The sequence below is a fragment of the Ambystoma mexicanum genome, chromosome 1q (genome assembly GCF_040938575.1).
Source record: "Ambystoma mexicanum isolate Mex_15411 chromosome 1q, UKY_AmexF1_1, whole genome shotgun sequence".
Lineage (NCBI taxonomy): Eukaryota > Metazoa > Chordata > Amphibia > Caudata > Ambystomatidae > Ambystoma > Ambystoma mexicanum.
The window spans coordinates 50727311-50871489 of NC_090922.1; positions in this window are offsets into that span (position 1 = coordinate 50727311).

Below are 144179 nucleotides of genomic sequence, written 5' to 3' on the forward strand. Positions count from 1 at the left end.
TGGCCGTCTATTATGAGGAAAACGTGGTGACGTCATCACGTAGCAGCGTGATGACGTCACATTTTTTATGTTTATGTTTTCGGAGCACAAACACCTTAAAAGGGATCAGATTGACACACTAAATTTAGGACTATCATTTATACCAACACAAAATTCTAATCTCCTTGAAGAAAAAATTAATCTCCACAGATTTGCACGGAAAATGAGATTAAAAACATTTTTTGACACGCAAATGGAAGTAGAACACACAATCGAGGAACACAAATACTTGGAAATTACACCCAAGAGTCAATTTGACCCACAGCTTAACAATCTAACCATTAGAATGTTCGAGGAACAAATGATTAACGATTTAAAAAAGGTTAACTTCACCAAAACCCGACACTACAACATCAGAAGAAGACAGAGTGAGATTATTAAGGACCTAGCAGATGATCGAAGTCTTACCTTGAAACCTGCAGACAAAGGTGGAGCAATTGTCCTAATGGACACAACATATTATGACATGAAGATCAATGAATTACTGGAGGATACAAACACGTATATCAAAATTGACCATGATCCAACCAAAGCAATCACAGAAATGCTTAAGAACGTATTGGACACGGCCTTGGAAAATTACTGGATTTCTGAAAAAACAAGACGCTTTCTAACAAATGAATACCCACTTACACCATTATTTTATGGACTTCCAAAAATTCATAAGGACAGTACTACTCCACCCTTGAGACCCATAGTAGCTGGCACCAATAGTGTATTCAATCCCCTAGAGACATATGTGGATAGAGCCTTGCAACCAATTGTACAGAGCACGACACCTACTTTAAAGATACTACGGATTTCCTGAATCATCTTAATTCACTAAACAATATCCAGACAGACGATATACTCGTCTCATTTGATGTACAGAGTCTATATACATCGATTCCTCATCATGATGGATTGGAAGCACTGGAATGGTCTCTTCTGAGAAACAATTGTGAAGCCAATAAAACATTCATCCTGGAATTAAGTAAAATCATTTTGGTTAATAACTATTTCAGGAACAAAACACAATTTTACCTACAGGCATCAGGCACCTCCATGGGGTCCTTCATGGCCCCTGCATACGCTAATCTCTTTATGTTTTATCTAGAGATCAATAAAATCCTAAATGAAACCAAGTGGCAGAATAATCTGGTGACATGGAAGAGATATATAGACAATATTTTCATCATATGGAGAGGGACAAGATCTGATCTCGAAACCTTCCTGGAATACATTAACGGCATACAAAATAGGATCTAAGTCACGATGGAAGTAGGATCACCAAAGTTACACTTTTTGGATGTGGAACTACAGATTGGACCATCAGGTTCTATTATCACTAACATTTACCATAAACTTACAGATGTTAATAATTCTCTACACTACTTAAGTCATCACCCTGAACATTTACGGAACAACTTGCCATATAGCCAATTTCTACGGTTAAAGAGGATAACATCATGTACAGAGAAACTACAAGAAGAGAACCGATTGATGACAGACAAATACAAAAAGAGAGGATATCCTGATGAAGTCATTGAGAAAGCTAAAGAAAAAGTTGATAAACTTAATAGGAGGGATCTCCTTACAAACAAAAATAAGCAGAAAGACATCCCCTTTCTCTACGCACTAAGATATTCAGCACAAAGCCATCGTATTTGCAGGTTTATTAAGAAAAATTGGTGCATCATCCAAATGGACACACAATTAAACAGATTGTTCCCCAAGCCGCCGCTTATCGCATATAAGAGGAGACGTAATATTAAGGACCATCTCGTTAAAGCAGAAAGACCACAAAGAGACCCACAACAGACATTGAAAAAGAAGAAAACGGGCACATTTCACTGCCTCAATTGTTGTAATTGCAACAATGTTATGAGAGGGAACTATGTGAGACATCCAAACAATGGATACAAGATCAAATTGAATGACTACACAACATGCGATACTAAGTCTGTAATATACGGACTAAGTTGCCCATGTGGCATCTTCTACGTAGGACAGACTAATAGAAAAGCCAAAGAACAGTGGAATGAACATAAGAGTAATATACGCACTAACAATATAAGATCACCAGTGGCACGACATTTTGCCCAAAATAAACACAGTGTAGCACAACTCAAAGTAATCATTCTGGAGATAGTGAAGAAATCACCAAGAGGTGGGCATCATGTTAGACATATGAATCAACGAGAAATGTATTGGATAGACAAACTAAACAGTTTAGCTCCAAATGGGATGAATGAAGAATACAACCTCAGTTACTTTTTATGAAATACAAACTAACCTACCCTGATATAAATGTGTCCATGATGGTATGTGATGAACTATACGCTATACACTGAGTTATTTGACATAGTATGTGCTATCTCACCACAAACTGTGAAATACCATGGCATTCAGTAGATTGTGAGCATGACTACGATACTCATAATCCCTGGATTATGTTAATTACTCTAGCCATATGATTCTACCTTATCCTTATTTGACATTTACATTGAAGGACTTGTTACTCACCCCATCTAATCTGCTTTTTACTAAATATTCTGACTGGACTCTAGTTTGTTCCATAATTTATCTAGACCTCTGTCAGGAACTGGTCAACTTATAAATTTCAGTCTAGGGACGTTATCTCTTTTTCACTTTGTTACCGCTTATAAGATAATTTTACCCTATACATTATCCGCATTACACTAATCATTCCATCGTTAACCAGCAGACTGGTCAAGATTACCATAACACCACTGCTTTATTTGCCTTCTCACGTTCAATTACTAACATCTTCACGAATGTTTTGCGCTCCGAAAACATAAACATAAACAATGTGACGTCATCACGCTGCTACGTGATGACGTCACCATTGTTTTCCTCATAATACACGGCCATTTTGTTTTTATTGTTTTTCGCGTTCCCGCGAGAGAATACACGATCTGTCTGACATCCAGACAGGTAAGCCCTAATCTTCTAAATATAACTGAAGCCAGATTTTCGATTTTTTTACAAACCACTGCACTTTATGCAGATACTCTCAGAACTATAGACAGGTTAATAACAGACTCCCTCTATCTTTACATGTAGATGAGGCTTGCATCCCATGAGGACAAAGAATCAGAGGGAGACCTCACCACCCATCAACCACATGGTAAGAATTAACTAACATGTGGTGGCACTATAGTCATGCATAATATAAATCTAGGGGATATTAGGGACAACTACTTGTCACCATTAAGAAACAAGATTATTTACTAACAAATCCAGGTGATTATAGTATATGAATTAAATGGTCATGACAGGACTAGTTGAACAATATGATTTAAGGTAATGTTAATTTAAAAATTTCTATTTATTGTATATTATAAATACACCATTAAAGGGATCTGGCAGACTACTTCTGAAGAAGGGGAAGACTATCCCCCGAAACGCGTCAAGTGCTAAGCATTAAAGAACACCAGGAACAATATTTATAACTTGGAAGGATGTTACATTAGGGTACATATGAATTTGTGAAACAGTGGTGTCTTTGATTGTGCTAATGTCTACCTGAAGCTTTAAGATTGATGGAATTATGATGTATTAATCAGACTATGATGAGCCTATAATAGTTTGTTCTAAATTGATTGCCAATTATATGCGTACATACAGTTTTCTATATATTTTTTTCTATAATGAAACATTCTGATGAAGTGATAGTGAGAAATGTGTTTTCCTCAACGTTCATTATTTTGAATTTTTTCATAAATACATTTGTAACTGTTTGGCTGTTTTTACAACAGTAATAGGGTGTGCAGGGGACGGGAGGGCTCCACAAATGTGTGGACATCGGTTGTTTCTATTGTGAGGCCACCTTTCCCGTTATATCAGCCTCTGTCTCCTCACCTCTGGTTGGATTATAGGTCCTCCGCCATACCCTTGCCTCTGCTGCCTTTCACTATGGGCTTGACCATTCTGTGGGCGCGGTGCCATGCTTTTTATTCTTGCGCCACTAGTTTAAACAGGGGGGCTTCACCTAAGTGGGCAGGCTGCACTGTTTGTGCAGCCTGCCCAATGCATTTCTGCTGCTGAGCGGAATATGGGCTTAGTCCCTTAGCCCCCTCTGGGGGGGTGTCTTCATGTGTTGTTTCCGTGCTTCGCGGTCCCCCAAGACGGGCTTCGTCACTTCCTATAGCGTGGGACAAACGCACCTTGAAACTGCTGCCATCCCCAGCGCTTCGCAGCTGTGTTGTAGGTTGGGCTCCCCCATTCCTCCGTTGCCACCCCGTGCATACTCGCGGTTTCAATTGCGTCTTGTGTCCGGGTTAAGACCTGTCCTGGTGCCTTCCCCCGGCAGGCAATCCGTTACTGTAGGCGTCTGTGGGGGATGCATGTATTCCATTGTACAAATTCAGGCTTGCTAGTAGCGTTTATGCTGCTACGCCTGGCATGTGGCCACCGCTGCCCTCTGCAATGTTTTTCCCTTATTGTAGAGGGAGATGTGGCGTCGGATCTGCTGGGGTCACACAGCGTCCCAGCCGCACTGGTTTTATGCGAATCTGTGCGACGCGATCCTCCGTGCCGCGTCTTCGTACAGTGATTATGTGAGCCAGCGCTCACTATGTGTATGCAATCCGTGCCCAGCGCATACATGTCCACTCTTCTCAGCGGGCGATCACTGTCTTCCTTCCTCCGTGCCGGATGTTTGTAGGTTCTTCGCTTCGTCCATCAGGGCTATGGTCAGGCCAAGTCCTTTGTTCGCCGGGGTGGCCATTTTGAGAGGGCATCCATGGAGGTCGCGCAATTTTTCTTTCTCAAATATCTCGGTCCTCGATGTGCGATTTTGAACCTAGTTTAGCTCTCTGTGTGCCGCTCTCTTTCATGTGGCTGGTCCTTCTTTTTTGAAGCAGTTTATGTGCGATTTGCGGGCATCTTCAGGATTTGGACGGATCTGCGGGAGCTTCAGGGTATCCCAGCCTCTCACATGGCTGGCTTGCCACACCCCCATAGCCAAGACCAGTCTTGTCCATTATTTAGCAAGTTGGAAATCAAAGACAGAACTGGTGTAGAATTATTAGAGTGATTAGTGTCAGAATGTACGACTTGCCCAACTTGAATGGCCATCGGTTTCTTATATGCAAGGAAGATGCCAGCCTCCGTTGCAGTAGATAATGTCACTAAATTAAATCCCAATGACTGAAGATTTTTTTCTTGAGCTCTTAACATGTCTGCCGCCATCTCTGAGTGGATTGGTTACATACCATACAGAGATTGTTATGAACTGGCAGAGAAATGGCATCAATGTCATCATTGGCTATGGATCGAAGCAAAGGGATCTTCTTAAAAATATTTAACGGGTTTGTTCTGTTAAGATTGGACACTTGATCTGCCTTGTTATTATTTACCCACCCAGTGATTTTCCTGTTGTTAATTATAGAGACAGGTTTCTCGGAAAAACCAGCGACTCCTTTTTACTGGTAAGGATTACTAATTCCTCAGGCTTAGCTGTAACTACCTCTAATATGGTACCATCTAATGGAGACGTCCGGCCTAAGAGAGCTACTCCCCCAGTCTTATGATTTGTAGCCAGCCCACTTTCTTTGTTGGCAATAGGCAGAACCACTATAGTGTGTGAGCCTACCTGGAGTGCATCTGTCAATAGAGAAGCAAAAATCTGTGTGGCAGATATAGAAGGAGCCCCAGAATTCTGCAAGCCGGTAGAGACCCTAGCATGCTTTGTGCTATTTTCCCAAAGGCGGTCTGTTTTGTCTGAGGGCGATCGTGCACAGATTCTACCCTAGGTTGATTTTTAGCACTATCATGCATACTTTGTATCTCTATATCGTTGTCTACTTCCCTCCCCGCCACGGACCCACCCTTAGGCAACACCCCAGAGTGGGCTGTATCGCCTCTAAGAGGGTTATTACAGGTGCTAGAAGATTTAACTTGTTATTCTTGTACTGGTATCTGTCTAATTGCTCTAAGGTTAGAGTTCCTCCCCTTAATTTTAGTCCCCAGCATATTTTTGGTTTTCCTAAGTATCCTCGCCCCTCTTTTTCCTTTTTTCTTCCTACGGATGGGAGACTGAGCAACCTCATTGATCTCATAATTAGATACCTTAGAAGGTCCATCCCCATGATTGTGCAAGTCCTCTGAATCAGAAATGTCCTCATGTGGCTGTTCCGCAATTTTTTTGGCATGTTTAGATTTTCCTTTACACTTAGACCCCCTTAACAACGGGATCTGATGTGCTTCACCTGATTCTTCACTGCTAATACTCGTGATTATCCCTCTCTCAGGTAATTCAGTTTCATGTTTGTGACAGACCTCCTCCATTTGGACCATCATGTCCAACAAGGGTGAAGAGCTATCTGGTGCATTTGGCCTCCCCCCTCTTGAAAATTCTCCCTAACATTACGGCAGGGACATATAGTTCCTCCTTCTCGTTCCCCCCTGTAAGAAGAAGATGGCGGTTCTCCTGAAATCAGAAATTCTAGTAATGTAGTAAGTTTAGCATCCATGGTGGACAATCTAATATGTTGTTCAGCCCTCAATCTATTAACCTCTTTAGGGTTTTGATCATTCTTGACTTTACCCTCAACTAAGCCTCAACTAAGCCCTCCAAAAAAGCAAGGCGTAGAGTTAATTCATCAAAGGCTGATTGTTGCCCCACCAAGACACCTCCTAAATTTTCCTGTGTCTCGCCCATGGTTTTCAAAGCCAAATTCAAACTAATATGTAAATTGCACAGAAGGGGAAAAGTAAAATCACTGACTCCCGAATTAACTATTGGTTGTTTCTCCGTTCTACTGGGTGTGGGAGATAGAACTACCTGTGCCTCAGGCTCGCTATGTGGGGCAATGCCCACATCCTTTACGGGAACTTGTGAACCCTCTTTTGAATTAGTGGGAAGGTAAACTTTCTCTTGATCATAACTTTTCTCAGATCGTGGTAACCCTATAATTTGGTTACAATGTGCCCCTAAGAGGTCAACACCGATTTTATTTTTTGTGGTCCTAGGGATTTCTAAAGAGGAAGCCCCCTCCGAAAGACTCCTTAACCCCTTCCGATTAGGTTCCAGGAATCCTATCGGCATCTTCAAATCAATAATTTCTTTTAGTAAATCCCTTGTTGCATCAGCCTCTTGTAAAAATGAATCATCCATATCCTCTTTACCATGGTTCTTACCTCTGTTCTTAAGTCTTTCCTGACCCAGAATGGAGCCAACTTTCAAGCGTTTCACAGAACCTCCAACGTTCGATTGGCCAAACATCTGAGATTGGCCTTACATCGCTGTTGGTAGTTCAGAATATAAACACATTTGAAGAATGAGGGGCAATTAGGGCCTTTCCAGCACTGTGCTGCGCACTGACGCAATTGGTATCCACACCATTAAAGGAGTTGAACAATGTTTGAGCTTTCCCCTTCCCCATTTTTCCCCTTAAATTAACTCTTGTAATGGTGTAGATGCATGAAAGCGTACAACCCTTTTTATGCCAGGTGCCCATTCCTGTAAACACTCTGCATCTGTTAATTCATATCTGCTTGTGGAAATAATAGTATTTCCTAGAGAAACCTCGTTAGTCAATAGACCCTGATTTTCTGGGTGATTAAACCCATCCTTAAGATCAGATGGATGTATAGTTACAATATCGTTGGAGAGCATAATCTCAACCTCGTTTGTCTCGGAAGCCCCTTTTTGCGATAAGCTCCCACGCCCCCCCTCCACAGGATCCTCGTACTCCCTAGCTACTTCCCCAGACAGTTTGGCATGCTCTATATCCGGCCCCCTAATCACATGCTCCTCAGTAGAGCCAAAGCCTCTTCTTAGAGCTGGCATAATTTAGCAGTAGAGGAAGAAGAGGGAGAAGAAAGAGGAGTAATAGAAAGGAAGCAGAGGAAAGGTATCCTCCATAGAGTTGCAGGGACGGCCTTTTGGCCTAGGATAAATCGCGGCAAAGTGAGCACAGTCACCTTACTGGATAACGTCGTTATATCGTCAAATATAAGAACTTTATGTATGTATCTCATCTAAATAAGTATTGGGCACATCAAAAAGAAGAAAACCCTGGTTAAAATATAAAAGACAGGCTAATACTAAATTTCAAAACTCTAAAATAGTAATAGTTAAAAAAATAAGATAAAATACAATTTCATCACCTCTAGATAAAACCCCCACAGTTTACACCATCAATAATAACAGGATCGTCCAACAGGGGAGAGGAAAACCTCGCAGCCTCCTTAAAGTCCTTGAAGAGGTATGGGAAATAACTTGTAATGCTGTGCTCTGCTGAAATAGAGCACACCAAGATAAAGTAGACTTGCCGGCCGGGGAACGCTCGATAGCTTGGGGAGCTGCCTTAGTCCGACTCTCCCCACCCGCTGGCCTTGCAAGTTACTTAGACTCCAACAATGTACCTTCCAATGATCCACGCAAGTTCTAAATGAATCCAATCACTTGATAACAAGGCCCAGCTCCACAGTTGAAAGGGCGTTCTGGAACTGAACTAGCCCAACAGCCTAACAGTGAAGTCGTGCCCTTTACACCAAGCAGGCTTAGCGCCACAAGGGTGAAAGCACAGTGCTTTTATACACATACTTCTGGGGTGGGCGTGGTCACCAGACATCATGCTGGAAGGGCGATTCCAGTTCTTCCACAAAGTATTGCAGAGCTCAAATGCTGCATTGAACACACAAGCAGCTTTCTCAGCAGTTTCAAAATCCCAGAGCACAGTAAGCACAGTGATTTTATGCCCGTACTTGCGGTGTGGGCGTGGTCACCAGACGTCATGCTGGAGGGCGGATTCCAGTTCTTCCACAAAGTATTACAGAGCTCAAATGCTGCGTTGGACACACAAGCAGCTTTCCCAGCAGTTTCAAAATCGAGGCCCCTTTCATTTGAAATTGTTGAAAGACCCTGATGGCATCCATGGGTATGGTTGCATGCATAGCTCCCAGCTCACATAAATTTTGCTGGTGTCACCCGCCAGAGTCACTTCACTCACCCACCAAGCCCCTTTAACTGTCAAATGCAAAACAAAATCCTCAGTTTTCAACCGCCCTGGAGACTCAAAAGGATGAGAGGTATGTGGTATGGTGCCAGTTAACGTGGGGGTCAAAAGCTAACTAGGCTATTTTAGGTTAAAAGGGGACAATAAAGAGATTTCAACAATTTAGATCCCTGTAATACATGACCACGACAAACCAAGCGATCTGTAAATTGTATACAAAAAAATGGTGTTTAGTTTTAGGTGAAGTTGATACCCTTATAGGTATTAATTGGGTGGGATGGGGGTCGGTGGAGGTTTGCTGTTGTGATTTTATAACAAAACGTAGACATTTGTGCATGTGTTGCTTCCTGCATTATGGTTTTATTATGCTCTTATTTGTATTGGGGGCACAGTATACAATATAAGCTTTGTTATGCAGCACTTCATTACCCAGAAAGCACAGTCATGGCCATTAATAGTGATATTTGGGATAATAAAGCAGCAGATAGACACGTTTAAAGTCTTCATAACAGAGCATTCTGGATTGAAGAATAAGTAGTAGTACAGCATGCTTTATCATACATATTTTTGTTATCCGGCACCAAGGATTTCTCCAGGGTACCAGGTAAAAACAGGAACATCCTTTTAATTTCATAAGTAAACAACTTGTAATAAATATTCCAGATCAACCACTAAATGGCACAAAATGCATAGCATGTGATTCTTAACAGGTACAAGCCACAGAAAAAGTATTAGTGGGTACATTATGTCTGTCATACTCCTACATACCATCCCCTTTCCACCATACTTATGGGATATCCCCGCATGTGGGTGGGACCATTACCCTTTACCAACAACCCCCCCCCAACAATTCTGGACGTGGAGCAAATAGTGACACCCTGCCTATCCATGTCCTGACGACTGTCTATGCCTACCAGTCTGTTAAAATGCGCTCGACAGGACTGGGTGCCTATCACTGTGAATACTTTTCCCCCTTTCACAACCTCTCTGTTTTTATCTTTTATACTTTTCCCCGCTTCGTGCACCCACTAGTCCAGGCTGACAGCTTATGCTGGCGGCAGACAGCAGACAGAATTCTTTCTCTGGGCCTCCTGCAAAAGGAGCATTTTGGCAACAGGACTTATTGCATCTTGTCTGGAGTGTCTAGGCCCAGCTCTTGTGTGCAATCCATAATGCACAGCCCATACTGGAATATCAGAGCACAGTAATAGCAGGTGTGGGGGCCAGGACTGTATTTCTGAATTTAGGTGCTTTAGAAAAGCTGCAGCGATTACTGGAAGAATTTGGCTGTGCAGTGTATTATGCTTTCATGGCATTTACAGACCCAGTGCTGTGAAAGCTGGGTGCTCCAAGGCAGGACTGCAAAGCATTAGCAAAGAAGAGTGACTTACTGTCCCACTGTAATGGATTATGATTGCAGATGTCACCTGCTCATGATTGGGGTGTGTTATGGGGGCCGGCTACTGGCATCACTCCAGCCCCCGTGATGCTGCAGGCATCAGCACCTTAGAGGCCCAGTGCCTCAGGGGTTTCTGGGTAACAACCAGTCTTATGTGGGGTCGGGCGGGCCATACCCAGACCATGCAGACCCTAGCCAACTTGCTGGCACGAGGATCGCATGGCATCATGGCCTGCATGCCTGTCCTCACACGGTGTGGGCCTGCAGGCCTAAATGAGAGATAGACTCAGTTGTTCCTCTTTGTGAGTCTACAGCCGGTCTGAGGCACGTGCCTGCAGTTGCTCTTTTTATTAGCTTGGGCCATGACACAGTCATTGCCCATCTTAAAAGATCAATACACGGGGAGGGCCACACATAACACTGCCTAAAAAAAAGCTGTTTTACACGTGTAAAAATTTCCCAAAATGAACATTTGTGGCAAACTTTTCACTGTGCAATATTCGCGACCAAGGGAGATTGGCATTGAGTTAGAATGCGTGTTTAGGTGCGACGGATAGGTATGGATGTTAGCTACAAGCGGAAGTTGAAATTCTGTTTCTAGCACAAAAACTGAGGGAGTTACAGACGTTTTAGTAGAGGTTGTTTTTTCGAGATAGGCACAAGAATGGAAAACAGGAGCGCTTTTAAAAATTACAAATGGGTTGCTTACACTAAAGGATGACTATGAACAAAATGAATACCACACAGGAACACCGTCACTTGATCAGGGTGACTGCCTGCCAAGGAAACTCGCCTTCTTCAGATGAGAAAGGATCAGCGCAGAGATAGTTCTAACAATACTGGTTATGGAGGAAGATAGAATGGTTTGGAGAGAGGGTTCAGACAATGCAAAGCTACTCCTAAAAATACAGGTTATAAATGCAAAATTGGATGGGTCTAAGATAGGGATAAGACTATGCAAAGTACATATGCTAGTGACACATTTCATCCTATTTATACTCACTGGATAAGTTTTTAAATGGGACCGTCAGGATTCTGGTCAGGGGATTGGATCTGGTTTAGGAAAGACGGCTGGGCACATCGGACTGGGCAGGGTCAGCCAGGCGTTCTGGTCACAGCACGGCACAAGATTGGATTGGATCAGCAAGGCGCTCTGGTCACAGCACGGCCCAGGACTGGACTGGATCTGCCCTTCTTAGTTCTGAGGATATTTCAATTTAGCAGGCCAGCAGTAACAGCACAGCCCGGCTGTATTATGATGCTTCCCCTTAGTCTTGTGGGGTTCTGTTCTATAATTTGAGGCCTAGCTGAGAATGGTTCAGCTATGCAATAGGCCTTTTTGCTTTGCCAAGTTTCTGGAGCCTGGAGCAAGGAAGTTGTAGAGTTCAGGAGCAGGGTGCTCCGCCAGCATCAGGATAGTGAGTGAATCTGTCTGTCTTTATGTGTGGTGAGCTGTCTCTATTTATCCTATGAAATTACATCATAAAGGGGGTGTGTGGGCTGGTTTAGCCTAAGCTTGCCCCTTTAAACGGTGATTGGGTCAAAGTCTGCTCTCTGCCTTGATAGGAGGAGAGAAATAGAGTGTCATCTTTATGGTGTGATTTCATGAAGCTGAGAAGCCACCCCTAGCCCCTGGAACACAAAATCTACTTTTGGCAAAATACATATTTCCAAATGTGCAACCTCTATAAAAATCACATATACAGATCACATATTTTACCTAGCAGCTATTCCTCAAAACCCTGTAGCTGTGGGATCTTGTCTCCGCTTTTCACAAAATGTTGCCCTTTTCATTATTAATACAATGTCCAATTTTTAAACAAATTTCTACAAGTGTGCGTGTTTAACATAGGAATAAGTCTATAAAGTTTCACAGTTCTAGCGGAAATACATTTTGCGTAAAATCACATTTCTTGTCATTGCTGTCCAGAACATGTCACATAGTTCTGGTGCCCCTTCACCCGTGCAGCCGGAATTTAACTTAACAACTCTGTTATTCTTATATTTTTCACTATTTTAAATAGTAAGTTATCCGTCTTTTTAAAATGTGTTCTTTGTCCATGTTAAGCAACAAATGGTTGTTTTGGCTCCACCCTTTGGTCTCTCCCTGGAAGCCCAGGAGCCATCCGCCCTGTTTGTTCCTTGCAGAGACCACAAAAGTGATGGGTGGAATGTTTTGAATGAATCTGTACCACTGGCATTGCTCTGGGCAACCTTCCACACCACCGTTTGGTAGCAGCCCATCCCGAACTGCTAGGCTAGGTCCCCTCTGCACGGAAACACAAGCAACCCCAGACATGTTTCAGCCTTGTTGGGCCTCCTCAGTGAGGTGCAGCTTGGTTCCCTATGGCGCAGTGAGCAAGGGACCCACGTCTGGGCATACCCTCTCTCACATAGTGAGACAAACTGTGACCACAAAAGTGATGGGTGGAAGGTTTTGAATGAATCTGTACCACTGGCAGTGCTCTGGGCAACCTTCCACACCACCGTTTTTTAGCCTGTCTGCACCATTGCAAAAGGGGTCCAGCCATATGCAAATCAGTCTGGTACTGCCACCAATGGTAGGAGCCCAGCCCGAACTGCTAGGCCAGGTCCCCTCTGCACGGGAAACACAAGAAACCCCACACATGTTTCGGCCTTGTTGGGCCTCCTCAGTGAGGTGCAGCTTGGTTCCCTATGGCGCAGGGAGCAAGGGACCCACATCTGGGCCTCTCTCACATAGTGAGACAAACTGTGACCATAAAAGTGATGAGTGGAAGGTTTTGAATGAATCTATACCACTGGCATTACTCTGGGTAACCTTCCACACCACCGTTTTTTAGCCCGTCTGCGCCATTACAAAAGGGGTCCAGCCATATGCAAATCAGTCTGGTACTGCCACCACTGGTAGCAGCCCAGCCCGAACTGTTAGGCCAGGTCCCCTCTGCACGGAAACACAAGCAACCCCAGACATGTTTCGGGTTTGTTGGGCCTCCTCAGTGAGGTGCAGCTTGGTTCCCTATGGCGCAGTGAGCAAGGGACCCACGTCTGGGCATACCCTCTCTCACATAGTGAGACAAACTGTGACCACAAAAGTGATGAGTGGAAGGTTTTGAATGAATCTGTACCACTGGCATTGCTCTGGGCAACCTTCCACACCACCGTTTTTTAGCCCGTGTGCACCATTGCAAAAGGGGTCCAGCCATATGCAAATCAGTCTGGTACTGCCACATGGTAGCAGCCCAGCCCGAACTGCTAGGCTAGGTCCCCTCTGCACGGAAACACAAGCAACCCCAGACATGTTTCGGGTTTGTTGGGCCTCCTCAATGAGGTGCAGCTTGGTTCCCTATGGCGCAGCGAGCATATGGTCTTTCCCCTTCTGTAATGGCTTGGCAGGCGAAGAACAATGGTCTGGAGGGTTGCCCAGAGCAATGCCAGTGGTTAAGATTCATTCTAAGTCTTCCAGCCATCACCTCTTTGTTTTTGCTGTTCCTTGCAGAGGCCATTTACGACTGTCTTCACACTTTGAATTTCCTGCTCTGTAGTTTTTCATTGTTCCTTTTGCCTCTATAGACCAGGTTCTTTAATACCCTGTAATTAACACTTCTCTGTGATTTCCTGCTGGGGGAAAGACCTTCCTTCTGTGAGAAAAACCTGCTATTCCAGTTTGGCAGCTACAGCCAGGTTTAAATTAATTGTTAAATTCTTATTAGCACAAAACAAACTTGTTGTATCAAATAACAAATAGGATTCTCATTCAAGATTTGAAACCCAGGGGATCAAAACAATTACAATATGGGTTACTATCAGTAACAGGCCTCTTAGATTGCAAACATTTGATTTTCAGTTTATACATGTTAAAGTTTAATCAGCCAGGCCCCTGACAGCTGTCATCCCAACAGCCCTCTGCTGCACAGCGATTTCTTGACAGATCCACAGGCAGGCCACTTTTGCTGTGAAAATCTCTTTATGCTCTTAGCTTTTCAGGACCTTGTAAGTTCACAATGATTCCTTAAACTAAGTGAATTGTAGCACCCAGAGAGAATTTTGAATATTTGAAGGTGTTTTGTACCGGCATTCTAGAGTTTCAGCAGCAAAGAAATAGTGATTTAAAGCAATATTGCAGTTTCCTTTTGCAAAGCACCGCTTTTTCCTTCTGCACTCCACTTTCAATTGTTGCGGAGCCTAGTGACACATTTCAGTAGTGAGAGCTCTGTTACACCACTGACAACATGCATGGCAGATTAGGAAGCCACCTTTTGTGCGTGGAAAAGTGCGATTTTCAGGGGTTTTGGCACGCACAAGGGTTTTGCGGCCATTGTGCTGTTTCTGGCCCCATCATAACAGAGTGATGCAGCATAGCAGTGCAGAAGTGGGTCAATATATCCCACAGAGCCCCCCTCCCGACCTGAGTTTGACCGCCCGTCAAGGGGAAGTCGGGAGATTGCGATGTTCTTTTTTCTTTGGTCCAGGTGGAGAAAATCGCCTGCTTCTCCCCTCTGTGCTGGATAGACGTGCTCTCCTCGCCGGTTCTGGTTGGGAGTATGGAGCGATACTCTGGGCTCCTTGGGTCTTTCCTCCCAGTCCCCGAGTGTTCCTCCTTGGTAATTAGAATTTCTTAGTTACAATGCTATGAGACAGAACAGAGCATGGTTATGGACATTTTCCCCACTACTACGCTCTGAGGGTGTAGTGGGGCAGATGCATACATTGAATACAATTTACAATATTCCCTGCCTGTATTTTTATGATTTTAATGGGTGGATTCTTCTAGGTTGCCGGAATTTCCCCTTCTGGGTTTCCGGTTGGCTGCTCTATTTGCCGCAAAGTATGCCTGGGATAGCAACTCTTCAGCTGATTTATGTGGACCCACTTGTCTTCCCCTTCTGCCAAACTGCCCTTGGGGATGCGGATTCTGTAGGCGACTGGTGAGATTCGGTCCACAATTTCAAAAGGACCCCGTCAACTTGGGAGGAATTTAGGCTCTTTGGTTTGGTTCCTTTGGAAATTGTACAAGTATACCCTGTCTCCTACTTGATATTCTTTTCTTGTTGTCTTAAGATCATAGTGGGTCTTCATACTGTCTGCAGATCTTTCTAGATTCCACTAAGCATAGGCAAAAGCATGTTGAAGGTGTTTTCTCAGATTCTCAACATACTCATGAGTTGAGGAGGCATTTATCAAGGTCTGCTCTTGGGTTCTATAGAGCAGATGCTGGGGTAGCACCATCCTTCGTCCATTCATCAGCTCAAATGGAGACATTTTTGTTGCAGAAGAAGGGGTAGATCTGATGGCCATCAGGACAAGGGGTAATCGAATGTCCTAACTTGGCCCAGAATTTGCCACAAACTTTTTTAATATGCTTACAATAGTTTTGTTGTATCTCTCAACTCCACCACTAGAGGATTTCCGGTAGACAATGTGTAGTTTTCTTTTGACCCCAAGTATCTCCCACATCTTTGTCATCACTTTGCTAGTGAAGTGACTACCTCGGTCTGACTCAATCCTTTGTGGTAGTCCAAAAGGCGAGAAGATGTGATTGATCATCAGGGCAGCTGATGTTTCTGCCTTTTTGGGGCCGGGAGACATTCCACCCATTTAGTGAACAAGCATGTTACGGTCAACATGTACTTGTTCCCCCTAGAGGAGCGAATCACGGACCCGACAAAATCGACTTGTAAATCTGACCAAGGCAATGTCATCCCCCTCTTTTGGAGGGGAGCACGGTGTGTGAGTGAGGTTGGCTGAAATTGTGCACACACAAGACACCCCTTCAAGTATTGGTCGAGGTCCTGCCCCATGTGTGGCCAGTATGCAACCTCTCGCAAGATTTCTAATGTCGTATGAAACCCCCGATGACCGGCTGTGGGCACATCATGGGTGTGACTTAGCATCAGGCTTCGGAATGAGGTAGGGACCACCCACTGGTCATGGGCAGCTATGGATCTCCTCACCAACAAACCGTCTTGGATTCGGAACATTTTTGGACATTTCATCAACACTCTGAAGTCCTCTTTCCCAATGTATTCGGTATACGTCAGGGGAAAGTTCTCAGGGTCCTCAATGTGTTGTTAAAATTTAACCAATTATTGGATCCCCCTTTTGAGCCGTAATCAAATCAGCATCTGGCGTCTCCTTATTCCATTGTGCAGTTGAGAGTTCATTGTGAGCATTTTTCTGGGGCCTAGTGATAGCAGTGACCTGGATTTCCCCCAACAGGGACTTGGATCTCAAGTAGATCCCCTTGGATGGCTCCGGTTAGGGCCAGCTGATCAGCTAGGTAATTTCCAGTTTTGTCTGGTCCCTCTACTTTTGAATGACCCTTCATCTTTTTCCAGAAGATGGTCATCCCATTCGAGGTGACCAGATCATCAATGTTTTGTATTAATTTCCCATGTTTCAAAGGTTTATTATTAGCACATAGCATGCCTCTAGTTTTCCAGTTAATCAGGTGCTCCACGAACCCGTTCCGTACATAACCTGAATCGGTGATTATGACCAGTTCGTGGAGTTGGTGTTGGACAGCAGTGAGGATGGCTTGATGCACAGCCATCAGCTCTGCCACTTGACTACTTCGGGGACCGATTTTATACCCAGCGGAGGATTCTGGGCATCATTCACCCATGCATTCCCTACGCCGGCTACAAGTTCCTTTTCCCCCGTTGTTGTGAACATGGTAGGTGCACCCATCCACATAGACAGTGGGCATTCCCTCACACTGGTCTTCTTCATAGACTTTGTGTGGGGAATAAAGGTAGGCCTCCATGTTGTCCTTGATTTTAAGACTTTCGTCCTCGATACAATTTTCTCTGGCACAATCATGCAAGTCAGCCAGACCTTGCGTGAGGGGACTCTTCTTGTTTTGGCCATATCTGACCTCCACAGGAAAGCCTTGCATTGACAGAATCCAGGAAGTAATTCGGGAATTGCTCACATTTCCGGCCCAGATTCTGTCACTTTGAAGATATTGCAAAGGTTGGTGTGGAGTCTCCACTATGATGTGTTCCTCCTGGATAAACGGGCGGTATTTCTTCAATGCCCACACCGTTGCCAGGAGTGCCTTCTCACAATCATTGAATTTTTCCTCTACAGAGGATAAAGTCTTACTCGCATAGGAGATTACTTTATTGACCTTGTCATGCTTTTGATATAATACTGCAGTCAAGCATGTATTTGAGAACCCTGTCTCCAAGAAGAACTCCTTGTTTTTGTCAGGGTAAGCTAGGCAAGGCGCTTGTGAGAGGCTTCTTTTGAGTTGTCTTACTGCCTCGGCTTGTTCTGGAACCTACTCCCACTTGACCCCACCTTTCAAAAGATGGATCAGGGGTCTTGTGATCTCTGCGTAATCCTCAATGAACTTTCTGCTGTAATTAGTCCAAGGAGGCTCCTTAGTTCTCTCAGAGTGGTGGGGTCTTTTATTTTCTGGAGCGCTTCTACTTTCTTTTACTGGGGACAGAGACCTTCAGGAGTTATCTCATGCCCCAAGAAATTGACACGAGTCCTACACCACTGCGCCTTTTGGAAAGAGAGTTTTGCCTCTGCAGCCCTCAACTGTGTCAGAACATAACGGATCTCCGCTATGTGTTCCTCCACAGTTGAGCTTTTGACTAGAACATCATCTACATAGGCCAGGTTACCCCTCTCGCTCAAGTCAGGCATGGCCTTATGCAGAAAGATGTTAAATGAATTGCCGGAGTTGATGTATCTGAAGGGAGTCCGGGTCCAAGTGTACTGCTGCCCCCCGAAGGTAAAGGCCAGCTTGTATTGGTCCTCCCTACTGACAGGTACAATCCAGTACCCATTGGTCAGGTCAATTGCAGTGAATACCTGTGACCCTTGGATCTGGGCCAGTCCTTGGTCAAAGTAGGGAAGAGGCCATCGGGAAGTATGGACCCATTTGTTGAGCTCCCTTAGGTCAGCACAGAGTCTCCACTGGCCGTTTGGTTTAAAAATCCCCAGCACCGGATTATTGAAGGTGCTGCGGACTGGACGAATTATCCCACAGGACTCAATTATTTCTGTAAGGGCTCCATTGATGCAAGAGGCAAGCGATATTGCTTCACAAACACTGGAGTCATGCCAGGGTCCGTGGGAATTGTTGTTGTGTGGATGTCGGTGCGACCACAGTCATATGAGTCCACCGCAAAGAGATCTTGAAAATCTAAGAAAACTTGTTTCAATTTTTGCTTTTGCTCCAGAGTCTCACAGGCATCAGCGACTTCTGGTTTGGTTATCTCAGCGGCCTCCTCCAGCTGGGTGGAGAAGTCCCTGGTCAAAGTGGCGATTTGGACTAATGGCTTCAGGTGGGGAAGGCAGTCCTTGTGGACTTGAAAAATCACCTCATCCCTCCTGAAGTCACAGGTCACAACTTCTTTAACATAAGGGCAGGAAGAGTACACCAGGAAATTCCCCCCATGCCGGGTGAAGATCCCGTCTGGTGTTGTGTCATCATTGCTATCACTGTCAAAACAGTCCTTGGGGATTGGTCCTAACAGTTCGTTACCTAAATCTATGGAAAAAGGATGGTCATCAACCGCCATTCCAATAATGGTGCCTGCGTCCAGAGTGATACTCTTTAGGTTGCTGTTATCCACCTCTTTTGGAATAGTGTTGTGTTCTATGTTGACTAGTGGTGTTGGGTTTACCCCCAACCCTTGCTGTTGGAAATGAGCATTGAGATCGACATAGGCGTCAGGATTTTTCAGTTTCTGTCCTTTTTTAATTTTTACTTCCAGTGAGAATTGTCTGGTCCGTTCTGGGATGGTGACTTCCTCTCCAATCTGAATTTCAACTGCATATGGCAGCAGTTCAGCTGACCGAAATGCTTTCTCTGGGTCATCAAAGTCCATGGGATTACCCACTAATCAGGACCAGGCTTTGAAGTTTATTAGGTCCAAACTAATGGCAAAGCGATTGAGAATGTCACTGCCTAAATAAAATGCAGCAGGGACATCTCGCACGACCCAACTATTATGGACTATGCTCTTGTTGCCTATGGACATTTTGAGCATAAACCTGCTAGGCAGGAGATGTTTGGAATTGGGTGTTTCCAGGCCCATTTCCCATTTGTCTAACAGTTTAAATGTGGGAATGGCTGGATCTTTTGGGAGTTTGCGGAACATGGCCTCGCTGATGAAGCTCTTACCGTTGTTCACACATACTCGGACGAGAACAGAGTCCTTCGCCTCATTTAACTGAATATGGAATAACAACTGCTCTCCAATTTTCTGAATATCAGCCAAGCTTTGAGCTGATTTCTCATCATTTTGGACTATAGAAATGGGATTTTCTGATTGTGAATTTGGATAGAATTTCAGAGTGTTTCCTTCCAGTGTGAAATGCCACCTTAGACTGGAAGGAAGGTTGATTTTCAGAAATAGAGAGGACTCCCCATCACCAGTTTGCTGTCCTACTGCAATTACTGTCACGTCTGGGATTTGGTTATTCTGGAAGTGAAATTCAACTTGGTCAGGTTTTTGTTCAACCATGTGTCATGTGCCATTTAAACTAACATGGTTGACACTCTGTTTCAATTTTATTGGTCCGTTAGTCTGAGTCCAGAGGACCTTGTTTACAATCTATGAGGGGAGACAATCTACGCAGGATGTCATTCCCTAGTAAACACGGTGTGCCCTCTGGAGTCACAACTATGAGTGGGTGCTTCACCTTGTGTCGGCCAATTTTAATGTCTAAATCCGCAGTGCCCTCGACAGGAATTTCCTTCCTATTGAAGTTCTGAAGTTGTCCAGGAAGAGGGATGAGAGGGATTTGGTATTTCTCCCCCTTCCCGAATTCAGCTGATCAAAGGCCCTTTTTGACAGAAAGGTGGCTTGGGATCCAGTGTCCACCAGTGCCAAAATTGTACATTGCCCCTGTATTTGGACCGGGGCATACAATCTTCCCTCCTTTTCCTCAAGGGGGCAAAGATAATGCACATTTTTGGCCAATTGGTGGGTTAATTTCTTTGCTTTGGATACTGACAGAGAGGTGATTTGGGCAGGATTCTGTTTGGGATCTTGGGAACCTGTAAGAAAAAGGTGACAGCTAGATATGGCGGAGGTTTCAGGCTTCCCTGGTTCTGATTCTGGGCTGCCCCCACTCTTTTTGGAGGCAGTCATCAGAATGGGTTTGTACAAGGGGATCTTCGTGCTGGTCATTCGGGGGTTTGATGATGGGCGGTTTTTACTCGGTCCCCACATCTACCCAGTCTGGATTTGGATCTTTTGGGACCCATTTTTCTTTTTGAGGAGTTCCCCCCAACCCCGAAGGAGAAGATCCTTTTCCCAGAATCTTCTGGGGACCCCGCTCCTTCAAACTGGAAGATTTGCACCTCCTCCACAAAATTGGCCTTTTAGGCTCTTTATTTCTCCTACCCACCCTACCCTCTGTTCTTTGGGTTGCAGACTTTCAGGGGCTGGAGATTTTGGTTCCGGTTCCTGGGTTTCCAGGAGCTTTACACAAGTGGGGAAGGAAGCTTCCTTTAAGGCTTTACACCCCCCTTCCCTTTGTGCCTCCTCCGTGGGAACCTGTGGGTTATCGGGGTTCTTCCCCCATCATTGTTCTGGAGCACCAGACCCTGGATTTGAGGAGTTCTGGGCCGCCATGCTCATGTGAGGGTTCTGTTGAGCCCTCAGCATGCGACCCAGATCCTATGCCATGTTCTGGACCTGGCGCTCCATTTGGGACACCCGCTCTCGCTGCTAGGGGGTCCTCTGGTCTACCCTGGGTTGATCCCGGGAAGGGTAACTATCCCTTCTCGCATAATACCCCTAGTTAGGATAGTTTGGGTACCCCTCCACCCTTGGCCTCCCCTCTCCCGGATTGGGCTGTCTGGGTTTAGGAAAGTGGGGAAAGAAAGAAGGGTTGTTTTGGGGGTTGAAGTTTGGCGGGTACCGGGGAAAGAAACTGGGCCCGGCATTTGGGGGATGACTGCCCTCCTTAGAAAAGTGAGGAGGGAAGCTCGCTGGGTTGGCAGCTGTCTGGTTGGATCCCCCCTCCTTGGGCTGGGGGAGTCCACACATAGCCCAGGATTAGACTGTTGCTCTTGTAGCATGGGCTGATGTAGTCAGGGGAGTTAGGGGTCCCATTGGTGGGGTTACCGCCCTGACTCCCTGTTTGGGATTGGCCTGAGGGCCTTCTGGGTCTGGGGTTGGTCAGATTCTGTGCGGGAAGGTTTTTAGGCCCCCCATCTCCAGATCTTAAAAGGGGGCAACCTTCACCTCTGCCACCTTGGCAGCAGCAGGGGTGTTGGTTGGTTTGGGGCTTTTGCTAATATTTTTACTTTCTAGTGGCTTCTGCACTTCATAAATGCGCATTACTTGTTCAATGACCCAGTCTAGTGATCTTTTGTCATGAAAGTCCCTCACTAGCTGGGTCATAATGAATTTAGGGAGAGCATGAAAGAAGGTGTTCACAAATTCCTTACTGTCAGTGTGCACCCTTCTGGTGGTCTGCGCAAAGGCACGTTTCAATTCCTGGACAAATTCTTGTGGGGCCTGGTCTTCCCCAGATTGTAGGTTGTAGGCTGCTTTGCGGGCCTCTTGAGGGTTTCTATGAATAGAAAAATGTTTCAGGATGGCCGCCCTATAGGTGGACCATCTGGAATGGTTCTGATCCTCCAGCCCCGTAAAGAAGCTCGAGTACTCAGGTGACAATGTCCTCTTTACATACTGAATACAGCTTTGGCTGTCCTTCAGGTGGAAAGTCTCCATCATCTGCTCAAACAATTCAAGGTTCTCCCAAACTGAATATTTGTCATTTTTGTGGTAGGGCGTGATGACGCTCCTAATAGTTTTTATTTGCTTCAGGGGATCCTTGAGTAAAGCTCTCTTAACTTTGGTCACCCTGGTCCACTCATCTTCTGACTCAGTGGCACTGCTACCAGAGGTGGCTGTCTGATCTTCTAGACTCTCCCGGATTCTGCGAGCTTGGGAATGGCTGGCAGAATGTGGGGCCCTAGTCTCTTGGGACCTGTGGCGCTCAGAAGAATCTTCTGACTCTTCCTTGCTCCCAGGATTGGTTGAGTACCCCCCCACTGTCCTAGCTGGGAAGAAGTTTTTAGGATGCTCTTAGTGGGCCTAGTCTCATGGAATTCCCCACCAAATTTTACTGCCTGATCCCTAAGTATGTGATATTTCTAAGGATCCAGTTCTCTGATTCTCCCCTCACTGGAGTCTCCCTGATCAGAGAAGATGGCCCTAGCACTTGGGAACCTGTACATAGATGCCCGCCCATCCATTTCTGGGAGGCGCTGACCTATTAGCCCCATATTTCCTATTGTGTTGAAGTCTACCATCCCCGTGGCTCTTGGTTCATATGAACCAGTGGACATTGGGGTGGCAGAGTCCATGGAATTGAACGGATTAAAGTCCCTGATGCCAGGGTTCCTGAGGTTATGCTCAAGGGGTTCCCTCTCCCATCTAACCTCATCTCTTTCAGCCCCTACTCCCTGATGACATGCAAGAATCTGACCCTTTTGTTCCTCTATTAAGGCCTTACCGGTCTCTATGAGTTGTTCCTGCATGGCTATCTGTCCATGGAGCCTGTAATTCTTTTCACAGAGAGCCTCATTGTCCCTCCGTGCTTCCTACCTGCATTGGGAGTATTGGGCCAATTTTTGCTGCAGGAGACTCACTTCCTGAATTTGGTCCTTACTGGCCTGATTATTCTTTGCCAGAGCATCTTCCACCCTCCTGGTATGCTCTAACAGCTTTTCATAGTCCATTTTGAGTTCACCCAGTCCCTGAAGGGCCAGGTGATTTTCTTCTAGCTTGGTTTTTAAATGGCTGACTTCCTGGCCTAGGGGGTCCCTTTCCTGAGTTAGAGTGCCCCTCTGTGCATCCAGGTCGTCCCTTTGTTTTCTAATGGCATATCATTTCTGGCGCTCCTCATCAAAATCTGTTTGAGTGTACAGATCCTTCACTATTAATTTTTATTTTCCTTGTTTAGTTCATCAATCTGATTTATTTTCTAGGGCAACCATCTGCCCTGCACAGGCTCTATTATAATTTAATTTCTGCTCCAGCGTTTGTTGGCTCTGTTGTAGAGAATCCAACCTTTCTTGACATTCTTTTTGGAGTGTCAGTATTTTGGTATCTTGCTCTGCCTTCTCTTTCTGCAGAAGATCCAGATCTTCCTTTACTTTTGTCAGGTACTGTCTGGTTTCTCTCTCTGATTCTTGGCTCTTTTGTAGCCTTTGCTCTGCAGAGTCCAGATCAGTTTGGGTTTTCTCTAGGAATTGTACTTGCTTCTTTGCCAATCTAGGTTTTTGGCATATTTTTCCTGTATTAGTCCAACGTGGAGGCATAGGTAAGCCGCTTTTTTGGGAATTTTATATTGCTCTTCTTTTACTTTTGGGGCCATATACAATTCACTAAGTGCCTGGTGTAATGGACTCTGGTCCTGCCATGTATCTAATTCTGTGGCAGTGACTTGTTGTTTGATTTCCTGTAGTAGAGTTTCTCATACTGCTCTATCCATTCACCCCTGACAAACAATTTGTGCAGTAGGTGTTCCCTTGCAATATTGATTTTCACTAGGGTCGCCATTCCGGAAATATTAATTTCCTTCTGACTTATCTCAGGTTTACTTTACTTTTGCAAAACAGGCCCAACTCCTTTGAGTATTTCTTTTGAAGGGTGCTGTTACAGTGTAGTACAGTATGGTAGCCCAACAAGTTGTATGTACCCCGTGAGTTAGCATGCTGTGTTAGACTGTCACAAGTGGTATGTCTAATTCAGGATCTCGCGACGAGCCCCCAAGCTGTAAGTGATTTCAATCCGGCACACGCCACAGTCAATGCCTAGCATGTAGTGCACAACTGAAATCCTTATTTATTTTTGTCTAAAAATTCTTTATTCTGAACGATATACCACTCATATCACGACCATCTCCTGGAACCCCCCGGTCACACTGAATCAGGAATCAGGCTGGTTTGCAAAGGTAAATATTTATTTAGGTATTTAAAAATTAATCACAATATGTTTTTAATAGGTACACAACAATCACCAATGGGATGAGGTAACACTGAATAATCTCTTGAATACACGAGGAGTAAGTCGTGAGCAAAACAATTCAGCACAGAAAATAATACTTTTGTGTTGGTTCAGAGCAAATAGCACTATGGTTAGAGGTCCCCCTGCACTCCCCTCAACCCCCAATAGGCAATGTAAAGAGATAGGAGGAGAGAGCAGGTATTCAGGAATTGCAGAAATCAAACAGAATATCAATCCAACTTTCCCCAGCAAACACAAGAGAAAAACGGAATTGACTGTCAAGCTGTCAGAATGGCTTTTGAAGTTATCCTTAGAATGACTGGGCGAAAACACCAAATATGGTCAAAATTGCTGAATTGGTTATAAGTTCTTATGGGAGCTGCTTTGCACAGTTGCACACAAACACAAGCAATGATTTAATCCCAAGAAAACATTTGAAATCTTAAAATTCAAGTCGGAAGCATTCAAAAGCTGTTTTACACGGGTAAAAATTTCCCAAAATGAAAATTTGCGGCAAACTTTTCACTGCGCACTATTCGCTATAACGGGAGAATCACATTGATTAGGAATGCACAAAAACTGAGGGAGTTACAGTCGTTTTAGTAGAGGTCGTTTTTTCGAGATAGCCGCAAGAATGGAAAACAGGAGCGCTTTTAAAAATGACAAATGGTTTGCTTACACTAAAGGATGACTATGAACAAAACGAATACCACACGGGAACACAGTCACTTGATCAGGGTGACTGCCTGCTAAGGAAACTCGCCTTCTTCAGATGAGAAAGGATCAGCGCAGAGATAGTTCTAACAATACTGGTTATGGAGGAAGATAGGATGGTTTGGAGAGAGGTTTCAGACAATGCAAAGATACTCCTAACAATACAGGTTATAAATTCAAGATAGGATGGGTCTTAAGATAGAGATAAGACTATGCAAAGTACATATGCTAGTGACACAATTTTTACTATTTATACTCACTGGATATGTCAGGGGATTGGATCTGGTTTAGGAAAGACGGCTGGGCACATCGGACTGGTCAGGGTCAGCAAGACCTTCTGGTCACAGCACGGCACAGGACTGGATTGGATCAGCAAAGCACTCTAGTACAGCACGGCCCAGGACTGGACTGGATCTGCCCTTCTTGGTTCTGAGGATATTTCACTTTAGCAGGCCAGCAGTAACAGCACAGCCCGGCTGTATTATGATGCTTCCCTATAGGCTTGTGGGGTTCTGTTCTATAATTTGAGGCCTAGCTGAGAATGGTTCAGCTATGCAATAGGCCTTTTTGCTTTGCCAAGTTTCTGGAGTCTGGAGCAAGGAAGATGTAGAGTTTAGCAGCAGGGTGCTCCGCCAGCATCAGGATAGTGAGTGAATCTGTCTGTTCTTATGTGTGGTGAGCTGTCTCGGATCCACCCCTAGCCCCTGGAACACAAAATCTACTTTTTGGCAAAATACATATTTCCACATGTGCAATCTCTATAAAATCACATATACAGATCACATATTTTACCTAGGAGCTATTCCTCAAAACCCCGTAGCTGTGCGGTCTTGTCTCCGCTTTTTACAGAATTTTGCCCTTATCCTTATGAACACAATGTCCAATTTTTAAGCACATTTCTACAAGTGTGCGTGTTTAACATGGGAATAAGTGTATAAAGTTTCACAATACTAGCAGAAAATACATTTTGCGTAAAATCACATTTCTTGCCATTGCTGTCAGAACATGTCACATAGTTCTGGCGCCTCTTCACCCGTGCAGCCGGAATTTAACTTAACAACTCTGTTATTTTTATATTTTTCACAATTTTAAATAGTAAGTTATCCGTCTTTTTAAAATATGTTCTTTGTCCATGTTAAGCAACACATGGTTGTTATGGCTCCACCCTTTGGTCTCTCCCTGGAAGCCCAGGAGCCATCCCCCCTGTTTGTTCCTTGCAGAGGCCATTTACAACTGTCTTCACACTTCAAATTTCCTGCTCTGCAGTTTTTCATTGTTCCCTTTGCCTCTGTAGACCAGGTTCTTTCCTACCCTGTAATTAACACTTCTATGTGATTTCCTGCTGGGGGGAAGACCTTCCTTCTGTGAGAAAAACCTGCTATTCCAGTTTGGCAGCTTCAGCCAGGTTTAAATTAATTGTTACATTCTTCTTAGCACAAAACAAACTTGTTGTATCAAATAACAAATACGATTCTCATTCAAGATTTTAAACCCAGGGGATCAAAACAATTACAATATGGGTTACTATCAGTTACAGGCCTCTTAGATTGCAAACATTTGATTTTCAGTTTATACATGTTAAAGTTTAATCAGCCAGGCCCCTGACAGCTGTCATCTCAACAGCCCTCTGCTGCACGGAGAATTCTTGACAGATCCACAGGCAGGCCACTTTTGCTGCGCAAATCTCTTTATGCTCTTAGCTTTTCAGGACCTTGTAAGTTCACAATGATTCCTTAAACTAAGTGAATTTCAGCACCCTGGGGGAATTTTGAATATTTGAAGGTGTTTTGTACCGGCATTCTGGACTTTCAGCACCAAAGAAACAGTGATTTAAGGCACTATTGCAGTTTCCTTTTGCAAAGCACTGCTTTTTCCTTCTGCAGTCCACTTTCAATTGTTGCGGAGCCCATTGACACATTTCAGTAGTGAGAGCTCTGTTAGACCACTGACAACATGCATGGCAGATTAGGCAGCCATCTTTTTGTGCGTTGAAAAGTGCGATTTTCAGGGGTTTTGGCACAAAAGGGCTTTGCGGCCATTTTGCTGTTTCCGGCCCCATCATAACAGAGTGATGCAGCATAGCAGAGCAGAAGTGGGTCAATATATCCCACAATATACATGTTTTGCCAAAGTTTAGTTACTTTCATATAGCACCAGTTGCATGAAGGCTGTACTGTCCAAGAAGCATCATGAGTATAACTTCTCTTCTGTGTGTCTTAGTCTATTGTCTATGTTCAACATGTAGGATTTCATTTTTTGTTGTTCATCAATTATTGCATAATCGGTTAGGACAATGATACAGGCTTCCCTTGTATCAGGAATGGTATAATCTGAATTAAAGGAAACCTTCTGGAAACAATTACTAAAAAAAGCTGGGTTAAATCAAAAAGATCCAACTAACTTCCAGGCTTTCCTTCACCACCTGTAAATACATTGCTAAACTAGTGGACAAAGTAGCAATCACATGCTCAGTTAAAGGGATAGTTGCTCAGTTAAAGGGATAGTGTGCTCAAAACTGTTATTGTCCTGATCGTTCGGGCATGTGTTTTTCAGCATACTGTGATCGATCGTAAAACACGTTCCTATGCATCTTTCTTTATTTTTCCTCACTTTTACACATGCGAAAACAAGGGGTTGGGCATGGCCATCTTGTGCTAATCTTATCTGTTGCTGCACCGCCCTAAGGTTGAGTGCCCTTGCGGCACTAAATCATATCCCCTGCCCCTGAAGCTGACATCAGTAATCCCAACGATATGCTCCACCTATTTTCATGACTTTAGTGGTCAGCATAGCCAAACACACCCAGTAATCACCCATGTCATAACGTCAGTTAACGCAGAACCCGGAAGATCAACACACACATCCTCTCACAGCGCGTCCCAAATCGGATTTGCAATCAATAATTTTAAAGAAAACATCATTAATCTGCTATTTCACAAGTGCTTTTATTTATTAAAGAACGCTCCAAAAACAACATTAACATGATCCACTGATTGCGATAAACGAACAATAGTTCTGTGTCCTTAGGCTCGAGTGGCAAAACTTTAAAATGACGCACATGGTGTTTCTTTCATGAAAAGATGTGGATTTGGTTTACATTTTTTAATTTATATCAAAAAAAATAAATAATGCATAACAACAATAGTTCAGATAATTACATGAAGAATACAGATGAGTTCACAAACTCGGTGGCCAACCAAGAACATGCTAAAATATACTTTAAAAATTAATTAAAGAAAGAAGAGAAAAAAGAGATGAAAAAGGGAGAAGAAGAAGAGAAAAAAAGAACCGCATAAAGAACAAATAAGTCATATGAACTGTATAATTCATTATTAACCACAAAACAATCCTCATCAAGACCTTTGTTCTGGCCAAAATAACATTGTTCTATAAAGTCATAAAGAACTGCTCAACATATCTTGCAAATAACATATAATTATGTGAGAACAGATTAGTATATTCTGTGATTCAGACACATTAACCATAGGCATCAAGGAAGCTCCCTTATATGTCCAGAAATGTATCAGTATACCCTGCTTGTTTGTAAATAGCCCTTTCATAGCTGGAAACTCTGAGTAATTCTTCCACCCAATCGTCAATGCAGATTGTGGCAGACGATTTCCAGGACCTCAAAATCATCTTTTTGGCCATCATACAAGCTCGGAGGAGCCATATTATTTCACTGAATTGAAGATCCTCCAACAGAGACACGTCTCCAAGCACCAAAAGGGTTGCAGCCAGTGGAACTGTACAACACAAGACTAGACCCAATCTTTAGCAGACCCTTTCCCAGAATGATTTAGTTTTTTGACAAAACCAGATCAAATGACTGAGAGTGCCCCTTGCTTGTTTGCACTTCCAACATAAGTCTCTATCCAGAAGGTGCCTCCTAAACATGCGTACCAGCGTCCAGTAACTCCTAAAAAGGAGCTTGGTTTGCGATGCCCTTAGGCCCCAGTCCATGCTCATCAGCCGCACATTACCACAGCACCGTTGCTTGCAACTCTGATCAATCACTTCACCCAGCTCTTCGGTCCAAACAGTCAACAACTCTGGATCTCCCTTAGGACAAGCATTCAAGATTAAGTACATAATAGCCGCTGGTTGAGATGCACGTTTGCAGGTTTCCAAAGCTGACCAAACTATACTCTGAGTTGCCAACAGTGACAGGTCCAAATTCGCGGTGATAATGTTCTTCAACTTTCTGTACTCAGCATAAGTGCAATCAGTGATATTGAACGTGAGGCGCAATCGTGCAAATGGGATCCATTTGTCACCTTCAACCAGATCCTTAATGCACTTGATTCCCCCCAGAAACCACGCTGGCCAGAGTAGCACTTTCCTTTTTGATTTCAATGCAGGGTTGAACCAGATTGAAGCATCTGGGAATAAATAAGGATTGTTTCCAATGGGATTGGCTATATCGCACCAGCATTCCTTCATGAAGATAGTCAGCAGATTTTGCCCTTTGGAAGATTTATTTTCTGTCGTCAGTAGGGTCTTTGGATTAAATTGTGACAATACATTACTCTCCCTTACTATTTCAACTGTTTGGTCTCCATCCGTATCAATGACCTTGCACAGATGTCTAGTCATGAATGCCAGATGATAGTCAGTGAAGTTAGGTAGATTCATACCTCCTTGCTTTTGAGGAAGCTGCATTTTCCACAGCGCAAGTCTTGGCGGTTTCCTGTCCGATCTGAACCTCTGTATGATCCTTTCCTTAAAGAAACGCATTGGTACTTTGATGGGAAGCATTGATAGGAGATAATTTACAGAAGGCGCTACATTCATTTTAATACTATTGATTTTTCCTCACTTGGATAGCCGCAAGAGTCCCCACGTATCCAAATCTGATTGAAGCTTAGGTAGTATAATTTCAAAGTTCATCTTCGGCAACTGCAACACCTCTGGGCCTAACCAGATACCCAAATACTTCATTTTTTCCAGACACCAAGTAAATTGGAATTGATCGCAGGTATATTGTAAGCACATGTTGTGGGAGAATGTGGATTCAACGCATCAGCTTCTTGCTATACCATAAACGATGACAGGTTGCTCCTTGTCTCTCTGGTACCCCAAAGGCATATCGGTCATGGAGGGTAATGTAAATCGAGGCATTTAGACTTATCTGCCATTGTTGATTGAAGAAGCCATCTCACGGCAGCTGCAAACTATGGCTTTCGCAGAACGGTACAATATATCTGTGTAGATAACAGAATAAAAATATATTTTAGTATCCGTTCTTCATTCAAATTTATCCTGTAACTCTGCACCGGATGAAACCTAATAACGAACACAGACCACACACAATGAACACACACAAACAATGTGGGGTGCTATTTTAATTTTGTTTTACTTTTATTTTTACTGGCGAACGTTAACAATTACACACAAAATTATCTTATCACAGTCTATTGCACATCAGTGGACAGCACATACAGGTTTGTTTGTTTAATACAGGTCAATTTGATGATTTCATAGTTCACTTCAACCTCGCGTGGCCAGAGATATGGGGGAGTCGGGTACCTCTTCGGCCTGTTTGTTGAGATAGCGGCAGAATGCGGTCCATACATTTTTTGGGCGACAATGCGCGGGCAAAGAGGTGATGTACTCCTCTCCACAGGTTTTGGGTCCAGGTGAGTGCATTCAGCCACGTTTTAAAGTTGGGTGGAGATGAGCGTTTCCAGCACTGTAGTATACATTTCTTGGCCACCATACTGCTTACATTTAGAAACTTGCACGTTTTCTTGGCATCATCATTACTCCATACCCCGAACAATATGCCTGTCGGTTCTGAGTCACCACAGTCCCCACAATCTCAGAGAGAGCCCATTAAGATCTCCCCCTCAATATGCATTCAGCACGGAACATGACCAGAACATATGCATGAGGTCTGCGCCTTCAAGGTGACACCTAGGGCATGTATGCGTCTGGCCCCCGAACGAACCTAGTCAATTTATGTGGAGTGTTAAACACCCTGTTCAGCAGTTAGTATTGCATGCATCGGAATCTGAAGCTAAGTGAAAGTTTTTGCGCATGCAAGCACATCCTCCTCCACAAGCCATCTGTTATCTCGAGGCCAAGCTCACCAGCCCACTCATTGCGTGGCCGGGGGCTGTTGGTTTGGAGATTTCGCCAGCAACATTTTATATATAGAGGAAACTACCCCCCGGCTATTACTAGAGTTGGCTATATAATGGCTATTTATAATGGCTATATAATGTAGTTCGGGCGTCTCTAGGGGTTCGTCCGGATAGGAAGACCACATGGGGCGGACTGCCGCCCGTAGCCTGTAATACTGCAGCATCTCCAGTGCCGATTCGGAGTGACCAGGGCGCCACGTCTGTGGGGTAATAAACTTACGCTCAGGAAATAAATCGGTCAGAGCTTGATACCCTAGTTCTAGCCACCGCTGATAGAGGAGTTTATCATGTGTAGGTTCGAGCCTGGGAAACTCCCAGATGGGGAGCCATTTGTAATAGGGGCGCGGATCTGAGGACAGGTTAAGAAGACGGTGGCATGCCATTAATGTGGATGCGATGGGATCAGCCGCCGCATCAGTTTCGTACTTGCGCTGAAGGATAAGTGACATGGTGTGTACCTCGGATGTTGCTAGCTTTTCCAGCTTGACATGGGGTGGAGCAGTTGGGTTCTTGTACCAGTATGTGGCGTGTTGGGCTTGTGCTGCAATCCAATATAGAGTCAGGTTGGGGGCAGTTAAGCCCCCCTCTCATAGGGTAGAGTCATATATTCCCATTTTTTTCAGACCGCGCCTGCGTGCCATAGAAATTGTGCGCTCATTTTATGTAAATTATCAAAGTATTGTCTCTCCGGCCAGATCGGGACATTAGCAAAGATGTAAAGAAGTTTAGGAACAAAGATCATCTTGACCACTGACAGCTTCCCGGCTATTGAGAGCGGGAGAGATCACCATCTCGTTATTTTTGACTCGAAGTATTGTGCTGACGCAGTATAATTATCGGTTATCAAGGTTGATTTGGATAATGATATTTTAGCACCCAAATACCTGATGCCCCCCGGAGACCAGCGGAGAGGATATTCGCACGTCGGTTGCTGAGTTGTGCTAGTAAGCAGGAATATCTCAGATTTAGAGTAGCTAATGGTAAAACCGGAGAAGGTGCCTATTTTTGTTATGTCCCGTAGAATTGGGTCTAGGTGCGTGGCTGGGTTCCTGACGTATAGCAGCACATCATCTCCGTATAATGATATTATCTCAGGGGTATCTTTTAGATGTATGTCCTTATGGGAGTGCCGCACCCTGACATAATCAGCCATTGGCACAATAACCAGTGCAAAAAGGATGGGGGAGAACTGGCAACCTTGTCGGGTGCCCCTGAGTAGTACAAAGGATGACGAGGTCAATGAGTTGACCAGGACTCTAGCTGTAGGACACGTGTACAATAATTTAATGTATTGGATCATGCTCTGGCCCACCCCCATTTTCTCCAGGACCACCCACATGTATTGCCATGAGACCATATCAAAGGCCTTTTGGGCATCCAGTGTGACCGCAACAGCAGCAGCCCCCTGATCTGTCCTGGACATGACATTAAAGAGCCGTCTGATGTTGAGGGCTGTCGACTGCCCAGGGACAAAACCGCTCTGGTCCTCGTGGACGAGATGCGGCATGATCGGGAGAAATCTGTTAGCGATAGTCTTGGCAAATATCTTGGTATCTATGTTCATAAGGGACAGGGGCCTATAGGATCCACATTCGTCACTGGGCTTGCCGGGCTTGAGAAGGACAGTTATAATTGCCTCGCGCAAGGAAGGGGGGAGAGTGGATTCACGCAGCGATTCAGACCAGACCTCAAGCAGCCTTGGCGCTAAAAGCACCACAAGTTCCTGATAGAATTCTGAAGTGAGTTCATCGGGCCAATATGGCCTTACCCTTCGGGAGATCGGTAATGGCTTTGACTATTTCGTCCAGTGTGATCAGGGCGGGGAGGTGTTCCCTGGTGGATTGAGCTATATATGTCATGGGAATTTGGTCGAGGAGTTCTCAAAAGTCTTGTATTCTGTGCTCATGGGATGGCCTGTATAGGTCGGTATAGAAGGTAGAGAAAGTTTCTAATATTTGTTGATCTGACCATTGTTGGGCGCCGTGTGCATCCCTGATACATTCAATCTGGGTTCTGCCACCCTCCACCCGAACCAGTCTAGCGAGTGTCCTCCCCGGGCTATCGCCCTCCCCATATTTCCTGGCTGCGCATGGGCGGGTGAGGTATCGTATCTCACGCAGGGCGTGCAATTCGAATGCCTCCAGTTCTTCCCTTATCTGTGATACTTTAGAGGGGGTAGCTGCTGTCGCGCATTCCCGTTCCAGGTCCTTGAGTTTGGCCTCGGGGCGGTGTAAATCATTCCTTATGGTTTTTAATATTCCCGCCTCCCATGAAATGGACATGCCCCTTATGTACACCTGGAAGGCCTCCCAAAGGGACCCCAATGGTAGTGTCTTGTTGTGCATTGCATTCAAAGAAGGTTTGTATATCCGAGAGGATCTCCACCTTGAACACTATGTCCAGCAATGCTTCCGATTTGAAGTGCCAGGCTGTCATGAACCGCCGTCTGCGTCCCTTCTGGACTTCGTGGTCCCTGACACATAGGTGATTGAACTCAGTAATCCTTCCAACATGGCCGCTTCATGCGGAACGCTGCTTACCAGTCTTTGCATTACACGCTCTACGTTCTACAAAACAGACACGCCCCCGCGGCTCTGCACGTCTCAATGCTACTGCTCGACGTAGCGGGACGTGTGCTGCCGGAGATCGCTCGGGGCTGTTTTCCTGATCTCTATTCCCGGTTCCTTGTTTCCTCCTCCTTTTCCTTTCATCCCTCAACTTACCCAAAACTTTCCTGGATTTTCACCCGCGCTCGAGCCACGGGTTCCGTGCCTCCGCGCGCAGACATTGTTCCTTCCTGGTTCCGTCCTGGACAATCTGAACGAAGCACGCTGGAATCCGAAGACCCGCGCGCAGGCTTATACAAATCCCGGACCGTGCGGAAGAAGTCACAAAAGAAGGTCGCAAGCAAACAGGAAAGACAGGTGAGAAGGGGAGAGACTTGTGACAGATTGAGACGCCTAAAAATTGATACGGATACAGGGATGGAAGCCGCGGTTCAAGACCTCATGCGAGGCATGCAGGAACTCACCACAGAAGTTCAAAACCTTAAGACTGAGAACACTGCCTTAAAGCAGCTGGTATTGTCTCGTGATTCTGCTACCAAGGAAAGTGTATTATTGGAAGGAGTGGTGGACAAATATGATGGCTCTCCAAAGACCCTTCGTGCCTTCCTTGATTCTTGCTTGGCGCATTTCACCTTCAAGCCCTACTACTTTTCCACCCCTAGAGCAAATGTGGGGTTTATGATATCACACCTCACTGGCAACGCATTAACCTGAGCAACTCCCCTAGTCAATTCGGGCAACGCCCTCCTGGATGATTACAATGGATTTGTGGAAGCCCTAAAGGCCATGTTTGATCGTCCTGAGCAGGTTTACAGCGCTCAGGAAGGTCTACTTGATTTTCGACAAGGATCCCAGGATATGCTTACCTATGTCACCCGTTTCAAACAACTTATGAAGGAAGCTGATTGGTCCCAAGAGGCTAGCTTCACTCTCTTTCGCAGAGGCTTGAATGAAGAAATAAAGGACGAGCTACCCAGGGTAGCTCGCCCTAATTCCTTCCAGGCCCTCTTGGACCTTTCCTTGCAAATAGATTTTCGAATCCAGGAAAGAAAGGCAGAGAAAAAGAATTCGAAATCATCATTCCAAAAAGCTATCACAGACCATCCTTCTAGCCCAGAACCCGCAGTTTCTCCGACCTCAGATCCAGAACCTATGCAACTGGGGGCATTCCGTGGACCCATTACCCCTCAAGAAAGGATGCGCCATATTCATACTGGACTCTGCATGTATTGCGCATCCGATAAACATCTTGTCAGAGAGTGCCCTATTGCTCCTCCACGGCGTTCGGGAAACGCCAGATCCCGATCCTAGATGGGGCACAGTTTCGGGAGAATGATGTCTGCTCCACATCAATTCCTTCCTTGTACTCTCCTGGATCAAACAAGCTTGTGATTCTTCAGGCCTTTCTATCTCCTTCCAAGAAAGAATCTTACCCCATTCTGGCATTAGTGGATTGTGGAGCCATGGGTCACTACTCACAACATTCCACATGAAACTCGAGAGAAGATGCAACCAGTAGAGGCAATTGATGGAAGACCCCTATCTTCAGGAACCATAATCCTTCAAACCAAAGAGATCTTACTCTCTATAAATCACCATCAAGAGAGGATCAAATTTGACATCATAAGATCTGCCCACTATCCGATGGTTCTAGGCATGGCCTGGTTACAAAAGCATAACCCTTACATCAATTGGGCAGCAGGCTCCTTGTTTCTTGGTTCTGAACACTGTATGTCCCACTGCTTATTCCTAGATTCTTTACCAAAGTCCTCTGAAAACTCGAAAGAAATCCAACAGAGTCCAGTCACTGTCTCTAACATCATCTGAATTCCCAGGGCCTATCAGGCTTACACAGATGTATTTTCGACTGCCATAGTTCAAGCTCTTCCTCCTCACAGGCCTGAGGATTGTGCCATCGATACTGAGCTTCAGCAATGATCCCTTTCGGAAGAATGTTTATTTTATCAGAACCTGAAAAAAGGGCCCTCCGGGAATACCTTGATACTAACTTGGAAAATGGCAACATACGACCATCCAAGTCCCCGGCGGGCGCTTCGTTATTTTTCGTTCTCAAGAAAGAACCAAGGAGCTTAGACCATGTCTAGATTACCGTGGCCTTAACCAGTGTACTCTCAAGGACTGCTACCCATTGCCTCTCATTTCGGATATCCTGGAAGCAGTAAGAGGTGCAGTAGTATTCACAAAATTAGATCTCAGAGGTGCCTACTATCTAATTCATATAAAGGAAGGTGACAAATGGAAAATAGCCTTTAGAACACCTTTTGGCCATTTTGAATACCTGGTTATGCCCTTCGGACTTGCTAATGCCCCAGCGGTCTTCCAACGTTTTATGGACAGAGTGTTTTCTAACATGCTGTTCCTCTTCGTCATTGTATATCTGGACGACATACTGATTTACTCCAAGGACCATCAGAAACATGAAGAACACATAAAGGCAGTTTTACAACGTCTACGTGAACATAAGCTCCTGGCCAAACCCGAGAAGTGTCTTTTCCATGTATCAACTGTTCACTATCTCGGATTCATTCTTAGCCCTAAGGGGACTGCATTGGAACCCTCAAAGGTAGATTCCATTCTATCCTGGCTCGTTCCAACTACTGTAAAACAAATTCAATCCTTCCTGGGGCTTGCTAACTTCTATCGGAAATTTATACCAACCTTTTCAGAGATTGTACATCCTATTATTACATTGCTAAAGAAGGATACCCCCTTTCAGTGGCCCTCAGCCCAAGATACGGCTTTCCAACGCTTGAGGTCGGAGTTTACACAAGCTCCCATTTTAGCTCAACCCGACAATGATCGCCCTTTTCTTGTGAAAACTGATGCCTCCAACTACGCCATCAGGGCAGTCCTAAAACAGGAACTTGATGATAAGTTAGAACACCCCATCGCCTATCTTTCTCGCACCTTGACTCCCAGTGAAACTCATTATTCCGTCCTGGAAAAGGAACGGCTAGCCATCCGCCAGGCTTTCACTGATTGGCGTCATCTTCTCCTGGGAGCCAAACACCCGATACAGGTCCGCACAGACCATCGAAATCTTCAAGTCCTGCAATCCCTGGAATGTAGAAACAGTTGTCAAGCCCGTTGGGCCTTCTTTTGTGCTCAATATCAGTTTCAAATCCATCATGTTTCTGGAACACAAACATAATAGCCGATGCCTTATCCAGATGTCCTGATTACGAAGCCCTTGAAGATCGGACTTTTCCTAAGATGTTTCCCCACACAATATTTGTTGCCCAAAGCAATCACACTCCTGGAGGATATTCAAATTCAAACTCAGTCCTCTGAAACCTGGAAAGAGTTTAAGAGAAACAATCAATGGAAACTCAAGACAAGGGACGGATATCTGTTCAAGGACAATGGGCCTCATTAGGACTCCGGCACTAAACCATGGTGCTAATCATGCCGGAGTCCGCCATGGCGGAATGGGGAATTACCACCCCATTCCGAAGTTGGCGGGGCGGTAATTCCCCATGCCGCCATGGCCCTTCCCCATTCCCATTTTTGCCCCATAGGGCTCAATGGGAATGGGGAAGGCGGCAATTACGGTACCGCAAATTGCGGTACCGTAATTGCCATCAAGGTCCCTTTGCGGGTCCCTACTTTAACGGCTGGTCTAGACCAGCCGTTAAGGTCGGGTCCCGCAAAAAGACCTCGTAATTAGGTGCTAACTGTTTAACGGCACCGCAGCCTTTTACGGCGCCGTTAAACACTTAGCGCCTGGGTCGTAATGAGGCCCAATCACTTGGTCATCCCCACTCCTGGACTGCGGCAAAAGATCACAAGCCTATGTCATGATACTTTTAATTCAGGACACCGTGGCACCCTCCGTTCAATACAAAGACAATTTTGGTGGCCGAGGATGAAAGAGGATGTCCGTAGTCATATCTAGGCATGTGCAGTCTGCAATCAGAACAAACATGATAATAAGAAACCGGCAGGTCTACTGCTTCAACCAGCAATACCAACAAGACCCTGGGAATTCATTGCCACAGATTTTATTGTGGAACTACCATCTTCCAGGTGATACACAACTATCATCGTTACCATTGATTTGTTCACTCATGTGGCTCATTTTACACCTTTATACAAACTGCCATCCTCATCTGAACTCGCCGGAATCTTCCTGGAACACATATTCCGGCTTCATGGGCTACCCTCCAAGATCATTTCTGACCGAGGACCCCAATACATATCCCAGTTCTGGAAACAATTATGTCGTATACTGGGAATCCAACGTGCCTTGTCCTGAGGTTATCACCCACAGACCAATGGAGCCACTGAAAGTGTAAACCAAACTCTGGAACAATATCTTTGTTGCTTCGCCACCAAGGTCCAGGATGATTGGTCACTCTTAATACCTGTGGCCGAATTCACCAACAACAAAACGGATCATTCAGCTATCAACACCAGTCCTTTCTTCTGTAGTCAAGGATTTCATCCGTCAGTTCTACCTTCCATTCTCCCACACCCTACCCCAGTTCCTACAGTTGACTCCTGGATTGAAACCCTTATTAATGTACATAAAGAAGCAAAGGAACACTTAGAAAATACCTGAAAAGACGTTAAACATCATGCCGACTCCAAAAGAAGACCTGGGCCTTCTTACTCAGTAAGCAATAAAGTCTGGTTATCCTCGGAACTCCTTCCTCGACATCTGCGACCAAATAAACTGGCTCCCAGGTATTACAGCCCCTCTTCTATAAAAGAAGTCAGCAACCCAGTGGCCTTTCGACTTCGGCTACCCGAATCATGCAAAAGGATCCATCCTGTCTTCCACACCTCTCTATTGAAACCATATGTTTAACCCTCTCGAACTGGTCCAAGATCTACCCCAGTGATTATCAATGACCAACTCGAATATGAGGTTCCCAGAATCTGTGACTCTAGATACCGACGTGGTCAACTAAAATATTTGGTCGAATGGAAAGGGCATTTCCCAGTGAGCGCACCTGGGAACCCGTGTCAAACATGAATGCTCCCAGGCTGATTCGAAGATACCGTTTTATACATCTGGGCAAACCCGGAGGAGCTGGACTTCAGAGGAGGCATACTGTCATGAACCGGCATCTGCGTCCCTTCTGGACTTCGTGGTCCCTGACACTTAGGGAATTGAACTCAGTAATCCTTCCAACATGGCCGCTTCATGCGGACCGCTGCTTACCAGTCTTTGCATTACACACTCTATGTTCTACAAAACATACACGCCCCTGCGGCTCTGCGCGTTTCAACGCTACTGCTCGCCGTAGCTGGACGTGTGCTGCCCGAGTTCGCTCGGGGCTGTTTTCCTGATCTCTATTCCCGGTTCCTTGTTTCCTCCTCCTTTTCCTTTCATCCCTCAACTTACCCAAAACCTTCCTGTATTTTCGCCCGCGCCCGAGCCACGGGTTCCATGCCTCCGTGCACGGACATTGTTCCGTCCTGGTTCCGTCCTGGACAATCTGAACGAAGCACGCTGGAATCCGAAGACCCACGCGCAGGCTTATACAAATCCCAGACCGTGCGGAAGAAGTCACAAAAGAAGGTCGCAAGCAAACAGGTGAGAAGGGGAGAGCCTTGTGACACAGGCAGTGCGGGCGGGCAGGGTGGACCCTAGCTCCACCAAACTGTCACCGGAGCGTGTTCGGATAGCATGCGGGTGAGTGCCTGAGTCTCCGCGACTCTGCCCATTAGTATGCCTGTTACCAGGAACAGATCTATCCTAGATGAACTATCGTGCACCTATGAGTAATAGGTGTAATCTCGCACTTGGGGCTGAAGGGTCCTCCACACTTCCCGCATGCCAAGCAATGTAATATGTGCGTGTAATCTCCTAGCCGCGTGGGACAAGGCCCTCGGCGCTGCCCCTGTCCTATCAAGGTCATTGTCCAATATCAAATTCATGTCCCCTCCCCAAATTATTGGGACCCCAATGTATCCCATAAGCAAGGAAGCCACAGTGTCGAAGAATTCAGGAGTATCAACATTTGGACCATATGTGTTCCCCACTAGGTATTCCACGTTCGCTATAACACAGTGTAGGACAACATATCTCCCCTCAGAGTCTATATGGCTTTTTACCAGATTTGTGAATCAGCGTTAGTACTCCGCTGTATTGTGTGGAATATATCGTGTAGAACCTATTGGGCCCCCAGGACAGTGCTAAGCATGATGCAAGGCGGCCCCAGGCATGGGTCTCCTGCAATAGGAGTATCTTCACGCCGTTCCTCTGAGTGTACACCGTGATTCTGAGGGCCTTAGTATAGTTACCTATCCCCCAGACATTCCATGACATTATACGAGTAGCCATGTCATTTCTTTAGGGGACATCCCAAATCTCACGCCTTCGTGCATATAGAACTGCGCTAGCAATAACACCATATTGCTCGCTATGTGTAATGCCACACCACTACTGCCATTTTTTATATAACATTCCCCAACATTCCCCCCCACCCTCACTGCCCTTCCCCAACCAGCAGTGTATCTTGCTCCCCCCACAACCCATGGTCTAGTGAGCTGCCCCCAACCTGGCCCACTCGCGTCACAAGCCAAATCGAGGCACATGCACAACAGAACCAACAGAGTAGCCATGCAGCCGCAGTGGGGTGCGCTGCTGCTGTGTAACCAACTTCCTAGGAGACATGGTAAATACCACTTCATATCGTATATTGTGGCGACTTTGACTTCCTACAATGCATGGTAAAACCTTGAAAGGAGAATAACTAACTACAAAGGTGCAGACCTCATATGGAGACCACACTCTGGCAATACCTTACTCACAACTTATAGTGCGGCAAATGAAAGTTGTGAACGTGTGCCTCATTACAAGTGGCTAGCATAGGGATTAGGAAGCAACCATTCGGCATTACAATGTGAGCAGCCAGTACAGTCAATTGCGCAATGTTCAGTATATCGGGCAGGTCCCGATTGTCCGGGAGACCAGTAACTCATAAAGTAAATGATAACAGACCTCAATAATAGGGACCATCAGTAACGAAAAGCCATCATTAACACTCAGTCATTCTTCATAAGTTTGTCCGCGGGGTTGAACAGTGGGTTGTGTGCTTCAATAAATTTCACTGCTTCATCCGGGACAGTGAAAAAGTACAGCTTGTTTCTGAAAGGTAAACTTGAGACATGCTATGAATAATATTGAATAGGCGATATTCCTCTCTCTCTAAGCATTTTCTTTACTCCTGTGAATTGCCGTCTTTCCTGTTGCACCCCCTTAGCGAAATCTGTGAAAATTCAGATTACTTGCAAGTCCAGCCTGAGTTCCCCTTTCGCCCGCGCCACGCGGAGTATGTGGTCTCTGTCCCTGTAGCTCAAGATCTATGCAATTATGGGCCTTGGAAAATCTCCTGGTTTGGGACATGGAGCCAGTGCGCGGTCGGCCCACTCGACAGCAAAGCAGGGCGACAGCTCAGGGTTATCCAGTAGTTCTTTGAGCAAATTTTCAGCTGCCAGTTCCATTCATCCCTTCAGTGAATTCTCTGGGACCCCTATGATACGAATGTTGTTTCTGAGTGATCTGGACTCCAAATCGTCGCATTTCGCTTTGACAAATTTCATATCCCGGCCAAGAGTGGCAACCGTGTCCTGCAGCGTATATATTTTGTCCTCATTAACGCCAATTCTAGTGTCGGCTTTGGTGATTCTTGTGCCCTGCTGGTCCAGCTTGGACCTGAGCGACTCCAAATTCGCCTTTATGTCATCCAGCTTTTCATGAAAGGATGCAAAGTTTTTAGCTATGGATTCCATCATGCTGGTTAAGTCTGGAGCTGGGATATCCACTGGTATGGCGACTTCCTCCTGGTTGGACGAGGACTGTCCCTGTTCAGGCCTGGGTGCTGCTTTGGTTAATTTGTCCATAGTGCTGACCTTGTTTGCTCCTCGGGATCTGTTAGACATGAGTCGGTTAGGCAAGCCTCTCCTCCAAGGTAGCTGGGCGGATCTGTCTCCTCTTCCAGTGCAGCTGCACTGGAAGAGGAGATTATTGGTGCCTCGCAGCGGTAATCATGGTCCAGCGCCAGCCCAATGGCCGGGCCAGGTGCCACTTGGGTCGCAGTCCAGCTGGTGCACTTACATGTGGCGGCCGCAGGTCCCACGTGTCTTCCGTCCAGCCATGTCCACAGACCTCTGGCGGTGTATGGGCGGCATCGCGTTTCCCCCAGCCACCCCGTGGACCCCTCACCCATTTCCCTAGCCTGCAGCAGTAGCATGTGGCCGAACACAGGCACGGGCACGGCATCCGTCCCACAAGGTTCGTGTTGGGGATCGGTGTCTGGCCGCCCCACAAATCAGCAGGGTCTCGGCAGGAGGCTGCTCAATCTGGCCGGAGTGCTAAAGCCGCAGTGAGGTGCGGGTGCACCAGTGGAGGAGGTCACTCTGCAACGGGGTCAATGGTGGCTCCGTGCAGTCGCAGGCCGGACTCCTCAGGACGTCTCTAATCTGCAGGATGTCGTTGGCATGAGGTGTCCAGGTAGCCGGGGGGATGCCGACTGCCCCCACAGCATCAGTAGCAGCGTCAGGGAGGATCAGGTAAGCCTCACGGTGCACCGCCACCAGTCCGCTCGAGGACCCAGGCCCGGAGGCATCTTTCAGCTGCCGTATGGCAGCAGGGAGACCCGATCTCCTGGGCGCTCCATGGTTCCCCGCCTCGAGGAATCCATGGGGTAAACATCCAGTGCAGCTAGCCAACCAGCCCCAGACTCCAGGGCGCCCAGTCAGCAAGGCACACGCTGTGGCCCGCGGCTCAGGGGGTGATCGAAGGCCACTCGTCTCTGCGTGCAGCGCAGTCGGTCCGCCTCTCACAGCTGGGTGACCCCGGAATCGGACCGTGAGTGCTTCACCCCTTCATCGGGTTGTGGTCTGCCTCTCAAGGTCAGGAGCTGTGGAAAATCGCCATTGCAAGCAGTATTTCGTTGGCTTAACACAGAGCTGAAAGGCTAGGCAGCCATCTTTGGGCTGCTCCATGGGGTGCTATTTTAGACTACGATGTGCATGAAAGGTTGGATAAACGGACTCAGAAATGGGACAACAGACAGATGGCATTGTAACAGAACTGGAAATATTATCTATCGAAAAGCGAACCAAGTACCCTTGGAAAATGTTCTGCCCCCGGCCCTTTCAGTAATGCAAATTTGATTGCACACCCTGATATTCCATGGGACGAAGTGGTTTAGAAATCACTAGCCTGCATACAGGTTGTGGTTTTATAATCGTCACAATATGCTCCAACTAACAACCCCATTGTTCGCCATAACAATGTTAATAAGCAATACCGGCCAAAAATCCAAACCTTTAGTGATCCCCCGCGCTGCAGGTGAACTGACTCTTGCTCCGACCCCTGAGCCTCGTTTTTGCCATGTCCTTTGTGTTTTAGGCCCCCCAGCCCTGTGTGTGCAGCCTCGTCCCTGAGCCTTGTTTTGCCATGTATTTTGTATTTTTAGGTCCCACCCATCCCCCGTGTGCAGCCTTGTCCCTGAGCCTCGTTTTTGCCATGCATTTTGTGTTTTTAGTCCCCCCCAGCCCCCGTGTGCAGCCTTGTCCCTGAGCCTTGTTTTTTCCATGTATTTTGTGTTTTTAGGCTCCCCAGCTCCTGTGTGCAGCCTCGTCCCTGAGCCTCGTTTTTGAAATGTATTTTGTGTTTTTAGGCCCCCCCAGCCCCTGGGTGCAGCCTTGTGCCTGAGCCTCGATTTTGCAATGTATTTTGTGTTTTTAGGCGCCCCACCCCCCGTGTGCAGCCTCGTCCCTGAGCCTCGTTTTTGCCATGTATTTTGTGTTTTTAGGACCCCATAATCCCCGTGTGCAGCCTCGTCCCTTCGCTTCCCCCTGCTCCCTCTTCCCGCCTCCCGGCCCTCCCCCCACCCCTGATAGGGCAAATCCATCTTGATTGCCGGGGTAGTCTCTGGCAACTCCACCTGCGCACCTCTTAGGTCCGAGGCGCTGCAGGTGAACTGACCCTTGCTCCAACCCCTGAGCCTTGTTTTTGCCATGCATTTTGTGTTTTTAGGCCCCCCAGCCTCGTGTGCAGCCTTGTCCCTCAGCCTCATTTTTGCCATGTATTTTGTGTTTTTAGGTCCCCTCCAGCCACCGTGTGCAGCCTTGTCCCTGAGCCTCGTTTTTGCCATGTCTTTTGAGGTTTTAGGACTCCCCAGCCCCTGTGTGCAGCCTCGTCCCTTCGCTTCCCCCTGCTCCCTCTTCCCGCCTTCCGGCCCTCCCTCCACCCCTGATAGGGCAAATCCATCTTGATTGCCGGTGCATTCTCTGGCAACTCCACCTGCGCACCTCTTAGGTCCCAGGTGCTGCAGGTGAACTGACCCTTGCTCTGACTCCTGAGCCTTGTTTTTGCCGTGTATTTTGTGTTTTGACCCCCCAGGCCCCCGTGTGCAGCCTCGTCCCTGAGCCTCGTTTTTGCCATGCATTTTGTGTTTTTAGGCCCCTCCCCAGCCCCCGTGTGCAGCCTTGTCTCTGAGCCTCGTTTTTGCCATGTATTTTGTGTTTTTAGGTCTGCCAGCCCCCGTATGTGCAGCCTCGTCCCTGAGCCTCGTTTTCACCATGCATTTTTTGTTTTTAGCCCCCCCCTCAGCCCCTGTGTGCAGCCTTGTCCCTGAGCCTCGTTTTAACCATGTATTTTGTGTTTTTAGGCCCCTCCAGCCCGTGTGCAGCCTCGTCCCTGAGCCTTGTTTTTGCCATGTATTTTGTGTTTTAGGCCCCTCCCCAGCCCCCGTGTGCAGCCTCATCCCTGAGCCTCGTTTTTGCCATGTATTTTGAGCTTTTAGGACTCCCCAGCCCCCATGTACAGCCTCGTCCCTTCGCTTCTCCCTGCTCCCTCTTCCTGCCTCCCGGCCCTCCCTCCACCCCTGATAGGGCAAATCCATCTTGATTGCCGGTGTAGTCTCTGGCAACTTCACCTGCACACCTCTTAGGTCCCAGGTGCTGCAGGTGAACTGACCCTTGCTCCGACTCCTGAGCCTTGTTTTTGCTGTGTATTTTGTGTTTTGACCCCCCAGCCCTCCGTGTGCAGCCTAGTCCCTGAGACTCGTTTTTGCCATGTATTTTGTGTTTTTTAGGCCCCCCCAACCCCTGTGTGCAGCCTCGTCCCTGAGCCTCGTTTTTGCCATGCATTTTGTGTTATTAGGCCCCCCCAGCCCCTGTGTGCAGCCTTGTCCCTGAGCCTCGTTTTAACCATGTATTTTGTGTTTTTAGCCCCCCCCCTGTGTGCAGCCTCGTCCCTGAGCCTCGTTTTTGCCATGTATTTTGAGCTTTTAGGACTCCCCAGCCCCCGTGTGCAGCCTCGTCCCTTCGCTTCCCCCTGCTCCCTCTTCCCGCCTCCCGGCCCTCCCCCCACCCCTGATAGGACAAATCCATCTTGATTGCCGGTGTAGTCTCTGGCAACTCCACCTGCACACCTCTTAGGTCACAGGTGCTCGTTTTGCCATGTACTTTGTGTTTTTTATGCCCCCCAGCCCCTGTGTGCAGCCTCGTCCCTGAGCCTCGTTTTCACCATGCATTTTGTGTTTTTAGGCCCCCCATCCCACATGTGCAGCCTTGTCCCTGAGCCTCGTTTTAACCATGCATTTTTTTTTAGGCCCTCCAGCCCCTGTGTGCAGCCTTGTCCCTAAGCCTCGCTTTTGCTATGTACTTTGTGTTTTTAGGCCCCCCCCATGCCCCGTGTGCAGCTTTGTCCGTGAGCGTCGTTTTTGGCTTACTGTACAAAAACCCAGACTCATTTAAAAGTGGAAAAGGTCGCTTTAATGTGACAGGCCAAAGCTTACAATTAAACGCTTACCTGGCTCCATGGCCTTACAAACTAAAGACATATTTCAAACAACCAATTAAATAATTAAACATTCCCATTTTTTATCCAACAATTAAATAATTAAATAAAGCCATTTCCTCCCTAACTATGCCCCTCCAGGCTCAATACCTGTTCCCCCGAGGTGGCCCGATTGTGCAAACAGCGCCACCCCATCCTTTCCCGTGTCATTCCCCCATTGTGCTTCCCTCCCCCACATCAAAAGGGGCCATGCCCCCGGCACCAGAAAAACCCTGCCCCGAGGTGTTCTTTCTGCCCCACCCCCCCCACCAATTTTCCTACCTCCAGCTCCTCAACCAATCTCCCAGCCAAGAGCTCAAGTCCGCCAGATGATTGTTCCCCAAAAACCGTCCAGTTTACCCATCCTCTCTAAATCTCATCAATCCTTCCTAAACCATCTCCTTATGGTCCAACCTGTACTGCCACCGATGTACAAAACTCTACCATCTCTCTTTTTATCCCCTTCCTTGCCCGCTCTATCGGACCCTCATTTCTCGCTCCCCTCCCACTGTCTGTGGCAAAAACTTAGTCCCCACTACCGTTGCTTGAGGCCACACTTGTCAGACCCATAACAAAAAACCTTTTTTATTTTCCTAAGAAGAGCCACACCCGAATCACTTACCAGATCATTTTCCCCACAAAGACTAATCCCCCCCATCTGGAGGCCCATAACTTTCCCTCGACCCAGCCAACATAGGAAGCAACTGATCCCAGCCCAGCCCCCCAAACCCGGACCATCTTACCACAACATCTTTCTAGTTGCACCCCAGTTGCCTGCCAACAACCCTTTTCTCAGCTTCTTTCCCCGCCCACTAACCCTAGAATGCAAAAACCCAATTTTTGACATCTGACCGGACCTCCTAGCAGCAACTGAAAAAGAAATTACAAATCACTTAACAAATCAACAACATCCTTATAAATGCAACACTCCTGCTACCTACTGAACAATTCTATAAAGACATCCCGTTTGCCCCGGTCCCTGACATACCCTTTGTATCTCCCTTACTTCCAGCGTCCCAAACTTTGCGCCTACTACTCTTAATAGCCCAGCTTGCTACAGATGCTGCACCCCTCCTAAATGAATGAGTTCCAACCTCCTAACCTTTCCCACACCACTAGTAACACCTCTTCAGTACCCTATCCTTCCTGGTCATCTCCTTATCCCTCTCCGGAAACACCCCCGGTCCTCTCCTGCCTGTCCCCCTATATTTCGCACCTTTCACCTAACCTTTAAACAAATACACCTAAACCCACTTCGCCCCCCTTTTTCCTCTAAACTATTACCCTCCTGCTCACCCTTGCCCCCCCACCTTCCATCACCTTATTAATTTGGCCCTGCGTTGCCCCCCCCTGCACCAGGAGCCAAACCTGCACCCCCGTCCATGCAGTCCCTTGCATATAACTACTCCTCCAGCTCCTCGCGTCCATTACCACCTGTTTCCCACCTGCACCAGGGGCCCTAGTGCACCCCCGTCCATGCAGGCTCTTTTTCTGCCTTACTCCTCTCCACCGCTGCACCAGGGGCCAAACCTGCACCCCCGTCCATGCAGTCCATTCCACCTAAATTCCTCTTCCAGCACCTCGCTTTGTTGCTCCACTTTTTCCCCCAGCTGCACCAGGGGCCCTAATGCACCTCCGTCCATGCAGACCCAATTCATCACTTCCCCTTGCTGCACCAGAGGCGCTCCCGCACCTCCGTCCATGCAGCCTGAAGCTTACTCACCTTGTCGTGCGGCAAGCGTGAGGGCTTTGCCACCGTCGTCTATGCCCTCCAAACGACTGCCACCACCCCTTAACAATTTCCACAGTTACCTCCACCTGCGGCCCTCCCCTACCTACGCGTCTTCCTCCTCACTCTTCTCCTACCCCTTTCAAGTCGCCCCCAAAAACCTTTCATTAAACCTTGCGCCCCCCCTCCTTTTACGATAAACTGAGCCCGGCCTACCAGCACACCCCAATTTACCTGTCATGCGGTCCTTCCCCCCCACCTCCTTGCCCCACTCCTCACCCTGACCCACTGTCCCCTGCCTGAAAACAATCTGTAACCGGATGCCGACCCGCACACCTGCTGCACTCGTGTTTAAATTTGCACATCCACCTCGTGCAACCTTCTTTATTGAACGCCAAATATGCTGTCGAGGGCTGTCCTCTGCCTCCTACCCCCGCCCCCTCATGGGCGGGGCGACCAATAAAGGGCCGGTAAGGCACAGGCAGCCCACTTGCTGTATGCAATGTCGGGGCAGGCCTCGTTGGAGCCATCCATTGCAGCCACAGATCCATGTCTATCTCCCCCCAGACCGCCTGACTGTCCTCCGCCATTCTCGCTCTGAATTCCTCGTCATACCTCACCCAAGCAAAACCCCCAAAACTCGTGAAAGCCTTCCTAATTACGTCCATATATTTTAGTAGGGCCACACAACGCTCAGGAAATTTTTCACAATAAACACTGGCATAAATGATAAATGCCGACGTCCAATTCTCAATGGTCACCGGTACTCTTGGACGCGCAGCCAGTTCCCTCTCCTCTTCTTTAGACCCCTCCTTAGCTCTCACTTCCCTATGGAGCAATTTAAAAACGTCTACAAATTCCCCCGCCTGAATCTTCTCCCTGGTCGCCGCCATCAAATGCGCCCCCAGCGGTTTTGTTATCCCCATGTATGGCAATTTTTTCTCCTTTCCTTTCCCTTCAACCTCCTTTTCTTTTCCCCCTTGCACCTCAAGCACGATTGGCTCCACCACCTTGTCCGTCTGAATCTCCACTGAGCAAATGGTCTTCTCAACCCCCAAGGCTCCAATGGCCTGTACACCAACTTCTTTCATCAGCCCATGCAAACCCGACCCTTTCTTTCCCGTCCCTCCCCCTGGGACCTCTCTCTGCCATGCAGATGACCATTCCCTTTCCCGCTCACCTCTTTCTGCCCCCGCCGCCTGCTGCCTTGCGTCCCCCCTGCACCTGTCTTTCCATATCCCAAGCCCAACTTCTTCTCTCCTCCACCCTTTCACCCGCCGGCCTATCGCCATCCACCTCCCACTGCCCCACATAATTCTCCAAACCCATTTCATCACCCATCAAATACCATTGCGGCTGCGAGCTCGTGCCCCATTCGAGTTGCTCATCCCCTTGCGAGTCCGGGGTGTCCACCCCGCCACTCCTTCGACGTTTTCTCGGCGGGGCCGTGGAAACCCCTGCCTGGTCCTCTTCTCTCGGGTGAGGCGCTCCGACCTCCACCCTGGGATCCTCATTGCTAGGGGCCGTGCTGCACCCTCTAGGCTCTCTGTACGCTGACCGAGTAGGGGCCGCTCTCAAACCCTCTACTTCCGTTTGACCAACGGGGGCTGCGCAGTGCCCTCCGCCCTCACTCACCCTACCCGAGGGGGCCGTTCCGCACCCCGCCCTATCCACCTTAGTTGACGGGGACCTCCCTCTCCGTCTCCCACCCGCACTCTTCCGTAAGTATTTCCCCCCTCTTCCCCGCTGCCCTTGCACCCCCTTCTGCACCTCCACCATAGTCCCTCCGTGGTTCCTTTGAGCCACCTCCCTTTGCGCACTCGCTGCTCCCTTAGTGCTATCCCTCATTACCTCCCCACGTGGCTGTCCACCCGAAATCCTTTCTTCCCCGGACGCCCTCCTGTCTATCTCCCTCCTCATCTTTCTGCCCCTGTATTCCCAAACCTCACCTCTCCCTGCTGCGGGGGCGCAAGCCACCACTGCCGTGAGAGCCCCATCAGCTGCCACTCTCCGCTGCGGCCTCACCCCACTTGTCTCCCCTTCACCTGTGACCTCCCCCACCGCCCCCTCCAGCTGGGCCTTAGTTGCCCTGCTAATTATAGCTAGGGCCTCCCTCAGCGCCCTCACATCCACCAACCCCTCCCTGCTTGCACCTCGCCCCACCATCGCGCACCCACCTTCCTGGCACCCCAACTATGTCCCTTGCCGCACCCTGCTACCTAAGCCCCCGAGCCGGGGCCTACCCGAGGACAGAAAAAAACCCTAGCGCGGAGAAACCCCCCAAACAAAACGCTCTAACCACTAAATACAGCAGGGGATAAAATAACCCCCGCTCCCAAAACAACCTGGTTATCTTACCAAAAATGATTTTTAAAAAAAATGTTTTAACCCCACACCCCCCTGGGCCTGGAGGGAAACCCCCCTCCTAGCTCTCTTGCTAACTTGCTAGGGGACCCCACACAGGGTCCCCCCCCCCACTCACCCAAGGAGCTGGGAACCCCCCAGAAAAACCCCCTACTCTCTCTCCTGTTCCCTTTATGCTATCGTTATGTATTGATTTTTATTTATTTATTTATTTTTTGGGCCCCCCCCTGTGCCCCTTCCTAACCCTGCAGCCCGCCCCCTGTTGGCCCAACCGACGCACCGCAGTGCACTGCCGCTCCCAGAGAGAAAACGGAGCAGTTCCTTTAAGAGGACCGCTCCGCCCTCTACAGGCCAAAGCACGTCACCGCACGCTAGGCCCGGAGAGCCCGATAACAATGGGCTCCGACAAACGCCCACCCACGTCCTCAGCACTGCGCCAAGCCAGCGCACCCGCGACAAAGCCCGGAACGAAGAGGGGCCAGCCGGGTCCTCCAACACTCCCGGGCCCCCCCCTGCTACCTCCCTGATGACGGATGTCCCTCTTCGACCACCCCGCACGGCGCCCTGGCTCCCGCCCAGGAAACACAGGCCCGGGAAGAGACACCGCGGCCCCAGCTGCACAATCCGCCCGCCCTGATCAACCCCCACCTGGCCCCGGCTGCTCCGGTAAGAGAGGGGGGGGGGCAGCTTATGTACGCTACCCCCAAAATGGCCCTGCTATTTTACTTTTATTTTTTTTATTTTTTTTTTTATATATACTAACGCCGCCGACCCTCCTCCCCTATTGCTATACCCAAACCCCCAACTGTAGAACTTAACCAATCCCCTACCTCACTTCTCCTCAACACCCTAAGCCCAGCTACAGGGAAGGCTCGGGAGCAGGCGACAGGACTTCACAATCACCAAGTCCAACCGTCGCCTGCCTCCCGAACCTTCCCTGGCCCTTAAATACCCTAGTGAGGCGCTCTGCCCCCTCCAGCCCCCGTGTGCAGCCTTGACCCTGAGCCTCATGTTTGCCATGTTTTTGTGTTTTTAGGACCCCCCCCAGCCCCTGTGTGCAGCCTTGTCCCTGAGCCTCGTTTTTGATATGTATTTCGTGTTTTAGGCCCCTCCAGCCCGTTTGCAGCCTCGTCCATGAGCCTTGTTTTTGCCATGTATTTTGTGTTTTCAGCACCCCCCAGGCCCTGTGTGCAGCCTTGTCCCTGAGCTCCGTTTTCACCATGTATTTTGTGCTTTTTAGGCCCCCAGTCCCTGTGTGCAGCCTCGTCCCTGAGCCTCGTTTTTGCCATGTATTTTGAGCTTTTAGGACTCCCCAGCCCCCGTGTGCAGCCTCGTCCCTGAGCCTCATTTTTGCCATGCATGTTGTGTTTTTAGGCCCCCCCAACCCCCGTGTGCAGCCTTGTTCCTGAGCCTTGTTTTTGCCATGCATTTTATGTTTTTAGGCCCAGCCCCCGTGTGCAGCCTTGTCCCTGAGCTTCGTTTTTGCCGTGTATTTTGTATTTTTTATGCCCCCCCAAGCCCTGTGCACAGCCTTGTCCCTGAGCCTTGTTTTTGCCATGTATTTTTGTTTTTAGGCCAAGCCCCCGTGTGCTGCCTTGTCCCTGAGACTCGTTTTTGCCATGTATTTTGTGATTTTAGGCCCCACCCAGCCCCTATGTGCAGCCTCGCCCCTTCGCTTCCCCCTGCTCCCTCTTCCCGATTCCCAACCCTCCCCCACCCCTGATAGGGCAAATCCATCTTGATTGCTGGTGTAGTCTCTGGCAACTTTCTTTTTCTCCTGGTTCCCCCTGAGCCCTTCTGCCCGCCCGACCACCATCACTGATTGGCTAGGCCACCAGCCTTAAGCAACTCTCCCTGGGCAGCCCTCTGCCCGGCAACCCCTTCGTCTAAGGGCCCAAGGCAAAGGGCGGCTCCTATAGAGGCAGATGCAGAAAGTGTCAGCAGGTCCCCGCAGGAGAAGCCAGTGGCCAGCCGTCAACCAGCACCAACCCAAATGTAAGTGTGGCATGGGCGGGGAGCAGAGCAATTACTCTACTCCTGAAAACCACGCCACTCAACATTAGCTTACCTCAGAACTGTGAATGTTAGCAATGCCGTTAGATTTGTTAAACACCTAGTTAGATTTGTAAACAGTAGCCTGCGTCACTTATTAGGATTGTGAACGTTAACAATGCCACACTCATTTAGAATTGTGAACATTAGCTTCCGCCAGACCCAGACAGGATTGTGAATGTTAGCAATGCCACACTTCGTTAGAGTTGTGAACATTAGCCTGCGCCAGACCCAGACAGGATTGTGAATGTTAGCAATGCCACACTTTGTTAGATTCTTCACCCGGACAGGATTGTGGTTGTTGGCAATGCCGCACTTGGTTGAAATTGTGAACATTAGCCTATGCCAGACCCATACTAGATTGCGAATGTTAGCAATGCCACACTTCGTTAGAATCATCAACATTTGCCTGCCCCAGACCCGGACAGCATTGTGATTGTTGGCAATGTCGCACTTCGTTGGAATTGTGAACATTAGCCTACTCCAAACCCAGACAGGATTGTGAATGTTAACAATGCCACAATTCTGCACTTAGTTAGAATTGTGAACATTAGCCTGCCTCAGACCATGCTAGATTCTGAATATTAGCAATACCGCACTTAGTTAGAATCGTGAACATTAGCCTGCCCAGACCCTTACTAGATTGTGAATGTTAGCAATGCCACACCTAGTTAGATTTGTAAAGAGTAGCCTGTGTCACTTCTAGATAGGATTGTGAATGTTAGCAATGCCACACTTCCGCATTCAGTTCGAACCGTGAACATTAGCCTCCCCCAGACCCATACTAAAGTGTGAAGGTTGGCCACACTTGGCTGGAATTGTGAACATTAGCCGACGCCGAACCCATACAGGACTGTGAATGTTGGCAACGCCACACTCGGTTAGAAGTGTGAACATTAGCCTGCGCCAGACCCTGACAGGATTGTGAACGTTAGCCTGAGTCGCTTCTTGATAGAAATGCAAATATTGGCATGTCCCACGCTTGGGTGGAGTTGTGAACATTAGCCTGAATTCCTTCTGGATATGAATGGGAATGTAAATGTTAACATGCCCCACACGTATATAACTGTGTACCCTGCTTTCCTGCTTCCCATGCTGTTGCTATATATCCGAATGCTCCCCCTCCTGTCACTGTAAACTGTATGTGTCTGTGTGTCGCCCTGTTCCCTGCCATCCTGTTCACGTGCCTAGTCTCGGGGCACTTTAAAGATAACCATCATGTCACCTCACTACGTTTACTCTCTACTTTACATCATCATTTAAATAGAACACAGCTATACCCCTGACTAATTCGGCCTAGCTGTTCACATACGAATACAACCCCATGAACACCTCATCACCCTAATAAAACGCTGCTAGCTGAGCACATTCCAGCCTAGTTGCTCATATATGCGTCCTTCAGGCCTAACGCAGCCAGAGCCCAGTCTGGAGCGATGAGCACAGCTGGCCCACGTGGCATTCGAAAAACCCATAAAAAATAAACAAATAGTTGGCTGGCTTCCACCAATGCCGCATGATCTTGAATACTGTCTTACCCATCACTAGTGCGGGTTATGAACCTATATGTGATGTCATTAACGCCGCTGAGGCTTTTCCATAGGCAAATCATTAAACCTGGAGTCTCAACTTTCATAAAGAGCAGCTACCTTTGATGATTATTTTTTAATTTCGGAAAAAAGTTAACCTTGTTGAACCCTGCAACCTATCTCTTTGCTTCTTTCACAAGAGGTTTGTATTCATTTTGTTTTGAGCGTAACAGGGGACAGCCTTTCACACTATCTATCCCACCTGAGGCAGCCCTGTCTACGTTGAAGCGAGACAGGTCACATTGCTTGCCCATACCAGGTTAGTTGTATTCATGATCCGACTAGGCCTTGTGTCATTCGGCCGTGCGTGTGCATGGGGTAAGCGTGGATGAGCATTACACAATTTTTCTGAGTCATTCCCTGATTTTCAAATGCAGACTTGAGAAGTCTGCAGCCTTGTGCTCAACATTTCAGTAGTGCACGAAGTCAAATCGCAAAAGTCAAGCGCAAAGCGTATCTTCTTGGGAAGGCTGTAGCAAATGAGTAAGGGGCCTGAGGTGATGAAGAATTAGTTCCTACTATTCCAGTAGGGTGTTGCTTTGGCGGCAGATCAGTTTTCAAAATCTGAAAACTGCAGGTGAGTGCAGGCCAACGCAGCCAACATCTAATTCCTTTGGTAGACTCTATCTGCTGTACCATGAATCTCAGCAAGAAATCACATAGTCTTTGATAGGCACGGTATAAAACTATGAATTGTATTCGGTATAACTGTCATTCTAGGAGAGTTGGACCTTGGGGTATAATATTCAATGACACTTGCTTTTCGGTTCACAGAGCAGGGGAAGCCATGACTTAAAATTAGTTTTGGACCACAGTTACACTGAAGGTAAGTAAAACCGATACTACAAGGCACTGAAAGCCTTGTGTAACATAAGATTCCTTCTGTATCAATCCAAAACAGACCACAATATCATATGATGATTTGATATAGCATTTATAACGCACATATGCACAAGTGCTTCGCGACGAGGCAAGGGTAGGCCAGGGGACATTGAGATCGTTAAAGTGCAAAAGGAAGGGGGGAAGGGTAAAGTTGCTGGGGGAAAAGGGGAGGGGGCAGTGGAGTGCATAGGATAAACAGTCAAAATAAATGAAGAAGACAATACATGGAAAGTGCAAGGGTAAGTGCAGACAACAGGTGTCAATTGCTGGCAGGGGGCTGTAGGGATACAGACACAGTCCCTGAGTGCAAGTGTTGCCAGGGGGGCAGTGCAGGTGGGCAACTGGCAGGGAGGGGACCTGGGCCCGAGATCAAAGGGTAGCCAGGTCAGAGGGTATCCTGGTAACCAGCACAGTTTCACTTTCAGTCAGCAGATCAGCATGGGATAGGAGGAGAAAAAGCGCATAGAGATAGAGGAGAGGAAGGACCCAAGTTGGACCTGGGAGGGGGCTCAGAGAGGAAAGAAGTCAGCCAAGCCAGGGCATTATCAGTGATACCCTGGTTATCACGGAGTCAGTTGAGCAGGATGGTAGGGTTCACCATGTCAAAGGCAGAGTAGTGATCGAGTAAGATGAGGACACAGGGTGACGTTATCAAGGTTGGAGAGCATATTCTCAGGGATTATTTAGGAGAGCAGCTTTCTGTGAGTCCTGAGGAAGTACACGAAGCATCCAGTTGGATGTTAGAGTCTCCAAGATGGAGACTTTAACAAGGAGACTTGTTATTTAAGAGGCATTAAATAAACATTAATGATGACCTTGGAGGAGTGGAAGGAGGCCAAGAGGGCCTCCCACCGGGTGCCTCCATTAATGGGAGAAGAAGAGAAAGGTGTGGCGAAGGAATGACAAAGAGGATGTCGGTGAGGGTGTCATGATGCCTACCCCCGGGGAACCAGACCAGGTCCAGCAACCCCAGAAGCAGGCATCAAGTTATTTTGAGCAAGCCCAAAAACCCCTGCTAGGGGCTGTTTGGGTGCGGTCCTGGCGCCTATGGCGCCAGGCTCATATGGAGAGTCAGTCCTGGTGCCATAGGTGCCAGGCTCATAGAGTAGAACTTACCTGATGCAGACCATGCTGCAAGCTTACCTGATGCAGACCATGCTGCAGAGCTCCAGGCCAAATGAGGCTTGGAAAGGACTATTTTACCTAGGGACTATTTTTTACTCGGGTGGGGCTGGGGAGGAATACTTACCTGGGACTACTTTGGAGGCTATTTAAACCACGCCCGAAGAGCAGCACATGCTTTGCGTTATTCTTCATCCAGCAGCGTAACGCTCACCTTGTCTGCAAGCCTGCATCCAGTCTTCTGCCACGCCTGCCTCGAGTCTGCAGCTCCTAGAAAAAGGGAGGAACAGAGGGAGAAGAGGTTAGAATAAGAGCAAAACCTTCGATCCTTACCTGAATTTCGGATCCACCGCGCCATCGAGCTGGAAGAAAGAAGCATTTTACGGGCACCGCCTCGCCTGCTGCAGCGCCGCGCTGAACTCACCGGCCTTCGCAGCATCCTCACGATCCACTGCATACTTCTACACGTTCCCGCCACACTCTGGCACCTAAGGGGAACACAAGAACAGCAAAGGTGAGCCAAGGGAATAAACAGAGGCAATAGTAACTACCCCCATAGACTTACCTGATTACCGCCGGGGGTACTATTCCTCTTCACGGGTCGGCGCAGTCTCCATTGCATCCTCGCCGTACCCCGGCCCCTAAGGGGAACAAAAGGACAACAAGGTGAGAGGAAGGGACAAACAAGGGGAACTCTTCTCACCACAATAGACTTACCTAATTTTACCGCTGGAGGCATTATTCCCCAAACTTCATATTTTCTCTCCACACCTGAATAAGGGAGCAAGCCACAGGTTGCATTCTGGCCTTATTTTATTGAACTGGGTAGGATAAGCCAAATCCTTACCTGAACTTCGTCAGCTACCACGAGGAACTCTTTGCTGGGGTCAAGCTGCAAACTGCAAGGAATCGGACAAGAGTGAAAGTCAGACATGTGAACTCTTACGAACTACATACTTTTCGGAGTCAATATTGTTCTGGAACTCACCAATTCCTTCGAGCCAGTGAAGCAACTGGTTATCAACGCGCCCCTGCGCTCAATGCAGGATGGAGAGCTCATCTTTTCAAACCATCAGGTGAGACTATAAGAGGGGACATCAAAGGCGATCTGTGGGGAGAACAGAAGGGTGGAGGGATTTACGCTCAACCCCACGGGTGGTTAATTCCCTTTCTCCATTTACAGGAGAATATTACTATGGACCAAGCAAACGAAGCTAGGTGGGCCAGTCCAGTCCGTCATCTCGGCCCTACGCGTCACATTTGTGGAGACCGCAGCTGTCCAGTTCAGACCGACGCCTCTGCGGGAGCCAGGTGAGCATAACAGAGGGTTTGCCTGGAGGTAGCCCTGGTATAGGTATCAGCGATAGGGGAGGCCTGGGTTGGAGACCAGGATGTCCTTCTTAAAATTCTTCCTACCAAATTTAGTGAGGAGAGCAGGGTAGTCGATAGAGAAACAGTTAGAAAAGATAGGAGAGACAGTGAGCACCATTGAGTTGGTAGGGAGAGGGAAGAAGAGGAATGTTGTTGGAGGGGGCTGAGAAAAACACAAGGGAAGGACACAGGGAGGGGCGCATGCAAAGCAAAACAAGGAGTCAATCTAGCAACAACAGGCACTTATTGCCAAAAAGATGACAAAGTGTCATGATGCCTACCCCCGGGCATCCGGATCAAGCCCATCAGCCCCGGGAGCAGGCATCCAGATATTTACAAAAACCCCAGCAGCCCCAGCTAGGGGCTGTCTGGGTTCAGTCATGGCGCCGTAGGCACCAGGCTCATAATAAAAATCAGTCCTGGCGCCATAGGCGCCAGGCTCATAGACATAACTTACCTCATGCAGACCATGCTGCAAATAAATCTAAGCCAACGTGAGGCCTGGATGGGACTATTTTACTACAGGGACTATTTTTTACTCGGGTGTGGTCCTGGGGAACTTCTTTCCTGGGACTACTTTGGAGGCTATTTAAACCACGCCCGAACAGCAGCACATGCATCGTGTTATTCTGCATCCAGCAGCGTGACTCTCACCGTGCCTGCAGCCAGCATCCAGTCTTCTGCCACGCCCGCGTGCCTGCAGCCAGCATGCAGTCTTCTGCCACGCCCGCCTCGAATCCGGAGCTCCTAGAATAAAGAGGAAGAAAAGGACAAGGTTAGAAAACAAACGTATTTCAAATTCCTCACCTGATTCCGGATCCATTTCATCTCCCGACCTGGAAAGTACATAAGTCCTGCACGCGTCACTTCGCCAGCTCCAGCACGGCGCCATACTCACCAGTTCTCATAGCATCTTTCGATCCGGCACTGTCTCCATCATTTCTTCGCCGTACCCCGGCACCTAGGGGCACAAGAATAACAAGGTGAGCCAAGGGAATCAACAAATACCTCTTACCACCATAGATTTACCGGATTTACCACCGGCGGTATTATTCTCCATATCTTCATATGCCGCATCTGTAAAGAGGGAGAAAAACAACACTTTAACGCATGCAATAGTTACCGGACAGCGTTGGGTAACACAGACTCTTACCTGAACGCCAGCAGCAGCTACGAGACCTTCTTCTCACAAACTCAGGTGCAACTTAAGGAAGGAAGGGGACAAGAGTGAACATCGGGCACATTGAACTCTTTGAACTTGATACTTACCAATCCCGCCTGGGACTTCAGAGTCAATGCTTACCGGAACTCTCCCAACGCCTTCAAACCAGTGAAGTAACTGGTATCTACGCGCCCCTGCAAGACACGCAGGATGGAGAGCTCATCTTTTACAAACATAAGGTGAGGTTACTAAGGGGATATCGGAGGTGATTATGGGAGAGGGCGAGAACAGTTGGGAGGCCATCACTAAAACCCACAGGTGGCTAATCCCTGTCTCCAATTGCAGGAAAATACTTCTTTGGGTCCAGCAGACAAGACTAGGCGGGCCAGTCCAGACAGTCATCTCTGCACTACGCATCACGTTGACGGAGACCGCAGCTGTCCAGGTCCAATCAACACCTCTGTGGGGTCCAGGTGAGCGTAACAGAACACAAAGCCTTTCTAAAAATACCCACCCGGGTGTTATGGAAACCTCGGAAACCGACCAACTGGCCCAATTATTGGGGGAACTTACGGCGGAAGTACATGCCGCTCGCCAAGAGACTAATGCCCTCAGGAGAGAACTGATTGTCTCAAAGGAGCGCACTGATGATCTGGATAGGCAACTACTGCAAAACAAAGCTGGGCAAACGCCCCTACCTGGATATGGGGGAAACCCAACCCCCGTTTCATCAAGCAATCCTGTGCAAGTGGTTTTACCATGAAATATTCCGTTGGCTCCACCCGAACGCTTTGCTGGAGACCCCAAAAGGTTTGTCGTGTTTATGAACCAATGCCGCTTGCACTTTTTATGCAGACCGGGAGCCTTTCCAAATGACCAAGCCAAAGTAGCCTTTGTATTGTCATATCTTAGTGGCAGCACAGCGGATTGGTCCATTCCGTTCGTCAACCAGGATGATCCTCTTCTCCGGGATTTTCAGGGTTTTCAAAGGAGCATGGAAACACTATTCGCCAGACACTCACAGGGTCAAGCCCTGGACAACAAACTTTTATCCTTACGACAGGGTAACCAGGATCTGCTAACCTATATGGCAACCTTCAATTGGTTGGTGGTGGAAACCGGGTGGCCGGAGGAAAAACGAATTACATTGTTTCATCGTGGACTTCGGGGAGAACTCAAAGACGTCTTGGCTCAAGTTGTGAACCCACCTCAGGATTGCACAGAATTTATAGACTTAGTGGTCCAGCTAGACCACCGACTTCAGAACCGAAAGACTGATCGAGCTAAGTTCGAGAATCGGGTATTGGTTAAACCCAACGTTGCCCCCAAAGGAACAGATGCATCTGAACCTATGCAGATCGGGGGGGGTTAAAGGACCCTTAACTCAAAAGGAAAGAGAAAGAAGATGACAGATGCAGTTATGTCTGACTGTGGAACCTCAGGACATTTTCTACGGGATTGCCCTACAAAACCACCAAGAAGGTGGTAGGAGTTGCTGATAAAAGCCACATAGAGCCTGATTCGGGAAACGACCACGCCCGACAAGCGTAGAGGTCCGCTTGCCGAGCTTAAAGAAGGACACTCAGACCTCGCATCTGATCATCCCAATGGTCCTACTTGATCCCAGGCAGCCATCACGTATGCACGCAGTAAGGGTATACATAGATAGCGGGCCGTAGGAAACTATATGGACCACAAATTGGTGTCAAGGATGAATCTACCTCTTTGCAAAAAGACCACTTCGGATGTCATCACCACAGTTGATGGAACTGAGATTGCCTCGGGGCCTGTAACTCATTCCACTACAGAGATGACACTGTTGAGTCAAGATGGGCATCGAGAGACTATTGTGTTTGATCTAATCAAAGCCCCACAGTTCCAGATAATACTGGGGATGCCATTGTTGGAAACACATAATCCTTGTATAGAATGGCGAGAGAAGAGAATAACCTTCCCGGATTGTGCACACACCTGTTACCCGGAGAAAACTTTGAACAAAGGCCTGGCTACAGTCGTTAACCCAATCGTGCAGTTACCTCAGGAATACCAAGAATTTCAGGATGTTTTTCAAAAAGAACAGGCCAATACATTACCTCCTCACAGATCATACGATTGTCAAATCGACCTCCTACCCGGTGCACAACCCCCATGCAGTAGAATCTACGCCCTCACGGAACCTGAAAATCTTCACCTACGGCAATACTTGGACCAATACCTTGCTAATGGCTTTATTCGTCCTTCCAAGTCTCCTGCATCCTCAGCTTTATTTTTCGTGCCAAAAAAGGAAGGTGACCTTAGAACGTGCATAGATTACCGCGCATTAAATCAGATTACGGTAAAAAACTGATACTCATTGCCTCTGATCCCCGAATTACTAGACCAAGTAAAGGATGCTTGTATCTACACTAAGTTAGATATCCGAGGGGCATATCATCTGGTACGTGTCAAGAAAGGCGACAAATGGAAGACTGCCTTTCGCACCAAGTACGGATTATTCGAAAATCAGGTGATGCCCTTCGGGTTGTGCAATGCACCAGCAGCCTTCCAGTATTTTATGAACGATGTCCTTCGTGAACTCATTGACGTCTGTGTCGTCGTATACATAGATGATATTCTAGTGTACTCCTCCTCCGAATCAGATCATGTTAAGCGAGGTGCGTGCATTCCTTGAGAAACTACGCCAGCACAAGTTATATGCAAAATTGGAAAAATTTGTTTTTCATGCTACGGAAGTTGAATTTCTTGGATTTATCCTGACTCCAAAGGGAGTCCGAATGGACTCTCGAAAGGTGGACACAATTCTCAAGTGGCCATCACCCAGTTCAGTCAAAGGGGTACAAAGCATGCTCGGATTTGCTAATTTCTACCGCAGATTCATTCCGGACTTCTCCCATGTTGTACACCCCATCACAGCACTTTTGCGAAAAAACAAATGCTTCTTGTGGACCGAAGAGGTTGAAAAGGCCGTCCAAGAGTTGAAAACGAAATTCACATCAGCACCTGTCTTAAAGCATCCACGCCCTGAGCTTCCATACATAGTAGAAACTGATGCATCCAGTTTAGCCATGGGAGCTGTCCTGTCCCAGAAGGATCCTGAAACGGTCAACTTCACCCAGTAGCGTTTTGGTCCAGAAAGTTCTCAGCACCCGAGTTAAACTATGCGATTACCGATAAAGAGCTATTAGCTATCAAATCCGCCTTTAAGGCTTGGCGGCACTACCTTCTTGGTGCCAGGCATACCATTACCGTAATCACTGATCACCGGAACCTGCAGTATTTAAAAACAGCTAAAGCCCAATCATCGCGACAACTTCGATGGGCATTGTTCTTTGCCGAATTCGATTTCGTGATCACTTATCGACCAGGCCGCAAAAATGGCAAAGCAGCTGCCTTATCCCGAATAGGGATGGGAGAAGCATATGCAAACCTGGAACCAGTGCCAATAATTCCCAAGCAAAGAATCCTTGGCATAACTACTCTACAGACACTAGAAGATATTCATTCAAAAATCCAACAACTCTTCGATCCAGCAACCCTGCAGGACTGGGTAAAGAAAGGCCCGGACTACTAAGTCGTCAATGACCTACCTTACTATCAAGGACGACTATTTCTACTACACAAGGAAATACAAGAACTAGTCATCTTCAATTACCATGACACCCTGATGGAAGGGCACCCAGGTATCGCAAAAACTGAAGCGAAAATTAAGAGACAGTTCTGGTGGCCCACTTGGCGAAAAGACGTAAAGTCATTTGTGATGTCTTGTGGCATTTGCGCCCAAAACAAAAGCCAGAAGAAAAAACCTGCTGGCTTTTTACAACCTTTGGATATTCCATCTACACCAGGGCACAGCTTGTCTTTAGACTTTATTACAGATCTACCTCCACGTAATGGATTTAACACCATCCTAGTTATTGTGGATCTTTTTTCCAAGATGGCCCACTAAATTCCTTTAAAAGGATTACGTTCCGCTTCAATTTTGGCCAAGGAGTTCCTCGAAAACATTGTTCGAATACACAGATTTCCTTCCGTATTGGTCTCTGACCGAGGCAGTCAATTCATTTCACAATTTTAGAAGAAATGTTGTCAATTGGCGCAAATCGACGTGAGGTTATCAACAAGTCACCATCCCCAGACCGATGGTCAGACGGAGAGGACCAACCAGACCCTTGAACAGTACCTAAGTTGCATGCTGCACCAGACCGAAAGCAATTGGAAGGATATTTTATGGATTTCCGAATATGCATACAATAACCCAGTACATTCTGGAACCGGACAAAGCCCCTTCTATACCATATACAGACATCACCCTCGAACCTCAGAACTCGATTCGCCTCAGCACTTAGAAATGCCTGCAGTTAGTAATTTACACTCTACTATTACACAAGCCTTTAAGGAGGCAACAGAACATTTGAAACAAGCGAAAGAGAAATATAAGAAAAATGCTGATCAACATAGAAGCAATGCTCCACGATATCAGACTGGAAAGGTTACGGACCACAGGAAAGGTCATGGGAGCCTAGTGACCACGTTCATGCACCTCGGTTGGTGAAGAAATTCCATCGGAACTTCCCAGACAAACCAGGGCCAAGGGGAAGAACAACTATAGGAGGGGCCTTGGGGGGGGAGTGCTGTCATGATGCCTACCCCCGGGCATCCGGATCAAGCCCATCAGCCCCGGGAGCAGGCATCCAGACATTTACAAAAACCCCAGCAGCCCCAGCTAGGGGCTGTCTGGGTTCAGTCCTGGCGCCGTAGGCACCAGGCTCATAATAAAAATCAGTCCTGGCATCATAGGCGCCAGGCTCATCGACATTACTTACCTCATGCAGACCATGCTGCAAATAAATCCAAGCCAATGTGAGGCCTGGATGGGACTATTTTACTACAGGGACTATTTTTTACTCGGGTGTGGTCCTGGGGAACTTCTTTCCTGGGACTACTTTGGAGGCTATTTAAACCACGCCCGAACAGCAGCACATGCTTTGTGTTATTCTGCATCCAGCAGCGTGACTCTCACCGTGCCTGCAGCCAGCATCCAGTCTTCTGCCACGCCTGCGTGCCTGCAGCCAGCATCCAGTCTTCTGCCACGCCCGCCTCGAATCCGGAGCTCCTAGAATAAAGAGGAAGAAAAGGACAAGGTTAGAAAACAAACTTATTTCAAATTCCTCACCTGATTCCGGATCCATTTCATCTCCCGACCTGGAAAGTACATCAGTCCTGCACGCGTCGCTTCGCCAGCTCCAGCACGGGACCATACTCACCATTTCTCACAGCATCTCTATCGATCTGGCACTGTCTCCATCATTTCTTCGCCGTACTCCGGCACCTAGGCGCACAAGAATAACAAGGTGAGCCAAGGGAATCAACAAATACCTCTTACCACCATAGACTTACCTGATTTACCACCGGCGGTATTATTCTCCATATCTTCATATGCTGCATCTGTAAAGAGGGAGAAAAACAACACTTTAACGCATGCAATAGTTACCGGACAGCGTTGGGTAACACAGACTCTTACCTGAACGCCAGCAGCAGCTACGAGACCTTCTTCTCACAAACTCAGTTGCAACCTAAGGAAGGAAGGGGACTAGAGTGAACATCGGGCACATTGAACTCTTTGAACTTGATACTTACCAATCTCGCCTGGGACTTCAGAGTCAATGCTTACCGGAACTCTCCCAACGCCTTCAAACCAGTGAAGTAACTGCTATCTAGGCGCCCCTGCAAGACACGCAGGATGGAGAGCTCATCTTTTACAAACATAAGGTGAGGTTACTAAGGGGATATCGGAGGTGATTAGTGGGGGAGAGCGAGAACAGTTGGGAGGCCATCACTAAAACCCACAGGTGGCTAATCCCTGTCTCCACTTGCAGGAAAATACTTCTTCGGGTCCAGCAGACAAGACTAGGCGGGCCAGTCCAGACAGTCATCTCTGCACTACGCATCACGTTGACGGAGACCGCAGCTGTCCGGGTCCGATCGACACCCCTGTGGGGTCCAGGTGAGCGTAACACAAAGAGAATGCATTGGAAAATGACATTTTGGATGCAATTGTGTGCTATGTAGAGCTATGGAGAACCCAAAAAACACACACACATGAAAAGACTGAAATAGTCTCTTTGTGAGTAAAAAGGGGCCCACTCGCCGAGGTGTTTGAAAAAATAAAACAACGCTAAAGCAGAACGTTCTGGAAGTTATGCGGTTGACACAGGTCAGTCGATTGATCATTGCTATGAAGATCTTACCCACCATAGGCTTTCAATGCTAGTGCCAAGCACTGCATTTGTGGATGTGGTTTGGGTCTATAAGAGGGTTTGACAGACACCAAGTCTCAGTGTCCTGTTGACTGATGGCAAATATCCATTTGCCCATCAGTATTTCAGCAACCAAAATGGGCAGCGCAGCACCAATGTGCTAGGGCAATTCTTATCTTCAAATATATCACCAATAGCAATCACAAAAATGTGTTTTATCGTTCAAGGAACAGTAATATCAATGAAGGGAAGGTGAATCATACACCAAATTTAATCTGCATAAATAAATACTTTTTAATACTTTTTGTAGCATTGAAATTAAGTGTAATAGCATTCAATTGTTGATGTACAATGTACAAACATTGGGGAACATATCGAAAATGTTATTGTGAGCAGATTGTGAAGACAGCTACTAAGATATTCATATCGGAAAGTCAACTTCTCTACAAGGTCCTCTTTAGATGGACAGGGCTCGTTTACAATGTTTTTTGGCACTGTATGTGTCCTAGGAACAAAGTCTGGATCGATTCCATGAGTATGCATGGCCAACATATTCAATGTCAAATCTTTCACAAATTCGATTCCGTTTCCTGGTATATTGGCTTGGCCACCCATTGTTTGCTTCGTTTTGTGAAGGCCTTGAGGTAACGAAGTATCCCGAAATGTCCTGCAGTTTTCGCTTGTTTTCCGTTGTGCGCAAATACAGCTAGTCTTGTTCTAGCCTCCATACCGTTTATGTCGAAATGCAACCTTTTGGGCCTGTACTTTAGGCACATATTGTGGAACACCTCCAATTCTCCGGTATGACAGAATTCTGTGAGTCCCTTCATGTCTCTTGAAAGTGTTTTATAGTACACAATCTTCTCAAGAGCTTTTTTGTGGAGGTGAACATGGCACCAATCACTTTTGTGTTCCTGCTCCTCTGATAAAGCTCCATGTGCACATTCGTGAACATTTTGGTTTTCTGTCCATGAGTGCATGTTGGAACAATGGTGCGTCAATGAACGCCATTTTTCAAGAAGAATTTCTGCAGACCCATCATAAGTTTTGGAGCTCAACCAAAGATGGTTGCTGATAGACTGACACCACTGTAAAAATAAAAACAAACCTGACCCCTTTTTTCTACCAGCAGCTGTAATTTCTTTTATTGACGGATTTGGCAACGTGCCGTACATCAAATTGGTGACAAATGTGTGGAAACTGCTCTCGCATGGCCTTGGCTATCAAAACATGCCTGTCACTGGCTATCAGCTCTATTTGCATTCCCCTCGTTTGAAGATGTCTGACGAATTTGATGAAACCATGTTTCTCCATGGCCACAGAAGATGTACATTCGGAACACCTGCACTATCTCCGAACTAACAATTGTTTAACTTTCCATGTCTTGAAAGTGTTATGCGCAGTACTTTGCTGAAATTCCTGGGCTGTCACACTGTCGTCAGCTAGCCAGAAACGTTTGCCAGAGAATGTGCTTTTGATTGACACCTGTTCAATTTTCCAGGCTTAACCAATAGCGGGGAATACGAATTCCCTTTGATATTTGAAGTACTGGCTTTTAGCAGGGAACTCAACTCCCACAAATTGACAGAAACTGGAAATCTTACAGAAAGTAGACCCGCTGAAAAGTAAAGCTACTGAACATAGTAGATTTCCAGCTGGCACTTTGCCCAGCATCGGTTGAGCAGACCATGAAAATGTATTATGGAGGTGGACACAGCTGGCTTAGATTTTCAGGTTAGTGCCTTGTGATACACGAGACACATTCACCAATGGCTCCCCCCATATGTTCCCCCTAAATGTATGATTTCAGCATCTGCACAATCTCTAGCAGGCAACTGTCGAATACAATGTATTTTGTCTCCTTTAACAGCCAATCGTCTGCATGAATGTGGTTTGTGAGTCTACTGTGGTGGACAAATCAGCCAAACTAGGCAAACTGAAGTTGAGATCTTTAGCAAGTTCTTCAGTCAATTCCGTTGAAGCTCCAGTCTCTGTTATTTCAGGTTGTGATATTTGCACACGAATTGGAGAAACAGATAAAATCGAATGTTTCTTGCGTGGATAATTTTTGGCAGGTATAGATTGTGTCAAGGTGTCTGCAAGGAATTGCAATGCATCTTCATTGTATTCAGTTTCATCTTGTCGAGTTGTCACATGGTAGCAATGGTCCATGGACACTTTGCAGGGTTCGCCGATCACATTCCATTCAGTTTCCGGCCATTGGGCATAAGCATCACAAGTCTACTTATTAACTGAACCACACTGCGCCCCAAATATTTGTTGCTCCATTGTGAAAATTGTTTGGCAAGCAACATCTTTGTTTTCATTTGTTGTCTGTGTCTTTATACTTCTCTTCCTTCTGGGCCTCTAAGAGATGTGTTGAAAAACATGCTCAATGTATAGTACACAGACAGCACATACCACTTTAAAAACAAAAACATATGAACAAAACGCCATTCTAAAAACATCTACAAAACAAACTTGTTTGTTTGTTACCCTTGTTATCTTGCTTTTTTTACACCATGGGATTCTCTTCTGGTCAGTGTCCCTCCTCTTCAAATTCAACAGCTTGTTTACATTCCTTGAATCCAATATTGAATAAAAAAAATAAAAAGTCAATCATACTGGTAATTAAAATCTTTCTTCGCACAGAGCACTTACACATATAGCCTCGAAAACAGTGTACGTTATTTAGACATAATATAACCGAAATCAGAAAAGTTTGAAACAGCGCACACTCACATCCATTTCACTCTCTAATAATATCCTTTGTCGGATTTACTTTCATTTTTGCAAGGGAAAACTGAGTAGGCATACCTCATACTCGGTTGCAATGGAGGAAGTGATTGTAGTCGAAGTTCCAGCATCCCCCTGTAACTGAGTATTTGTTTTAGTATGGATGAAAACAGCGAAATGGAACTGAGACAAACAGATGCAGCCGATGGTACATATAGAAAGAACCCCTTAAATGCCAATGGGAGTATTTTATGTGTGGGTAAAAATATGTTTTAACTGAAAAACAGAAACTTTTTTTAATAATTATTTCTTTGCACCTAGTTATTCATGCTCATAAAAAGATACAGGTTTACTTTGTCCTATCAGGCAGCAATAATAGTAGTTTCTTCCCACGGTATTACGTGCACTACTGTTCCAAACATATCCATATAGGTTTGTGGGTGAATTTTGATGGGAGGATTTTTACTCCCTAGTATTATTTTTTGGGAGTATTTACTTATTATTAGGGAGTAAAGTGGCAGATATACCCCTTATCTGTAGGGCTGGTTGTTACTTCATCCAATATTGCAGTATTTATACTGTAAAGCAATGCATGGACTCTGTTTTTCAGTAAAGTTCAGTTTAGACTAGTGTGAAGAATATTACGGATCCCTCACTGATACCCTGCCTAATGTCTCCTCCCAGGTGGCCAGGGAAAGGCAGATGCTTCCGGATCCTGACTTTGGGGGTGGTGTACTGCAGGAGGATCACCTGGGAAGAGACAAGGCCCAGGGAGGTGAGGTGATCTCATGGGATGAGACGCTGTATTTGTCCTCTGAAAATAAGTACTTTTTTGGGTTACCAAAACAGGTGATGGCATAATGCCATTATAATGTCCCTGACCCACACATAAGATCTAGGACTCTGGGTACACGTTCTGTTAAATCTGAGCAAGCCTTGCCAACAGAAAGATCTCTTATGAATAAATACCCTCCTTACTCCCAAAGGTATAATGTGGTAAGGGCCTGGCTAAAATGCCTTAAGTTAAATGTCTTCCTCTGTAACCACATATTCTAAGAGTCTGTCTTCAAATGATTATAATGGGAATACATTTTCCCCTAAAATCAGTACAGTATTTAAAAGCAATAACTTTGTTGAAGGGGGCTACAAGTCCCATAATCCCATGAGTACTCGGTCAAGGAAGACGACTGAAGAGGAATGCTGTAGCAGTAGTCAGGCAATTAAGCCTAACTGCCCACACCTGAAGCAACCTGGGAGGTATAAAAGGCCACCTCAGGTGCAGGTACTGGAAGGAGCTGAAACTGTGACTGGAGTGCGAGCTGTAGCAAAAGAAGAAGAAAGAAGAAGACACAAAGCTGGCAAACAAAGCAGAAGTGGGAGAACAAGCAGAATGCTGAGACAGCAGATTTCACCTGCTTGCTCTGAGAGGATCCTATTCCCCAAACTCTGAAGTGCAGAGGCTGCGCAGCGGAAGATGTGAGAGGGTGTTTTTCCCCATGTGAGCCTGATCGCTGTCGTAGCAGTGCAGAGAGCGTGTCGGAGACCAAGGCGAGGAGAAGTTGTCAGACCGTGGGTCTAGGGAGCGCGAGGGGCTCCTTAAACATTTGGCTGGACCGGAGACACCTTCAGAGAGGAAGGATGTGGGTCCCTGAGAAGCCAGAAGCAGTAGAAGTTTTGGCAGTCGTCGTGGAAGTCGTGTGATCAGCACAGCAAGCGTTACAGAAGCCGGTGAGTGAAGCCTGGCGTTCGAATACCTTTTGCAAGCATGGCCGGCAAAAGTATCCAGTTTCCTTTTCACTCGCGTATGGTCCAAAACGAGCTGAAGTTGTTTCTTTAAGCTTTAATGAGGTAACAATGGAAAAGTAGCACTCACGTATATTGGGAAAGCCCTTTTACTTGCGTGAAGAGCAAACGCTGCTTAATACCCATTATTAAACTCTTAAAATACTGTATCTACCTGAAGTAGTGGTTGTGTGTCACTTATTGAGAAGAGTGCGCGTTGCTCAGGACATTACTGAATATCTAATATTTATAAGACCATTGTTGCAACTTGTAACCTTTGAAAACTATATCAAGAAGTGGTCACGCGTGCCTAATTGTGATTCCCATAGGAAGACCGAACTCTATCCTTTTCTTTCATGCGGCATACCTTTTCATCTACAAGAAGTGAAATACTTAAACAGTGTACCAATCATTGAAGAGGAGAGCCAGCATTGCCCAAGCTAAGAGTCTCCCCATACTAAGAGTGAAACCAGCCTTTCTCTGAGCTAATAAGAAATGTAACGGTTACTGTCAAGCTAATAACTGTTCAACCTGGCCTAATATAAAAATGTGCAAACATTACCTGAAGCTAAGAGAGTGGCACCAAGGCTTCTGGGTAACTACTTGGGCTAGTAGCTCGCAGGAAGATGAAAGTAAAGTTGGGAAGGGCAACTGGCTGCTTGTAAAGATTATTTTGAAGTTGACATAACCTGTATTACCAAAGCCTGTGGAAAACAGAGAGAAGTGGGTCATAGAGGCAAATCCAGGTTGTTATTGTGGCAGACAGACAAGAAAGGCAAAGAGGCTGCCCCTTTTGAAGAAAGATGTTTAGAGGAAGAGTGCCTTGCCTACTTGAAGGTGTTGAAGTACTTTAAAGTAAATCTTGACGAAGCTTGTCTTGAAGTTTAAATCACTGAAGCTGTTGTAATAGTCCAAAATGCTGAAGCTGTGGTGGTATATTTGGTTGCCAGTAGATGCAACATTGTAGTAGCCTAAACAAAGTGGAGTACTTTGAGGCAAATGTGACTGTTCCCATTGGTAAATCAAGTAGAAGTGAAGTTGTTGGAGTGAAAGCAGCAGCACTGTAAAGTCATCCTGGCAAATATACCATTGTGAATTCTAATTCTGTAACTAATGACATACTAACTGTTAACCAAGAACTGTGTCTCAGTTGTAGAGATTGCATTTCTTATAAACTGTGGCCAGTTTATTTGAAGTGACGACAAAACATTGTGGCTGGGATTACCATTGGTGCTGTTTTGAGAAAGTGCAAGTCCACCTTCACTGAGGGGAAAAGATTTGCTGTTGTTGAAACTTTGGTTAACAAACCTTTGTTTGGAAATTGAAATGTCGAGAACCGACTTGAGGCTGATCTACAAGGATTTCTTAATTTCTTGCATTGGTTGAATATTAGCAAAATGTACCCTGAATCACTGGGGGAGAGAACCCCCCAGGATATTAGTAGGTTATTAAGAAACTGTGAATGTTATGTTATTTTGCATTGCCATTATTTTCTTTGTGTGTTTGTTGCTTAGTCTGAGGGACAGATTTTCCTGTGGTGGAGTGTTTCCCTTTAGCTTTGGTTAGGCAGGAAAATTATCAGCAGAGTAGGGATAGAAAGGTATTTTTATGTATGTTATATTATTATTGTACATATTATGTATGTACGCATGTTTTGATCAATCATCAAACAGTTGTCTGCCTTGTATTACTGACCCATCACATTATAGTGTATCAAAATCTCAATTTGAACTATGTTTGTGTAGGGTAAGATGCATCATATTGGCAAGCCTGAAAGAAAACGTTTGAAAATGTACATTATAATTAAGGCTCCCTGTTTCCCGTTGTTACTGATTTTTAAACATGAATACAGAAGGAAATCTGTATTTATTTGTAAAAATGGAACAACCAGAAAAGCAGGTCTTTCTGTTTGGATCCCCATGCTATCAATCATGCACTGCCCACCAACGATATTGAAGAATCTCAGCACAGAGATTATGAAAGAGCTGTGCAAAGACATTTCTGCTAATTAAATTGCTGACAAAATATTTCTTAGATCAGTAGTAATCACAGTTGCAGCCATTAAAAATGGTGCTAAACTTGAGGGGGACAAACCCAGCTCTGTTTGTGTCCTGCGTGACGCGTGTGTTTTTTGTAATTAATTCCAATAAATACAGAAAAATACTGGTTGCAAATTATTTTTTACAGTACAAACAATAAACGTGGATAAATACAGGTAGGAATGTCGTAAGAATAAATACCATACGTTCGGGAGCTTTAATGACAACACAGCCAAATGCTTTTGACTGAAAACCTAGTTCTCGGACCTGCTGGTTACATATATCTGTGCAACTGCTGCTCATCCCATCACCTACATGCCAACATGATCCATTCGGGAGATTCAACTGCAGTCCTGGTTTAAACTTTGACCACAAAAGTGATGGCTGGAAGGTTTTGAATGAATCTGAACCACTGGCATTGCTCTGGGCAACCTTCCACACCACCGTTTTTTAGCCCGTCTGCGCCTTGCAAATGGGGTCCAGCCATATGCAAATCAGTCAGGTACTGCCACCAATGGTAGCAGCTCAGCCCGAACTGCTAGGCCAGGTCCCCTCTGCACGGAAACACAAGCAACCCCAGACATGTTTCATCCTTGTTGGGCCTCCTCAGTGAGGTGCAGCTTGTTTCCCTATGGCGCAGCGAGCAAGGGACCCACGTCTGGGAATACCATCTCTCACATAGTGAGACAAACTGTGACCACAAAAGTGATGGGTGGAAGGGTTTGAATGAATCTGAACCACTGGCATTGCTCTGGGCAACCTTCCACACCACCGTTTTTTAGCCCGTCTGCGCCATTGCAAATGGGGCCCAGCCATATGCAAATCAGTCAGGTACTGCCACTAATGGTAGCAGCCCAGGCCAAACTGCTAGGCCAGGTCCCCTCTGCACGGAAACACAAGCAACCCCAGACATGTTTCGGCCTTGTTGGGCCTCCTCAGTGAGGTGCAGCTTGTTTCCCCATGGCGCAGCGAGCAAGGGACCCACGTCTGGGCATACCCTCTCTCACATAGTGAGACAAACTGTGACCACAAAAGTGATGGGTGGAAGGTTTTGAATGAATTTGAACCACTGGCATTGCTCTGGCCAACCTTCCACACCACCGTTTTTTAGCCTGTCTGCGCCATTGCAAATGGGGTCCAGCCATATGCAAATCAGTCAGGTACTGCCACCAATGGTAGCAACCCAGCCCAAACTGCTAGGCCAGATCCCCTTTGCACGGAAACACAAGCAACCCCAGACATGTTTCGGCCTTGTTGGGCCTCCTCAGTGAGGTACAGCTTGTTTCCCTATGGCGCAGCGAGCAAGGGACCCATGTCTGGGCATACCCTCTCTCACATAGTGAGACAAACTGTGACCACAAAAGTGATGCGTGGAAGGTTTTGAATGAATCTGAACCACTGGCATTGCTCTGGGCAATCTTCCACACCACCGTTTTCTAGCCTGTCTGCGCCATTGCAAATGGGGTCCAGCCGTATGCAAATCAGTCAGGTACTGCCACCAATGGTAGCAGCCCAGCCCGAACTGCTAGGCCAGGTCCCCTCTGGACGGAAACACAAGCAACCCCAGACATGTTTTGGCCTTGTTGGGCCTCTTCAGTGAGGTGCAGCTTGTTTCCCTATGGCGCAGCGAGCAAGGGACCCACGTCTGGGCATACCCTCTCTCACATAGTGAGACAAACTGTGACCACAAAAGTGATGGGTGGAAGGTTTTGAATGAATCTGAACCACTGGCATTGCTCTGGGCAACCTCCCACACCACCATTTTTTAGCCCGTCTGCGCCATTGCAAATGGGGTCCAGCCATATGCAAATCAGTCAGGTACTGCCACCAATGGTAGCAGCCCAGCCCGAACTACCAGGCCAGGTCCCCTCTGCACGGAAACACAAGCAACCCCAGACATGTTTCAGCCTTGTTGGGCCTCCTCAGTGAAGTGCAGCTTGTTTCCCTATGGCGCAGCGAGCAAGGGACCCACGTCTGGGGATACCCTCTCACACATAGTGAGACAAACTGTGGCCACAAACGTGATGGGTGGAAGGTTTTGAATGAATTTGATCCACTGGCATTGCTATGGCCAACCTTCCACACCACCGTTTTTTAGCCCGTCTGCGCCATTGCAAATGGGGTCCAGCCACATGCAGATCAGTCAGGTACTGCCACCAATGCTAGCAGCCCAGCCCGAACTGCTAGGCCAGGTCCCCTCTGCACGGAAACACAAGCAACCCCAGACATGTTTCGGCCTTGTTGGGCCTCCTCAGTGAGGTGCAGCTTGTTTCCCCATGGTGCAGCGAGCAAGGGACCCACGTCTGGGCATACCCTCTCTCACATAGTGAGACAAACTGTGACCACAAAAGTGATGCGTGGAAGGTTTTGAATGAATCGGAACCACTGGCATTGCTCTGGGCAATCTTCCACACCACCGTTTTCTAGCCCGTCTGCGCCATTGCAAATGGGGTCCAGCCATATGCAAATCAGTCAGGTACTGCCACCAATGGTAGCAGCCCAGCCCGAACTCCTAGGCCAGGTCCCCTCTGCACGGAAACACAAGCAACCCCAGACATGTTTCGGCCTTGTTGGGCCTCTTCAGTGAGGTGCAGCTTGTTTCCCTATGGCGCAGCGAGCAAGGGACCCACGTCTGGGGATACCCTCTCACACATAGTGAGACAAACTGTGGCCACAAAAGTGATGGGTGGAAGGTTTTGAATGAATTTGATCCACTGGCATTGCTATGGCCAACCTTCCACACCACCGTTTTTTAGCCCGTCTGCGCCATTGCAAATGGGGTCCAGCCACATGCAGATCAGTCAGGTACTGCCACCAATGCTAGCAGCCCAGCCCGAACTGCTAGGCCAGGTCCCCTCTGCACGGAAACACAAGCAACCCCAGACATATTTCGGCCTTGTTGGTCCTCCTCAGTGAGGTGCAGCTTGTTTCCCTATGGCGCAGCGAGCAAGGGACCCACGTCTGGGCATACCCTCTCTCACATAGTGAGACAAACTGTGACCACAAAAGTGATGGGTGGAAGGTTTTGCATGTTTCTGAACCACTGGCATTGCTCTGGGCAACCTTCCACACCACCGTTTTTTAGCCCGTCTGCGCCATTGCAAATGGGGTCCAGCCACATGCAAATCAGTCAGGTACTGCCACAAATGGGAGAAGCCCAGCCCGAACTGCTAGGCCAGGTCCCCTCTGCACGGAAACAAAAGGAACCCCAGACATGTTTCGGCCTTGTTGGGCCTCCTCAGTGAGGTGCAGCTTGTTTCCCTATGGAGCAGCAGGCAAGGGACCCACGTCTGGGCATACCCTCTCTCACATAGTGAGACAAACTGTGACCACAAAAGTGATAGGTGGAAGGTTTTGAATTAATCTGAACCACTGGCATTGCTCTGGGCAACCTTCCACACCACCGTTTTTTAGCCCGTCTGCGCCATTGCAAATGGGGTCCAGCCATATGCAAATCAGTCAGGTACTGCCACCAATGGTAGCAGCTCAGCCCGAACTGCTAGGCCAGGTCCCCTCTGCACGGAAACACAAGCAACCCCAGACATGTTTCGGCCTTGTTGGGCCTCCTCAGTGAGGTGCAGCTTGTTTCCCTATGGCGCAGCGAGCAAGGGACCCACGTTTGGGCATACCCTCTCTCACATAGTGAGACAAACTGTGACCACAAAAGTGATGGGTGGAAGGTTTTGAATGAATCTGAACCACTGGCATTGCTCTGGGAAACCTTCCACACCACCGTTTTTTAGCCTGTCTGCGCCATTGCAAATGGGGTCCAGCCATATGCAAATCAGTCAGGTACTGCCACTAATGGTAGCAGCCCAGGCCGAACTGCTAGGCCAGGTCCCCTCTGCACGTAAACACAAGCAACCCCAGACATGTTTCGGCCTTGTTGGGCCTCCTCAGTGAGGTGCAGCTTGTTTCCCTATGGCGCAGCGAGCAAGGGACCCACGTCTGGGCATACCCTCTCTCACATTGTGAGACAAACTGTGACCACAAAAGTGATGGGTGGAAGGTTTTGAATGAATCTGAACCACTGGCATTGATTGCTCTGGGCAACCTCCCACACCACCGTTTTTAGCCCGTCTGCGCCATTGCAAATGGGGTCCAGCCATATGCAAATCAGTCAGGTACTGCCACCAATGGTAGCAGCCCAGCCCGAACTGCTAGGCCAGGTCCCCTTTGCACGGAAACACAAGCAACCCCAGACATGTTTCGGCCTTGTTGGGCCTCCTCAGTGAGGTGCAGCTTGTTTCCCTATGGCGCAGCGAGCAAGGGACCCATGTCTGGGCATACCCTCGCTCACATAGTGAGACAAACTGTGACCACAAAAGTGATGGGTGGAAGGTTTTGAATGAATCTGAACCACTGGCATTGCTCTGGGCAATCTTCCACACCACCGTTTTCTAGCCCGTCTGCGCCATTGCAAATGGGGTCCAGCCATATGCAAATCAGTCAGGTATTGCCACCAATGGTAGCAGCCCAGCCCGAACTGCTAGGCCAGGTCCCCTCTGCACGGAAACACAAGCAACCCCAGACATGTTTCGGCCTTGTTGGGACTCTTCAGTGAGGTGCAGCTTGTTTCCCTATGGCGCAGCGAGCAAGGGACCCACGTCTGGGCATACCCTTTCTCACATTGTGAGACAAACTGTGACCACAAAAGTGATGGGTGGAAGGTTTTGAATGAATCTGAACCACTGGCATTGATTGCTCTGGGCAACCTCCCACACCACCGTTTTTTAGCCCGTCTGCGCCATTGCAAATGGGGTCCAGCCATATGCAAATCAGTCAGGTACTGCCACCAATGGTAGCAGCCCAGCCCGAACTACTAGGCCAGGTCCCCTCTGCACGTTAACACAAGTAACCCCAGACATGTTTCGGCCTTGTTGGGCCTCCTCAGTGAAGTGCAGCTTGTTTCCCTATGGCGCAGCGAGCAAGGGACCCACGTCTTGGGATACCCTCTCACACATAGTGAGACAAACTGTGGCCACAAAAGTGATGGGTGGAAGGTTTTGAATGAATTTGATCCACTGGCATTGCTATGGCCAACCTTCCACACCACCGTTTTTTAGCCCGTCTGCGCCATTGCAAATGGGGTCCAGCCACATGCAGATCAGTCAGGTTACTGCCACCAATGCTAGCAGCCCAGCCCGAACTGCTAGGCCAGGTCCCCTCTGCACGGAAACACAAGCAACCCCAGACATATTTCGGCCTTGTTGGTCCTCCTCAGTGAGGTGCAGCTTGTTTCCCTATGGCGCAGCGAGCAAGGGACCCACGTCTGGGCATACCCTCTCTCACATAGTGAGACAAACTGTGACCACAGAAGTGATGGGTGGAAGGTTTTGCATGTTTCTGAACCACTGGCATTGCTCTGGGCAACCTTCCACACCACCGTTTTTTAGCCCGTCTGCGCCATTGCAAATGGGGTCCAGCCACATGCAAATCAGTCAGGTACTGCCACCAATGGGAGCAGCCCAGCCCGAACTGCTAGGCCAGGTCCCCTCTGCACGGAAACAAAAGGAACCCCAGACATGTTTCGGCCTTGTTGGGCCTCCTCAGTGAGGTGCAGCTTCTTTCCCTATGGCGCAGCAGGCAAGGGACCCACGTCTGGTCATACCCTCTCTCACATAGTGAGACAAACTGTGACCACAAAAGTGATGGGTGGAAGGTTTTGAATTAATCTGAACCACTGGCATTGCTCTGGGCAACCTTCCACATCACCGCTTTTTAGCCCGTCTGCGCCATTGCAAATGGGGTCCAGCCATAGTCAAATCAGTCATGTACTGCCACCAATGGTAGCAGCCCAGCCCGAACTGCTAGGCCAGATCCCCTTTGCACGGAAACACAAGCAACCCCAGACATGTTTCGGCCTTGTTGGGCCTCCTCAGTGAGGTGCAGCTTGTTTCCCTATGGCGCAGCGAGCAAGGGACCCATGTCTGGGCATACCCTCGCTCACATAGTGAGACAAACTGTGACCACAAAAGTGATGGGTGGAAGGTTTTGAATGAATCTGAACCACTGGCATTGCTCTGGGCAATCTTCCACACCACCGTTTTCTAGCCCGTCTGCGCCATTGCAAATGGGGTCCAGCCATATGTAAATCAGTCAGGTATTGCCACCAATGGTAGCAGCCCAGCCCGAACTGCTAGGCCAGGTCCCCTCTGCACGGAAACACAAGCAACCCCAGACATGTTTCGGCCTTGTTGGGACTCTTCAGTGAGGTGCAGCTTGTTTCCCTATGGCGCAGCGAGCAAGGGACCCACGTCTGGGCATACCCTCTCTCACATAGTGAGACAAACTGTGACCACAAAAGTGATGGGTGGAAGGTTTTGAATGAATCTGAACCACTGGCATTGATTGCTCTGGGCAACCTCCCACACCACCGTTTTTTAGCCCGTCTGCGCCATTGCAAATGGGGTCCAGCCATATGCAAATCAGTCAGGTACTGCCACCAATGGTAGCAGCCCAGCCCGAACTACTAGGCCAGGTCCCCTCTGCACGTTAACACAAGTAACCCCAGACATGTTTCGGCCTTGTTGGGCCTCCTCAGTGAAGTGCAGCTTGTTTCCCTATGGCGCAGCGAGCAAGGGACCCACGTCTTGGGATACCCTCTCACACATAGTGAGACAAACTGTGGCCACAAAAGTGATGGGTGGAAGGTTTTGAATGAATTTGATCCACTGGCATTGCTATGGCCAACCTTCCACACCACCGTTTTTTAGCCCGTCTGCGCCATTGCAAATGGGGTCCAGCCACATGCAGATCAGTCAGGTTACTGCCACCAATGCTAGCAGCCCAGCCCGAACTGCTAGGCCAGGTCCCCTCTGCACGGAAACACAAGCAACCCCAGACATATTTCGGCCTTGTTGGTCCTCCTCAGTGAGGTGCAGCTTGTTTCCCTATGGCGCAGCGAGCAAGGGACCCACGTCTGGGCATACCCTCTCTCACATAGTGAGACAAACTGTGACCACAAAAGTGATGGGTGGAAGGTTTTGCATGTTTCTGAACCACTGGCATTGCTCTGGGCAACCTTCCACACCACCGTTTTTTAGCCCGTCTGCGCCATTGCAAATGGGGTCCAGCCACATGCAAATCAGTCAGGTACTGCCACCAATGGGAGCAGCCCAGACCGAACTGCTAGGCCAGGTCCCCTCTGCACGGAAACAAAAGGAACCCCAGACATGTTTCGGCCTTGTTGGGCCTCCTCAGTGAGGTGCAGCTTCTTTCCCTATGGCGCAGCAGGCAAGGGACCCACGTCTGGTCATACCCTCTCTCACATAGTGAGACAAACTGTGACCACAAAAGTGATGGGTGGAAGGTTTTGAATTAATCTGAACCACTGGCATTGCTCTGGGCAACCTTCCACATCACCGCTTTTTAGCCCGTCTGCGCCATTGCAAATGGGGTCCAGCCATATGCAAATCAGTCAGGTACTGCCACCAATGGTAGCAGCTCAGCCCGAACTGCTAGGCCAGGTCCCCTCTGCACGGAAACACAAGCAACCCCAGACATGTTTCGGCCTTGTTGGGCCTCCTCAGTGAGGTGCAGCTTGTTTCCCTATGGCGCAGCGAGCAAGGGACCCACGTCTGGGCATACCCTCTCTCACATAGTGAGACAAACTGTGACTACAAAAGTGATGGGTGGAAGGTTTTGAATGAATCTGAACCACTGGCATTGCTCTGGGAAACCTTCCACACCACCGTTTTTTAGCCCGTCTGCGCCATTGCAAATGGGGTCCAGCCATATGCAAATCAGTCAGGTACTGCCACTAATGGTAGCAGCCCAGGCCGAACTGCTAGGCCAGGTCCCCTCTGCACGGAAACACAAGCAACCCCAGACATGTTTCGGCCTTGTTGGGCCTCCTCAGTGAGGTGCAGCTTGTTTCCCCATGGCGCAGCGAGCAAGGGACCCACGTCTGGGCATACCCTCTCTCACATAGTGAGACAAACTGTGACCACAAAAGTGATGGGTGGAAGGTTTTGAATGAATTTGAACCACTGGCATTGCTCTGGGAAACCTTCCACACCACCGTTTTTTAGCCCATCTGCGCCATTGCAAATGGGGTCCAGCCATAGTCGAATCAGTCATGTACTGCCACCAATGGTAGCAGCCCAGCCCGAACTGCTAGGCCAGATCCCCTTTGCACGGAAACACAAGCAACCCCAGACATGTTTCGGCCTTGTTGGGCTTCCTCAGTGAGGTGCAGCTTGTTTCCCTATGGCGCAGCGAGCAAGGGACCCATGTCTGGGCATACCCTCGCTCACATAGTGAGACAAACTGTGACCACAAAAGTGATGGGTGGAAGGTTTTGAATTAATCTGAACGACTGGCATTGCTCTGGGCAATCTTCCACACCACCGTTTTCTAGCCCGTCTGCGCCATTGCAAATGGGGTCCAGCCATATGCAAATCAGTCAGGTATTGCCACCAATGGTAGCAGCCCAGCCCGAACTGCTAGGCCAGGTCCCCTCTGCACGGAAACACAAGCAACCCCAGACATGTTTCGGCCTTGTTGGGCCTCTTCAGTGAGGTGCAGCTTGTTTCCCTATGGCGCAGCGAGCAAGGGACCCACGTCTGGGCATACCCTCTCTCACATAGTGAGACAAACTGTGACCACAAAAGTGATGGGTGGAAGGTTTTGAATGAATCGGAACCACTGGCATTGATTGCTCTGGGCAACCTCCCACACCACCGTTTTTTAGCCCGTCTGCGCCATTGCAAATGGGGTCCAGCCATATGCAAATCAGTCAGGTACTGCCACCAATGGTAGCAGCCCAGCCCGAACTACTAGGCCAGGTCCCCTCTGCACGTTAACACAAGTAACCCCAGACATGTTTCGGCCTTTTTGGGCCTCCTCAGTGAAGTGCAGCTTGTTTCCCTATGGCGCAGCGAGCAAGGGACCCATGTCTGGGCATACCCTCTCTCACATAGTGAGACAAACTGTGACCACAAAAGTGATGGGTGGAAGGTTTTGAATGAATCTGAACCACTGGCATTGCTCTGGGCAACCTTCCACACCACCGTTTTTTAGCCCGTCTGCGCCATTGCAAATGGGGTCCAGCCACATGCAAATCAGTCAGGTACTGCCACCAATGGGAGCAGCCCAGCCCGAACTGCTAGGCCAGGTCCCCTCTGCACGGAAACACAAGCAACCCCAGACATGTTTCGGCCTTGTTGGTCCTCCTCAGTGAGGTGCAGCTTGTTTCCCTATGGCGCAGCGAGCAAGGGACCCACGTCTGGGCATACCCTCTCTCACATAGTGAGACAAACTGTGACCACAAAAGTGATGGGTGGAAGGTTTTGAATGAATCTGAACCACTGGCATTGCTCTGGGCAACCTTCCACACCACCGTTTTTTAGCCCGTCTGCGCCATTGCAAATGGGGTCCAGCCACATGCAAATCAGTCAGTTACTGCAAAGAATGAGAGCAGCCCAGCCCGAACTACTAGGCCAGGTCCCCTCTGCACGGAAACACAAGCAACCCCAGACATGTTTCGGCCTTGTTGGGCCTCCTCAGTGAGGTGCAGCTTGTTTCCCTATGGCGCAGCGAGCAAGGGACCCACGTCTGGGCATACCCTCTCTCACATAGTGAGACAAACTGTGACCACAAAAGTGATGGGTGGAAGGGTTTGAATGAATCTGAACCACTGGCATTGCTCTGGGCAACCTTCCACACCACCGTTTTTTAGCCTGTCTGCGCCATTGCAAATGGGGTCCAGCCATATGCAAATCAGTCAGGTACTGCCACCAATGGTAGCAACCCAGCCCAAACTGCTAGGCCAGATCCCCTTTGCACGGAAACACAAGCAACCCCAGACATGTTTCGGCCTTGTTGGGACTCCTCAGTGAGGTGCAGCTTGTTTCCCTATGGCGCAGCGAGCAAGGGACCCATGTCTGGGCATACCCTCTCTCACATAGTGAGACAAACTGTGACCACAAAAGTTATGCGTGGAAGGTTTTGAATGAATCTGAACCACTGGCATTGCTCTGGGCAATCTTCCACACCACCGTTTTCTAGCCCGTCTGCGCCATTGCAAATGGGGTCCAGCCATATGCAAATCAGTCAGGTACTGCCACCAATGGTAGCAGCCCAGCCCGAACTGCTAGGCCAGGTCCCCTCTGCACGGAAACACAAGCAACCCCAGACATGTTTTGTCCTTGTTGGGCCTCTTCAGTGAGGTGCAGCTTGTTTCCCTATGGCGCAGCGAGCAAGGGACCCACGTCTGGGCATACCCTCTCTCACATAGTGAGACAAACTGTGACCACAAAAGTGATGGGTGGAAGGGTTTGAATGAATCTGAACCACTGGCATTGCTCTGGGCAACCTTCCACACCACCGTTTTTTAGCCCGTCTGCGCCATTGCAAATGGGGCCCAGCCATAGGCAAATCAGTCAGGTACTGCCACTGATGGTAGCAGCCCAGGCCAAACTGCTAGGCCAGGTCCCCTCTGCACGGAAACACAAGCAACCCCAGACATGTTTCGGCCTTGTTGGGCCTCCTCAGTGAGGTGCAGCTTGTTTCCCCATGGCGCAGCGAGCAAGGGACCCACGTCTGGGCATACCCTCTCTCACATAGTGAGACAAACTGTGACCACAAAAGTGATGGGTGGAAGGTTTTGAATGAATTTGAACCACTGGCATTGCTCTGGGCAACCTTCCACACCACCGTTTTTTAGCCTGTCTGCGCCATTGCAAATGGGGTCCAGCCATATGCAAATCAGTCAGGTACTGCCACCAATGGTAGCAACCCAGCCCAAACTGCTAGGCCAGATCCCCTTTGCACGGAAACACAAGCAACCCCAGACATGTTTCGGCCTTGTTGGGACTCCTCAGTGAGGTGCAGCTTGTTTCCCTATGGCGCAGCGAGCAAGGGACCCATGTCTGGGCATACCCTCTCTCACATAGTGAGACAAACTGTGACCACAAAAGTTATGCGTGGAAGGTTTTGAATGAATCTGAACCACTGACATTGCTCTGGGCAATCTTCCACACCACCGTTTTATAGCCCGTCTGCGCCATTGCAAATGGGGTCCAGCCATATGCAAATCAGTCAGGTACTGCCACCAATGGTAGCAGCCCAGCCCGAACTGCTAGGCCAGGTCCCCTCTGCACGGAAACACAAGCAACCCCAGACATGTTTTGTCCTTGTTGGGCCTCTTCAGTGAGGTGCAGCTTGTTTCCCTATGGCGCAGCGAGCAAGGGACCCACGTCTGGGCATACCCTCTCTCACATAGTGAGACAAACTGTGACCACAAAAGTGATGGGTGGAAGGTTTTGAATGAATCTGAACCACTGGCATTGCTCTGGGCAACCTCCCACACCACCATTTTTTAGCCCGTCTGCGCCATTGCAAATGGGGTCCAGCCATATGCAAATCAGTCAGGTACTGCCACCAATGGTAGCAGCCCAGCCCGAACTACTAGGCCAGGTCCCCTCTGCACGGAAACACAAGCACCCCCAGACATGTTTCAGCCTTGTTGGTCCTCCTCAGTGAGGTGCAGCTTGTTTGCCTATGGCGCAGCGAGCAAGGGACCCACGTCTGGGCATACCCTCTCTCACATAGTGAGACAAACTGTGACCACAAAAGTGATGGGTGGAAGGTTTTGCATGAATCTGAACCACTGGCATTACTCTGGGCAACCTTCCACACCACTGTTTTTTAGCCCGTCTGCGCCATTGCAAATTGGGTCCAGCCACATGCAAATCAGTCAGGTACTGCCACCAATGGGAGCAGCCCAGCCCGAACTGCTAGGCCAGGTCCCCTCTGCACGGAAACAAAAGGAACCCCAGACATGTTTCGGCCTTGTTGGGCCTCCTCAGTGAGGTGCAGCTTGTTTCCCTATGGCGCAGCAGGCAAGGGACCCACGTCTGGGCATACCCTCTCTCACATAGTGAGACAAACTGTGACCACAAAAGTGATGAGTGGAAGGTTTTGAATTAATCTGAACCACTGGCATTGCTCTGGTCACTCTTTCACACCACCGTTTTTTAGCCCGTCTGCGCCATTGCAAATGGGGTCAAGCCAGATGCAAATCAGTCAGGTACTGCCACCAATGGTAGCAGCCCAGCCCGAACTGCTAGGCCAGGTCCCCTCTGCACGGAAACACAAGCAACCCCAGACATGTTTCGGCCTTGTTGGGGCTCCTCAGTGAGGTGCAGCTTGTTTCCCTATGGCGCAGCGAGCAAGGGACCCACGTCTGGGCATACCCTCTCTCACATAGTGAGACAAACTGTGACCACAAAAGTGATGGGTGGAAGGGTTTGAATGAATCTGAACCACTGGGATTGCTCTGGCAACCTTCCACACCACCGTTTTTTAGCTCGTCTGCGCCATTGCAAATGGGGCCCAGCCATATGCAAATCAGTCAGGTACTGCCACTAATGGTAGCAGCCCAGCCCGAACTGCTAGGCCAGGTCCCCTCTGCACGGAAACACAAGCAACCCCAGACATGTTTTGGCCTTGTTGGGCCTCTTCAGTGAGGTGCAGCTTGTTTCCCTGTGGCGCAGCGAGCAAGGGACCCACGTCTGGGCATACCCTCTCTCACATAGTGAGACAAACTGTGACCACAAAAGTGATGGGTGGAAGGTTTTGGATGAATCTGAACCACTGGCATTGCTCTGGACAACCTCCCACACCACCATTTTTTAGCCCGTCTGCGCCATTGCAAATGGGGTCCAGCCATATGCAAATCAGTCAGGTACTGCCACCAATGGTAGCAGCCCAGCCCGAACTACTAGGCCAGGTCCCCTCTGCACGGAAACACAAGCAACCCAAGACATGTTTCGGCCTTGTTGGTCCTCCTCAGTGAGGTGCAGCTTGTTTCCCTATGGCGCAGCGAGCAAGGGACCCACGTCTGGGCATACCCTCTCTCACATAGTGAGACAAACTGTGACCACAAAAGTGATGGGTGGAAGGTTTTGAATGAATCTGAACCACTGGCATTGCTCTGGACAACCTCCCACACCACCATTTTTTAGCCTGTCTGCGCCATTGCAAATTGGGTCCAGCCACATGCAAGTCAGTCAGGTACTGCCACCAATGGTAGCAGCCCAGCCCGAACTGCTCGGCCAGGTCCCCTCTGCACGGAAACACAAGCAACCCCAGACATGTTTCGGCCTTGTTGGGCCTCCTCAGTGAGGTGCAGCTTGTTTCCCTATGGCGCAGCGAGCAAGGGACCCACGTCTGGGCATACCCTCTCTCACATAGTGAGACAAACTGTGACCACAAAAGTGATGGGTGGAAGGTTTTGAATGAATCGGAACCACTGGCATTGATTGCTCTGGGCAACCTCCCACACCACCGTTTTTTAGCCCGTCTGCGCCATTGCAAATGGGTTCCAGCCATATGCAAATCAGTCAGGTACTGCCACCAATGGTAGCAGCCCAGCCCGAACTACTAGGCCAGGTCCCCTCTGCACGTTAACACAAGTAACCCCAGACATGTTTCGGCCTTGTTGGGCCTCCTCAGTGAAGTGCAGCTTGTTTCCCTATGGCGCAGCGAGCAAGGGACCCACGTCTGGGCATACCCTCTCTCACATAGTGAGACAAACTGTGACCACAAAAGTGATGGGTGGAAGGTTTTGAATGAATCTGAACCACTGGCATTGCTCTGGGCAACCTTCCACACCACCGTTTTTTAGCCCGTCTGCGCCATTGCAAATGGGGTCCAGCCACATGCAAATCAGTCAGGTACTGCCACCAATGGGAGCAGCCCAGCCCGAACTGCTAGGCCAGGTCCCCTCTGCACGGAAACACAAGCAACCCCAGACATGTTTCGGCCTTGTTGGTCCTCCTCAGTGAGGTGCAGCTTGTTTCCCTATGGCGCAGCGAGCAAGGGACCCACGTCTGGGCATACCCTCTCTCACATAGTGAGACAAACTGTGACCACAAAAGTGATTGGTGGAAGGTTTTGAATGAATCTGAACCACTGGCATTGCTCTGTGCAACCTTCCACACCACCGTTTTTTAGCCCGTCTGCGCCATTGCAAATGGGGTCCAGCAACGTGCAAATCAGTCAGGTACTGCCAACAATGAGAGCAGCCCAGCCCGAACTACTAGGCCAGGTCCCCTCTGCACGGAAACACAAGCAACCCCAGACATGTTTCGGCCTTGTTGGGCCTCCTCAGTGAGGTGCAGCTTGTTTCCCTATGGCGCAGCAGGCAAGGGACCCACGTCTGGGCATACCCTCTCTCACATAGTGAGACAAACTGTGACCACAAAAGTGATGGGTGGAAGGTTTTGAATGAATCTGAACCACTGGCATTGCTCTGGGCAATCTTACACACCACCGTTTTCTAGCCCGTCTGCGCCATTGCAAATGGGGTCCAGCCAGATGCAAATCAGTCAGGTACTGCCACCAATGGTAGCAGCCCAGCCCGAACTGCTAGGCCAGGTCCCCTCTGCACGGAAACACAAGCAACCCCAGACATGTTTCGGCCTTGTTGGGCCTCCTCAGTGAGGTGCAGCTTGTTTCCCTGTGGCGCAGCGAGCAAGGGACCCACGTCTGGGCATACCCTCTCTCACATAGTGAGACAAACTGTGACCACAAAAGTGATGGGTGGAAGGGTTTGAATGAATCTGAACCACTGGCATTGCTCTGGGCAACCTTCCACACCACCGTTTTTTAGCCCGTCTGCGCCATTGCAAATGGGGCCCAGCCATATGCAAATCAGTCAGGTACTGCCACTAATGGTAGCAGCCCAGGCCAAACTGCTAGGCCAGGTCCCCTCTGCACGGAAACACAAGCAACCCCAGACATGTTTCGGCCTTGTTGGGCCTCCTCAGTGAGGTGCAGCTTGTTTCCCCATGGCGCAGCGAGCAAGGGACCCACGTCTGGGCATACCCTCTCTCACATAGTGAGACAAACTGTGACCACAAAAGTGATGGGTGGAAGGTTTTGAATGAATTTGAACCACTGGCATTGCTCTGGCCAACCTTCCACACCACCGTTTTTTAGCCTGTCTGCGCCATTGCAAATGGGGTCCAGCCATATGCAAATCAGTCAGGTACTGCCACCAATGGTAGCAACCCAGCCCAAACTGCTAGGCCAGATCCCCTTTGCACGGAAACACAAGCAACCCCAGACATGTTTCGGCCTTGTTGGGCCTCCTCAGTGAGGTACAGCTTGTTTCCCTATGGCGCAGCGAGCAAGGGACCCATGTCTGGGCATACCCTCTCTCACATAGTGAGACAAACTGTGACCACAAAAGTGATGCGTGGAAGGTTTTGAATGAATCTGAACCACTGGCATTGCTCTGGGCAATCTTCCACACCACCGTTTTCTAGCCTGTCTGCGCCATTGCAAATGGGGTCCAGCCGTATGCAAATCAGTCAGGTACTGCCACCAATGGTAGCAGCCCAGCCCGAACTGCTAGGCCAGGTCCCCTCTGGACGGAAACACAAGCAACCCCAGACATGTTTTGGCCTTGTTGGGCCTCTTCAGTGAGGTGCAGCTTGTTTCCCTATGGCGCAGCGAGCAAGGGACCCACGTCTGGGCATACCCTCTCTCACATAGTGAGACAAACTGTGACCACAAAAGTGATGGGTGGAAGGTTTTGAATGAATCTGAACCACTGGCATTGCTCTGGGCAACCTCCCACACCACCATTTTTTAGCCCGTCTGCGCCATTGCAAATGGGGTCCAGCCATATGCAAATCAGTCAGGTACTGCCACCAATGGTAGCAGCCCAGCCCGAACTACCAGGCCAGGTCCCCTCTGCACGGAAACACAAGCAACCCCAGACATGTTTCAGCCTTGTTGGGCCTCCTCAGTGAAGTGCAGCTTGTTTCCCTATGGCGCAGCGAGCAAGGGACCCACGTCTGTGGATACCCTCTCACACATAGTGAGACAAACTGTGGCCACAAACGTGATGGGTGGAAGGTTTTGAATGAATTTGATCCACTGGCATTGCTATGGCCAACCTTCCACACCACCGTTTTTTAGCCCGTCTGCGCCATTGCAAATGGGGTCCAGCCACATGCAGATCAGTCAGGTACTGCCACCAATGCTAGCAGCCCAGCCCGAACTGCTAGGCCAGGTCCCCTCTGCACGGAAACACAAGCAACCCCAGACATGTTTCGGCCTTGTTGGGCCTCCTCAGTGAGGTGCAGCTTGTTTCCCCATGGTGCAGCGAGCAAGGGACCCACGTCTGGGCATACCCTCTCTCACATAGTGAGACAAACTGTGACCACAAAAGTGATGCGTGGAAGGTTTTGAATGAATCGGAACCACTGGCATTGCTCTGGGCAATCTTCCACACCACCGTTTTCTAGCCCGTCTGCGCCATTGCAAATGGGGTCCAGCCATATGCAAATCAGTCAGGTACTGCCACCAATGGTAGCAGCCCAGCCCGAACTCCTAGGCCAGGTCCCCTCTGCACGGAAACACAAGCAACCCCAGACATGTTTCGGCCTTGTTGGGCCTCTTCAGTGAGGTGCAGCTTGTTTCCCTATGGCGCAGCGAGCAAGGGACCCACGTCTGGGGATACCCTCTCACACATAGTGAGACAAACTGTGGCCACAAAAGTGATGGGTGGAAGGTTTTGAATGAATTTGATCCACTGGCATTGCTATGGCCAACCTTCCACACCACCGTTTTTTAGCCCGTCTGCGCCATTGCAAATGGGGTCCAGCCACATGCAGATCAGTCAGGTACTGCCACCAATGCTAGCAGCCCAGCCCGAACTGCTAGGCCAGGTCCCCTCTGCACGGAAACACAAGCAACCCCAGACATATTTCGGCCTTGTTGGTCCTCCTCAGTGAGGTGCAGCTTGTTTCCCTATGGCGCAGCGAGCAAGGGACCCACGTCTGGGCATACCCTCTCTCACATAGTGAGACAAACTGTGACCACAAAAGTGATGGGTGGAAGGTTTTGCATGTTTCTGAACCACTGGCATTGCTCTGGGCAACCTTCCACACCACCGTTTTTTAGCCCGTCTGCGCCATTGCAAATGGGGTCCAGCCACATGCAAATCAGTCAGGTACTGCCACAAATGGGAGAAGCCCAGCCCGAACTGCTAGGCCAGGTCCCCTCTGCACGGAAACAAAAGGAACCCCAGACATGTTTCGGCCTTGTTGGGCCTCCTCAGTGAGGTGCAGCTTGTTTCCCTATGGAGCAGCAGGCAAGGGACCCACGTCTGGGCATACCCTCTCTCACATAGTGAGACAAACTGTGACCACAAAAGTGATAGGTGGAAGGTTTTGAATTAATCTGAACCACTGGCATTGCTCTGGGCAACCTTCCACACCACCGTTTTTTAGCCCGTCTGCGCCATTGCAAATGGGGTCCAGCCATATGCAAATCAGTCAGGTACTGCCACCAATGGTAGCAGCTCAGCCCGAACTGCTAGGCCAGGTCCCCTCTGCACGGAAACACAAGCAACCCCAGACATGTTTCGGCCTTGTTGGGCCTCCTCAGTGAGGTGCAGCTTGTTTCCCTATGGCGCAGCGAGCAAGGGACCCACGTTTGGGCATACCCTCTCTCACATAGTGAGACAAACTGTGACCACAAAAGTGATGGGTGGAAGGTTTTGAATGAATCTGAACCACTGGCATTGCTCTGGGAAACCTTCCACACCACCGTTTTTTAGCCTGTCTGCGCCATTGCAAATGGGGTCCAGCCATATGCAAATCAGTCAGGTACTGCCACTAATGGTAGCAGCCCAGGCCGAACTGCTAGGCCAGGTCCCCTCTGCACGTAAACACAAGCAACCCCAGACATGTTTCGGCCTTGTTGGGCCTCCTCAGTGAGGTGCAGCTTGTTTCCCTATGGCGCAGCGAGCAAGGGACCCACGTCTGGGCATACCCTCTCTCACATTGTGAGACAAACTGTGACCACAAAAGTGATGGGTGGAAGGTTTTGAATGAATCTGAACCACTGGCATTGATTGCTCTGGGCAACCTCCCACACCACCGTTTTTAGCCCGTCTGCGCCATTGCAAATGGGGTCCAGCCATATGCAAATCAGTCAGGTACTGCCACCAATGGTAGCAGCCCAGCCCGAACTGCTAGGCCAGGTCCCCTTTGCACGGAAACACAAGCAACCCCAGACATGTTTCGGCCTTGTTGGGCCTCCTCAGTGAGGTGCAGCTTGTTTCCCTATGGCGCAGCGAGCAAGGGACTCATGTCTGGGCATACCCTCGCTCACATAGTGAGACAAACTGTGACCACAAAAGTGATGGGTGGAAGGTTTTGAATGAATCTGAACCACTGGCATTGCTCTGGGCAATCTTCCACACCACCGTTTTCTAGCCCGTCTGCGCCATTGCAAATGGGGTCCAGCCATATGCAAATCAGTCAGGTATTGCCACCAATGGTAGCAGCCCAGCCCGAACTGCTAGGCCAGGTCCCCTCTGCACGGAAACACAAGCAACCCCAGACATGTTTCGGCCTTGTTGGGACTCTTCAGTGAGGTGCAGCTTGTTTCCCTATGGCGCAGCGAGCAAGGGACCCACGTCTGGGCATACCCTCTCTCACATTGTGAGACAAACTGTGACCACAAAAGTGATGGGTGGAAGGTTTTGAATGAATCTGAACCACTGGCATTGATTGCTCTGGGCAACCTCCCACACCACCGTTTTTTAGCCCGTCTGCGCCATTGCAAATGGGGTCCAGCCATATGCAAATCAGTCAGGTACTGCCACCAATGGTAGCAGCCCAGCCCGAACTACTAGGCCAGGTCCCCTCTGCACGTTAACACAAGTAACCCCAGACATGTTTCGGCCTTGTTGGGCCTCCTCAGTGAAGTGCAGCTTGTTTCCCTATGGCGCAGCGAGCAAGGGACCCACGTCTTGGGATACCCTCTCACACATAGTGAGACAAACTGTGGCCACAAAAGTGATGGGTGGAAGGTTTTGAATGAATTTGATCCACTGGCATTGCTATGGCCAACCTTCCACACCACCGTTTTTTAGCCCGTCTGCGCCATTGCAAATGGGGTCCAGCCACATGCAGATCAGTCAGGTTACTGCCACCAATGCTAGCAGCCCAGCCCGAACTGCTAGGCCAGGTCCCCTCTGCACGGAAACACAAGCAACCCCAGACATATTTCGGCCTTGTTGGTCCTCCTCAGTGAGGTGCAGCTTGTTTCCCTATGGCGCAGCGAGCAAGGGACCCACGTCTGGGCATACCCTCTCTCACATAGTGAGACAAACTGTGACCACAGAAGTGATGGGTGGAAGGTTTTGCATGTTTCTGAACCACTGGCATTGCTCTGGGCAACCTTCCACACCACCGTTTTTTAGCCCGTCTGCGCCATTGCAAATGGGGTCCAGCCACATGCAAATCAGTCAGGTACTGCCACCAATGGGAGCAGCCCAGCCCGAACTGCTAGGCCAGGTCCCCTCTGCACGGAAACAAAAGGAACCCCAGACATGTTTCGGCCTTGTTGGGCCTCCTCAGTGAGGTGCAGCTTCTTTCCCTATGGCGCAGCAGGCAAGGGACCCACGTCTGGTCATACCCTCTCTCACATAGTGAGACAAACTGTGACCACAAAAGTGATGGGTGGAAGGTTTTGAATTAATCTGAACCACTGGCATTGCTCTGGGCAACCTTCCACATCACCGCTTTTTAGCCCGTCTGCGCCATTGCAAATGGGGTCCAGCCATAGTCAAATCAGTCATGTACTGCCACCAATGGTAGCAGCCCAGCCCGAACTGCTAGGCCAGATCCCCTTTGCACGGAAACACAAGCAACCCCAGACATGTTTCGGCCTTGTTGGGCCTCCTCAGTGAGGTGCAGCTTGTTTCCCTATGGCGCAGCGAGCAAGGGACCCATGTCTGGGCATACCCTCGCTCACATAGTGAGACAAACTGTGACCACAAAAGTGATGGGTGGAAGGTTTTGAATGAATCTGAACCACTGGCATTGCTCTGGGCAATCTTCCACACCACCGTTTTCTAGCCCGTCTGCGCCATTGCAAATGGGGTCCAGCCATATGTAAATCAGTCAGGTATTGCCACCAATGGTAGCAGCCCAGCCCGAACTGCTAGGCCAGGTCCCCTCTGCACGGAAACACAAGCAACCCCAGACATGTTTCGGCCTTGTTGGGACTCTTCAGTGAGGTGCAGCTTGTTTCCCTATGGCGCAGCGAGCAAGGGACCCACGTCTGGGCATACCCTCTCTCACATAGTGAGACAAACTGTGACCACAAAAGTGATGGGTGGAAGGTTTTGAATGAATCTGAACCACTGGCATTGATTGCTCTGGGCAACCTCCCACACCACCGTTTTTTAGCCCGTCTGCGCCATTGCAAATGGGGTCCAGCCATATGCAAATCAGTCAGGTACTGCCACCAATGGTAGCAGCCCAGCCCGAACTACTAGGCCAGGTCCCCTCTGCACGTTAACACAAGTAACCCCAGACATGTTTCGGCCTTGTTGGGCCTCCTCAGTGAAGTGCAGCTTGTTTCCCTATGGCGCAGCGAGCAAGGGACCCACGTCTTGGGATACCCTCTCACACATAGTGAGACAAACTGTGGCCACAAAAGTGATGGGTGGAAGGTTTTGAATGAATTTGATCCACTGGCATTGCTATGGCCAACCTTCCACACCACCGTTTTTTAGCCCGTCTGCGCCATTGCAAATGGGGTCCAGCCACATGCAGATCAGTCAGGTTACTGCCACCAATGCTAGCAGCCCAGCCCGAACTGCTAGGCCAGGTCCCCTCTGCACGGAAACACAAGCAACCCCAGACATATTTCGGCCTTGTTGGTCCTCCTCAGTGAGGTGCAGCTTGTTTCCCTATGGCGCAGCGAGCAAGGGACCCACGTCTGGGCATACCCTCTCTCACATAGTGAGACAAACTGTGACCACAAAAGTGATGGGTGGAAGGTTTTGCATGTTTCTGAACCACTGGCATTGCTCTGGGCAACCTTCCACACCACCGTTTTTTAGCCCGTCTGCGCCATTGCAAATGGGGTCCAGCCACATGCAAATCAGTCAGGTACTGCCACCAATGGGAGCAGCCCAGACCGAACTGCTAGGCCAGGTCCCCTCTGCACGGAAACAAAAGGAACCCCAGACATGTTTCGGCCTTGTTGGGCCTCCTCAGTGAGGTGCAGCTTCTTTCCCTATGGCGCAGCAGGCAAGGGACCCACGTCTGGTCATACCCTCTCTCACATAGTGAGACAAACTGTGACCACAAAAGTGATGGGTGGAAGGTTTTGAATTAATCTGAACCACTGGCATTGCTCTGGGCAACCTTCCACATCACCGCTTTTTAGCCCGTCTGCGCCATTGCAAATGGGGTCCAGCCATATGCAAATCAGTCAGGTACTGCCACCAATGGTAGCAGCTCAGCCCGAACTGCTAGGCCAGGTCCCCTCTGCACGGAAACACAAGCAACCCCAGACATGTTTCGGCCTTGTTGGGCCTCCTCAGTGAGGTGCAGCTTGTTTCCCTATGGCGCAGCGAGCAAGGGACCCACGTCTGGGCATACCCTCTCTCACATAGTGAGACAAACTGTGACTACAAAAGTGATGGGTGGAAGGTTTTGAATGAATCTGAACCACTGGCATTGCTCTGGGAAACCTTCCACACCACCGTTTTTTAGCCCGTCTGCGCCATTGCAAATGGGGTCCAGCCATATGCAAATCAGTCAGGTACTGCCACTAATGGTAGCAGCCCAGGCCGAACTGCTAGGCCAGGTCCCCTCTGCACGGAAACACAAGCAACCCCAGACATGTTTCGGCCTTGTTGGGCCTCCTCAGTGAGGTGCAGCTTGTTTCCCCATGGCGCAGCGAGCAAGGGACCCACGTCTGGGCATACCCTCTCTCACATAGTGAGACAAACTGTGACCACAAAAGTGATGGGTGGAAGGTTTTGAATGAATTTGAACCACTGGCATTGCTCTGGGAAACCTTCCACACCACCGTTTTTTAGCCCATCTGCGCCATTGCAAATGGGGTCCAGCCATAGTCAAATCAGTCATGTACTGCCACCAATGGTAGCAGCCCAGCCCGAACTGCTAGGCCAGATCCCCTTTGCACGGAAACACAAGCAACCCCAGACATGTTTCGGCCTTGTTGGGCTTCCTCAGTGAGGTGCAGCTTGTTTCCCTATGGCGCAGCGAGCAAGGGACCCATGTCTGGGCATACCCTCGCTCACATAGTGAGACAAACTGTGACCACAAAAGTGATGGGTGGAAGGTTTTGAATTAATCTGAACGACTGGCATTGCTCTGGGCAATCTTCCACACCACCGTTTTCTAGCCCGTCTGCGCCATTGCAAATGGGGTCCAGCCATATGCAAATCAGTCAGGTATTGCCACCAATGGTAGCAGCCCAGCCCGAACTGCTAGGCCAGGTCCCCTCTGCACGGAAACACAAGCAACCCCAGACATGTTTCGGCCTTGTTGGGCCTCTTCAGTGAGGTGCAGCTTGTTTCCCTATGGCGCAGCGAGCAAGGGACCCACGTCTGGGCATACCCTCTCTCACATAGTGAGACAAACTGTGACCACAAAAGTGATGGGTGGAAGGTTTTGAATGAATCGGAACCACTGGCATTGATTGCTCTGGGCAACCTCCCACACCACCGTTTTTTAGCCCGTCTGCGCCATTGCAAATGGGGTCCAGCCATATGCAAATCAGTCAGGTACTGCCACCAATGGTAGCAGCCCAGCCCGAACTACTAGGCCAGGTCCCCTCTGCACGTTAACACAAGTAACCCCAGACATGTTTCGGCCTTTTTGGGCCTCCTCAGTGAAGTGCAGCTTGTTTCCCTATGGCGCAGCGAGCAAGGGACCCATGTCTGGGCATACCCTCTCTCACATAGTGAGACAAACTGTGACCACAAAAGTGATGGGTGGAAGGTTTTGAATGAATCTGAACCACTGGCATTGCTCTGGGCAACCTTCCACACCACCGTTTTTTAGCCCGTCTGCGCCATTGCAAATGGGGTCCAGCCACATGCAAATCAGTCAGGTACTGCCACCAATGGGAGCAGCCCAGCCCGAACTGCTAGGCCAGGTCCCCTCTGCACGGAAACACAAGCAACCCCAGACATGTTTCGGCCTTGTTGGTCCTCCTCAGTGAGGTGCAGCTTGTTTCCCTATGGCGCAGCGAGCAAGGGACCCACGTCTGGGCATACCCTCTCTCACATAGTGAGACAAACTGTGACCACAAAAGTGATGGGTGGAAGGTTTTGAATGAATCTGAACCACTGGCATTGCTCTGGGCAACCTTCCACACCACCGTTTTTTAGCCCGTCTGCGCCATTGCAAATGGGGTCCAGCCACATGCAAATCAGTCAGTTACTGCAAAGAATGAGAGCAGCCCAGCCCGAACTACTAGGCCAGGTCCCCTCTGCACGGAAACACAAGCAACCCCAGACATGTTTCGGCCTTGTTGGGCCTCCTCAGTGAGGTGCAGCTTGTTTCCCTATGGCGCAGCGAGCAAGGGACCCACGTCTGGGCATACCCTCTCTCACATAGTGAGACAAACTGTGACCACAAAAGTGATGGGTGGAAGGGTTTGAATGAATCTGAACCACTGGCATTGCTCTGGGCAACCTTCCACACCACCGTTTTTTAGCCTGTCTGCGCCATTGCAAATGGGGTCCAGCCATATGCAAATCAGTCAGGTACTGCCACCAATGGTAGCAACCCAGCCCAAACTGCTAGGCCAGATCCCCTTTGCACGGAAACACAAGCAACCCCAGACATGTTTCGGCCTTGTTGGGACTCCTCAGTGAGGTGCAGCTTGTTTCCCTATGGCGCAGCGAGCAAGGGACCCATGTCTGGGCATACCCTCTCTCACATAGTGAGACAAACTGTGACCACAAAAGTTATGCGTGGAAGGTTTTGAATGAATCTGAACCACTGGCATTGCTCTGGGCAATCTTCCACACCACCGTTTTCTAGCCCGTCTGCGCCATTGCAAATGGGGTCCAGCCATATGCAAATCAGTCAGGTACTGCCACCAATGGTAGCAGCCCAGCCCGAACTGCTAGGCCAGGTCCCCTCTGCACGGAAACACAAGCAACCCCAGACATGTTTTGTCCTTGTTGGGCCTCTTCAGTGAGGTGCAGCTTGTTTCCCTATGGCGCAGCGAGCAAGGGACCCACGTCTGGGCATACCCTCTCTCACATAGTGAGACAAACTGTGACCACAAAAGTGATGGGTGGAAGGGTTTGAATGAATCTGAACCACTGGCATTGCTCTGGGCAACCTTCCACACCACCGTTTTTTAGCCCGTCTGCGCCATTGCAAATGGGGCCCAGCCATAGGCAAATCAGTCAGGTACTGCCACTGATGGTAGCAGCCCAGGCCAAACTGCTAGGCCAGGTCCCCTCTGCACGGAAACACAAGCAACCCCAGACATGTTTCGGCCTTGTTGGGCCTCCTCAGTGAGGTGCAGCTTGTTTCCCCATGGCGCAGCGAGCAAGGGACCCACGTCTGGGCATACCCTCTCTCACATAGTGAGACAAACTGTGACCACAAAAGTGATGGGTGGAAGGTTTTGAATGAATTTGAACCACTGGCATTGCTCTGGGCAACCTTCCACACCACCGTTTTTTAGCCTGTCTGCGCCATTGCAAATGGGGTCCAGCCATATGCAAATCAGTCAGGTACTGCCACCAATGGTAGCAACCCAGCCCAAACTGCTAGGCCAGATCCCCTTTGCACGGAAACACAAGCAACCCCAGACATGTTTCGGCCTTGTTGGGACTCCTCAGTGAGGTGCAGCTTGTTTCCCTATGGCGCAGCGAGCAAGGGACCCATGTCTGGGCATACCCTCTCTCACATAGTGAGACAAACTGTGACCACAAAAGTTATGCGTGGAAGGTTTTGAATGAATCTGAACCACTGACATTGCTCTGGGCAATCTTCCACACCACCGTTTTATAGCCCGTCTGCGCCATTGCAAATGGGGTCCAGCCATATGCAAATCAGTCAGGTACTGCCACCAATGGTAGCAGCCCAGCCCGAACTGCTAGGCCAGGTCCCCTCTGCACGGAAACACAAGCAACCCCAGACATGTTTTGTCCTTGTTGGGCCTCTTCAGTGAGGTGCAGCTTGTTTCCCTATGGCGCAGCGAGCAAGGGACCCACGTCTGGGCATACCCTCTCTCACATAGTGAGACAAACTGTGACCACAAAAGTGATGGGTGGAAGGTTTTGAATGAATCTGAACCACTGGCATTGCTCTGGGCAACCTCCCACACCACCATTTTTTAGCCCGTCTGCGCCATTGCAAATGGGGTCCAGCCATATGCAAATCAGTCAGGTACTGCCACCAATGGTAGCAGCCCAGCCCGAACTACTAGGCCAGGTCCCCTCTGCACGGAAACACAAGCACCCCCAGACATGTTTCAGCCTTGTTGGTCCTCCTCAGTGAGGTGCAGCTTGTTTGCCTATGGCGCAGCGAGCAAGGGACCCACGTCTGGGCATACCCTCTCTCACATAGTGAGACAAACTGTGACCACAAAAGTGATGGGTGGAAGGTTTTGCATGAATCTGAACCACTGGCATTACTCTGGGCAACCTTCCACACCACTGTTTTTTAGCCCGTCTGCGCCATTGCAAATTGGGTCCAGCCACATGCAAATCAGTCAGGTACTGCCACCAATGGGAGCAGCCCAGCCCGAACTGCTAGGCCAGGTCCCCTCTGCACGGAAACAAAAGGAACCCCAGACATGTTTCGGCCTTGTTGGGCCTCCTCAGTGAGGTGCAGCTTGTTTCCCTATGGCGCAGCAGGCAAGGGACCCACGTCTGGGCATACCCTCTCTCACATAGTGAGACAAACTGTGACCACAAAAGTGATGAGTGGAAGGTTTTGAATTAATCTGAACCACTGGCATTGCTCTGGTCACTCTTTCACACCACCGTTTTTTAGCCCGTCTGCGCCATTGCAAATGGGGTCAAGCCAGATGCAAATCAGTCAGGTACTGCCACCAATGGTAGCAGCCCAGCCCGAACTGCTAGGCCAGGTCCCCTCTGCACGGAAACACAAGCAACCCCAGACATGTTTCGGCCTTGTTGGGGCTCCTCAGTGAGGTGCAGCTTGTTTCCCTATGGCGCAGCGAGCAAGGGACCCACGTCTGGGCATACCCTCTCTCACATAGTGAGACAAACTGTGACCACAAAAGTGATGGGTGGAAGGGTTTGAATGAATCTGAACCACTGGGATTGCTCTGGCAACCTTCCACACCACCGTTTTTTAGCTCGTCTGCGCCATTGCAAATGGGGCCCAGCCATATGCAAATCAGTCAGGTACTGCCACTAATGGTAGCAGCCCAGCCCGAACTGCTAGGCCAGGTCCCCTCTGCACGGAAACACAAGCAACCCCAGACATGTTTTGGCCTTGTTGGGCCTCTTCAGTGAGGTGCAGCTTGTTTCCCTGTGGCGCAGCGAGCAAGGGACCCACGTCTGGGCATACCCTCTCTCACATAGTGAGACAAACTGTGACCACAAAAGTGATGGGTGGAAGGTTTTGGATGAATCTGAACCACTGGCATTGCTCTGGACAACCTCCCACACCACCATTTTTTAGCCCGTCTGCGCCATTGCAAATGGGGTCCAGCCATATGCAAATCAGTCAGGTACTGCCACCAATGGTAGCAGCCCAGCCCGAACTACTAGGCCAGGTCCCCTCTGCACGGAAACACAAGCAACCCAAGACATGTTTCGGCCTTGTTGGTCCTCCTCAGTGAGGTGCAGCTTGTTTCCCTATGGCGCAGCGAGCAAGGGACCCACGTCTGGGCATACCCTCTCTCACATAGTGAGACAAACTGTGACCACAAAAGTGATGGGTGGAAGGTTTTGAATGAATCTGAACCACTGGCATTGCTCTGGACAACCTCCCACACCACCATTTTTTAGCCTGTCTGCGCCATTGCAAATTGGGTCCAGCCACATGCAAGTCAGTCAGGTACTGCCACCAATGGTAGCAGCCCACCCCGAACTGCTCGGCCAGGTCCCCTCTGCACGGAAACACAAGCAACCCCAGACATGTTTCGGCCTTGTTGGGCCTCCTCAGTGAGGTGCAGCTTGTTTCCCTATGGCGCAGCGAGCAAGGGACCCACGTCTGGGCATACCCTCTCTCACATAGTGAGACAAACTGTGACCACAAAAGTGATGGGTGGAAGGTTTTGAATGAATCGGAACCACTGGCATTGATTGCTCTGGGCAACCTCCCACACCACCGTTTTTTAGCCCGTCTGCGCCATTGCAAATGGGTTCCAGCCATATGCAAATCAGTCAGGTACTGCCACCAATGGTAGCAGCCCAGCCCGAACTACTAGGCCAGGTCCCCTCTGCACGTTAACACAAGTAACCCCAGACATGTTTCGGCCTTGTTGGGCCTCCTCAGTGAAGTGCAGCTTGTTTCCCTATGGCGCAGCGAGCAAGGGACCCACGTCTGGGCATACCCTCTCTCACATAGTGAGACAAACTGTGACCACAAAAGTGATGGGTGGAAGGTTTTGAATGAATCTGAACCACTGGCATTGCTCTGGGCAACCTTCCACACCACCGTTTTTTAGCCCGTCTGCGCCATTGCAAATGGGGTCCAGCCACATGCAAATCAGTCAGGTACTGCCACCAATGGGAGCAGCCCAGCCCGAACTGCTAGGCCAGGTCCCCTCTGCACGGAAACACAAGCAACCCCAGACATGTTTCGGCCTTGTTGGTCCTCCTCAGTGAGGTGCAGCTTGTTTCCCTATGGCGCAGCGAGCAAGGGACCCACGTCTGGGCATACCCTCTCTCACATAGTGAGACAAACTGTGACCACAAAAGTGATTGGTGGAAGGTTTTGAATGAATCTGAACCACTGGCATTGCTCTGTGCAACCTTCCACACCACCGTTTTTTAGCCCGTCTGCGCCATTGCAAATGGGGTCCAGCAACGTGCAAATCAGTCAGGTACTGCCAACAATGAGAGCAGCCCAGCCCGAACTACTAGGCCAGGTCCCCTCTGCACGGAAACACAAGCAACCCCAGACATGTTTCGGCCTTGTTGGGCCTCCTCAGTGAGGTGCAGCTTGTTTCCCTATGGCGCAGCAGGCAAGGGACCCACGTCTGGGCATACCCTCTCTCACATAGTGAGACAAACTGTGACCACAAAAGTGATGGGTGGAAGGTTTTGAATGAATCTGAACCACTGGCATTGCTCTGGGCAATCTTACACACCACCGTTTTCTAGCCCGTCTGCGCCATTGCAAATGGGGTCCAGCCAGATGCAAATCAGTCAGGTACTGCCACCAATGGTAGCAGCCCAGCCCGAACTGCTAGGCCAGGTCCCCTCTGCACGGAAACACAAGCAACCCCAGACATGTTTCGGCCTTGTTGGGCCTCCTCAGTGAGGTGCAGCTTGTTTCCCTGTGGCGCAGCGAGCAAGGGACCCACGTCTGGGCATACCCTCTCTCACATAGTGAGACAAACTGTGACCACAAAAGTGATGGGTGGAAGGGTTTGAATGAATCTGAACCACTGGCATTGCTCTGGGCAAAATCCACACCACCGTTTTTTAGCCCGTCTGCGCCATTGCAAATGGGGCCCAGCCATATGCAAATCAGTCAGGTACTGCCACTAATGGTAGCAGCCCAGGCCAAACTGCTAGGCCAGGTCCCCTCTGCACAGAAACACAAGCAACCCCAGACATGTTTCGGCCTTGTTGGGCCTCCTCAGTGAGGTGCAGCTTGTTTCCCCATGGCGCAGCGAGCAAGGGACCCACGTCTGGGCATACCCTCTCTCACATAGTGAGACAAACTGTGACCACAAAAGTGATGGGTGGAAGGTTTTGAATGAATTTGAACCACTGGCATTGCTCTGGGCAACCTTCCACACCACCGTTTTTTAGCCTGTCTGCGCCATTGCAAATGGGGTCCAGCCATATGCAAATCAGTCAGGTACTGCCACCAATGGTAGCAACCCAGCCCAAACTGCTAGGCCAGATCCCCTTTGCACGGAAACACAAGCAACCCCAGACATGTTTCGGCCTTGTTGGGACTCCTCAGTGAGGTGCAGCTTGTTTCCCTATGGCGCAACGAGCAAGGGACCCATGTCTGGGCATACCCTCTCTCACATAGTGAGACAAACTGTGACCACAAAAGTTATGCGTGGAAGGTTTTGAATGAATCTGAACCACTGCCATTGCTCTGGGCAATCTTCCACACCACCGTTTTCTAGCCCGTCTGCGCCATTGCAAATGGGGTCCAGCCATATGCAAATCAGTCAGGTACTGCCACCAATGGTAGCAGCCCAGCCCGAACTGCTAGGCCAGGTCCCCTCTGCACGGAAACACAAGCAACCCCAGACATGTTTTGTCCTTGTTGGGCCTCTTCAGTGAGGTGCAGCTTGTTTCCCTATGGCGTAGCGAGCAAGGGACCCACGTCTGGGCATACCCTCTCTCACATAGTGAGACAAACTGTGACCACAAAAGTGATGGGTGGAAGGTTTTGAATGAATCTGAACCACTGGCATTGCTCTGGGCAACCTCCCACACCACCATTTTTTAGCCCGTCTGCGCCATTGCAAATGGGGTCCAGCCATATGCAAATCAGTCAGGTACTGCCACCAATGGTAGCAGCCCAGCCCGAACTACTAGGCCAGGTCCCCTCTGCACGGAAACACAAGCAACCCCAGACATGTTTCGGCATTGTTGGTCCTCCTCAGTGAGGTGCAGCTTGTTTCCCTATGGCGCAGCGAGCAAGGGACCCACGTCTGGGCATACCCTCTCTCACATAGTGAGACAAACTGTGACCACAAAAGTGATGGGTGGAAGGTTTTGCATGAATCTGAACCACTGGCATTGCTCTGGGCAACCTTCCACACCACCGTTTTTTAGCCCGTCTGCGCCATTGCAAATTGGGTCCAGCCACATGCAAATCAGTCAGGTACTGCCACCAATGGGAGCAGCCCAGCCCGAACTGCTAGGCCAGGTCCCCTCTGCACGGAAACAAAAGGAACCCCAGACATGTTTCGGCCTTGTTGGGCCTCCTCAGTGAGGTGCAGCTTGTTTCCCTATGGCGCAGCAGGCAAGGGACCCACGTCTGGGCATACCCTCTCTCACATAGTGAGACAAACTGTGACCACAAAAGTGATGGGTGGAAGGTTTTGAATTACTCTGAACCACTGGCATTGCTCTGGTCAATCTTTCACACCACCATTTTTTAGCCCGTCTGCGCCATTGCAAATGGGGCCCAGCCATATGCAAATCAGTCAGGTACTGCCACTAATGGTAGCAGCCCAGGCCGAACTGCTAGGCCAGGTCCCCTCTGCACAGAAACACAAGCAACCCCAGACATGTTTCGGCCTTGTTAGGCCTCCTCAGTGAGGTGCAGCTTGTTTCCCTATGGCGCAGCGAGCAAGGGACCCATGACTGGGCATACCCTCTCTCACATAGTGAGACAAACTGTGACCACAAAAGTGATGCGTGGAAGGTTTTGAATGAATCTGAACCACTGGCATTGCTCTGGGCAATCTTCCACACCACCGTTTTCTAGCCCGTCTGCGCCATTGCAAATGGGGTCCAGCCATATGCAAATCAGTCAGATACTGCCACCAATGGTAGCAGCCCAGCCCAAACTGCTAGGCCAGGTCCCCTCTGCACGGAAACACAAGCAACCCCAGACATGTTTCGGCCTTGTTGGTCCTCCTCAGTGAGGTGCAGCTTGTTTCCCTATGGCGCAGCGAGCAAGGGACCCACGTCTGGGCATACCCCTCTCTCACATAGTGAGACAAACTGTGACCACAAAAGTGATGGGTGGAAGGTTTTGAATGAATCTGAACCACTGGCATTGCTCTGGGCAACCTTCCACACCACCGTTTTTTAGCCCGTCTGTGCCATTGCAAATGGGGTCCAGCCACATGCAAATCAGTCAGCTACTGCCACCAATGGGAGCAGCCCAGCCCGAACTGCTAGGCCAGGTCCCCTCTGCACGGAAACACAAGCAACCCCAGACATGTTTCGGCCTTGTTGGGCCTCCTCAGTGAGGTGCAGCTTGTTTCCCTATGGCGCAGCAGGCAAGGGACCCACGTCTGGGCATACCCTCTCTCACATAGTGAGACAAACTGTGACCACAAAAGTGATGGGTGGAAGGGTTTGAATGAATCTGAACCACTGGCATTGCTCTGGGCAACCTTCCACACCACCGTTTTTTAGCCCGTCTGCGCCATTGCAAATGGGGCCCAGCCATATGCAAATCAGTCAGGTACTGCCACTGATGGTAGCAGCCCAGGCCAAACTGCTAGGCCAGGTCCCCTCTACACGGAAACACAAGCAACCCCAGACATGTTTCGGCCTTGTTGGGCCTCCTCAGTGAGGTGCAGCTTGTTTCCCCATGGCGCAGCGAGCAAGGGACCCACGTCTGGGCATACCCTCTCTCACATAGTGAGACAAACTGTGACCACAAAAGTGATGGGTGGAAGGTTTTGAATGAATTTGAACCACTGGCATTGCTCTGGGCAACCTTCCACACCACCGTTTTTTAGCCTGTCTGCGCCATTGCAAATGGGGTCCAGCCATATGCAAATCAGTCAGGTACTGCCACCAATGGTAGCAACCCAGCCCAAACTGCTAGGTCAGATCCCCTTTGCACGGAAACACAAGCAACCCCAGACATGTTTCGGCCTTGTTGGGACTCCTCAGTGAGGTGCAGCTTGTTTCCCTATGGCGCAGCGAGCAAGGGACCCATGTCTGGGCATACCCTCTCTCACATAGTGAGACAAACTGTGACCACAAAAGTTATGCGTGGAAGGTTTTGAATGAATCTAAACCACTGGCATTGCTCTGGGCAATCTTCCACACCACCGTTTTCTAGCCCGTCTGCGCCATTGCAAATGGGGTCCAGCCATATGCAAATCAGTCAGGTACTGCCACCAATGGTAGCAGCCCAGCCCGAACTACTAGGCCAGGTCCCCTCTGCACGGAAACACAAGCAACCCCAGACATGTTTCGGCCTTGTTGGTCCTCCTCAGCGAGGTGCAGCTTGTTTCCCTATGGCGCAGCGAGCAAGGGACCCACGTCTGGGCATACCCTCTCTCACATAGTGAGACAAACTGTGACCACAAAAGTGATGGGTGGAAGGTTTTGCATGAATCTGAACCACTGGCATTGCTCTGGGCAACCTTCCACACCACCGTTTTTTAGCCCGTCTGCGCCATTGCAAATTGGGTCCAGCCACATGCAAATCAGTCAGGTACTGCCACCAATGGGAGCAGCCCAGCCCGAACTGCTAGGCCAGGTCCCCTCTGCACGGAAACAAAAGGAACCCCAGACATGTTTCGGCCTTGTTGGGCCTCCTCAGTGAGGTGCAGCTTGTTTCCCTATGGCGCAGCAGGCAAGGGACCCACGTCTGGGCATACCCTCTCTCACATAGTGAGACAAACTGTGACCACAAAAGTGATGGGTGGAAGGTTTTGAATTAATCTGAACCACTGGCATTGCTCTGGTCAATCTTTCACACCACCATTTTCTAGCCCGTCTGCGCCATTGCAAATGGGGTCAAGCCAGATGCAAATCAGTCAGGTACTGCCACCAATGGTAGCAGCCCAGCCCGAACTGCTAGGCCAGGTCCCCTCTGCACGGAAACACAAGCAACCCCAGACATGTTTTGGCCTTGTTGGGCCTCTGAAGTCAGGTGCAGCTTGTTTCCCTATGGCGCAGCGAGCAAGGGACCCACGTCTGGGCATACCCTCTCTCACATAGTGAGACAAACTGTGACCACAAAAGTGATGGGTGGAAGGGTTTGAATGAATCTGAACCACTGGCATTGCTCTGGGCAACCTTCCACACCACCGTTTTTTAGCCCGTCTGCGCCATTGCAAATGGGGCCCAGCCATATGCAAATCAGTCAGGTACTGCCACTAATGGTAGCAGCCCAGGCCGAACTGCTAGGCCAGGTCCCCTCTGCACAGAAACACAAGCAACCCCAGACATGTTTCGGCCTTGTTAGGCCTCCTCAGTGAGGTGCAGCTTGTTTCCCTATGGCGCAGCGAGCAAGGGACCCATGACTGGGCATACCCTCTCTCACATAGTGAGACAAACTGTGACCACAAAAGTGATGCGTGGAAGGTTTTGAATGAATCTGAACCACTGGCATTGCTCTGGGCAATCTTCCACACCACCGTTTTCTAGCCCGTCTGCGCCATTGCAAATGGGGTCCAGCCATATGCAAATCAGTCAGATACTGCCACCAATGGTAGCAGCCCAGCCCAAACTGCTAGGCCAGGTCCCCTCTGCACGGAAACACAAGCAACCCCAGACATGTTTCGGCCTTGTTGGTCCTCCTCAGTGAGGTGCAGCTTGTTTCCCTATGGCGCAGCGAGCAAGGGACCCACGTCTGGGCATACCCCTCTCTCACATAGTGAGACAAACTGTGACCACAAAAGTGATGGGTGGAAGGTTTTGAATGAATCTGAACCACTGGCATTGCTCTGGGCAACCTTCCACACCACCGTTTTTTAGCCCGTCTGTGCCATTGCAAATGGGGTCCAGCCACATGCAAATCAGTCAGCTACTGCCACCAATGGGAGCAGCCCAGCCCGAACTGCTAGGCCAGGTCCCCTCTGCACGGAAACACAAGCAACCCCAGACATGTTTCGGCCTTGTTGGGCCTCCTCAGTGAGGTGCAGCTTGTTTCCCTATGGCGCAGCAGGCAAGGGACCCACGTCTGGGCATACCCTCTCTCACATAGTGAGACAAACTGTGACCACAAAAGTGATGGGTGGAAGGGTTTGAATGAATCTGAACCACTGGCATTGCTCTGGGCAACCTTCCACACCACCGTTTTTTAGCCCGTCTGCGCCATTGCAAATGGGGCCCAGCCATATGCAAATCAGTCAGGTACTGCCACTGATGGTAGCAGCCCAGGCCAAACTGCTAGGCCAGGTCCCCTCTACACGGAAACACAAGCAACCCCAGACATGTTTCGGCCTTGTTGGGCCTCCTCAGTGAGGTGCAGCTTGTTTCCCCATGGCGCAGCGAGCAAGGGACCCACGTCTGGGCATACCCTCTCTCACATAGTGAGACAAACTGTGACCACAAAAGTGATGGGTGGAAGGTTTTGAATGAATTTGAACCACTGGCATTGCTCTGGGCAACCTTCCACACCACCGTTTTTTAGCCTGTCTGCGCCATTGCAAATGGGGTCCAGCCATATGCAAATCAGTCAGGTACTGCCACCAATGGTAGCAACCCAGCCCAAACTGCTAGGTCAGATCCCCTTTGCACGGAAACACAAGCAACCCCAGACATGTTTCGGCCTTGTTGGGACTCCTCAGTGAGGTGCAGCTTGTTTCCCTATGGCGCAGCGAGCAAGGGACCCATGTCTGGGCATACCCTCTCTCACATAGTGAGACAAACTGTGACCACAAAAGTTATGCGTGGAAGGTTTTGAATGAATCTAAACCACTGGCATTGCTCTGGGCAATCTTCCACACCACCGTTTTCTAGCCCGTCTGCGCCATTGCAAATGGGGTCCAGCCATATGCAAATGAGTCAGGTACTGCCACCAATGGTAGCAGCCCAGCCCGAACTGCTAGGCCAGGTCCCCTCTGCACGGAAACACAAGCAACCCTAGACATGTTTTGTCCTTGTTGGGCCTCTTCAGTGAGGTGCAGCTTGTTTCCCTATGGCGCAGCGAGCAAGGGACCCACGTCTGGGCATACCCTCTCTCACATAGTGAGACAAACTGTGACCACAAAAGTGATGGGTGGAAGGTTTTGAATGAATCTGAACCACTGGCATTGCTCTGGGCAACCTCCCACACCACCATTTTTTAGCCCGTCTGCGCCATTGCAAATGGGGTCCAGCCATATGCAAATCAGTCAGGTACTGCCACCAATGGTAGCAGCCCAGCCCGAACTACTAGGCCAGGTCCCCTCTGCACGGAAACACAAGCACCCCCAGACATGTTTCGGCCTTGTTGGTCCTCCTCAGTGAGGTGCAGCTTGTTTGCCTATGGCGCAGCGAGCAACGGACCCACGTCTGGGCATACCCTCTCTCACATAGTGAGACAAACTGTGACCACAAAAGTGATGGGTGGAAGGTTTTGCATGAATCTGAACCACTGGCATTGCTCTGGGCAACCTTCCACACCACCGTTTTTTAGCCCGTCTGCGCCATTGCAAATTGGGTCCAGCCACATGCAAATCAGTCAGGTACTGCCACCAATGGGAGCAGCCCAGCCCGAACTGCTAGGCCAGGTCCCCTCTGCACGGAAACAAAAGCAACCCCAGACATGTTTCGGCCTTGTTGGGCCTCCTCAGTGAGGTGCAGCTTGTTTCCCTATGGCGCAGCAGGCAAGGGACCCACGTCTGGGCATACCCTCTCTCACATAGTGAGACAAACTGTGACCACAAAAGTGATGGGTGGAAGGTTTTGAATTAATCTGAACCACTGGCATTGCTCTGGTCACTCTTTCACACCACCGTTTTCTAGCCCGTCTGCGCCATTGCAAATGGGGTCAAACCAGATGCAAATCAGTCAGGTACTGCCACCAATGGTAGCAGCCCAGCCCGAACTGCTAGGCCAGGTCCCCTCTGCACGGAAACACAAGCAACCCCAGACATGTTTCGGCCTTGTTGGGGCTCCTCAGTGAGGTGCAGCTTGTTTCCCTATGGCGCAGCGAGCAAGGGACCCACGTCTGGGCATACCCTCTCTCACATAGTGAGACAAACTGTGACCACAAAAGTGATGGGTGGAAGGGTTTGAATGAATCTGAACCACTGGCATTGCTCTGGGCAACCTTCCACACCACCGTTTTTTAGCCCGTCTGCGCCATTGCAAATGGGGTCCAGCCATATGCAAATCAGTCAGGTACTGCCACTAATGGTAGTAGCCCAGGCCGAACTGCTAGGCCAGGTCCCCTCTGCACAGAAACACAAGCAACCCCAGACATGTTTCGGCCTTGTTGGGCCTCCTCAGTGAGGTGCAGCTTGTTTCCCTATGGCGCAGCGAGCAAGGGACCCATGTCTGGGCATACCCTCTCTCACATAGTGAGACAAACTGTGACCACAAAAGTGATGGGTGGAAGGTTTTGAATGAATCTGAACCACTGGCATTGCTCTGGGCAACCTCCCACACCACCATTTTTTAGCCCGTCTGCGCCATTGCAAATGGGGTCCAGCCATATGCAAATCAGTCAGGTACTGCCACCAATGGTAGCAGCCCAGCCCGAACTACTAGGCCAGGTCCCCTCTGCACGGAAACACAAGCAACCCAAGACATGTTTCGGCCTTGTTGGTCCTCCTCAGTGAGGTGCAGCTTGTTTCCCTATGGCGCAGCGAGCAAGGGACCCACGTCTGGGCATACCCTCTCTCACATAGTGAGACAAACTGTGACCACAAAAGTGATGGGTGGAAGGTTTTGAATGAATCTGAACCACTGGCATTGCTCTGGACAACCTCCCACACCACCATTTTTTAGCCTGTCTGCGCCATTGCAAATTGGGTCCAGCCACATGCAAGTCAGTCAGGTACTGCCACCAATGGTAGCAGCCCAGCCCGAACTGCTCGGCCAGGTCCCCTCTGCACGGAAACACAAGCAACCCCAGACATGTTTCGGCCTTGTTGGGCCTCCTCAGTGAGGTGCAGCTTGTTTCCCTATGGCGCAGCGAGCAAGGGACCCACGTCTGGGCATACCCTCTCTCACATAGTGAGACAAACTGTGACCACAAAAGTGATGGGTGGAAGGTTTTGAATGAATCGGAACCACTGGCATTGATTGCTCTGGGCAACCTCCCACACCACCGTTTTTTAGCCCGTCTGCGCCATTGCAAATGGGTTCCAGCCATATGCAAATCAGTCAGGTACTGCCACCAATGGTAGCAGCCCAGCCCGAACTACTAGGCCAGGTCCCCTCTGCACGTTAACACAAGTAACCCCAGACATGTTTCGGCCTTGTTGGGCCTCCTCAGTGAAGTGCAGCTTGTTTCCCTATGGCGCAGCGAGCAAGGGACCCACGTCTGGGCATACCCTCTCTCACATAGTGAGACAAACTGTGACCACAAAAGTGATGGGTGGAAGGTTTTGAATGAATCTGAACCACTGGCATTGCTCTGGGCAACCTTCCACACCACCGTTTTTTAGCCCGTCTGCGCCATTGCAAATGGGGTCCAGCCACATGCAAATCAGTCAGGTACTGCCACCAATGGGAGCAGCCCAGCCCGAACTGCTAGGCCAGGTCCCCTCTGCACGGAAACACAAGCAACCCCAGACATGTTTCGGCCTTGTTGGTCCTCCTCAGTGAGGTGCAGCTTGTTTCCCTATGGCGCAGCGAGCAAGGGACCCACGTCTGGGCATACCCTCTCTCACATAGTGAGACAAACTGTGACCACAAAAGTGATTGGTGGAAGGTTTTGAATGAATCTGAACCACTGGCATTGCTCTGTGCAACCTTCCACACCACCGTTTTTTAGCCCGTCTGCGCCATTGCAAATGGGGTCCAGCAACGTGCAAATCAGTCAGGTACTGCCAACAATGAGAGCAGCCCAGCCCGAACTACTAGGCCAGGTCCCCTCTGCACGGAAACACAAGCAACCCCAGACATGTTTCGGCCTTGTTGGGCCTCCTCAGTGAGGTGCAGCTTGTTTCCCTATGGCGCAGCAGGCAAGGGACCCACGTCTGGGCATACCCTCTCTCACATAGTGAGACAAACTGTGACCACAAAAGTGATGGGTGGAAGGTTTTGAATGAATCTGAACCACTGGCATTGCTCTGGGCAATCTTACACACCACCGTTTTCTAGCCCGTCTGCGCCATTGCAAATGGGGTCCAGCCAGATGCAAATCAGTCAGGTACTGCCACCAATGGTAGCAGCCCAGCCCGAACTGCTAGGCCAGGTCCCCTCTGCACGGAAACACAAGCAACCCCAGACATGTTTCGGCCTTGTTGGGCCTCCTCAGTGAGGTGCAGCTTGTTTCCCTGTGGCGCAGCGAGCAAGGGACCCACGTCTGGGCATACCCTCTCTCACATAGTGAGACAAACTGTGACCACAAAAGTGATGGGTGGAAGGGTTTGAATGAATCTGAACCACTGGCATTGCTCTGGGCAAAATCCACACCACCGTTTTTTAGCCCGTCTGCGCCATTGCAAATGGGGCCCAGCCATATGCAAATCAGTCAGGTACTGCCACTAATGGTAGCAGCCCAGGCCAAACTGCTAGGCCAGGTCCCCTCTGCACAGAAACACAAGCAACCCCAGACATGTTTCGGCCTTGTTGGGCCTCCTCAGTGAGGTGCAGCTTGTTTCCCCATGGCGCAGCGAGCAAGGGACCCACGTCTGGGCATACCCTCTCTCACATAGTGAGACAAACTGTGACCACAAAAGTGATGGGTGGAAGGTTTTGAATGAATTTGAACCACTGGCATTGCTCTGGGCAACCTTCCACACCACCGTTTTTTAGCCTGTCTGCGCCATTGCAAATGGGGTCCAGCCATATGCAAATCAGTCAGGTACTGCCACCAATGGTAGCAACCCAGCCCAAACTGCTAGGCCAGATCCCCTTTGCACGGAAACACAAGCAACCCCAGACATGTTTCGGCCTTGTTGGGACTCCTCAGTGAGGTGCAGCTTGTTTCCCTATGGCGCAACGAGCAAGGGACCCATGTCTGGGCATACCCTCTCTCACATAGTGAGACAAACTGTGACCACAAAAGTTATGCGTGGAAGGTTTTGAATGAATCTGAACCACTGCCATTGCTCTGGGCAATCTTCCACACCACCGTTTTCTAGCCCGTCTGCGCCATTGCAAATGGGGTCCAGCCATATGCAAATCAGTCAGGTACTGCCACCAATGGTAGCAGCCCAGCCCGAACTGCTAGGCCAGGTCCCCTCTGCACGGAAACACAAGCAACCCCAGACATGTTTTGTCCTTGTTGGGCCTCTTCAGTGAGGTGCAGCTTGTTTCCCTATGGCGTAGCGAGCAAGGGACCCACGTCTGGGCATACCCTCTCTCACATAGTGAGACAAACTGTGACCACAAAAGTGATGGGTGGAAGGTTTTGAATGAATCTGAACCACTGGCATTGCTCTGGGCAACCTCCCACACCACCATTTTTTAGCCCGTCTGCGCCATTGCAAATGGGGTCCAGCCATATGCAAATCAGTCAGGTACTGCCACCAATGGTAGCAGCCCAGCCCGAACTACTAGGCCAGGTCCCCTCTGCACGGAAACACAAGCAACCCCAGACATGTTTCGGCATTGTTGGTCCTCCTCAGTGAGGTGCAGCTTGTTTCCCTATGGCGCAGCGAGCAAGGGACCCACGTCTGGGCATACCCTCTCTCACATAGTGAGACAAACTGTGACCACAAAAGTGATGGGTGGAAGGTTTTGCATGAATCTGAACCACTGGCATTGCTCTGGGCAACCTTCCACACCACCGTTTTTTAGCCCGTCTGCGCCATTGCAAATTGGGTCCAGCCACATGCAAATCAGTCAGGTACTGCCACCAATGGGAGCAGCCCAGCCCGAACTGCTAGGCCAGGTCCCCTCTGCACGGAAACAAAAGGAACCCCAGACATGTTTCGGCCTTGTTGGGCCTCCTCAGTGAGGTGCAGCTTGTTTCCCTATGGCGCAGCAGGCAAGGGACCCACGTCTGGGCATACCCTCTCTCACATAGTGAGACAAACTGTGACCACAAAAGTGATGGGTGGAAGGTTTTGAATTACTCTGAACCACTGGCATTGCTCTGGTCAATCTTTCACACCACCATTTTTTAGCCCGTCTGCGCCATTGCAAATGGGGCCCAGCCATATGCAAATCAGTCAGGTACTGCCACTAATGGTAGCAGCCCAGGCCGAACTGCTAGGCCAGGTCCCCTCTGCACAGAAACACAAGCAACCCCAGACATGTTTCGGCCTTGTTAGGCCTCCTCAGTGAGGTGCAGCTTGTTTCCCTATGGCGCAGCGAGCAAGGGACCCATGACTGGGCATACCCTCTCTCACATAGTGAGACAAACTGTGACCACAAAAGTGATGCGTGGAAGGTTTTGAATGAATCTGAACCACTGGCATTGCTCTGGGCAATCTTCCACACCACCGTTTTCTAGCCCGTCTGCGCGATTGCAAATGGGGTCCAGCCATATGCAAATCAGTCAGATACTGCCACCAATGGTAGCAGCCCAGCCCAAACTGCTAGGCCAGGTCCCCTCTGCACGGAAACACAAGCAACCCCAGACATGTTTCGGCCTTGTTGGTCCTCCTCAGTGAGGTGCAGCTTGTTTCCCTATGGCGCAGCGAGCAAGGGACCCACGTCTGGGCATACCCCTCTCTCACATAGTGAGACAAACTGTGACCACAAAAGTGATGGGTGGAAGGTTTTGAATGAATCTGAACCACTGGCATTGCTCTGGGCAACCTTCCACACCACCGTTTTTTAGCCCGTCTGTGCCATTGCAAATGGGGTCCAGCCACATGCAAATCAGTCAGCTACTGCCACCAATGGGAGCAGCCCAGCCCGAACTGCTAGGCCAGGTCCCCTCTGCACGGAAACACAAGCAACCCCAGACATGTTTCGGCCTTGTTGGGCCTCCTCAGTGAGGTGCAGCTTGTTTCCCTATGGCGCAGCAGGCAAGGGACCCACGTCTGGGCATACCCTCTCTCACATAGTGAGACAAACTGTGACCACAAAAGTGATGGGTGGAAGGGTTTGAATGAATCTGAACCACTGGCATTGCTCTGGGCAACCTTCCACACCACCGTTTTTTAGCCCGTCTGCGCCATTGCAAATGGGGCCCAGCCATATGCAAATCAGTCAGGTACTGCCACTGATGGTAGCAGCCCAGGCCAAACTGCTAGGCCAGGTCCCCTCTACACGGAAACACAAGCAACCCCAGACATGTTTCGGCCTTGTTGGGCCTCCTCAGTGAGGTGCAGCTTGTTTCCCCATGGCGCAGCGAGCAAGGGACCCACGTCTGGGCATACCCTCTCTCACATAGTGAGACAAACTGTGACCACAAAAGTGATGGGTGGAAGGTTTTGAATGAATTTGAACCACTGGCATTGCTCTGGGCAACCTTCCACACCACCGTTTTTTAGCCTGTCTGCGCCATTGCAAATGGGGTCCAGCCATATGCAAATCAGTCAGGTACTGCCACCAATGGTAGCAACCCAGCCCAAACTGCTAGGTCAGATCCCCTTTGCACGGAAACACAAGCAACCCCAGACATGTTTCGGCCTTGTTGGGACTCCTCAGTGAGGTGCAGCTTGTTTCCCTATGGCGCAGCGAGCAAGGGACCCATGTCTGGGCATACCCTCTCTCACATAGTGAGACAAACTGTGACCACAAAAGTTATGCGTGGAAGGTTTTGAATGAATCTAAACCACTGGCATTGCTCTGGGCAATCTTCCACACCACCGTTTTCTAGCCCGTCTGCGCCATTGCAAATGGGGTCCAGCCATATGCAAATCAGTCAGGTACTGCCACCAATGGTAGCAGCCCAGCCCGAACTACTAGGCCAGGTCCCCTCTGCACGGAAACACAAGCAACCCCAGACATGTTTCGGCCTTGTTGGTCCTCCTCAGCGAGGTGCAGCTTGTTTCCCTATGGCGCAGCGAGCAAGGGACCCACGTCTGGGCATACCCTCTCTCACATAGTGAGACAAACTGTGACCACAAAAGTGATGGGTGGAAGGTTTTGCATGAATCTGAACCACTGGCATTGCTCTGGGCAACCTTCCACACCACCGTTTTTTAGCCCGTCTGCGCCATTGCAAATTGGGTCCAGCCACATGCAAATCAGTCAGGTACTGCCACCAATGGGAGCAGCCCAGCCCGAACTGCTAGGCCAGGTCCCCTCTGCACGGAAACAAAAGGAACCCCAGACATGTTTCGGCCTTGTTGGGCCTCCTCAGTGAGGTGCAGCTTGTTTCCCTATGGCGCAGCAGGCAAGGGACCCACGTCTGGGCATACCCTCTCTCACATAGTGAGACAAACTGTGACCACAAAAGTGATGGGTGGAAGGTTTTGAATTAATCTGAACCACTGGCATTGCTCTGGTCAATCTTTCACACCACCATTTTCTAGCCCGTCTGCGCCATTGCAAATGGGGTCAAGCCAGATGCAAATCAGTCAGGTACTGCCACCAATGGTAGCAGCCCAGCCCGAACTGCTAGGCCAGGTCCCCTCTGCACGGAAACACAAGCAACCCCAGACATGTTTTGGCCTTGTTGGGCCTCTTCAGTCAGGTGCAGCTTGTTTCCCTATGGCGCAGCGAGCAAGGGACCCACGTCTGGGCATACCCTCTCTCACATAGTGAGACAAACTGTGACCACAAAAGTGATGGGTGGAAGGGTTTGAATGAATCTGAACCACTGGCATTGCTCTGGGCAACCTTCCACACCACCGTTTTTTAGCCCGTCTGCGCCATTGCAAATGGGGCCCAGCCATATGCAAATCAGTCAGGTACTGCCACTAATGGTAGCAGCCCAGGCCGAACTGCTAGGCCAGGTCCCCTCTGCACAGAAACACAAGCAACCCCAGACATGTTTCGGCCTTGTTAGGCCTCCTCAGTGAGGTGCAGCTTGTTTCCCTATGGCGCAGCGAGCAAGGGACCCATGACTGGGCATACCCTCTCTCACATAGTGAGACAAACTGTGACCACAAAAGTGATGCGTGGAAGGTTTTGAATGAATCTGAACCACTGGCATTGCTCTGGGCAATCTTCCACACCACCGTTTTCTAGCCCGTCTGCGCCATTGCAAATGGGGTCCAGCCATATGCAAATCAGTCAGATACTGCCACCAATGGTAGCAGCCCAGCCCAAACTGCTAGGCCAGGTCCCCTCTGCACGGAAACACAAGCAACCCCAGACATGTTTCGGCCTTGTTGGTCCTCCTCAGTGAGGTGCAGCTTGTTTCCCTATGGCGCAGCGAGCAAGGGACCCACGTCTGGGCATACCCCTCTCTCACATAGTGAGACAAACTGTGACCACAAAAGTGATGGGTGGAAGGTTTTGAATGAATCTGAACCACTGGCATTGCTCTGGGCAACCTTCCACACCACCGTTTTTTAGCCCGTCTGTGCCATTGCAAATGGGGTCCAGCCACATGCAAATCAGTCAGCTACTGCCACCAATGGGAGCAGCCCAGCCCGAACTGCTAGGCCAGGTCCCCTCTGCACGGAAACACAAGCAACCCCAGACATGTTTCGGCCTTGTTGGGCCTCCTCAGTGAGGTGCAGCTTGTTTCCCTATGGCGCAGCAGGCAAGGGACCCACGTCTGGGCATACCCTCTCTCACATAGTGAGACAAACTGTGACCACAAAAGTGATGGGTGGAAGGGTTTGAATGAATCTGAACCACTGGCATTGCTCTGGGCAACCTTCCACACCACCGTTTTTTAGCCCGTCTGCGCCATTGCAAATGGGGCCCAGCCATATGCAAATCAGTCAGGTACTGCCACTGATGGTAGCAGCCCAGGCCAAACTGCTAGGCCAGGTCCCCTCTACACGGAAACACAAGCAACCCCAGACATGTTTCGGCCTTGTTGGGCCTCCTCAGTGAGGTGCAGCTTGTTTCCCCATGGCGCAGCGAGCAAGGGACCCACGTCTGGGCATACCCTCTCTCACATAGTGAGACAAACTGTGACCACAAAAGTGATGGGTGGAAGGTTTTGAATGAATTTGAACCACTGGCATTGCTCTGGGCAACCTTCCACACCACCGTTTTTTAGCCTGTCTGCGCCATTGCAAATGGGGTCCAGCCATATGCAAATCAGTCAGGTACTGCCACCAATGGTAGCAACCCAGCCCAAACTGCTAGGTCAGATCCCCTTTGCACGGAAACACAAGCAACCCCAGACATGTTTCGGCCTTGTTGGGACTCCTCAGTGAGGTGCAGCTTGTTTCCCTATGGCGCAGCGAGCAAGGGACCCATGTCTGGGCATACCCTCTCTCACATAGTGAGACAAACTGTGACCACAAAAGTTATGCGTGGAAGGTTTTGAATGAATCTAAACCACTGGCATTGCTCTGGGCAATCTTCCACACCACCGTTTTCTAGCCCGTCTGCGCCATTGCAAATGGGGTCCAGCCATATGCAAATGAGTCAGGTACTGCCACCAATGGTAGCAGTCCAGCCCGAACTGCTAGGCCAGGTCCCCTCTGCACGGAAACACAAGCAACCCTAGACATGTTTTGTCCTTGTTGGGCCTCTTCAGTGAGGTGCAGCTTGTTTCCCTATGGCGCAGCGAGCAAGGGACCCACGTCTGGGCATACCCTCTCTCACATAGTGAGACAAACTGTGACCACAAAAGTGATGGGTGGAAGGTTTTGAATGAATCTGAACCACTGGCATTGCTCTGGGCAACCTCCCACACCACCATTTTTTAGCCCGTCTGCGCCATTGCAAATGGGGTCCAGCCATATGCAAATCAGTCAGGTACTGCCACCAATGGTAGCAGCCCAGCCCGAACTACTAGGCCAGGTCCCCTCTGCACGGAAACACAAGCACCCCCAGACATGTTTCGGCCTTGTTGGTCCTCCTCAGTGAGGTGCAGCTTGTTTGCCTATGGCGCAGCGAGCAACGGACCCACGTCTGGGCATACCCTCTCTCACATAGTGAGACAAACTGTGACCACAAAAGTGATGGGTGGAAGGTTTTGCATGAATCTGAACCACTGGCATTGCTCTGGGCAACCTTCCACACCACCGTTTTTTAGCCCGTCTGCGCCATTGCAAATTGGGTCCAGCCACATGCAAATCAGTCAGGTACTGCCACCAATGGGAGCAGCCCAGCCCGAACTGCTAGGCCAGGTCCCCTCTGCACGGAAACAAAAGGAACCCCAGACATGTTTCGGCCTTGTTGGGCCTCCTCAGTGAGGTGCAGCTTGTTTCCCTATGGCGCAGCAGGCAAGGGACCCACGTCTGGGCATACCCTCTCTCACATAGTGAGACAAACTGTGACCACAAAAGTGATGGGTGGAAGGTTTTGAATTAATCTGAACCACTGGCATTGCTCTGGTCACTCTTTCACACCACCGTTTTCTAGCCCGTCTGCGCCATTGCAAATGGGGTCAAACCAGATGCAAATCAGTCAGGTACTGCCACCAATGGTAGCAGCCCAGCCCGAACTGCTAGGCCAGGTCCCCTCTGCACGGAAACACAAGCAACCCCAGACATGTTTCGGCCTTGTTGGGGCTCCTCAGTGAGGTGCAGCTTGTTTCCCTATGGCGCAGCGAGCAAGGGACCCACGTCTGGGCATACCCTCTCTCACATAGTGAGACAAACTGTGACCACAAAAGTGATGGGTGGAAGGGTTTGAATGAATCTGAACCACTGGCATTGCTCTGGGCAACCTTCCACACCACCGTTTTTTAGCCCGTCTGCGCCATTGCAAATGGGGTCCAGCCATATGCAAATCAGTCAGGTACTGCCACTAATGGTAGTAGCCCAGGCCGAACTGCTAGGCCAGGTCCCCTCTGCACAGAAACACAAGCAACCCCAGACATGTTTCGGCCTTGTTGGGCCTCCTCAGTGAGGTGCAGCTTGTTTCCCTATGGCGCAGCGAGCAAGGGACCCATGTCTGGGCATACCCTCTCTCACATAGTGAGACAAACTGTGACCACAAAAGTGATGGGTGGAAGGTTTTGAATGAATCTGAACCACTGGCATTGCTCTGGGCAACCTCCCACACCACCATTTTTTAGCCCGTCTGCGCCATTGCAAATGGGGTCCAGCCATATGCAAATCAGTCAGGTACTGCCACCAATGGTAGCAGCCCAGCCCGAACTACTAGGCCAGGTCCCCTCTGCACGGAAACACAAGCAACCCCAGACATGTTTCGGTCTTGTTGGGCCTCCTCAGTGAAGTACAGCTTGTTTCCCTATGGCGCAGCGAGCAAGGGACCCACGTCTGGGCATACCCTCTCACACATAGTGAGACAAACTGTGGCCACAAAAGTGATGGGTGGAAGGTTTTGAATGAATCTGATCCACTGGCATTGCTCTGGGCAACCTTCCACACCACCGTTTTTTAGCCCGTCTGCGCCATTGCAAATGGGGTCCAGCCACATGCAGATCAGTCAGGTACTGCCACCAATGGTAGCAGCCCAGCCCGAACTGCTAGGCCAGGTCCCCTCTGCACGGAAACACAAGCAACCCCAGACATGTTTCGGCCTTGTTGGTCCTCCTCAGTGAGGTGCAGCTTGTTTCCCTATGGCGCAGCGAGCAAGGGACCCACGTCTGGGCATACCCCTCTCTCACATAGTGAGACAAACTGTGACCACAAAAGTGATGGGTGGAAGGTTTTGAATGAATCTGAACCACTGGCATTGCTCTGGGCAATCTTTCACACCACCGTTTTCTAGCCTGTCTGTGCCATTGCAAATGGGGTCCAGCCAGATGCAAATCAGTCAGGTACTGCCACCAATGGGAGCAGCCCAGCCCGAACTGCTAGGCCAGGTCCCCTCTGCACGGAAACAAAAGGAACCCCAGACATGTTTCGGCCTTGTTGGGCCTCCTCAGTGAGGTGCAGCTTGTTTCCCTATGGCGCAGCGAGCAAGGGACCCACGTCTGGGCATACCCTCTCTCACATAGTGAGACAAACTGTGACCACAAAAGTGATGGGTGGAAGGTTTTGAATGAATCTGAACCACTGGCATTGCTCTGGACAACCTCCCACACCACCATTTTTTAGCCCGTCTGCGCCATTGCAAATGGGGTCCAGCCATATGCAAATCAGTCAGGTACTGCCACCAATGGTAGCAGCCCAGCCCGAACTACTAGGCCAGGTCCCCTCTGCACGGAAACACAAGCAACCCCAGACATGTTTCGGCCTTGTTGGTCCTCCTCAGTGAGGTGCAGCTTGTTTCCCTATGGCGCAGCGAGCAAGGGACCCACGTCTGGGCATACCCTCTCTCACATAGTGAGACAAACTGTGACCACAAAAGTGATGGGTGGAAGGTTTTGCATGAATCTGAACCACTGGCATTGCTCTGGGCAACCTTCCACACCACCGTTTTTTAGCCCGTCTGCGCCATTGCAAATTGGGTCCAGCCATATGCAAGTCAGTCAGGTACTGCCACCAATGGTAGCAGCCCAGCCCGAACTGCTCGGCCAGGTCCCCTCTGCACGGAAACACAAGCAACCCCAGACATGTTTCGGCCTTGTTGGGCCTCCTCAGTGAGGTGCAGCTTGTTTCCCTATGGCGCAGCGAGCAAGGGACCCATGTCTGGGCATACCCTCTCTCACATAGTGAGACAAACTGTGACCACAAAAGTGATGGGTGGAAGGTTTTGAATGAATCGGAACCACTGGCATTGATTGCTCTGGGCAACCTCCCACACCACCGTTTTTTAGCCCGTCTGCACCATTGCAAATGGGTTCCAGCCATATGCAAATCAGTCAGGTACTGCCACCAATGGTAGCAGCCCAGCCCGAACTACTAGGCCAGGTCCCCTCTGCACGTTAACACAAGTAACCCCAGACATGTTTCGGCCTTGTTGGGCCTCCTCAGTGAAGTGCAGCTTGTTTCCCTATGGCGCAGCGAGCAAGGGACCCACGTCTGGGCATACCCTCTCTCACATAGTGAGACAAACTGTGACCACAAAAGTGATGGGTGGAAGGTTTTGAATGAATCTGAACCACTGGCATTGCTCTGGGCAACCTTCCACACCACCGTTTTTTAGCCCGTCTGCGCCATTGTAAATGGGGTCCAGCCACATGCAAATCAGTCAGGTACTGCCAACAATGAGAGCAGCCCAGCCCGAACTACTAGCCCAGGTCCCCTCTGCACAGAAACACAAGCAACCCCAGACATGTTTCGGCCTTGTTGGGCCTCCTCAGTGAGGTGCAGCTTGTTTCCCTATGGCGCAGCAGGCAAGGGACCCACGTCTGGGCATACCCTCTCTCACATAGTGAGACAAACTGTGACCACAAAAGTGATGGGTGGAAGGTTTTGAATGAATCTGAACCACTGGCATTGCTCTGGGCAATCTTACACACCACCGTTTTCTAGCCCGTCTGCGCCATTGCAAATGGGGTCCAGCCAGATGCAAATCAGTCAGGTACTGCCACCAATGGTAGCAGCCCAGCCCGAACTGCTAGGCCAGGTCCCCTCTGCACGGAAACACAAGCAACCCCAGACATGTTTCGGCCTTGTTGGGCCTCCTTAGTGAGGTGCAGCTTGTTTCCCTATGGCGCAGCGAGCAAGGGACCCACGTCTGGGCATACCCTCTCTCACATAGTGAGACAAACTGTGACCACAAAAGTGATGGGTGGAAGGGTTTGAATGAATCTGAACCACTGGCATTGCTCTGGGCAACCTTCCACACCACCGTTTTTTAGCCCGTCTGCGCCATTGCAAATGGGGCCCAGCCATATGCAAATCAGTCAGGTACTGCCACTAATGGTAGCAGCCCAGGCCAAACTGCTAGGCCAGGTCCCCTCTGCACAGAAACACAAGCAACCCCAGACATGTTTCGGCCTTGTTGGGCCTCCTCAGTGAGGTGCAGCTTGTTTCCCTATGGCACAGCAGGCAAGGGACCCATGTCTGGGCATACCCTCTCTCACATAGTGAGACAAACTGTGACCACAAAAGTGATGGGTGGAAGGTTTTGAATTAATCTGAACCACTGGCATTGCTCTGGTCAATCTTTCACACCACCGTTTTCTAGCCCGTCTGCGCCATTGCAAATGGGGTCAAGCCAGGTGCAAATCAGTCAGATACTGCCACCAATGGTAGCAGCCCAGCCCGAACTGCTAGGCCAGGTCCCCTCTGCACGGAAACACAAGCAACCCCAGACATGTTTCGGCCTTGTTGGGGCTCCTCAGTGAGGTGCAGCTTGTTTCCCTATGGCGCAGCGAGCAAGGGACCCACCTCTGGGCATACCCTCTCTCACATAGTGAGACAAACTGTGACCACAAAAGTGATGGGTGGAAGGGTTTGAATGAATCTGATCCACTGGCATTGCTCTGGGCAACCTTCCACACCACCGTTTTTTAGCCCGTCTGCGCCATTGCAAATGGGGCCCAGCCATATGCAAATCAGTCAGGTACTCCCACCAATGGTAGCAGCCCAGGCCGAACTGCTAGGCCAGGTCCCCTCTGCACGGAAACACAAGCAACCCCAGACATGTTTCGGTCTTGTTGGGCCTCCTCAGTGAAGTACAGCTTGTTTCCCTATGGCGCAGCGAGCAAGGGACCCACGTCTGGGCATACCCTCTCACACATAGTGAGAATAACTGTGACCACAAAAGTGATGGGTGGAAGGTTTTGAATGAATCTGATCCACTGGCATTGCTCTGGGCAACCTTCCACACCACCGTTTTTTAGCCCGTCTGCGCCATTGCAAATGGGGTCCAGCCACATGCAGATCAGTCAGGTACTGCCACCAATGGTAGCAGCCCAGCCCGAACTGCTAGGCCAGGTCCCCTCTGCACGGAAACACAAGCAACCCCAGACATGTTTCGGCCTTGTTGGTCCTCCTCAGTGAGGTGCAGCTTGTTTCCCTATGGCGCAGCGAGCAAGGGACCCACGTCTGGGCATACCCTCTCTCACATAGTGAGACAAACTGTGACCACAAAAGTGATGGGTGGAAGGTTTTGAATGAATCTGAACCACTGGCATTGCTCTGGACAACCTCCCACACCACCATTTTTTAGCCTGTCTGCGCCATTGCAAATTGGGTCCAGCCACATGCAAGTCAGTCAGGTACTGCCACCAATGGTAGCAGCCCAGCCCGAACTGCTCGGCCAGGTCCCCTCTGCACGGAAACACAAGCAACCCCAGACATGTTTCGGCCTTGTTGGGCCTCCTCAGTGAGGTGCAGCTTGTTTCCCTATGGCGCAGCGAGCAAGGGACCCACGTCTGGGCATACCCTCTCTCACATAGTGAGACAAACTGTGACCACAAAAGTGATGGGTGGAAGGTTTTGAATGAATCGGAACCACTGGCATTGATTGCTCTGGGCAACCTCCCACACCACCGTTTTTTAGCCCGTCTGCGCCATTGCAAATGGGTTCCAGCCATATGCAAATCAGTCAGGTACTGCCACCAATGGTAGCAGCCCAGCCCGAACTACTAGGCCAGGTCCCCTCTGCACGTTAACACAAGTAACCCCAGACATGTTTCGGCCTTGTTGGGCCTCCTCAGTGAAGTGCAGCTTGTTTCCCTATGGCGCAGCGAGCAAGGGACCCACGTCTGGGCATACCCTCTCTCACATAGTGAGACAAACTGTGACCACAAAAGTGATGGGTGGAAGGTTTTGAATGAATCTGAACCACTGGCATTGCTCTGGGCAACCTTCCACACCACCGTTTTTTAGCCCGTCTGCGCCATTGCAAATGGGGTCCAGCCACATGCAAATCAGTCAGGTACTGCCACCAATGGGAGCAGCCCAGCCCGAACTGCTAGGCCAGGTCCCCTCTGCACGGAAACACAAGCAACCCCAGACATGTTTCGGCCTTGTTGGTCCTCCTCAGTGAGGTGCAGCTTGTTTCCCTATGGCGCAGCGAGCAAAGGACCCACGTCTGGGCATACCCTCTCTCACATAGTGAGACAAACTGTGACCACAAAAGTGATTGGTGGAAGGTTTTGAATGAATCTGAACCACTGGCATTGCTCTGGGCAACCTTCCACACCACCGTTTTTTAGCCCGTCTGCGCCATTGCAAATGGGGTCCAGCAACGTGCAAATCAGTCAGGTACTGCCAACAATGAGAGCAGCCCAGCCCGAACTACTAGGCCAGGTCCCCTCTGCACGGAAACACAAGCAACCCCAGACATGTTTCGGCCTTGTTGGGCCTCCTCAGTGAGGTGCAGCTTGTTTCCCTATGGCGCAGCAGGCAAGGGACCCACGTCTGGGCATACCCTCTCTCACATAGTGAGACAAACTGTGACCACAAAAGTGATGGGTGGAAGGTTTTGAATGAATCTGAACCACTGGCATTGCTCTGGGCAATCTTACACACCACCGTTTTCTAGCCCGTCTGCGCCATTGCAAATGGGGTCCAGCCAGATGCAAATCAGTCAGGTACTGCCACCAATGGTAGCAGCCCAGCCCGAACTGCTAGGCCAGGTCCCCTCTGCACGGAAACACAAGCAACCCCAGACATGTTTCGGCCTTGTTGGGCCTCCTCAGTGAGGTGCAGCTTGTTTCCCTGTGGCGCAGCGAGCAAGGGACCCACGTCTGGGCATACCCTCTCTCACATAGTGAGACAAACTGTGACCACAAAAGTGATGGGTGGAAGGGTTTGAATGAATCTGAACCACTGGCATTGCTCTGGGCAAAATCCACACCACCGTTTTTTAGCCCGTCTGCGCCATTGCAAATGGGGCCCAGCCATATGCAAATCAGTCAGGTACTGCCACTAATGGTAGCAGCCCAGGCCAAACTGCTAGGCCAGGTCCCCTCTGCACAGAAACACAAGCAACCCCAGACATGTTTCGGCCTTGTTGGGCCTCCTCAGTGAGGTGCAGCTTGTTTCCCCATGGCGCAGCGAGCAAGGGACCCACGTCTGGGCATACCCTCTCTCACATAGTGAGACAAACTGTGACCACAAAAGTGATGGGTGGAAGGTTTTGAATGAATTTGAACCACTGGCATTGCTCTGGGCAACCTTCCACACCACCGTTTTTTAGCCTGTCTGCGCCATTGCAAATGGGGTCCAGCCATATGCAAATCAGTCAGGTACTGCCACCAATGGTAGCAACCCAGCCCAAACTGCTAGGCCAGATCCCCTTTGCACGGAAACACAAGCAACCCCAGACATGTTTCGGCCTTGTTGGGACTCCTCAGTGAGGTGCAGCTTGTTTCCCTATGGCGCAACGAGCAAGGGACCCATGTCTGGGCATACCCTCTCTCACATAGTGAGACAAACTGTGACCACAAAAGTTATGCGTGGAAGGTTTTGAATGAATCTGAACCACTGCCATTGCTCTGGGCAATCTTCCACACCACCGTTTTCTAGCCCGTCTGCGCCATTGCAAATGGGGTCCAGCCATATGCAAATCAGTCAGGTACTGCCACCAATGGTAGCAGCCCAGCCCGAACTGCTAGGCCAGGTCCCCTCTGCACGGAAACACAAGCAACCCCAGACATGTTTTGTCCTTGTTGGGCCTCTTCAGTGAGGTGCAGCTTGTTTCCCTATGGCGTAGCGAGCAAGGGACCCACGTCTGGGCATACCCTCTCTCACATAGTGAGACAAACTGTGACCACAAAAGTGATGGGTGGAAGGTTTTGAATGAATCTGAACCACTGGCATTGCTCTGGGCAACCTCCCACACCACCATTTTTTAGCCCGTCTGCGCCATTGCAAATGGGGTCCAGCCATATGCAAATCAGTCAGGTACTGCCACCAATGGTAGCAGCCCAGCCCGAACTACTAGGCCAGGTCCCCTCTGCACGGAAACACAAGCAACCCCAGACATGTTTCGGCCTTGTTGGTCCTCCTCAGTGAGGTGCAGCTTGTTTCCCTATGGCGCAGCGAGCAAGGGACCCACGTCTGGGCATACCCTCTCTCACATAGTGAGACAAACTGTGACCACAAAAGTGATGGGTGGAAGGTTTTGCATGAATCTGAACCACTGGCATTGCTCTGGGCAACCTTCCACACCACCGTTTTTTAGCCCGTCTGCGCCATTGCAAATTGGGTCCAGCCACATGCAAATCAGTCAGGTACTGCCACCAATGGGAGCAGCCCAGCCCGAACTGCTAGGCCAGGTCCCCTCTGCACGGAAACAAAAGGAACCCCAGACATGTTTCGGCCTTGTTGGGCCTCCTCAGTGAGGTGCAGCTTGTTTCCCTATGGCGCAGCAGGCAAGGGACCCACGTCTGGGCATACCCTCTCTCACATAGTGAGACAAACTGTGACCACAAAAGTGATGGGTGGAAGGTTTTGAATTACTCTGAACCACTGGCATTGCTCTGGTCAATCTTTCACACCACCATTTTTTAGCCCGTCTGCGCCATTGCAAATGGGGCCCAGCCATATGCAAATCAGTCAGGTACTGCCACTAATGGTAGCAGCCCAGGCCGAACTGCTAGGCCAGGTCCCCTCTGCACAGAAACACAAGCAACCCCAGACATGTTTCGGCCTTGTTAGGCCTCCTCAGTGAGGTGCAGCTTGTTTCCCTATGGCGCAGCGAGCAAGGGACCCATGACTGGGCATACCCTCTCTCACATAGTGAGACAAACTGTGACCACAAAAGTGATGCGTGGAAGGTTTTGAATGAATCTGAACCACTGGCATTGCTCTGGGCAATCTTCCACACCACCGTTTTCTAGCCCGTCTGCGCCATTGCAAATGGGGTCCAGCCATATGCAAATCAGTCAGATACTGCCACCAATGGTAGCAGCCCAGCCCAAACTGCTAGGCCAGGTCCCCTCTGCACGGAAACACAAGCAACCCCAGACATGTTTCGGCCTTGTTGGTCCTCCTCAGTGAGGTGCAGCTTGTTTCCCTATGGCGCAGCGAGCAAGGGACCCACGTCTGGGCATACCCCTCTCTCACATAGTGAGACAAACTGTGACCACAAAAGTGATGGGTGGAAGGTTTTGAATGAATCTGAACCACTGGCATTGCTCTGGGCAACCTTCCACACCACCGTTTTTTAGCCCGTCTGTGCCATTGCAAATGGGGTCCAGCCACATGCAAATCAGTCAGCTACTGCCACCAATGGGAGCAGCCCAGCCCGAACTGCTAGGCCAGGTCCCCTCTGCACGGAAACACAAGCAACCCCAGACATGTTTCGGCCTTGTTGGGCCTCCTCAGTGAGGTGCAGCTTGTTTCCCTATGGCGCAGCAGGCAAGGGACCCACGTCTGGGCATACCCTCTCTCACATAGTGAGACAAACTGTGACCACAAAAGTGATGGGTGGAAGGGTTTGAATGAATCTGAACCACTGGCATTGCTCTGGGCAACCTTCCACACCACCGTTTTTTAGCCCGTCTGCGCCATTGCAAATGGGGCCCAGCCATATGCAAATCAGTCAGGTACTGCCACTGATGGTAGCAGCCCAGGCCAAACTGCTAGGCCAGGTCCCCTCTACACGGAAACACAAGCAACCCCAGACATGTTTCGGCCTTGTTGGGCCTCCTCAGTGAGGTGCAGCTTGTTTCCCCATGGCGCAGCGAGCAAGGGACCCACGTCTGGGCATACCCTCTCTCACATAGTGAGACAAACTGTGACCACAAAAGTGATGGGTGGAAGGTTTTGAATGAATTTGAACCACTGGCATTGCTCTGGGCAACCTTCCACACCACCGTTTTTTAGCCTGTCTGCGCCATTGCAAATGGGGTCCAGCCATATGCAAATCAGTCAGGTACTGCCACCAATGGTAGCAACCCAGCCCAAACTGCTAGGTCAGATCCCCTTTGCACGGAAACACAAGCAACCCCAGACATGTTTCGGCCTTGTTGGGACTCCTCAGTGAGGTGCAGCTTGTTTCCCTATGGCGCAGCGAGCAAGGGACCCATGTCTGGGCATACCCTCTCTCACATAGTGAGACAAACTGTGACCACAAAAGTTATGCGTGGAAGGTTTTGAATGAATCTAAACCACTGGCATTGCTCTGGGCAATCTTCCACACCACCGTTTTCTAGCCCGTCTGCGCCATTGCAAATGGGGTCCAGCCATATGCAAATCAGTCAGGTACTGCCACCAATGGTAGCAGCCCAGCCCGAACTACTAGGCCAGGTCCCCTCTGCACGGAAACACAAGCAACCCCAGACATGTTTCGGCCTTGTTGGTCCTCCTCAGCGAGGTGCAGCTTGTTTCCCTATGGCGCAGCGAGCAAGGGACCCACGTCTGGGCATACCCTCTCTCACATAGTGAGACAAACTGTGACCACAAAAGTGATGGGTGGAAGGTTTTGCATGAATCTGAACCACTGGCATTGCTCTGGGCAACCTTCCACACCACCGTTTTTTAGCCCGTCTGCGCCATTGCAAATTGGGTCCAGCCACATGCAAATCAGTCAGGTACTGCCACCAATGGGAGCAGCCCAGCCCGAACTGCTAGGCCAGGTCCCCTCTGCACGGAAACAAAAGGAACCCCAGACATGTTTCGGCCTTGTTGGGCCTCCTCAGTGAGGTGCAGCTTGTTTCCCTATGGCGCAGCAGGCAAGGGACCCACGTCTGGGCATACCCTCTCTCACATAGTGAGACAAACTGTGACCACAAAAGTGATGGGTGGAAGGTTTTGAATTAATCTGAACCACTGGCATTGCTCTGGTCAATCTTTCACACCACCATTTTCTAGCCCGTCTGCGCCATTGCAAATGGGGTCAAGCCAGATGCAAATCAGTCAGGTACTGCCACCAATGGTAGCAGCCCAGCCCGAACTGCTAGGCCAGGTCCCCTCTGCACGGAAACACAAGCAACCCCAGACATGTTTTGGCCTTGTTGGGCCTCTTCAGTCAGGTGCAGCTTGTTTCCCTATGGCGCAGCGAGCAAGGGACCCACGTCTGGGCATACCCTCTCTCACATAGTGAGACAAACTGTGACCACAAAAGTGATGGGTGGAAGGGTTTGAATGAATCTGAACCACTGGCATTGCTCTGGGCAACCTTCCACACCACCGTTTTTTAGCCCGTCTGCGCCATTGCAAATGGGGCCCAGCCATATGCAAATCAGTCAGGTACTGCCACTAATGGTAGCAGCCCAGGCCGAACTGCTAGGCCAGGTCCCCTCTGCACAGAAACACAAGCAACCCCAGACATGTTTCGGCCTTGTTGGGACTCCTCAGTGAGGTGCAGCTTGTTTCCCTATGGCGCAGCGAGCAAGGGACCCATGTCTGGGCATACCCTCTCTCACATAGTGAGACAAACTGTGACCACAAAAGTTATGCGTGGAAGGTTTTGAATGAATCTAAACCACTGGCATTGCTCTGGGCAATCTTCCACACCACCGTTTTCTAGCCCGTCTGCGCCATTGCAAATGGGGTCCAGCCATATGCAAATGAGTCAGGTACTGCCACCAATGGTAGCAGCCCAGCCCGAACTGCTAGGCCAGGTCCCCTCTGCACGGAAACACAAGCAACCCTAGACATGTTTTGTCCTTGTTGGGCCTCTTCAGTGAGGTGCAGCTTGTTTCCCTATGGCGCAGCGAGCAAGGGACCCACGTCTGGGCATACCCTCTCTCACATAGTGAGACAAACTGTGACCACAAAAGTGATGGGTGGAAGGTTTTGAATGAATCTGAACCACTGGCATTGCTCTGGGCAACCTCCCACACCACCATTTTTTAGCCCGTCTGCGCCATTGCAAATGGGGTCCAGCCATATGCAAATCAGTCAGGTACTGCCACCAATGGTAGCAGCCCAGCCCGAACTACTAGGCCAGGTCCCCTCTGCACGGAAACACAAGCACCCCCAGACATGTTTCGGCCTTGTTGGTCCTCCTCAGTGAGGTGCAGCTTGTTTGCCTATGGCGCAGCGAGCAACGGACCCACGTCTGGGCATACCCTCTCTCACATAGTGAGACAAACTGTGACCACAAAAGTGATGGGTGGAAGGTTTTGCATGAATCTGAACCACTGGCATTGCTCTGGGCAACCTTCCACACCACCGTTTTTTAGCCCGTCTGCGCCATTGCAAATTGGGTCCAGCCACATGCAAATCAGTCAGGTACTGCCACCAATGGGAGCAGCCCAGCCCGAACTGCTAGGCCAGGTCCCCTCTGCACGGAAACAAAAGGAACCCCAGACATGTTTCGGCCTTGTTGGGCCTCCTCAGTGAGGTGCAGCTTGTTTCCCTATGGCGCAGCAGGCAAGGGACCCACGTCTGGGCATACCCTCTCTCACATAGTGAGACAAACTGTGACCACAAAAGTGATGGGTGGAAGGTTTTGAATTAATCTGAACCACTGGCATTGCTCTGGTCACTCTTTCACACCACCGTTTTCTAGCCCGTCTGCGCCATTGCAAATGGGGTCAAACCAGATGCAAATCAGTCAGGTACTGCCACCAATGGTAGCAGCCCAGCCCGAACTGCTAGGCCAGGTCCCCTCTGCACGGAAACACAAGCAACCCCAGACATGTTTCGGCCTTGTTGGGGCTCCTCAGTGAGGTGCAGCTTGTTTCCCTATGGCGCAGCGAGCAAGGGACCCACGTCTGGGCATACCCTCTCTCACATAGTGAGACAAACTGTGACCACAAAAGTGATGGGTGGAAGGGTTTGAATGAATCTGAACCACTGGCATTGCTCTGGGCAACCTTCCACACCACCGTTTTTTAGCCCGTCTGCGCCATTGCAAATGGGGTCCAGCCATATGCAAATCAGTCAGGTACTGCCACTAATGGTAGTAGCCCAGGCCGAACTGCTAGGCCAGGTCCCCTCTGCACAGAAACACAAGCAACCCCAGACATGTTTCGGCCTTGTTGGGCCTCCTCAGTGAGGTGCAGCTTGTTTCCCTATGGCGCAGCGAGCAAGGGACCCATGTCTGGGCATACCCTCTCTCACATAGTGAGACAAACTGTGACCACAAAAGTGATGGGTGGAAGGTTTTGAATGAATCTGAACCACTGGCATTGCTCTGGGCAACCTCCCACACCACCATTTTTTAGCCCGTCTGCGCCATTGCAAATGGGGTCCAGCCATATGCAAATCAGTCAGGTACTGCCACCAATGGTAGCAGCCCAGCCCGAACTACTAGGCCAGGTCCCCTCTGCACGGAAACACAAGCAACCCCAGACATGTTTCGGTCTTGTTGGGCCTCCTCAGTGAAGTACAGCTTGTTTCCCTATGGCGCAGCGAGCAAGGGACCCACGTCTGGGCATACCCTCTCACACATAGTGAGACAAACTGTGGCCACAAAAGTGATGGGTGGAAGGTTTTGAATGAATCTGATCCACTGGCATTGCTCTGGGCAACCTTCCACACCACCGTTTTTTAGCCCGTCTGCGCCATTGCAAATGGGGTCCAGCCACATGCAGATCAGTCAGGTACTGCCACCAATGGTAGCAGCCCAGCCCGAACTGCTAGGCCAGGTCCCCTCTGCACGGAAACACAAGCAACCCCAGACATGTTTCGGCCTTGTTGGTCCTCCTCAGTGAGGTGCAGCTTGTTTCCCTATGGCGCAGCGAGCAAGGGACCCACGTCTGGGCATACCCCTCTCTCACATAGTGAGACAAACTGTGACCACAAAAGTGATGGGTGGAAGGTTTTGAATGAATCTGAACCACTGGCATTGCTCTGGGCAATCTTTCACACCACCGTTTTCTAGCCTGTCTGTGCCATTGCAAATGGGGTCCAGCCAGATGCAAATCAGTCAGGTACTGCCACCAATGGGAGCAGCCCAGCCCGAACTGCTAGGCCAGGTCCCCTCTGCACGGAAACAAAAGGAACCCCAGACATGTTTCGGCCTTGTTGGGCCTCCTCAGTGAGGTGCAGCTTGTTTCCCTATGGCGCAGCGAGCAAGGGACCCACGTCTGGGCATACCCTCTCTCACATAGTGAGACAAACTGTGACCACAAAAGTGATGGGTGGAAGGTTTTGAATGAATCTGAACCACTGGCATTGCTCTGGACAACCTCCCACACCACCATTTTTTAGCCCGTCTGCGCCATTGCAAATGGGGTCCAGCCATATGCAAATCAGTCAGGTACTGCCACCAATGGTAGCAGCCCAGCCCGAACTACTAGGCCAGGTCCCCTCTGCACGGAAACACAAGCAACCCCAGACATGTTTCGGCCTTGTTGGTCCTCCTCAGTGAGGTGCAGCTTGTTTCCCTATGGCGCAGCGAGCAAGGGACCCACGTCTGGGCATACCCTCTCTCACATAGTGAGACAAACTGTGACCACAAAAGTGATGGGTGGAAGGTTTTGCATGAATCTGAACCACTGGCATTGCTCTGGGCAACCTTCCACACCACCGTTTTTTAGCCCGTCTGCGCCATTGCAAATTGGGTCCAGCCATATGCAAGTCAGTCAGGTACTGCCACCAATGGTAGCAGCCCAGCCCGAACTGCTCGGCCAGGTCCCCTCTGCACGGAAACACAAGCAACCCCAGACATGTTTCGGCCTTGTTGGGCCTCCTCAGTGAGGTGCAGCTTGTTTCCCTATGGCGCAGCGAGCAAGGGACCCATGTCTGGGCATACCCTCTCTCACATAGTGAGACAAACTGTGACCACAAAAGTGATGGGTGGAAGGTTTTGAATGAATCGGAACCACTGGCATTGATTGCTCTGGGCAACCTCCCACACCACCGTTTTTTAGCCCGTCTGCACCATTGCAAATGGGTTCCAGCCATATGCAAATCAGTCAGGTACTGCCAACAATGAGAGCAGCCCAGCCCGAACTACTAGCCCAGGTCCCCTCTGCACAGAAACACAAGCAACCCCAGACATGTTTCGGCCTTGTTGGGCCTCCTCAGTGAGGTGCAGCTTGTTTCCCTATGGCGCAGCAGGCAAGGGACCCACGTCTGGGCATACCCTCTCTCACATAGTGAGACAAACTGTGACCACAAAAGTGATGGGTGGAAGGTTTTGAATGAATCTGAACCACTGGCATTGCTCTGGGCAATCTTACACACCACCGTTTTCTAGCCCGTCTGCGCCATTGCAAATGGGGTCCAGCCAGATGCAAATCAGTCAGGTACTGCCACCAATGGTAGCAGCCCAGCCCGAACTGCTAGGCCAGGTCCCCTCTGCACGGAAACACAAGCAACCCCAGACATGTTTCGGCCTTGTTGGGCCTCCTCAGTGAGGTGCAGCTTGTTTCCCTATGGCGCAGCGAGCAAGGGACCCACGTCTGGGCATACCCTCTCTCACATAGTGAGACAAACTGTGACCACAAAAGTGATGGGTGGAAGGGTTTGAATGAATCTGAACCACTGGCATTGCTCTGGGCAACCTTCCACACCACCGTTTTTTAGCCCGTCTGCGCCATTGCAAATGGGGCCCAGCCATATGCAAATCAGTCAGGTACTGCCACTAATGGTAGCAGCCCAGGCCAAACTGCTAGGCCAGGTCCCCTCTGCACAGAAACACAAGCAACCCCAGACATGTTTCGGCCTTGTTGGGCCTCCTCAGTGAGGTGCAGCTTGTTTCCCTATGGCACAGCAGGCAAGGGACCCATGTCTGGGCATACCCTCTCTCACATAGTGAGACAAACTGTGACCACAAAAGTGATGGGTGGAAGGTTTTGAATTAATCTGAACCACTGGCATTGCTCTGGTCAATCTTTCACACCACCGTTTTCTAGCCCGTCTGCGCCATTGCAAATGGGGTCAAGCCAGATGCAAATCAGTCAGATACTGCCACCAATGGTAGCAGCCCAGCCCGAACTGCTAGGCCAGGTCCCCTCTGCACGGAAACACAAGCAACCCCAGACATGTTTCGGCCTTGTTGGGGCTCCTCAGTGAGGTGCAGCTTGTTTCCCTATGGCGCAGCGAGCAAGGGACCCACCTCTGGGCATACCCTCTCTCACATAGTGAGACAAACTGTGACCACAAAAGTGATGGGTGGAAGGGTTTGAATGAATCTGATCCACTGGCATTGCTCTGGGCAACCTTCCACACCACCGTTTTTTAGCCCGTCTGCGCCATTGCAAATGGGGCCCAGCCATATGCAAATCAGTCAGGTACTCCCACCAATGGTAGCAGCCCAGGCCGAACTGCTAGGCCAGGTCCCCTCTGCACGGAAACACAAGCAACCCCAGACATGTTTCGGTCTTGTTGGGCCTCCTCAGTGAAGTACAGCTTGTTTCCCTATGGCGCAGCGAGCAAGGGACCCACGTCTGGGCATACCCTCTCACACATAGTGAGACAAACTGTGACCACAAAAGTGATGGGTGGAAGGTTTTGAATGAATCTGATCCACTGGCATTGCTCTGGGCAACCTTCCACACCACCGTTTTTTAGCCCGTCTGCGCCATTGCAAATGGGGTCCAGCCACATGCAGATCAGTCAGGTACTGCCACCAATGGTAGCAGCCCAGCCCGAACTGCTAGGCCAGGTCCCCTCTGCACGGAAACACAAGCAACCCCAGACATGTTTCGGCCTTGTTGGTCCTCCTCAGTGAGGTGCAGCTTGTTTCCCTATGGCGCAGCGAGCAAGGGACCCACGTCTGGGCATACCCCTCTCTCACATAGTGAGACAAACTGTGACCACAAAAGTGATGGGTGGAAGGTTTTGAATGAATCTGAACCACTGGCATTGCTCTGGGCAACCTTCCACACCACCGTTTTTTAGCCCGTCTGCGCCTTTGCAAATGGGGTCCAGCCACATGCAAATCAGTCAGCTACTGCCACCAATGGGAGCAGCCCAGCCCGAACTGCTAGGCCAGGTCCCCTCTGCACGGAAACACAAGCATCCCCAGACATGTTTCGGCCTTGTTGGGCCTCCTCAGTGAGGTGCAGCTTGTTTCCCTATGGCGCAGCAGGCAAGGGACCCACGTCTGGGCATACCCTCTCTCACATAGTGAGACAAACTGTGACCACAAAAGTGATGGGTGGAAGGTTTTGAATGAATCTGAATCACTGGCATTGCTCTGGGCAATCTTTCACACCACCGTTTTCTAGCCCGTCTGCACCATTGCAAATGGGGTCCAGCCAGATGCAAATCAGTCAGGTACTGCCACCAATGGGAGCAGCCCAGCCCGAACTGCTAGGCCAGGTCCCCTCTGCACGGAAACAAAAGGAACCCCAGACATGTTTCGGCCTTGTTGGGCCTCCTCAGTGAGGTGCAGCTTGTTTCCCTATGGCGCAGCGAGCAAGGGACCCACGTCTGGGCATACCCTCTCTCACATAGTGAGACAAGCTGTGACCACAAAAGTGATGGGTGGAAGGTTTTGAATGAATCTGAACCACTGGCATTGCTCTGGGCAACCTCCCACACCACCATTTTTTAGCCCGTCTGCGCCATTGCAAATGGGGTCCAGCCATATGCAAATCAGTCAGGTACTGCCACCAATGGTAGCAGTCCAGCCCGAACTACTAGGCCAGGTCCCCTCTGCACGGAAACACAAGCAACCCCAGACATGTTTCGGCCTTGTGGGTCCTCCTCAGTGAGGTGCAGCTTGTTTCCCTATGGCGCAGCGAGCAAGGGACCCACGTCTGGGCATACCCTCTCTCACATAGTGAGACAAACTGTGACCACAAAAGTGATGGGTGGAAGGTTTTGCATGAATCTGAACCACTGGCATTGCTCTGGGCAACCTTCCACACCACCGTTTTTTAGCCCGTCTGCGCCATTGCAAATTGGGTCCAACCACATGCAAATCAGTCAGGTACTGCCACCAATGGGAGCAGCCCAGCCCGAACTGCTAGGCCAGGTCCCCTCTGCACGGAAACAAAAGGAACCCCAGACATGTTTCGGCCTTGTTGGGCCTCCTCAGTGAGGTGCAGCTTGTTTCCCTATGGCGCAGCAGGCAAGGGACCCACGTCTGGGCATACCCTCTCTCACATAGTGAGACAAACTGTGACCACAAAAGTGATGGGTGGAAGGTTTTGAATTAATCTGAACCACTGGCATTGCTCTGGTCAATCTTTCACACCACCGTTTTCTAGCCCGTCTGCGCCATTGCAAATGGGGTCAAGCCAGATGCAAATCAGTCAGGTACTGCCACCAATGGTAGCAGCCCAGCCCGAACTGCTAGGCCAGGTCCCCTCTGCACGGAAACACAAGCACCCCCAGACATGTTTCGGCCTTGTTGGGGCTCCTCAGTGAGGTGCAGCTTGTTTCCCTATGGCGCAGCGAGCAAGGGACCCACGTCTGGGCATACCCTCTCTCACATAGTGAGACAAACTGTGACCACAAAAGTGATGGGTGGAAGGGTTTGAATGAATCTGAACCACTGGCATTGCTATGGCCAACCTTCCACACCACCGTTTTTTAGCCCGTCTGCGCCATTGCAAATGGGGCCCAGCCATATGCAAATCAGTCAGGTACTGCCACTAATGGTAGCAGCCCAGGCCGAACTGCTAGGCAAGGTCCCCTCTGCACAGAAACACAAGCAACCCCAGACATGTTTCGGCCTTGTTGGGCCTCCTCAGTGAGGTGCAGCTTGTTTCCCTATGGCGCAGCGAGCAAGGGACCCATGTCTGGGCATACCCTCTCTTACATAGTGAGACAAACTGTGACCACAAAAGTGATGCGTGGAAGGTTTTGAATGAATCTGAACCACTGGCATTGCTCTGGGCAATCTTCCACACCACCGTTTTCTAGCCCGTCTGCGCCATTGCAAATGGGGTCCAGCCATATGCAAATCAGTCAGATACTGCCACCAATGGTAGCAGCCCAGCCCGAACTGCTAGGCCAGGTCCCCTCTGCACGGAAACACAAGCAACCCCAGACATGTTTTGGCCTTGTTGGGCCTCTTCAGTGAGGTGCAGCTTGTTTCCCTATGGCGCAGCGAGCAAGGGACCCACGTCTGGGCATACCCTCTCTCACATAGTGAGACAAACTGTGACCACAAAAGTGATGGGTGGAAGGTTTTGAATGAATCTGAACCACTGGCATTGCTCTGGGCAACCTCCCACACCACCATTTTTTAGCCCGTCTGCGCCATTGCAAATGGGGTCCAGCCATATGCAAATCAGTCAGGTACTGCCACCAATGGTAGCAGCCCAGCCCGAACTACTAGGCCAGGTCCCCTCTGCACGGAAACACAAGCAACCCCAGACATGTTTCGGTCTTGTTGGGCCTCCTCAGTGAAGTACAGCTTGTTTCCCTATTGCGCAGCGAGCAAGGGACCCACGTCTGGGCATACCCTCTCACACATAGTGAGACAAACTGTGGCCACAAAAGTGATGGGTGGAAGGTTTTGAATGAATCTGATCCACTGGCATTGTTCTGGGCAACCTTCCACACCACCGTTTTTTAGCCCGTCTGCGCCATTGCAAATGGGGTCCAGCCACATGCAGATCAGTCAGGTACTGCCACCAATGGTAGCAGCCCAGCCCGAACTGCTAGGCCAGGTCCCCTCTGCACGGAAACACAAGCAACCCCAGACATGTTTCGGCCGTGTTGGTCCTCCTCAGTGAGGTGCAGGTTGTTTCCCTATGGCGCAGCGAGCAAGGGACCCACGTCTGGGCATACCCCTCTCTCACATAGTGAGACAAACTGTGACCACAAAAGTGATGGGTGGAAGGTTTTGAATGAATCTGAACCACTGGCATTGCTCTGGGCAACCTTCCACACCACCGTTTTTTAGCCCGTCTGCGCCATTGCAAATGGGGTCCAGCCACATGCAAATCAGTCAGCTACTGCCACCAATGGGAGCAGCCCAGCCCGAACTGCTAGGCCAGGTCCCCTCTGCACGGAAACACAAGCAACCCCAGACATGTTTCGGCCTTGTTGGGCCTCCTCAGTGAGGTGCAGCTTGTTTCCCTATGACGCAGCAGGCAAGGGACCCACGTCTGGGCATACCCTCTCTCACATAGTGAGACAAACTGTGACCACAAAAGTGATGGGTGGAAGGTTTTGAATGAATCTGAACCACTGGCATTGCTCTGGGCAATCTTTCACACCACCGTTTTCTAGCCCGTCTGCGCCATTGCAAATGGGGTCCAGCCAGATGCAAATCAGTCAGGTACTGCCACCAATGGTAGCAGCCCAGCCCGAACTGCTAGGCCAGGTCCCCTCTGCACGGAAACACAAGCAACCCCAGACATGTTTCGGCCTTGTTGGGCCTCCTCAGTGAGGTGCAGCTTGTTTCCCCATGGCGCAGCGAACAAGGGACCCACGTCTGGGCATACCCTCTCTCACATAGTGAGACATACTGTGACCACAAAAGTGATGGGTGGAAGGTTTTGAATGAATTTGAACCACTGGCATTGCTCTGGGCAACCTTCCACACCACCGTTTTTTAGCCTGTCTGCGCCATTGCAAATGGGGTCCAGCCATATGCAAATCAGTCAGGTACTGCCACCAATGGTAGCAACCCAGCCCGAACTGCTAGACCAGATCCCCTTTGCACGGAAACACAAGCAACCCCAGACATGTTTCGGCCTTGTTGGGCCTCCTCAGTGAGGTGCAGCTTGTTTCCCTATGGCGCAGCGAGCAAGGGACCCACGTCTGGGCATACCCTCTCTCACATAGTGAGACAAACTGTGTCCACAAAAGTGATGGGTGGAAGGTTTTGAATGAATCTGAACCACTGGCATTGCTCTGGGCAATCTTCCACACCACCGTTTTCTAGCCCGTCTGCGCCATTGCAAATGGGGTCCAGCCATATGCAAATCAGTCAAGTACTGCCACCTATGGTAGCAGCCCAGCCCGAATGGCTAGGCCAGGTCCCCTCTGCACGGAAACACAAGCAACCCCAGACATGTTTTGGCCTTGTTGGGCCTCTTCAGTGAGGTGCAGCTTGTTTCCCTATGGCGCAGCGAGCAAGGGACCCACGTCTGGGCATACCCTCTCTCACATAGTGAGACAAACTGTGTCCACAAAAGTGATGGGTGGAAGGTTTTGAATGAATCTGAACCACTGGCATTGCTCTGGGCAACCTCCCACACCACCATTTTTTAGCCCGTCTGCGCCATTGCAAATGGGGTCCAGCCATATGCAAATCAGTCAGGTACTGCCACCAATGGTAGCAGCCCAGCCCGAACTACTAGGCAGGGTCCCCTCTGCACGGAAACACAAGCAACCCCAGACATGTTTCGGCCTTGTTGGGCCTCCTCAGTGAAGTGCAGCTTGTTTCCCTATGGCGCAGCGAGCAAGGGACCCACGTCTGGGCATACCCTCTAACACATAGTGAGACAAACTGTGGCCACAAAAGTGATGGGTGGAAGGTTTTGAATGAATTTGATCCACTGGCATTGCTATGGGCAACCTTCCACACCACCGTTTTTTAGCCCGTCTGCGCCATTGCAAATGGGGTCCAGCCACATGCAGATCAGTCAGGTACTGCCACCAATGCTAGCAGCCCAGCCCGAACTGCTAGGCCAGGTCCCCTCTGCACGGAAACACAAGCAACCCCAGACATGTTTCGGCCTTGTTGGTCCTCCTCAGTGAGGTGCAGCTTGTTTCCCTATGGCGCAGCGAGCAAGGGACCCACGTCTGGGCATACCCTCTCTCACATAGTGAGACAAACTTTGAACACAAAAGCGATGGGTGGAAGGTTTTGAATGAATCTGAACCACTGGCATTGCTCTGGGCAACCTTCCACACCACCGTTTTTTAGCCCGTCTGCGCAATTGCAAATGGGGTCCAGCCACATGCAAATCAGTCAGCTACTGCCACCAATGGGAGCAGCCCAGCCCGAACTGCTAGGCCAGGTCCCCTCTGCACGGACACACAAGCAACCCCAGACATGTTTCGGCCTTGTTGGGCCTCCTCAGTGAGGTGCAGCTTGTTTCCCTATGACGCAGCAGGCAAGGGACCCACGTCTGGGCATACCCTCTCTCACATAGTGAGACAAACTGTGACCACAAAAGTGATGGGTGGAAGGTTTTGAATGAATCTGAACCACTGGCATTGCTCTGGGCAATCTTTCACACCACCGTTTTCTAGCCCGTCTGCGCCATTGCAAATGGGGTCCAGCCAGATGCAAATCAGTCAGGTACTGCCACCAATGGTAGCAGCCCAGCCCGAACTGCTAGGCCAGGTCCCCTCTGCACGGAAACACAAGCAACCCCAGACATGTTTCGGCCTTGTTGGGCCTCCTCAGTGAGGTGCAGCTTGTTTCCCTATGGCGCAGCGAGCAAGGGACCCACGTCTGGGCATACCCTCTCTCACATAGTGAGACAAACTGTGACTACAAAAGTGATGGGTGGAAGGTTTTGAATGAATCTGAACCACTGGCATTGCTCTGGGAAACCTTCCACACCACCGTTTTTTAGCCCGTCTGAGCCATTGCAAATGGGGTCCAGCCATATGCAAATCAGTCAGGTACTGCCACTAATGGTAGCAGCCCAGGCCGAACTGCTAGGCCAGGTCCCCTCTGCACGGAAACACAAGCAACCCCAGACATGTTTCGGCCTTGTTGGTCCTCCTCAGCGAGGTGCAGCTTGTTTCCCTATGGCGCAGCGAGCAAGGGACCCACGTCTGGGCATACCCTCTCTCACATAGTGAGACAAACTGTGACCACAAAAGTGATGGGTGGAAGGTTTTGCATGAATCTGAACCACTGGCATTGCTCTGGGCAACCTTCCACACCACCGTTTTTTAGCCCGTCTGCGCCATTGCAAATTGGGTCCAGCCACATGCAAATCAGTCAGGTACTGCCACCAATGGGAGCAGCCCAGCCCGAACTGCTAGGCCAGGTCCCCTCTGCACGGAAACAAAAGGAACCCCAGACATGTTTCGGCCTTGTTGGGCCTCCTCAGTGAGGTGCAGCTTGTTTCCCTATGGCGCAGCAGGCAAGGGACCCACGTCTGGGCATACCCTCTCTCACATAGTGAGACAAACTGTGACCACAAAAGTGATGGGTGGAAGGTTTTGAATTAATCTGAACCACTGGCATTGCTCTGGTCAATCTTTCACACCACCATTTTCTAGCCCGTCTGCGCCATTGCAAATGGGGTCAAGCCAGATGCAAATCAGTCAGGTACTGCCACCAATGGTAGCAGCCCAGCCCGAACTGCTAGGCCAGGTCCCCTCTGCACGGAAACACAAGCAACCCCAGACATGTTTTGGCCTTGTTGGGCCTCTTCAGTCAGGTGCAGCTTGTTTCCCTATGGCGCAGCGAGCAAGGGACCCACGTCTGGGCATACCCTCTCTCACATAGTGAGACAAACTGTGACCACAAAAGTGATGGGTGGAAGGGTTTGAATGAATCTGAACCACTGGCATTGCTCTGGGCAACCTTCCACACCACCGTTTTTTAGCCCGTCTGCGCCATTGCAAATGGGGCCCAGCCATATGCAAATCAGTCAGGTACTGCCACTAATGGTAGCAGCCCAGGCCGAACTGCTAGGCCAGGTCCCCTCTGCACAGAAACACAAGCAACCCCAGACATGTTTCGGCCTTGTTAGGCCTCCTCAGTGAGGTGCAGCTTGTTTCCCTATGGCGCAGCGAGCAAGGGACCCATGACTGGGCATACCCTCTCTCACATAGTGAGACAAACTGTGACCACAAAAGTGATGCGTGGAAGGTTTTGAATGAATCTGAACCACTGGCATTGCTCTGGGCAATCTTCCACACCACCGTTTTTAGCCCGTCTGCGCCATTGCAAATGGGGTCCAGCCATATGCAAATCAGTCAGATACTGCCACCAATGGTAGCAGCCCAGCCCAAACTGCTAGGCCAGGTCCCCTCTGCACGGAAACACAAGCAACCCCAGACATGTTTCGGCCTTGTTGGTCCTCCTCAGTGAGGTGCAGCTTGTTTCCCTATGGCGCAGCGAGCAAGGGACCCACGTCTGGGCATACCCCTCTCTCACATAGTGAGACAAACTGTGACCACAAAAGTGATGGGTGGAAGGTTTTGAATGAATCTGAACCACTGGCATTGCTCTGGGCAACCTTCCACACCACCGTTTTTTAGCCCGTCTGTGCCATTGCAAATGGGGTCCAGCCACATGCAAATCAGTCAGCTACTGCCACCAATGGGAGCAGCCCAGCCCGAACTGCTAGGCCAGGTCCCCTCTGCACGGAAACACAAGCAACCCCAGACATGTTTCGGCCTTGTTGGGCCTCCTCAGTGAGGTGCAGCTTGTTTCCCTATGGCGCAGCAGGCAAGGGACCCACGTCTGGGCATACCCTCTCTCACATAGTGAGACAAACTGTGACCACAAAAGTGATGGGTGGAAGGGTTTGAATGAATCTGAACCACTGGCATTGCTCTGGGCAACCTTCCACACCACCGTTTTTTAGCCCGTCTGCGCCATTGCAAATGGGGCCCAGCCATATGCAAATCAGTCAGGTACTGCCACTGATGGTAGCAGCCCAGGCCAAACTGCTAGGCCAGGTCCCCTCTACACGGAAACACAAGCAACCCCAGACATGTTTCGGCCTTGTTGGGCCTCCTCAGTGAGGTGCAGCTTGTTTCCCCATGGCGCAGCGAGCAAGGGACCCACGTCTGGGCATACCCTCTCTCACATAGTGAGACAAACTGTGACCACAAAAGTGATGGGTGGAAGGTTTTGAATGAATTTGAACCACTGGCATTGCTCTGGGCAACCTTCCACACCACCGTTTTTTAGCCTGTCTGCGCCATTGCAAATGGGGTCCAGCCATATGCAAATCAGTCAGGTACTGCCACCAATGGTAGCAACCCAGCCCAAACTGCTAGGTCAGATCCCCTTTGCACGGAAACACAAGCAACCCCAGACATGTTTCGGCCTTGTTGGGACTCCTCAGTGAGGTGCAGCTTGTTTCCCTATGGCGCAGCGAGCAAGGGACCCATGTCTGGGCATACCCTCTCTCACATAGTGAGACAAACTGTGACCACAAAAGTTATGCGTGGAAGGTTTTGAATGAATCTAAACCACTGGCATTGCTCTGGGCAATCTTCCACACCACCGTTTTCTAGCCCGTCTGCGCCATTGCAAATGGGGTCCAGCCATATGCAAATGAGTCAGGTACTGCCACCAATGGTAGCAGCCCAGCCCGAACTGCTAGGCCAGGTCCCCTCTGCACGGAAACACAAGCAACCCTAGACATGTTTTGTCCTTGTTGGGCCTCTTCAGTGAGGTGCAGCTTGTTTCCCTATGGCGCAGCGAGCAAGGGACCCACGTCTGGGCATACCCTCTCTCACATAGTGAGACAAACTGTGACCACAAAAGTGATGGGTGGAAGGTTTTGAATGAATCTGAACCACTGGCATTGCTCTGGGCAACCTCCCACACCACCATTTTTTAGCCCGTCTGCGCCATTGCAAATGGGGTCCAGCCATATGCAAATCAGTCAGGTACTGCCACCAATGGTAGCAGCCCAGCCCGAACTACTAGGCCAGGTCCCCTCTGCACGGAAACACAAGCACCCCCAGACATGTTTCGGCCTTGTTGGTCCTCCTCAGTGAGGTGCAGCTTGTTTGCCTATGGCGCAGCGAGCAACGGACCCACGTCTGGGCATACCCTCTCTCACATAGTGAGACAAACTGTGACCACAAAAGTGATGGGTGGAAGGTTTTGCATGAATCTGAACCACTGGCATTGCTCTGGGCAACCTTCCACACCACCGTTTTTTAGCCCGTCTGCGCCATTGCAAATTGGGTCCAGCCACATGCAAATCAGTCAGGTACTGCCACCAATGGGAGCAGCCCAGCCCGAACTGCTAGGCCAGGTCCCCTCTGCACGGAAACAAAAGGAACCCCAGACATGTTTCGGCCTTGTTGGGCCTCCTCAGTGAGGTGCAGCTTGTTTCCCTATGGCGCAGCAGGCAAGGGACCCACGTCTGGGCATACCCTCTCTCACATAGTGAGACAAACTGTGACCACAAAAGTGATGGGTGGAAGGTTTTGAATTAATCTGAACCACTGGCATTGCTCTGGTCACTCTTTCACACCACCGTTTTCTAGCCCGTCTGCGCCATTGCAAATGGGGTCAAACCAGATGCAAATCAGTCAGGTACTGCCACCAATGGTAGCAGCCCAGCCCGAACTGCTAGGCCAGGTCCCCTCTGCACGGAAACACAAGCAACCCCAGACATGTTTCGGCCTTGTTGGGGCTCCTCAGTGAGGTGCAGCTTGTTTCCCTATGGCGCAGCGAGCAAGGGACCCACGTCTGGGCATACCCTCTCTCACATAGTGAGACAAACTGTGACCACAAAAGTGATGGGTGGAAGGGTTTGAATGAATCTGAACCACTGGCATTGCTCTGGGCAACCTTCCACACCACCGTTTTTTAGCCCGTCTGCGCCATTGCAAATGGGGTCCAGCCATATGCAAATCAGTCAGGTACTGCCACTAATGGTAGTAGCCCAGGCCGAACTGCTAGGCCAGGTCCCCTCTGCACAGAAACACAAGCAACCCCAGACATGTTTCGGCCTTGTTGGGCCTCCTCAGTGAGGTGCAGCTTGTTTCCCTATGGCGCAGCGAGCAAGGGACCCATGTCTGGGCATACCCTCTCTCACATAGTGAGACAAACTGTGACCACAAAAGTGATGGGTGGAAGGTTTTGAATGAATCTGAACCACTGGCATTGCTCTGGGCAACCTCCCACACCACCATTTTTTAGCCCGTCTGCGCCATTGCAAATGGGGTCCAGCCATATGCAAATCAGTCAGGTACTGCCACCAATGGTAGCAGCCCAGCCCGAACTACTAGGCCAGGTCCCCTCTGCACGGAAACACAAGCAACCCCAGACATGTTTCGGTCTTGTTGGGCCTCCTCAGTGAAGTACAGCTTGTTTCCCTATGGCGCAGCGAGCAAGGGACCCACGTCTGGGCATACCCTCTCACACATAGTGAGACAAACTGTGGCCACAAAAGTGATGGGTGGAAGGTTTTGAATGAATCTGATCCACTGGCATTGCTCTGGGCAACCTTCCACACCACCGTTTTTTAGCCCGTCTGCGCCATTGCAAATGGGGTCCAGCCACATGCAGATCAGTCAGGTACTGCCACCAATGGTAGCAGCCCAGCCCGAACTGCTAGGCCAGGTCCCCTCTGCACGGAAACACAAGCAACCCCAGACATGTTTCGGCCTTGTTGGTCCTCCTCAGTGAGGTGCAGCTTGTTTCCCTATGGCGCAGCGAGCAAGGGACCCACGTCTGGGCATACCCCTCTCTCACATAGTGAGACAAACTGTGACCACAAAAGTGATGGGTGGAAGGTTTTGAATGAATCTGAACCACTGGCATTGCTCTGGGCAATCTTTCACACCACCGTTTTCTAGCCTGTCTGTGCCATTGCAAATGGGGTCCAGCCAGATGCAAATCAGTCAGGTACTGCCACCAATGGGAGCAGCCCAGCCCGAACTGCTAGGCCAGGTCCCCTCTGCACGGAAACAAAAGGAACCCCAGACATGTTTCGGCCTTGTTGGGCCTCCTCAGTGAGGTGCAGCTTGTTTCCCTATGGCGCAGCGAGCAAGGGACCCACGTCTGGGCATACCCTCTCTCACATAGTGAGACAAACTGTGACCACAAAAGTGATGGGTGGAAGGTTTTGAATGAATCTGAACCACTGGCATTGCTCTGGACAACCTCCCACACCACCATTTTTTAGCCCGTCTGCGCCATTGCAAATGGGGTCCAGCCATATGCAAATCAGTCAGGTACTGCCACCAATGGTAGCAGCCCAGCCCGAACTACTAGGCCAGGTCCCCTCTGCACGGAAACACAAGCAACCCCAGACATGTTTCGGCCTTGTTGGTCCTCCTCAGTGAGGTGCAGCTTGTTTCCCTATGGCGCAGCGAGCAAGGGACCCACGTCTGGGCATACCCTCTCTCACATAGTGAGACAAACTGTGACCACAAAAGTGATGGGTGGAAGGTTTTGCATGAATCTGAACCACTGGCATTGCTCTGGGCAACCTTCCACACCACCGTTTTTTAGCCCGTCTGCGCCATTGCAAATTGGGTCCAGCCATATGCAAGTCAGTCAGGTACTGCCACCAATGGTAGCAGCCCAGCCCGAACTGCTCGGCCAGGTCCCCTCTGCACGGAAACACAAGCAACCCCAGACATGTTTCGGCCTTGTTGGGCCTCCTCAGTGAGGTGCAGCTTGTTTCCCTATGGCGCAGCGAGCAAGGGACCCATGTCTGGGCATACCCTCTCTCACATAGTGAGACAAACTGTGACCACAAAAGTGATGGGTGGAAGGTTTTGAATGAATCGGAACCACTGGCATTGATTGCTCTGGGCAACCTCCCACACCACCGTTTTTTAGCCCGTCTGCACCATTGCAAATGGGTTCCAGCCATATGCAAATCAGTCAGGTACTGCCACCAATGGTAGCAGCCCAGCCCGAACTACTAGGCCAGGTCCCCTCTGCACGTTAACACAAGTAACCCCAGACATGTTTCGGCCTTGTTGGGCCTCCTCAGTGAAGTGCAGCTTGTTTCCCTATGGCGCAGCGAGCAAGGGACCCACGTCTGGGCATACCCTCTCTCACATAGTGAGACAAACTGTGACCACAAAAGTGATGGGTGGAAGGTTTTGAATGAATCTGAACCACTGGCATTGCTCTGGGCAACCTTCCACACCACCGTTTTTTAGCCCGTCTGCGCCATTGTAAATGGGGTCCAGCCACATGCAAATCAGTCAGGTACTGCCAACAATGAGAGCAGCCCAGCCCGAACTACTAGCCCAGGTCCCCTCTGCACAGAAACACAAGCAACCCCAGACATGTTTCGGCCTTGTTGGGCCTCCTCAGTGAGGTGCAGCTTGTTTCCCTATGGCGCAGCAGGCAAGGGACCCACGTCTGGGCATACCCTCTCTCACATAGTGAGACAAACTGTGACCACAAAAGTGATGGGTGGAAGGTTTTGAATGAATCTGAACCACTGGCATTGCTCTGGGCAATCTTACACACCACCGTTTTCTAGCCCGTCTGCGCCATTGCAAATGGGGTCCAGCCAGATGCAAATCAGTCAGGTACTGCCACCAATGGTAGCAGCCCAGCCCGAACTGCTAGGCCAGGTCCCCTCTGCACGGAAACACAAGCAACCCCAGACATGTTTCGGCCTTGTTGGGCCTCCTCAGTGAGGTGCAGCTTGTTTCCCTATGGCGCAGCGAGCAAGGGACCCACGTCTGGGCATACCCTCTCTCACATAGTGAGACAA